At 44.2% G+C, this 119,952-nt stretch overlaps 2 protein-coding genes across 13 annotated transcripts; both read left to right on the top strand.

Moving 5' to 3' along the window:
* Positions 1-2,300: 2,300 nt before the first annotated feature.
* Positions 2,301-17,848, top strand: smpd4 (sphingomyelin phosphodiesterase 4). Of its 5 annotated transcripts, none has more exons than XM_077503154.1 (20): positions 2,301-2,462; positions 3,373-3,462; positions 3,555-3,641; positions 4,682-4,818; positions 4,891-4,966; positions 5,050-5,143; positions 5,227-5,279; positions 6,419-6,570; positions 6,641-6,749; positions 6,820-6,891; positions 9,130-9,219; positions 9,793-9,938; positions 12,947-13,037; positions 13,097-13,200; positions 13,267-13,430; positions 14,893-15,098; positions 15,165-15,395; positions 17,067-17,198; positions 17,268-17,396; positions 17,469-17,848. In XM_077503154.1, exons 2-20 carry the CDS (start codon positions 3,424-3,426, stop codon positions 17,766-17,768), a joined length of 2,412 nt encoding a protein of 803 aa, XP_077359280.1. In that variant the 5' UTR covers positions 2,301-2,462; positions 3,373-3,423; the 3' UTR covers positions 17,769-17,848. The 5 variants fall into 5 exon arrangements, with proteins under 5 accessions (XP_077359280.1, XP_077359281.1, XP_077359282.1 ...); XM_077503155.1 differs by having other exon boundaries at positions 3,321-3,462; XM_077503156.1 differs by having other exon boundaries at positions 2,303-2,462; positions 13,100-13,200.
* Positions 17,849-19,156: 1,308 nt separating this feature from the next.
* Positions 19,157-113,454, top strand: LOC144004493 (dedicator of cytokinesis protein 3-like). 8 transcript variants are annotated; one of them, XM_077501659.1, is made up of 53 exons: positions 19,157-19,441; positions 30,356-30,439; positions 30,518-30,558; positions 30,639-30,694; positions 40,568-40,661; positions 41,072-41,223; positions 41,298-41,382; positions 41,460-41,498; positions 61,758-61,921; positions 61,988-62,069; positions 62,146-62,206; positions 62,287-62,434; positions 62,522-62,610; positions 64,393-64,512; positions 64,574-64,698; positions 66,716-66,878; positions 66,955-67,061; positions 67,133-67,295; positions 67,373-67,470; positions 68,565-68,648; positions 68,946-69,046; positions 69,116-69,197; positions 69,311-69,481; positions 69,825-69,944; positions 71,018-71,213; positions 71,669-71,796; positions 72,054-72,200; positions 72,664-72,762; positions 76,456-76,550; positions 76,630-76,705; positions 76,795-76,895; positions 78,451-78,509; positions 78,577-78,725; positions 78,928-79,013; positions 79,130-79,156; positions 79,398-79,493; positions 80,147-80,207; positions 80,277-80,370; positions 80,439-80,587; positions 80,688-80,774; positions 80,872-80,976; positions 90,689-90,830; positions 90,905-91,071; positions 91,429-91,515; positions 91,655-91,837; positions 91,941-92,024; positions 92,084-92,200; positions 103,157-103,229; positions 103,311-103,411; positions 106,799-106,874; positions 106,942-107,064; positions 107,193-107,279; positions 109,295-113,454. In XM_077501659.1, the coding sequence occupies exons 1-53, from the start codon at positions 19,405-19,407 to the stop codon at positions 109,342-109,344; spliced, it is 5,511 nt and encodes a 1,836-aa protein (XP_077357785.1). In that variant the 5' UTR covers positions 19,157-19,404; the 3' UTR covers positions 109,345-113,454. The 8 variants fall into 8 exon arrangements, with proteins under 8 accessions (XP_077357785.1, XP_077357786.1, XP_077357784.1 ...); XM_077501660.1 differs by having other exon boundaries at positions 40,556-40,661; positions 72,054-72,158; XM_077501658.1 differs by having other exon boundaries at positions 40,556-40,661.
* Positions 113,455-119,952: the final 6,498 nt, after the last annotated feature.

Here is a 119,952-nt window from a genome sequence, read left to right as displayed (position 1 = left end):
AGGATAGCCTATTTTCTATTTTTGCCGGACGCCGCATGCGGTAGGCCTCCGGCAAATGGCAAGCTAGCACAAAACACATCGAGCGGGACAGGAAGACCGACGCAGTTTCAAAATAAATTTCCGGTTACCTTTCAGAATAAAACACTCGCCAGCTCGTATTTCGCAAGCTTATCAGCAGAACGTGACGTGGGCGTCGCCGGGCCATGTGCTCATTCACGGTTTAGACACCAGCGAACATGGACGCGGAGAGGTTTAATAAATTGGAGGTGGAAAACCACAAAATAATATATGACACGGCACATCCTTTTTATAAGGACTGTAATGTATTGTGAGTTTGATGTTCGCGATTGCTTGTTGTGCCCGTCTCGCTTGCCGTACTGAGCGGCAGCCGGACGCGGAAGACAGAAATAAAGAGTGGCGCTCGCCTTGAGCACGCACTGACCCGACTCTCGTTATTAATATACTTTACAAGGACAACCAAAAAAAAGATGCTGCATGGAATCTCATAGCAGAAGAAGCACAGACTTTCTGTATGTTTGTCGTTGTGAAATGCCACATGATCGCGCGCGCACGGTCCCGCGAGACACGTTGGGAAGTGGGCGGCGACGGAGCTGCCGGACCGCAGCTGTGCGGAGCCGGTGTGGATTGACAAAAAAATTGACCCGTCCGGAGCACGCAGTCAAGACGCACCGCACCGCAACCGCACCGCAACCGCAGTCAGTGAAAACCCGGGGTCACTCACACACCCCCCCACACCCCCACACACACAAGCTCACTTCATGCAAGCCACATGGGGTCCCCCAGCTAATTATTTAGCTATAGCTTCATGCCTGCTGATTTAGTACTTAAAAATAAAGTTGACCGCGTAAAAACAAAAGGTGGCTAGCTTTACCTCCGTTGTTTACAAACGCAGTGCTTGCTTGTGGCCGATACTTCATGCTAACGTTAGCTCAGCTTTGACAAAGTCCCCCATTTATAATGCGTCACGGCAAAAAATATGTTGTCACAAAAACAGGCCCTTACTGTTTGTTATGATTTTGCAACACTTGTTTAGCATGTCTCACCCGTGCATTCGGTTGTCCTGACGGCAACCGGCCGGACGCCAGCGGGAGAATACGATGCGTTCACAATGCCGACATCGACATCGGACATATTAGACGCTTAAACGTCGCTGTTGTACGGCAAACCTGGCACAACCTATTGCTGCTAGACCGTAATTGGTGCTCAGTACTGTCTAAAACAGACTTTGAAGTGGAATTTTGTCACTGGCATTAATTTATATGCTGCCAATCACACGAAAATGGGGTATATATATATATATATATATATATATATATATATATATATATATATATATATATATATATATATATATATATATATATATATATATATATATATATATATATATATATGTTGAGTTAAGAGTTCTCTTAATTCCTACGTTCCCTGAAGGCACTGTCACTGGGGGGTGTTTCCAAAGCGCTTTTGTGCACCTGTCACTCATGATTCCACGCCCCGCTCAGTTGTCACCACGCCCCCACGTCACATTCGGGCCAAAAGTCTGAAACTGAAAAAAAGAGACTTGAAACTGAAAAAAAAAAAGATCTGAAAGTGATAAACGATTTGAAAGTGAAAAAAAAAGTTTTGAAACTGAAAAAATGTGTTGAAACCCAAAAAAATAAGATCTGAATCTGAAAAGAAAAAAACATGCAACTGAAAAAAATAAAGACCTCAAATGTCAAAATATATATGGAAGCAAAAAATGAAAATAAATAATTTATTCAAAGGCAGGACCGAAGTGAATCAAAATTAATTTTGACACGAAAAAACTTTTCACATGCTTATTTTTATTTTGAATACATTTTTATATTTTGTGAAATTCAAGATCAACACAACAATTTTCAGTTTCAAGTTTTATTTTTTCAAGTACAAAACTTTTGGCCCCAATTTAACTCCATACAGGGGTCTGCAAGTTCGGTCCTCGAGAGCCCCTATCCAGCCTGCTTTCCATGTTTCTCTCCACACTAACCCACCTGTTTCATTATCGGGAATCGTTATCAGGCTTCTGCAAAGCTTGCTGTTAGCTGATCATTAGGTTTAGCTGTGCTGAAGGACGGAGACATGGAAAACACGCTGGATAGGGGCTCTCGAGGACCGAACTTGGAGACCCCTGGTCGATACGAACGTCCATCTTTGATGAGAATGTTGCCCCCGCCAACATGGCCGCCACGTAGGCACATCTGTTAGCGGGGATGCTACAGCGCGCTGTGCATCCCCCTTGTGAAAGGGGGCGCTAGAGCGCTCCAACCTCATTTGCAAATGCTGTAAAGAAGACGAGGGCGACGAATGCTGTGGGGAAAGTGTTGTGTGACTTGAAAACACTAAAAAAAAAAAAAAAAAAAAAAGGAGGGAAAAATTACTTTTTCCAACCTTTTCTCATCTTCGAAGGCGTACACAAGGTTAGTCACTGTGACAACGTCCAGCCTTTTGATCGTAACACTTTATGAGTTAATTTAGTTGTGGTTAGTTGTGTTCGCCAAGCTAGCTAGCCCAGTGTCTGATGCTAACCACTGATAGCAAAGCCACTTCTTTGACTTGAAATACTAATAAAAATATATTCTATTTCTAACGCAAGTTACATTTATTACATAAATAGAGTTGGGCGAGTGAAGTTTCTTGAAACTTCGAGGCTTTCCTTCAATTTGTGCCGAAACGGATTCGGAGCTTTGGCGCTTGAGTGAAAGCAACATAAGGGACATCTCGTGGACAAAAAGAGTAAACGCAACCTGTGGCACTAAAGAGTGAAATATTCACTCACTCTAAAATCGGCATAATCGTGGCCAAAAAATAAAATGATATTAATCAAGTTTTGAGTTTTTAAAAACGTATATGGTTGCACTTTTTTTGTTTTGTTTAAAAATTACTAATTTGATAAATATTGTTTGGTCCAAAAGTAACTTGTGTGTTTATTTTTGTATTGAATTATTTCCGTTTATATTATATTTGTATTGAATTATATTTCTATATCCGTTTTTATTTTCACTTTTATGTATTTAATTTTGGCATTTATGGTCCTCCATAGCTTGGAGCGAATGCATGTGCAATATCTGGGTTAAACGTAACTTTGCCTGGCGAGCACGAGACGAGAGGTTTGCAAATAAAAAAAAATTGCACTTGCCTCGTACTTCCCAAGTCCGACCGATTTGGAATGCGAGCCTCCAGCTGGACTTTGCGTGCGTGTGTGGAGAACATTCCAAAACATGTTTGGCATGTTCATTTCATTGTGAACTCAGGCTGGCGTCTGTCCCGTTTGTTAGGCATTCCCTGAAACTGAATGGCGACCACTCATTGTTTGTGTGCTTGGCTCAGGAGCTCAGGAGTCTTTGGAAGGCCAATCGGGCTGCTGCTGCTGTCTGCTTAATGGCAGTTCCAAGCTTAAAACATCATGGCAACCTGCTGGTGAGTAGCACGCGCGTCCTGAATGATTGACAGCTTGTTTGATGGATGGATAGATTGATTGGAAGTAGTGACTGGGTGCGTGGTGCTTTCAGGCGAACCTTAAAGTCAACTTTCCCGGCAAACCTTTGGCTCAACAATGCCAGGATCTCGTCAAAATCATCGCTGACTCTCATGTGAAGGTACAAAAAACAACAACACACGCAAGCGAGCCACCTTGATATCAACAAGCGCAGCCAAGCCGTCACAAGCTCACCACTAGGAGCGTTAAAAAAAATCGATTCGGCAATATATCGTGATACTACAGCACGCAATTCTCGAATCGATTCAATAGGCAGCTGAATCGATTTTTTTAACATCCATTTTTGATGGAAAAATATTCAACAAAACGTCTAACTTTCACACCTTAAGCATGGAAGAATGTTATATTAATGGAACATTAAGCCTTAATATTTTATTTCAACGCTGTTCAAACATGAAAAATGTTACAACCTGTTTGTTAAATACAGTGGCTTACAGTTATAAGACTGAAGTTTCAGATCAATAAATAATAAATTTTCATACAAATCTTACAGTGTACATGTATAAGTTTACTGAATGATATTTTCTAAATTTGAGTAAAAAAATCGCAACAATCCACTTGTAAATTCATAAGGGATTTATCGGTATCGAATCGAATCGTGACCTATGAATCGTGATACAGATCGAATCGTCAGGTAGTACTAGGCAATTCACACCCCTACTCACCACTCTCTTTTATTTATTTATTTATTTATTTATTATTTTTTATTTATTTTTATTTTTATTTTTATTTTTATTTTTATTTTTATTTTATTTTTTTTGGTTGTTGGCAAAGAAAATCGTTTTTGTGCCAAACCAAAGCAAAGAATGTTTGACTTTGGTGACGTCGTGTCCCGAATGCCGTAAAGGATGAAGTGTGGTGTTATTGGTCTCGCCTGCATTTGATCAAATGTGAGCCCCATGGCAACAAATTGAACACACTTGCTCCCAATACACATGTGAAGACCTCAGATCACGTCACGTCACATGACAGCATTTATGGGGAACCCTTTGAAATCCCAAATGGGTGTCCGTTGGTTGTCCCGTGGAAAGATAAAAGAATCAATCGTTGATGAGAATTGACGGGAGGGAGGGATGTGCTGACTTGTGTTTTTGAAAGTGTGTAAAAAGTGGCAAGTGCTTGTCTTGCCGGCCGCTTCAGGAGCTGCACGCCATCTTCTCGTGGCTGACGGAGAACATCTTTGGAAGTCTGGACGGCGTCCTGGGAGGATGGAACCTTCGCCTTCTCCACTCGCGATGCGCCGACTTTGCGCCGGTGCTGGACTTCCTCAAGCCCAGGTGACTCGCCCACTCATTCGCACTTGTGCGCTCGTGCGTGACCAAGAGCCTGCGCTTGTCTTCCTTCCTCAGCGGGTCCATGATGAAACTGGTCTACACACTTCAAGAAGAAGAATACAAATATGAAGTGCCCGTCAATCATCTGCCGGTAAGACCAGTCGCCGCCGGGGCTCGGGCGAGTCGTCCACCTGGTGGATTTGTGCCACGCGGTGTTTCCGTTTGCGCCCGCAGGCGCCTGTCAAGACAGCCATCCAGGAAGGCGTCCTTCCCGACTGTCCGCTCTTCCGCAGTCTGCACTTTCCCATGACCAACGTGCTGACGCTGAGTATCCTTCACTCACGCTTCTCCTGCCGCCTGCTCACCTTAACGTTCTCACGCCACCACCTCCTTTTCCTTAATCTTGTGCAGATCCCTTTGAGTTCTACATCTTCTACTTCACCTCCTGCATCATTCCGCCAAAGGTGAGAGGTGTGCGCAGAGCGCATGCTCGTACGCCACGCTGACAATAAATAATAATAATAATTTGGCTTTGAAATGGACTCAGTTTACTACTACATTTTCGCAGCATTTTTTTTTTTACTTTTTAGGGTGAGTTTTTTGAAATTGTATTTATTTTTTTTAAAGTTTTTATTAGGTTTTGTAAAAAAAAATATGTATTTCTTTTATAAGATAAACATGTTAGGCAAAGTAAAAATTAAACAAAAATATTTGAAAAAAACAAATTCATTCGAAAATTCAACAAAAATATATTATTTAAGAAAAATCAAAAATTCAGTAGAAAATTCAACAAAACTATTATTTGAAAAATTAAAAAATGCAGTTGAAAACTCAACAAAAATATTATTTGAAAAAAATAAATAAATTCTGTAGAAAATTCAACAAAAATATTATTCGAGAAATTCAACAATTCAGTTGAACATTCAACAAAAATATTTTGAAAAAAAAATCAGTTGAAAATTCAACACAAATATGCATTTAAAAACAAGCACCCATAAATACAGGTGGGCAGACTTTGAAGGACAATAAGAGTGTATAATTCCTGTTCTAATGTTGGATGTGTCACAAGCGTGAAGTCTAAAAGGTCGGAGGTTGTCGTTTCTCTCGTCTCTTGTTTGCCAAATTTCCAAAGTGGATTTGTAAGTTTGAATCCCACTTGTTTGGTACAGCGTCGCCTTTGCTTTGCGGCTGCCATTCCGAACACGGCTGTCGCCAAGGAGCGACGTCGTCTGGTGGCGCTTTCCACCAGCTTCTGCTAGGTGACGTCGCTTGCGGGCGACACCTGGCAAAAGGAGCACGATACTCGGATCAGCGTCGGACCTTTTTGTCTTGTGGCTAATGGCCGTACTGTAATAGCCATGTCAATACATTTCCCATCAATCGATCGATCCCAAAGGCTCATGAATGAAATACGTTGACAAAGACCAAAACAAAGGACATTTTCACTTGAATTTCTACTTTTGTAACTGTAAAATGTCATTTCGTCACTTTTTGCCTTTTGTGATGTGATTTTTTTCTTTTCTTTTTAAATTCAATTGGAGTTCAATTTGGTTGGTTGCGTTGCTGCCGTTGCGTGTTGTGATGAAGTTGTCTGACGTTGCAGAGCTTTCCTGCGGGCCAACATGGCTCCACCACCGACAACGTCTACTTTGTGCTGGTGGACATGTACCTCAAATACTTCCTGCCTACCCAAGAAAGTGTGCCCCCTTCCCCCTTTCCTGACCACAGGGGCTCCGTCAGGGCCGCATCTCCCAGGTACGCACGTGACACGCCGGCACACGCTCGGACCCAACGCGGGCCAACCTGGAGCCGTCCGTCTGCGCAGGTCGTCCAACATGTCGCTGTTGGGTCATGGCTTCCACAGCCCCAGTCTGCTCAAGCATCACATCGACTTCGCCGCCAAGGAAATCTGGCGCTCGGAAACGCTACTGCATGTAGGTGCATTGCCCCGTCCGCTAACCAGCAAAAAGGAGCCTTCCCGACCTCTGTTGGCGTCTGCTGCAGATGTTTGTGGAGGTGTGGCTGAATCACTACTCTTTGAAGCTTTACCAGAAGCTTCAGTCGCCTCAGGTCAAGGTAAGAGCAGCAAACGTGCGCCGGCTCCTTCATTGCAAGGCTAACAGAGCCATCAAATGGCCGGCTGTCCGCCCGCCTGCTCTCGCTCGTACTCACCGCCACCGTTTTCCCAGCAGCTTGAGGTGCACCGAGTCCACTCATTGCTTTGACTCAATTGTGCACGTGTGTGTGTGGGTGTGTGTGTGCATGCGCGTCTCTCTCTCTCTCTCTCTCTCTCTCTCTCTCTCTCTCTCTCTCTCTCTCTCTCCCTCTCTCCCTCTCTCCCTCTCTCCCTCTCTCCCTCTCTCCCTCTCCCTCTCCCCCTCCCCCTCTCTCCCTCTCCCTCTCTCTCGGCTCCATCGTGTGTGCGCACGGCGCCAGAGGAGGTGGCGGGAGCGCGGGCTCGGCATTCCCGGCACCTCCCGAGTGTCGACGTTCCCGTCCAGTTGCTTCGCTTCCTGCATGTTCGACCCGCACACCGTGTTGTGGAGTTCAAAGGTCAGCCTCAAGTCACACACGGAGGCTTCTTGAGACAAACGGATGGATATCTTGAGACAAACGGATGGATATGAGGGCAGACGTGCTGACTGGTCATCTGGATTCTTCCCAAACTTTAGCTATTAACCGATGTTTGGAGCTGATAATTTTTAGTAAAAATATTGGTATCCAAAAAAAAACCAAAAACAAAAAACCTCAACTCTTAACAATTATAATTGTTGAAAATATTTTTCAGCATATTGTTACTGGCAGCTTATTTTTTTTCTTTGTTTTAAAATTGTAACCAAAAGTTCAGGGTGCTCATCAGCATGCCTTAAACAATTAGGCTGCATTCAGACTACCAGCCCAAATCCGATTTTCAGCCAATCCAGATTGAAAGTGGAGTGATGACTCTTGTCATCTGAACAGTCACAAAGTACATGAAATGTGTGATTTTTGCGGGACGGATTGAAACCACGGGTGGGAGGTGATTTCATATCCGATTTGGACAGGATGAGTCTCAGTCTGATCAGCTCCAAACACTCACAACGGATTTGACTGTCCGTGACGTGACTCTACGCGTGCAAAAAGCAAATGCGCTTGTGCTATCAATATCCAATATGGGTTCGCTCCCCGGCTGCTTCCTTGCATGCTCGGCAGTCAAACGCCTTGACGGTTCCGCTGCCCTATCGGCTCCTGTCACGCTCCATCGGCAACACAGTGACAGTTAACGGTACTTGCTGTGAAGGCGGGCTCGCTAGGCCGTCAGTTCTTCACATGCGCAACTGGAAATAGCAAATCAGTGCCCGGTCTAAGCCATAGACAAATGCACGTGAAAAGAAAGCATGAAAAAGAAAATTGCTTAACGCACTTGCAAGGAAGGGGAAGTCCGGAGCGGTAAACAGCATCACAATGACATCAAACGCTACACACGCAGGGCGCCGCCTCCGTTCCATGTCGTTGCTACAGCAACCTGTCAGTAATGTGGTTCAGTCTGAACGGGGCCACGTCAGATTTGGACGCTTGCTAAAAACAGTCAGCCCGAAAAATCGGATTTCCGATTGGAGTCCGATATGTTTGCAGTCTGAACGCAATTATTTTCAACAAGGTTTCCACGATACCTGAAATGTGAACTTTATTTTGCTTTTAATTTCAAGAGTAGAGACAGCATTTCTCATGAAGGGAAGGGAAAATGCCAAAAGAAGTCAGCAGAGTTTGAAATGAATCTCTTCTGATCTTTTTGCCGATATTGATCCAAATGACGAATATGTGCTCCCATCATCGCGACTGAAAAATGCAACAACAACAAAGGTGCACAAGGCATTTTGGGTCCGAAATGCTCCTGGGATGACATCTGACTGGTCGCCATGGCAACATTTTGCTTGTTGATTAAAATTCTGAATGAGTGCACTCGTGAAAGCTGACCTTTTCCTTGAAATGAAATGTTGAAGTGTGTCGTAATTGTGCTGTATCTCATTGTAGTGCTCCTCATTTGTGTAATAAAGCTGAGAGATGAGAAGTGTTGACAATGTGTAATCGCACGCAAATGTGCAATTGACTTTTGTCGTCCCTGCTTGTGTTTTGGCTGAAGAAGAAGAAGATGATCAATATTTGACCCTTGTCTCCTTTTTTCTTCCACCTGTGATGTTTTTCATCTCTTGGCTTCTTCTTCTTCTTCTTGTACACTGACCTTTTGACTGATCCGCCTCCTCTTCCTTCTCCTCTGCCTGCCCTTTGTGCCGTCCTCCTCCTCCTCCCCACTGGTGGTTTACGGGTCAACAGCTGGCGCTGCTCCAGTACCACCTGAGTATGTCCAGCATTCCGTGCCAATCGTACATCCCATCAGGCTCAGGGACCCTCCACACCTACCAAGTACTTCAACCTTCTTGCTCGCCTGCTCGTGTCGTTGCCTCCGGTCCCGCTCAAGCGGACTTGGGGGAAACCTGCAGGTCCCGCTTAAGGCTAAATTCTTGCACGGAGAGCTGGCACCTACTCCAAGTGCTTTCTTGCCATGTGGCCTCCAGCTCCTCCCACCAAGTCCTCTTGATGTCACAAACCATCTCGCCCTTGTTTGGCTTGCCACTTTATTGGGCTGCTGCTTCTGCTGTGTGTGAGCGTGCATGCGAGCGTGTGCGAGTGCCTGAAGCAAACGTTTGCAAAGAAAACGTGTCAAACGTAAGTTGACTTGTGCTTTTTTGCGTTTGCTGGCATTTGAGCTTGAGAGATGCTGTGGCTGGCCGCTCACCGAGTGCTGAGGTCCGGCCTCCCCAGGGGCATTTCAAATTTGGAATGTGCTACCAGCCTTGCCCCCGGGTGTGGCCGAGGATTTGGATTGCGCGGGACCTGGCGGCACATGGCCTCCGCCGCTCTATGGGCCGCCGGCGACAATTTGGGCAGGTGTGTCGCAGCGCTGCTTGATGTTTATCTCCTGCGCTTGTGTTGCAGGAAGCGTTCAGCCCCAGCGAGGAGCACGTCCTGGCCGTTCGTTTGCTGGTCAAACATCTGCACGCCTTCGCCAACAGCCTCAAGCCGAAGCAGCCGACGCCCTCTCCTACCCGCGTCCACCTCAGCCCCCTGGATGACTTTAAGAGGTGAGCGACATGGAGCGGCACGTGCCGTTAGCGCCAAGCGCATCTTGTCCGTTGGCAGTCGTGGGAAGGCTGGGGTGGATTGGCCTCTTTGCGTAAGCTCCACCCACGATTAGGGATGTAACGATATCCAAACATCACAATACGATATTATCACGATATGAAGGTCACGATACGATAATTATCACGATATTGTGTGTGTGTGTGTGGGGGGGGGGGGGGGGGGGGGGTGTTGGGGATGGCGATATTTAAAAAAGATCACTATATTGTTAAAAAAAAAAAAAAAAGAGCTCATGCTAACAAAAAGCACAATATTGCACTTTTGTACATAACAGCAATGCATTTAAACCACCTACAATCGCTAATAACAATATTGAGGCACTTGCTAATGCAAGCACACATTGATCGCTTCACCAGCAAATTAGGTTCCCCTTCATCTGACAATTAGCATAGAGTTTATACATAGAAGGCCAAAACATCCCTAATGAAAATTAAATTGCACTAATAAACTAGCCACTCGAGGGTGCTAGAACTGCACAAATGGAAATCAATCTGACTTTTTTTAACAGATGTGTTCCTTTTAAATATTGTGAACATGACGACGACGATATTGTGGGAGTTTTAATATCACGATATTGTCCATATCGTTACATCCCTACCCACGATGCTGACAGAAATGCAACGGACGAGCCAGACGCAAGTCTGGAATGAAGCGCGTCCACATTTTTCATTTGTGACTCCCAACGGCGAGACAAAAGCAGAGTTGTCTGTCAGTCGCATATGAACGGCGAGCGAACGCTCATTTCAAAGACTGTCCGTCGGTCTCTGCCCGCAAGTGGCGCCACATCAGCACAAGGAGGGATGGGAGGTAGGACGCCAGCAAAAAAAATAAAACAAAAAAATCTTCTTTGCTATCCCTGAAAAAAACAATATGATGCTGAAAGAGACAAATGTGCGCTATAGCAATTTAGAAGCCTCCTGACAGACATCAAATTGTCTCCAAAACTAAAACAGAGCCGTTGATTAGTGACAGAAGAAGCAGTATCGGCTCCTCAAATACTTCAAAAAGGTCCAAAATACTGAGCTGTCACAAAGCGCTTTACAGGAACACAAAAAACAAACATAACATAAGGCAAGGCAAGGCAAGTTTATTTGTATAGCACATTTCATACACAAGGAAAGGCAACACAAAGCGTCAACAAACAATCGTTAACTTCAGAGGAAAAAAAAAACATGAAAATAGACTAAAAAAGAACATACAATAACAATTTAAAACGCTATTCAACAAATTTTAAAACATTTAACATAAGGAAGTTTAAAATAATAATAAAAATAATAATTAAAAAAATAATTAAAGCTGTTTAAAAGTCCCTAATCAAAGGTATAAGAAAAAAAGCTAAGTTTTTAACCTGGATTTAAAAGCATTTACACTCGGGGCTGACTTCACTTCTGTTGGCAGCCTATTCCATCTGTGTACAGCATAATAGCTAAATGCAGCTTCACCATGTTTGCTTCGAGCTCTGGGTTCCACTAGTTGGCCCAAGTCTGTAGATCTCAGAGCCCTATTGGGTTTGTACTCAAACAGCATTTCTTGTATATATTCAGGACCCAAACCATTTAGTGATTTATAGACGAGTAGCAGAACTTTAAAATCTATTCTACAGCTGACTGGGAGCCAGTGTAAATCCTTAAGTACTGGAGTAATATGTTCTGATCTCTTTGTTTTGGTCAGAACTCGAGCTGCAGCGTTCTGAATGAGCTGCAATTGTCTCATGTTCTTTTGAGAGAGTCCAGTCAGAAGACCGTTACAGTAATCTAGTCTGCTGGAGATAAAAGCATGGATAAGCTTCTCTTGGTCTGCTTGAAGCATGCAGTCCTTCAGTCTGGATATGTTTTTCAGCTGGTAAAAGGCTGTTTTCGTGATTAATTTAATATGATTGCTGAAGGTCAGGTCTGAGTCTATTAATACCCCAAGATTTCGAACTTGGTCTTTAGTTTCTAAAGACAGTGACTCAAGCTGTTTTTTAACAGCAATTCTCTTTCTTTATTGCCGAAAACAATGAGCTCCGTTTTGTTTTCGTTGAGCTGAAGGAAATTTTGGTTCATCCAGTTGTTAATTTGCTCTAGAGAACATGAAACATAAAACATGTACACCAATACAATACAGTCACAACAAATCAACATTCTTCCATTCCTACATACGCCTTGATGTTTGAAGCAGTTATAGATGAAAGAGGACAGAATCAGTCTCCTTTCAGCAGTTGATCAGAGACGTGAGTTCAACGTGCATGACGTCATACACGTTTGCTACAAGCTAAGTTTGCTTATAAGCTAGCTCATAAACAAGCAGCTGCTGCGTTCGTGATGAGCACCATACACACAAAAAGAATGGTCCAATTTTCCAGTCTCATCCAAACTGCCTCTCCTCCAAGCGCCGAACTTCCATCTAGTCCACGTCCCGCGCACACCACCGCGCTTAGCGGCGACGTTCGCGTCCTCAGCTCCACCGCCATCCATCAAGGGCCTATGAAAAATGCTGCCTGTTTTCCTGGCGCAAAAAACACAAGCAACTCGCAGGTGCCCAATGCGCAGTTGGATAGTACAGACATTCCCCCATTAGAAACCGCGCCGGTGCAGGCATGCAGCCGAACGGGCGCAACCGCCGGGCACCGACACCGTCCCTCGAGGAATATCACGGCCAAAATGACGAGAACAGTTGAGTCCAAAATGTCATCCATCAGCTCACCAGCGTAGACTGTCCAACAAAATAAAGTTAACTGCTATATGCAAAGTCAATTTCATCAACAAAAAGTATGTTGTCACATGTTTATTGTTCAGATCCTTGCTTCAGTTGCACGTAATTAAAAAAAAAAACAATAACTCCAAGTTATAAAGTTATTTGTGGAGCTGAGCCATCGATTGGCCAAAGTGCTCCGTAAAGTGCCAAAAATGCATTTTGCTCCTTCTAGACGTTTTGTTGAAGTGAATGGGCGTCTGGTTTTGTCCTGCAGGATTGTGCTGCAGCACTTCGTGCAGCAGAAGCTGTTCCTGTTCCTGCACCACTGCTTTGGCCACTGGCCTCTGGACGCCTCCTTCCGAGCGGTACGTCTACCTGCACAACGCTGCCTTTGGTGCCCGCTCACCCCATTGTGGTGTGGCAGCAGGTGCTGGAGACGTGGCTGAGCTTCATCCAGCCGTGGCGGTACGCCGGCGACAAGACGGCGGCAGACAACGGTGGCGGCGGCAGAATCGATCCCGAGCGATGGTGGGTCACGCGAGCGCCGGTTGGTCGGTCCACGTCCTCGATGCTAACCGACGGCCAAACGGGCAGGGAGGTCTTTGTCCAGGAGAACCTGCTCGTCTACACCAAACTCTTCCAGGTGTTCCTCAACAGAGTCGGGCGCATGAACTTGGTCAACGGCAAGAATGCGCTGATGCTCTTCCGGGTGGCCAAAGTGTTCTCCCAGGACCACCTGCTAGATCTCATCTACAAGGGTAAGTCAGATCAGGGTAAAAGTACCAGCCATTTTTTCACCACCAAATTCGCCATTTTGAAAGCAAAATAGGTCACTTGGGGGAATCGTGCAGATACAATGAGAAAATATTTCAGGTGTGACCGGAGCGAGTCAGTGTATCAGTGAACTGCGGGTGGGATGGGTACCGAAGACGGCACTGATTCATGTTCATGTGATGTTCCAAGGCGCGTCTTAAATTGTGACTGTGCGTGTTGTTGCTGATGTGTTGGTTGTTTTCCATGGCGCATTTGAACGCAGCATTGTACACACAACCGGCGTACTGACATCACCCACTCGTGCGTGAATTTCATTCACGCTACATTTCCGCTACATTTTGTGTAGAAGCGAGCCAGATTTGATTGGCCCGCCGACAAGCCAAACGAGAGTGAAGCTTGGCGCTTCCTCTCATGCTTTGCTCGAGCGTGGACTTGTGGTGGCGAAGCTGAGCGTCAGCTGGGATGTCTCCGCCAACGGCTGCCATTTGCGGGGAGCGCCACCACGTCGCCCGCCCGCCTCTCCCAGGCGGGGACACAGTCAATGTTATTTTATGAAAGTGTGATTTTTTTTGTTAAATAAATGAACATTTATTACCACAAACAACAGGACAAAAGTACCAAAAATTGGTACTGTTTAGTACCGGTATTACTATCCCGATATTGACAATTGGAACCAAGCCGGTTCAAATAGGAAAGGTTCCCAATCTAACACGCAGTGCATGTTGTTTTTTCAACATCCATCCTTAGTCCAATAAATGGAGCAAAGATTTTTGCAAACTATTTGTCTTGACGCCGTAAAATGACAAGTGCCCAACGAATATTAACTAGGGATGCAACGGGACAGGTAGGTTTTTGGGCCATGGTTTCGGTTCGGTTTCGGTACGTGATTTGTGCATGAAGAGACCTATTTTTTTTTTCCCCCAAAATTCTTTGTTTTGCAAAAATTGCATTGTGCAACGAGTTTTAACCCTATGCAGTAGTATAAAATATGTATACATTATTATTATGATTATTATTATGATTATCATTATTATTATTATTAATATACAAAAAAATTCTGTATACATCAGTAGGGCTGTGCAATTAATCGAAATTCAATTACAATTTCACTTATTACACTCCACAATTACAAAATCAGCATAATGTTTGCACGTAGCCTCGTCAGATTGTATGCAGGAAGCCAGTGTGCACTTTTCTTGCACAACTCTGACACGGGGGGGCGCACGTCATGAAGACGTCAACCAGCGACTCGAGCGTACGATGGTACTCGGCGCCACTGGTTGTTGACTTGCTGCGCTTGTTGTCAAGTATCGGCAAACTGCCGTCAAAAAGGTTGACTCAAAATGGCAACCGCTGTCAATTAGCATCCGATCTGATGCCATTTTGCTTTTGGGTCAATCGGTTGTCCATCTCGTGCGCGGGAAAAGTCATGGAAGTTTTTTGCAGCCGAGCAGCTGTTCCTGGAGCCGGAATTGGTCCTGCATCAGCAGCATCCACGGCGCTACCTGACGCCAGGCCAGGGAGGCAGCTTCCTGTCGTCACGGCAACACGCCGCCACCGACGCCGTCTTCCGGGTCAAGAGTCACGTGTACGCCCTGGAAGGCAAACACTGCCAGTACAAGCAGATGTTCGGCTCGGAGCTGCGATCTGCGGTCAGGCGCCGTCCACTTCTTGCCGCCGCCACTTTGCTCCCCGAGGTCACCCGTGTGTTTTGCCAGGTGGTGGTGCTGGTCCAGATGGTCCTGCAAGCCCGACACACGGCCAAACGGATTTACGACCGCTCCAGCCAAACGGCGGCCAGCAAGTCTGTCCTGTGGTGGTGGTCGGCGCCTTCCTCGGATGGCGCCGACGCACTTTGCGGCGTGGAGCCAGACGACAACGGCGAGTGTCTGAGGAAGACTCACGAGCTCCTGGAAGGGGCGCTGGAGAACCTGTGCGCCGTCTTCAAGGTCCGTCCGCCCGTCCGTCTGTCTGTCCGTCCGTCCGTCCTCAGTGGTGTCTCAGTCGCAGGCTGACGTGGTCCTACCCAAGCAGACAGGGATCAAAGGCGCCCATTGATCTGTATATTTGAGTGAATGGCTGATAGCCCATCATGCGCGTGCAAGCCGTTGAAGTCACAGGGCGGCCGTCTTACTCCTCCCACCTCGCGAATAGACTACTGTATAAACCAGGGGTGTCAAACTCATGTTAGCTCAGGGGCCATATGGAGGAAAATATATCACCAAGTGGGCCGCATCGGGAAAATAACGGTATATAACTTAAAAACGATTGCTGTCAGTTATACGCAGATTTTCGCTATTTGTGTGCCAGCTCTAAATTATGGAGCTCGACTGTAATCATATTGTTCCAAAAAATAATACAAATGCAAATGGAACGCGGAAACACTGAGTTCTAGACGTGATAAATCTACCTGTTTTGCATAGATATTGTTCCCAGAATGTATTGCGTGGCACAGTGAATGATGTTATAAGGACGCTAATCCTTGTCATATCTATTTGTGTTACCAGTAATTGAATTTGTCATATTTAACACGTCTGTCAGTAATTGACTTTGTGTCGTATTTAACAAGTTTGTCTGTCTATGACTTAAAAAATAATAATAATAATTAAACAAACCGTAACTTTAAGTTGGGTGTAAAATAATGACATCCAGGACGATTATTCCGTACAAATTGCATTGCTCAACTGAAGACTGCTTGCGAAATTACAAATTTTATATATTTTGATTGTGCCCGGCTGATTAATTAGTCCGACGTTACAATATTTATTTATTTTTTAACTTTACAAAATCATCTCGCGGGCCGGATTAAGCCCCTTTGCGGGCCTGATCCGGCCCGCGGGCCTTATGTTTGACACCCCTGGTATCAACTATATGCTATACGTAAAGATGAGACATATACGGCTCATAGGCAGTTAGTATAAGGCCGGAAGCAGGGTGTGGGCGGGGTTGTGCCTGAGGGGTCACTATTTTTTTAACAAGTAAAAAAATAAATAAATTGACAAGTGGACGGTATGTGCTGCTTTGGAGACTCCCTTTTTTTCTTTTATGGCTCAGTTCCTTAGACCCCAATATTAGATTTGGCAGAGGCATCTTTTGTTGAATTACAATTCAAATAATTTAATAACGTGTGTGGGTGTGTGTACATATATATGCATATATATATATATATATATATATATATGTATCTATATATATATGTATATATATATGTATATATGTATATATGTGTGTATATATATGTATGTATATATATATATATATATATATATATATATATATATATGTATGTATGTATATGTGTGTGTTTCCTCCTGTAGTAAACATAATTATGCATATTTATACATGTATTTAAGGCAAGTTGTAAAAGTCCTCTTGTTTATGTTTAACAAATTGAAAACTGAATAAATGAAGCTGTTTCTACTAAGTACTGTTTAAAATACTGTAAATGTATCGGACGGTATGGCGAGAAACGTTTCTTGGGAGGAGCAATATGGCGGCTTCACGACCTCAAAAAGTCTCTGCCTATCCGTTATCCAGTCATATAATATCGATGAGTGGGGCTGACGTGGTCCTACCCAAGCAGATAAGGACGGAACGGCACCACTTGTCCTGTCTTTCAGGTGAACCAGAGTCAGCTGATGCAGCTGATGGCCAACGTGAGGTCGTGCGAGGACGACGGCGAGTCCAAGCGGCCGCCCGATTGCGTGAGGGGAGAGTGCGGCCTGGTCCTCACAGACCTGGGACGGATGCAGGTGCACACGTGAGCTAGTTAGTCACTTTGCTTCTTCTTCTTCTTTGTTGACCTTTGCCCTCCTGTGCAGATCATCAACGAAATGCGCAAGTTTGACATTCAGTACCAAGGTGACCCGGTGCTGCAGCCAATCAGGACCTACGAGAATGCGTCGCTGGTCCGCTTCCTGTACCGGATGTCGTCGCTGCTCAACGCCAAAGTAAAAGGACCGCCCGGAGTCCGGCGTCCGCGCCTCCGCCGTCGCGCATCTTAACCACTTGGCTGTTGTCAGTTTGAAGGTCCCATGAGCGAGCTGTGCTTGCGGACGGATTTGGTCGGCCGCCTGGCCCGGCACTACCTGACCGAAGGGGATCCCGACGCGGTCCTAGCCAGATGTCCTGCGTCGCCTGACCTTTGGGCCAGGAAGCGGCGAGTCGGCATCAACTTACGTCCGCTGGCCAGCTACAGCACGCTCCTGCTCCTTGGCTTGGGCTACTTAGTCTGCGGCTTCTTGGGTCTCGTCGCCATCATGCCCCTCATCCTTCTCGCCGTCTTCCTGTACAGAGTGGCACCCAAATGGAAGACGTGCTAGCAACTTGGCGTGGTCCCATTGCAAATCCGGAGGCCGTGACATTGTTCGTCACAAAACACTCAATAAAACTATTTCTCTTTTGTGCTTTTCTTGAACTTTTCCAAAAACAGGAAGCGGTTGAGAGAACTATGCGTCCTTCTTGTGCTCATCCTGGGAGGGGTCAGGGACATTAACATGCTCGATTTCCTTTTCCCCAGCCTCTTGCTCCACTTTTTCCTGAGGCAGTAAATATATTTTAGAATATCAAATACTGAACTGCAATTTTAAGCCGCTGGCTTCACGTTCAACCCCAGCCTGCATTTGTTTGGACCTTGATTCAACTGCTCATTTCGCATCGTCATTTGGATGACGGTGTCGACCCCTGCTGGTGTTTTTTTGGTGCCGCCTCCCGCAGCCTACCGTCACATCATGCAAAGGCCCGCCTGCCTTCAAGCTCGTGGTAACACGATGAATTCCATCTCCAAATAGTCATGAAATGTCAACTGGACATTTTCATTAATTTATTATAAGCACACCTCTGCATAACTCAACTCAAGTTTATTTATATAGCGCTTTCAAACAGCCTGAACTGTCACAAAGCGCTTTACAGAAAGACAAAAATAAAATAACACCAATACAATACAATCACAACAAATCAACATTCTTCCATCCCTACATACGCTTTGATGTTTGAAGCAGTTTTTAGATGAAAGAGGACATAACACTATCTGTATTAATGTATAAGAGAATTAGAAAAAAAAGTAATATGGACCAACTTACAACAAAGATTAACTTTGACTGTAACAAAAGATTTAAAGTTCATCTGAAATTCATAAATATAATTAAATCCTTATTTAAAATATAAACATTTTTTGACTGACCACGTCAAACCATGATACGGAAAAATAAAATGACAAAATCAATAAATAATTGTGCATTCAAACTGATCACCAACATTAACTGAGGAACACAATATTAAAAGAACTTTAACCTGCAAAACAAAAATGTATAAAATTTATGCTGATTTCTTTTTTTGCTCAGTGGAAACAAAACCCCTACACCACCGAGCGAATGCTCCCTGTGCGCACTATGCCAATGAGAGCGTCACTGCCCCCTAATGTAGTGGAAGTACAATTGCACTTTATTCTAGGACAGTAAAAAACATCAAAAATAATAAATAAATAAATAAAAAAGCATGTTCCCCGAGGTCAAACGCGCCCTCCTTGATGGAGCCTTGCTCCCCACTATTTGAGAAGCACTGAAATTGATGCGGCAAGATGGAATCCTTTCGCCACGAGTAAACTTTATCAACTCGACATGAAATTGAGGCGAGAGAAAATTGATCTTTCGTCCTATTGTTTTGATTTCGGTGTCCGACGCTGGCGCGCGCGCTCGTTTCTACTGTGCGCTGCTTGTGCTTGCGCGCATGCGCAGATGCCCGCCACTGATGATCCGCTTAAAAGGACGCGCGCGGTCACGTCGCCCATCTGACTGCGTGTTGATGAAGAGGAAGACGACAGCTTCATGATGACAACACCATAACCTGGGTCTGTCGTAATCACTTTTCAGCATTCTCTTCCACTTTTTGCGTGACGCCATCAGGTGACGTTTTCTGCAACCCAGAAGAAAAGGGTGACTGCGTGAACTCTGTGACGTCATGTGGACGCTGACTGAGGACGAGAAGCTCGGAGTGGGTGAGTACTAGGCCTACATTATGCACCCACGACAAAAAGTTTGAAGAGTGGAATAGAAAAATGAACAACATCCAAGTGCTGCTCACACACTGTGCACAAAGCTGAAGCCATATTTCACAAGCAAGACGCAAAGTCGGGTCCTCGAGGGCCTGGGTCCTGCATGTTTTCGAGGTTTCCCCACGTTCAACAGCTGATTTATATTGAAGCTCATCAGCAAGATCTGCAGGAGCCTGATGATCCTGATCATTCAATCAGATGTGTTGGATTAGAAAAACCTCGAATACATGCAAGACTCAGGCCCTCGAGGACCGGATATTGACACGAGCCGTAAAAGCACCAATTAACGATGTCACGTGTCCTGAGTTGCTTGATTGAAATCGGATGGAATGTCATATTGTCAATCGGCGACGCGTCCGTCTTCCTCCTTTCATTTCAGTTCGTTTGTTTGTTTGTTTTTGGCGATTGACAGCCGAAGGACCGAGCTCACAAATTGATAACCCGCGCTCACGTTGAGGGAGCGCTGCTGGCTGCTGCTCATCAACGCAGCGAGAGTCATTGAGGCGCACGAAGAAAAGAAGCTTTTCACAACCCCCAACAAGTCCCCGACACACACACACGGGCAAGCGCGCTCACGCGGAGATGAATGCAAATGAGGTTAGATTGACTGCATGAAGTCTTGGGAAAGTTTCATTCAACTCGACTGAATCGGCGGAGAAATGGAATGAAGGCAACAATCGGCCAGCGAGCGGTTGGCCGCAATCAAAAGTTAGGCGTGCGTGAATGCAGCAGGACGCTCCCTTGGGCGTCCGCGCCATCTGTCTCCATGGCAACCGCCTCACTCCGTTGGCACATCCGATTCTCAGAAACAAAAAGTGTGTTCACTTGTGAGGTCGGAGGCCAGCATGGAGTTGCAGTTGCTTGTTCCATGGCAAAGGGTTCAGTCATTGCGTCTCTCCTATACACTTTCAATATGTCATGTTTTTTTTATATACAGTATCAATATTTCACTTGCATGTTCTAAACATGAATATTTCAAGCGGAATGTTTTTTGAGATCAATATTTCATGTGGAAATGTCGGCTTGGATCGTGATGTCATCTACAGCAAAAATGGCCGCCAGCTCACCAGCTTCTTTATCCAGCCATCCATTTTCTTGACCGCTTATTCCTCACAAGGGTCGCGGGGGGTGCTGGCGCCTATCTCAGCTGGCTCTGGGCAGTGGTCGGGGGACACCCTGGACTGGTTGCCAGCCAATCGCAGAGCACACAGAGACGAACAACCATCCACACCCACAAGCACACCTAGGGACAATTCGGAGCGCCCGATTAATCTGCCATGCATGTCTTTGGAATGTGGGAGGAGACTGGAGTACCCAGAGAAGACCCATGCGGGCACGGGGAGAACATGCAAACTCCACCCAGGAAGGCCGGAGCCTGGACTCGAACCGGAGTCCTCAGAACTGGGAGGCGGACGTGCTAACCACTAGCCACCGTGCCGCCCAGCTTCATTATTTTATTTATTATTTTAATATTTAGAATTAGTGATAGTTGACACGGTACTGGCTAGACACACGGGAGGCGACGTCGCTCGCTCTCCATTCATTTCCGATGGAAGCAAGGCGACAAGGCGAAAATCGCCTTCCCCTCTTCCCCTCGGCGACACGCGACATTCATGCATGTGAAAAATTGCACGCGTGCACGTCTGCGTGTACGCGTAGGTCCGCGACGCGATACTAGAAAGTTGAAAGGGACTCGACACACGGCAGGCGACAAGCGACAGCGACTTACGTATCGCGTCGCCTCCCATGTCAAACTGTACACACGGGAGGCGAAGGAGGTACTTGTCGCCGCACACGGGAAGCGACAAGCAGTTGCGACGGCGGTAGCGACTGACGTCACCCTCTAACATGGCTTGTTGACAACAGATTTGACTGGCTATTAAATTGGAGGGAATCATTGTAAACGGATGTATGGAGTTAAGGCCTCAGTATGCTTCTGCGAGAGGCTCGCGTGGAGGCGTCACGGCGTAGCTCCGCTCGTGCGTTTGCCTTCCGACTTGTGCGCAATACACATCTGTGTCTGCTGGAGTTTCACACCAAGTCCCGCTGTCGCTATGGCTGGGACGCCACAGAGTGGCGATTCCTCTGCATTTTATGACGGATTCAGGAAGTTCAATTTAATTCAGAAACACGAAACAAAGCCTGGGGGAGATTAAGTTCATCACCGTGGCAATTAATTATTGCCAATTTGCACCGGTGTCGGCCGTAAACTCGCCAAAACACAACAGCCATGCGCTTAGCGAATACAGTTTTTTTTTTTTTTTTTTTTTAAGTTATTGTTGTTTTCCGCCTCTCGTCCCAGGCACATATCCACATGCACAGCCGTGGTCTCCGAGCAGGAAGTCGATTTGCGCCGCCAGTTGCCTTCACGGAAACGATCTGGGCGGGGGGCGGGGAGAGAGAGAGAAAAAAAAGAAAAAACGCCATCGAAGGGACCAATCAGAAGCGAGCTACGCCCCGCCATCTGCGGCGTTCAAGGATTGGCGACGTGTGCACCGCAGCTGGCCACGAGCGACGCAGCACTTAAAATTCATGGCTCGCGTCGATCATGTGACCTACGGCGATCATCAACGCGAGAGCAAACGTGGAGGCATAAATTAGGCTTTAGAATAATGCCAAAACCCTGTAAACACAAAAAACGTGATCTACGTACACGAAATGTGATCTACGTACACAAAACGTGATCTACGTACACAAAACCTGATCTACGTACACAAAACCTGTTCTACGTACACAAAACGTGTGTTCTACGTACACAAAACCTGATCTACGTACACAAAGAAGCATATCTTCAATTACAACAACAACAAAATGTTTTGCATACGTAAAAAGCAATTCTACAATTCCGGATACAACTCACGTGACTTTAGGCAGTGATGTTCTGCCGAGCAGTTTTACGTGCCGAACACCCATGATCCACACGCGCAAAGCCAGTAAACTTTACAGCAGGGGGCGCTGTTGAATCAGCGCCGTATTGAGAGAGCGTTGGGCCAACTCGTTGAAGAACTACTACGCTGTGATTGGTCAACTTATGGTCACATGACATATGGACGCCTTGTTGTTACCATGGTGCTGGTGCAATTGGCGTTTCTATTGTTGTTATCGCTTACATATTGCAATTATGCCATGTTACTCAGCATGGTGTTGTTCACAATTACAACCAGGCAGTGGCGCCAGAAAAGTGTGGTGCGGCCGTTGGCAACACACACCACGAGCCCATATGCAGGAAGAAGGTGACTCATGATGGAGCGAGGCGAGTCGCAGTGGAAGAGTTAAGCGACCAAGACCAGTTCTTCAAGGCTTATCACCTAAACATGGAGAGATCGACTGACAACGTGAAGAGGAAAGGCATCATGGTGGACGGAGGAGCAACATCCCACATCGTGAATGACATCGGGAAGTTCAAAAGCTTCGATGACTCATTCAGGCCTGAGTCTCGGTTGATGGAACCCAATGCAACGGGATAGCACAACGCAGAGGAACGGCAGTGGTCTACATGCAATACAGCGCCGGGCGACAACACAAAGCACATCTAGAAATAGGGAGCTAGACAGTAAGGCTAAGAAACCCTTGGAACTATTGCACACTGATTTAACAGGTCCCATGCGGACGCCTAGCATAGAAGGGCACAGGTACGCACAATCATTCACAGATGATTATTCAGACACCATATTGGTGTACTTTCTTAAATCCAAGAGTGATGCCGTTAAGGTTACAGAAAGGTTCTTGGTAGACATAGCGCCTTATGGAGTAGTCAAATGTATTCGTTCAGACAGCGGTACAGAATTTACGAGCCGAGACTTTCAAGCACTGTTGAGGAAAAATAAAATTAAGCACGAGACGTCTGCACCGTATTCACCTCACCAGAATGGCACGGCAGAGAGAGGGTGGAGAACGCTGTATGATATGGGCAGATGTTTTCTGATTGAAAGTAAGCTACCAAACAAGCTGTGGGACTACGCTATCCAGACAGCCGCTTTTGTGCGAAATCGATGTTAGAGCAGACGTCCAAAAAAACCCCCAAATATTTCCAAACTGCAGAAATTTGGATCAATGGGTTTCGCATACCAAAATGACAAAGACAAGCTAGAGTCAAGATGCGAGCAAGGCGTGCTCGTGGGCTATGATAAAAACAGCCCAGCCTACTTGGTGTATCATCCAGATACAGACAAGATTCAAAAACATAGGTTGGTAAAATTCACAACCGAGGCAGCCAAAGAAAAAGAAACACAAACACCGAAGTCATGCATTGACTATAATGGTAAAGAGGTACATCCCAGGGTCAACAAGGAGGAAAATGTTGATGGTGAAAGTGTGAATGTGTGTGAATGGATGTGCTCAAAGTGGAGTTTGCGGAACTCTACCTGATAAGACCGAACATACACGGCAAGGTCAAACGTCTGAGGCTGTAGTCAGAAGAAACCCAAAAAGAAACAGGAGCCTTCCAAGTCATTTGTAGGAGTTTGAGACTGTGGATACAGTTGACAATACGGTAACATGCGTGGATTCATGTTACAGAGCAGTATGCGACGTTCTACAATCTTACCAAGATGCAATAACATCAACAGAATCTGAGGAGTGGAGAAATGCAATGGATGAAGAAAATTCACTCATTGGAGACAAGACCTTCAACCTTATCCAGTTGCCACCAGGCAAACAGGCAGTGGTGGGTTTATGCACTCAAGAGTGACAAGAATGGCACAAATAAATGCAAAGCGAGATTTGTAGCAAAGGGCGACAATTAGAAAGAAGGGACTGACTATGCCGAAACCTTTTCACCCACAGCGAATATGACAAGTGTGAGAGTCTTAATGCAAAAGGCGGTGCAGGAGAAGCTTGTGTTGCACCAGACGGACTTTGGACACGCACCAATTGACTTTGAAATATATATCGAGCAACTACAAGGTTATGAAAAAGAGTCAGAAACCGGTGAAGAAATGGTGTGCAAAATAGAGAAGTCTCTTTATGGTTTGAAGCAATCAGGCAGAAATTGGAATGTGATCCAACATACATATTTGATGGAAAATGGTTTTGAACAAAATCCTGCTACCACATATATTTTGCTAATATGGGTGGATGATCTCGTTGTCACAACTAGTAAATGATTCTTACTCAGAGATTTAAATTGAAAGACCTGGGAAAGTTGAACCATTTCTTGGGGATTGACTTTAACCAATCGGAGGATCTAGTTCTTGAAAGGTTTGAGATGCAAGATTGCAAAGCCAGAGAGACTCGTGTGAACTGAAGTTAGAGTACTCAGAGGAGACACAAAAGATGTGTTAACCAAACCAGCCAATAAGTTAAAGTTGAGAAAATTTGCTCAGAATGTGTTTGGCATTTAAATGCATCGACTGCATGGTGTATTTGTTTTTATTGACCTTTTAAGGGAACATTCATATTCTTTTGTTTTGAGGTAACCCATGGAGCTAAGTGCGAGTGGGGGTGTTAAGTATTGACTTAAGGGGGCGCCCTTACTCTTTGTGTTAAGCCGGAAGAGGAGGGACTGTTTTTGCACATCAGCTTTGGTTCCGGTTCGGTTTGCGACGTATGGGCTGCGTCCCGCCTCTTCCGTGGCATTAACCCCATTGCCCCGATTTTAGCCCCGAATTTCCCCTCCCGACAATCGTAAGGACGCGCCGACACAGCGATAATCTTAACAGAAAATCCTGCCCGTGTGTGTTGACACCACACACGCCGCGTCCCGATATTGGCGCTCAGAAGGACCTCCGACTTGAAATCGGGTATATTCAACAACATTGTTTTGGCCCGACTTCGCTCCATGTGCGGTGTGCCCCGAGGACAGACCACTGCGCAGCCAGTTGACAGTGACGTACGTGCAGCCAATCAGAAAGCGAGCCGGTGAGGCGGAATCCAAAATGAAAACAGTCATGACGCAGCGGGAAAGTCCGTGCTCGCGCTATCACACTCTTTTTAGTTTATTTTTTAAATTAATTATCTGTATTAATTTTTTTATACACGCGCACACATTCTCCACAAATAAACGTGGTCTCCGGGTGGGACGCCATCCCGCGCCGCCAGCACCGAGCCGAGGGCAAGCGATGTCTCGCCAGTGCCCATTTACACACCTTTAAACAACACCTTTTCTTTTTATGCCGCTTTTTCGTCTGAAAACCAGGATCGACTCATGTGGATTCGGAAGCCACGTTTAATCTCGAGAGGTTTTGCGAGACTTCCCGTCACATTCTTTGAATGAACTCAGCTCGTGTGTGGTGTGTGATTGTGCGGTCTGGCCGCACACCACACACGGTAGGTTCAAAACTGTAACTCCCGGGATTTTTTTTCTCTTCACATGTGATATCTGTCAAAGATTGGAACTCAGCCAACAATTTTAAAATATTGCCATGTGCTATGGCTTCACCGTACTGGATGGCGAGTTAGAATGGGTGATGATGTCTCAATGCTCTAGCGTGCGTGCAGAGCGGAGCAAGTTGTATTGAGTTGAAGTGAATGTTCAATAAACGCGCCAGTTGACGGCTGAAAAGGAACTACCCATTGTCCTCCACCACCAAAGACGAGTTGAGAAGGATTCACCGCTGCACCTGAACTTAACAATAGTGAAGTAATAAATTAATTCCTTATCACTTGCTGACTTGTGACTAGGGATGTAACGATATTCAAACATCACGATACGATACTATCACGATATGAAGGTTACAATCAATAATTATCACGATATTGTGGGGGGTTGGCGATATTTAAAAAAGATCACAATATTGTAAAAAAAAAAAGAACTCATACAAAAAAAGCAAAATATTGTGCTTTTGTATACAACAGCAATGCATATAAACCACCTCCAATCGCTAATAACAATATTGAGGCACTTACTTGCTAATGCAGGCACACATTGATCGCTTCACAAGCAAATTAGATCCCCCTTCATCTGACAATTAGCATAGATTTTAAACATAGAAGGACAAAACATCCCTAATGAAAATTAAATTGCACTAATAAACAAGCAACTAGAGGGAGCTAGAACTGCACAAATGGAAATCAACCTGAGTTTTTTAACAGATGTGTTCCTTTTAAATATTGTGAACATGACGACGACGACGATATTGTGGTAGTTTTAATATCACGATATCACAATATGGCCCCTATCGTTACATCCCTACTTGTGACCAGCGTTAATTTCCATTCACAACTTGTTTGTCTGCAACATGCTTATTTTCATGTGCGTGTTGGGGTGTGTGCGTGTGCTTGTGTGTCCAGATGGTCAGACGCCCTGAAAGTAGAGCACTGGGCTAAGCCACTTGAACACACACTGATCGTGTGTCCGCGCGCTTGTTTACACGTGTGTGCGCGCACAGTCCGTCCGTCGCTTGTCCAAAAGTCAAAAAACGACTTGTCAGGGAATGTCGACAGGACAGCGCCATACATTGTTGTTTCGTTCTTTGACGAAGGGACGACTTGAGCCGCTCAAGTTGGGCGCTTTCTGCCAGCTAGCACGCTGACACATGCGCATGCACGCACGCTTATCCAGGTCAGTAAGTTGATGTGATTACATTTTTCTAACAGTTGCCCGAAGCGCTCGCTTACTGGCTTTTTTTTTTTTTCTTCTCCTGAACAGCTTGTGAGCAGGAAAGTTCCCCACCCCCACACCCAGACCCGTCACCAGAGCCCAGGCTTAAGGGGGGCACTTGAAATGAATGGGTGGGCCCAATTATTATGAATATCCTACAGACAGCATTAACTTGCCCAATATATTTGGATAAATTTATGTAGCACTGTCGTGTATCTATCCATTGAATGGCGCCCGCTGACAGTATTATCATAGACTGCGTTTACAGTACATACACATAAAGTAGATTGCAGCGGCGTCGTGAGTACGTTGACGCCGCAGCGATGCTGGATGAGGCAAAGTGAAGCTATTCGTAAAGATGCCTCTTTCCGTTTCTCCTTGGAGATGTATCATGAAGCCACAACTCATTGGATTAATAAGGAACTATTACCTTTGATTATATTATCCCTTTCAAAGTCAATCTTACTCATCATTTGCCGATGTAATGGCAAATACAATTGTCACATCCAACATGGCGGATGCACTGACATATCGCTTATAACGGGCCACCTGTTTGAACGGTGTCTGCAGCAGAATTAAATAGGAAAGCAAAATCCTACCTCATTCTAGATGCCCAGACTAAATGTGGGTCCCGTGGTTTCTTTTTTCAAGTGGCTCTTTAGTTGCCGACACGAAAGTAGTTTGTAGTATGTCCCTCCTCACTTGTCTTGTGCGCCAGCGTCCTCAGAAACTTGCAGCTTTACTTGTACAAAATGTACATGACGCTTTGTAAGAGTCATAGAGACTTTATGTGTATAAAGTCAGCATAGGCATACCGAGCATTATTTTCTATAAGACTGTGATGGGTGTTGCGGATAAGACTGGCCATCAATCAAACCATATCACTATTTCTTCATATTGTGACGTCTTGCGAGAATACCGTGAGAAAACGTTGCTTGGGAATGTCGCCCTTTGTATTAGTAAGGATGAAGTGAGAAGGGCATTGAAGAGGATGAAGAGTGGAAAGGCACTCGGTCCTGAAGATATTCCTGTGGAGGTATGGAAGTGTCTAGGAGAGGTAGCAGTAGAATTTCTGAATTGTTCAACAGGATTTTAAATAGTGAGAAATTGCCTGATGAATGGAGGAGAAGTGTGCTGGTGTCAACAAGGGAGACGTGCAGAATTGTGGCAACTCCAGAGGAATAAAGCTGATGAGCCACACAATGAAGCTATGGGAAAGAGTAATGGAAGCTAGACTGAGGGCAGAGGTGAACATTTGTGAGCAGCAGTATGGTTTCATGCCAAAAAAGTACGACCGATGCAGTATTTGCTTTGAGGATGTTGATTGAGAAGTACAGAGAAGGTCAGAAGGAGCTGCATTGTGTCTTTGTTGGCCTGGAGAAAGCTTATGACAGGGTACCCAGAGAGGAACTGTGGTTTTGTATGAGGAAGTCTGGAGTGGCAGTGAATTATGTTCAAGTGGTGCAGGACATATATGAGGACTGTAAGACAGTGGTGAGGTGTGCTGTAGGTGTGACGGAGGAGTTCAAGGTGGAGGTGGGACTACATCAGGGATCAGCTCTGAGCCCCTTCTTGTGCGCAATGGTAATGGACAGGATGACAGATGAGGTTAGACAGGAATCCCCGTGGACTATGATGTTTGCAGATGACATCGTGATCTGTAGTGAGAGCAGGGAACAGGTGGAGGAGAAGCTTGAGGCGTGGAGGTTTGCCCTGGAAAGAAGGGGAATGAAGGTTAGCCGTAGCAAGACGGAGTATCTGTGCGTGAATGAGAGGGACCCAAGGGGAAGAGTGAGGTTACAGGAAGAAGAGACCAAGAAGGTGGAGGAGTTTAAGTATTTAGGGTCTACAGACCAGAGCAATGGAGAGTGTGGAAAAGAAGTGAAGAAGCGTGTGCAGGCAGTGTCAGGTGTGATGTGTGATAGAAGAGTTTCAGCTAAAATGAAAGGAAAGGTTTATAAAACTGTGGTGAGACCAGCAATGTTGTTTGGTCTGGAGACAGTGCCACTGAGGAAAAGACAGGAGGCAGAGCTGGAGGTGGCAGAGATGAAGATGCTGATGTCCTTTGGGAGTGACCAGGATGGATAGGATCGGGAATGAGTACATTAGAGGGACAGCACATGTTCGAGGCTTTGGAGATAAAGTCAGAGAGGCCAGATTGAGTTGGTTTGGACATGTCCAGAGGAGAGATAGTGAGTATATTGGCAGAAGGATGCTGAGTTTCCAAATGACAGGCAGAAAACCAAGAGAAAGACCAAAGAGGAGGTTTATGGATATAGTTAAAGAGGACGTGAAGGTAGTTGGTGTAACAGAAGAGGATGCAGAGGACAGGGTTAGATGGAGGCAACTGATTCGCTGTGGCGACCCTTGAAGGGAAAAGCCGTAAGAAGAAGAAGAAGAAAAAGGAGAACCATTTTAGAGATCCATGCCTCAAATGGGTGGGCAAAATCATCTTGGAGGGCGGCCACGGACCCCTATGGCCCGCCCATGATGACGGGTGTGCCCACGCCTGAATTGGGTTAGCTAACGCACACCAGTTGACCAAAAGCAGATTTAGAGGCCATTTAATGAGAGAAAACATTTCAAGTCAAATCAATTCTGCTTTCATTCCTCTTTTGTTCTGCACACACACACTTGCACACGCACACATGCATGTGATCACACTCGCGTGAACCGCGGGATTCCTGACAAAAAAAAAGCACCACTGATTGTCACAGCCACCTAAGTGTGGCAAAATTTGTTCTCCGCATTTGAGCCATCCCCTGAGGGAGCGCTGAGCAGCAGCAGGAACTCCGTTCGGGAATCATTTGGTGATCGAACCCAATTCCAAGCCGTAATGCTGATCCCGGATGAGTGTCAACCAGGGAGCCAAATGGCTCCCATTTTTATAATTTTTATAGCCTTTGGTATGTGCTAGCCATGATCGGGATCGAATTCACAACCTCCCAGTCTCAGAGCAGACAGTCAACCACGAGGCAACGGAGCTGGTCACCCCTCATGATCTATCTAGACACATATTTTTATTTTTAAACACAATATTTACAGTGTTTTAAGTGGGCCGGAACACACTGGTACGGAGCTCCGGCACTTCTAAAAATCACTGTTGAGCGTTCAGGTACTTCTCGACGTGCAAAGAACGTACTATAAGCGTTCCGGTACACGACAATGCATTTTCTTAACCTCAAAAGCTGTTAGGGTGAGCAACGCTCATCCACAGACTTGCATATAGTATGGAATCCGGCCAACATACCGCCACTTATATTTTCCCAGTTAAAACACTGGATATTTATGTCTGTCTGCTTGCGTTTTCTGCGCAGCCATCTTCAGCTTCCGGAGCGGCACACCTCACGCGCTGACGTTGGAACTCGGCGAAAGCGTTCACATCCTGGAGAAATGCCAAGGTGAGCACCCAACAGGATTTTCATCCCCTGTCACATTGCAAAAACGTTTGCCGAACGTCCTTTCTCGTCCTCCGTCAGGATGGTTCAGAGGATTCTCCAGCAGGAGGTCAAATGTCAAAGTAAGAAAGTGATGGCCTGCCCGCGCTCGCCCATCCCGCCCTCCACCTCACTCAGCTTCCTTCCTTTTGTCTTGCTGCAGGGAATTTTTCCGTGCAGTTACATCCACGTGAAGAAATGTGTGGTCGCCAATAAAGGGTGAGAGCACCACAGCAACCAAATCAAGTCGTACCGCTTGTGCCTGTCATGGTCTGAGTTTTGCTATGGTTCATTGCTCATGCTTTCCTTGGGTGTCTCCCGTTGTCAATGTCGCATCAAGTTTGATCGTGTGCTTATCACCCAATCAGCCACGTGTGTCTTGACCAGGGGCCTCATTTATAAAGCTTGCGTATAGGATAGGGCTGCACGTTATTGGAAAAAAATAACATTGCAATTGTTTTTGGGTCTGCGATATATATTGCGATATTAAAAATGGAAGAATTTTCACCAGATGACTTGAATAGCGGGTTGGGAAGAATTTGTTTAACTCACCATGACACTATTGTATTCATATAAATGGACTGCTTTGGTGCCCAAATCACTTTACAATGTTAAACGCACATTGCATTTGGTGTCTGTTGTAATGAATGGGGGTCATTTTTTAAAATAAAATTTTTGTCTTAGGAATGTGGTAAATACAAAAAAAACAATATTGTACTGTACTCAAGTCTCCATGGCACGAGTAATTAATAGATAAAAAAAAATCATTTTGGGGTGAACTACTCCTTTAATGTTTTATTCCAATGCAAAAACTACATATGATCTTACCATGAATATTTGTCTTATTTCTAATTAAATTATTGTCATAAGCATTATAATAGATGAAAATTGTCTACAAATAAGTCGCTTTTTAGGTGATAAGCCTAATTTTAAATGTAATGAGATTTGTTTGAACCATAAATGAGACATTTTAGCTATTATTATTATTATTATTAGTAGTAGTAGTAGCAGCCTGGTCCACTCGTTTAAGGCAGCTGCCTTCACCATGTTTGCGGCATTTCGAGCGTGTGTAACCTTATTTTTTTTTATACCCCTCTTTAGTTACGGTGTTGAATGCCAGAGTGTAGGCTATTTCGCCAGGTGAAAAGTTATTGCATCCGTGATTTGTCTTATCATAAGGCGTTACCAATGGCGAATGAGTCTCTCATTGTTTTTTGAGTAGATGAAGTTTCACTTCGTGTCCCACTTCGAGTTTGAACTGGTCATACAGGAGCTTGTGATGGCGATTCAAATGGTTGTGTTGTTTGTTTTATTACCTCGGGTTGCGGCAACAACGGCGACTGTCGGCAGATGATTTTTTTTTTGTTCGGTATCTTCTTCTTTTTATAGCCTAAATACTACTTTTATAGACTAAATCCACTGCCGCTTTTTGTGCATGTCGGCTGTTAGCGTTAGCAGGAGCAGCCTGTGAAGAGTGGAGGGAGGGATGTTCAAACGATATATCGTGCAGGTCGATCAAAATGAGGCCAAAACTCTACGAACATTTCTGCGCCAAAGGTGGTATTTATAGAAAACAAACTGAACGTGAAACTTTATGCATCGCCACGTCAAGTCTGGACCTACCGTACGCAATCCGCACATTCTGGAGACATGCGAAAACAGCGACACAATCAGCTTTGGTGCATTTCTATTCCTCAAACTCCATGTATGCTTGATGTTGGGTCACGTTGTGATGTAATTTGTGGTGTAATCTTTCATGAACTGAAAGATGTTGCAATGTGAGGAGTGGAAACCTCTTATGCTTCAAGGTCCCTGACAGAGACATGGTGTCAGAAGTGAAGCGGCAGTGAGAGCTTGAACACCGGGGAGTGAAAGTGAGCCACCTGGGAGCGGACAAGTATATCTTGGACTGGAAGATGTCGCAAGGTGAGGCGGGAGCAAATGCGCAGGCCGCACAGCCTCTTCTGCTGGCTCCCCAGCTAGGAGCAAATGACGGCATTAATGCTAATGCTAATCCACCCCTGATTCCACTGTCACAATTCAGCCTCCCCAAGCATTTGATTTTACCAAGCCACAGCAGTGGGAGAAGTGGACACGGAGATTTGAAAGATTCCGACTGGCAAGCAACCTGCACCTTAGCTCTGAAGCTATTGGCTAGCAATCTGCACCTTAGCTCTGAAGCTAACCAAGTGAACACGCTCATCTACTGTATGGGGGATGAAGCATTGTCGGAGGCCCAAAGACATCAATACCAAGCAGTAAGAGACACATTCGACACATATTTTGTGCCAAGGAAAAACATTATCTATGAAAGAGCCAGGTTTAATCAAAGAGTGACTCGTTTGTCATAGCGCTTTATGCTTCAGTTGAAAACTGCACCCATGGAGCACTGCACGATGAGTTAATAAGAGAAGGCCTCCTCGTGGGACTGAGGTATACCAGCTTGGCGGAAAGACTTCATCCAAACTTCAAGCCCCCATGTTAATCAAAGTCAAACAAAGTCCAAAACACCAACCGAGATACCTTGCTACAGCTGCGGGAAAACCCCGGCACATGGTAAAGGACAATGCCCAGCAAAAGATGTAAATTGTCATACATGTGTGTAACAACTATGGCCTATGGACCAGTCCACCCTCTAATTTTTTTTTAGTTGGCTTCTTCTAAAGCAAACTTTCTGCAGTTGCATAAATATTCCACAGCCCAGACAGGATCTAAGCTTGGTTAGCTCTGCAGGTGGTCACTCAACCACCAACAAAGCTCTTTTGAAGCCGCTGACCAGGTGACAAAGGAATTTATGCGTCTGCCGAGGGAGTGTATTCAAGCCCGCCATCCTGGAGCCCGAGAAAACTGCTCCAATGATTTGGAATACGCAAACGACTGAACAAAAGAATGTTCATGACCTCTTATCAATCACAAAGGATATTCTGGCGTCTCGCCCCTCCAGGGGGCACTCCTGGAACGTCTAGATGGAGCAACAGCACCATCAAGTGGTGAAACTTGGAACTATCCTTAGTCACAATTCATATAAGTAACCGCATTTTACACATTTATACCATGATAATTCTTGACAGATAACTGAACTACGAATGATTTATGTTATATCTTTGTGTGTATGAACGTCCTATTTCATTTGTACTCCATAAGGAATGAAAGGTAATCAATATCTTTCAGTTCAGTCAGATTAGACAAGTAGAAATTACCTCACAAGTTAGTTTATGATGCATTAATTACGATGTGTGTTAAACGGGTTGTGTGGGAAAACCGATTTGCCAGACTGACCAAATTTAATGCCAAATTAGTAATCCCTTTAATAATTTTTTTTTAAAGTCTGCGCGAGCAAACAGAAGGGTGTGCCACCACCTACTGAAGCCCCGCCCATAGACTTTAAAAAGACGAGGGGACCCCCTCGCTCTCTCTCTTCCAACTTCGCTATTCCAACAGCATCTTCCGATGCCTCTTCCCGATCGCTCTCTACCTGCAAGTTTCCCAGCCTGCTCCAACTCTTTGTTCCAAGAAACTTGCCAACCACGTGGCCTTTTTTTTTCTTTCAGCAACCGTTGCCACGAGAGCAGACACTCGCTCCACGCCACGCCAAAGCAGGTGCAAACTGCAACGCTGACCCCAAAGACTCTTTTACTCCTTTTTTTCCTTGTTGTTTTTTTACCATCGGTGATTGCCCGCCAGCGGTGAGCTCAGCGGCCCCGGGGTACACTTGCCACGTACCGCCGGACTCAAGGTTGTTGCACCTAAGCCGCCCAGCACCTCACCTGCTATTCAGTGGCGCCCCGCCGCAGTGCTAGCTCACCTCCAACGGCTGGCCTCCCCCGTACGCCGGCGCGTAGCGGACCGAGCTCCAACACCTGGAGTCGGACAGCTGTCCGGCAGAACCAACCTCGCCGGAGAATCAACCTCGCCGAGTCGCCGACCAATCAAGGGACGAGCCGCGCAACTACGTCAGCCCCCCCGAGCGGCTCCCTTGCTCACCTGTGGAATAGCCCCTTTTTGATTTTCTTGCCTTTTGGAACGAACATTGACTATTTTTCCCCCTTTTTCACAAGACCTTTTTGCTCGTTCGACGCAACACCTATTCTCGTAAGTCTGCGTTTGATTTCCAATTCGACGTACCCCTGTGTGCAACTTACGTTTGAAACCTATCACAGATCTGGCAGGTAAAATTGGCAGGTAAATACAATTTACCTCTGTAACGTCCAGATTATTAATTCGTCCAAGAGACGACCCAATTATCGCTACATGTGGAAAAAGAGGTCATTACAGTAAAGTATGTAGATCTGCTAAATCTGTGCATGTGGTAGAAACAGAGAAATATAATGACACACCCCTGTTCCTTGGTTCTGTAGACGCAGGTTCTGATCCGTCGTATGCAGACCTTGCTATCCAGAACCACAAAGTCGTATTTAAAATAGACACTGGTGCTGATGTGTCTGAAATCCAAGCCCAGATGTACTATGGTATAAACAAAAATGTGACAGAGTTGTGTAAACCAGATAAACCATTATTTGGACCAGATGGAACTCCACTCAATGTATTGGGCATGTATAATGAAACACTGTTTAAAGGTGAACGCGAAATACAGGAAAAGATGTATGTTGTCAAAGATTTTCATGTGGCTCTGTTAAACAGACCAGCAAGTGTCAAGCTAAATCTTGTGTCTAGAGCAGCATAGACATCAAAGTGTTTAATGAGAACTACCCAAAGTTATGTCAAGGTTTGGGTTTAATGCAGCAACCTTATACTATTAAGTTGAGGCCTGATGCTGTACCTTTTTCGCTTGCTACACCGAGACGTGTACTTATTCCATTGCTGGGAAAAGTGAAACAGGAACTGGAAAGAATGGAGTTGATGGGAGTAATCAGCAAAGTCGAGGAGCCAACTGAGTGGTGCTCAGGTATGGTCCCCGTGCCAACAAAAAATGACTCAATGCGCATTTGTGTGGATCTCACCCACCTCAACGAAGCAGTGTGCAGAGAAAAGTTCATTTTGCCTTCAGCAGAGCAGCCATTTGGATCCGTGGCTGGAGCTAAATTCTTCAGCAAGTTGGATGCGAACACAGGCTTTTGGCAGGTTCCATTATCACCTGAGTCGGCACACTACACCACATTCATCACCCTATTCAGACACTTCCATTTCAATAGAATTCCCTTTGGAATTGCCTCAGCCCCGGAACATTTTCAGTAGAAAATCAGAGCTGTCAGATCGATGAGAGAGCCATCAAATGTTGGAGAAGTACGCAGCTTTCTCGGGATGATCAACCAGTTAGGCAAATTCATTCCAGGACTGGCTGAAAAAGATAAGCCTTCAGAGACCTGCTGTCAAAAAAAAACTAGTGGGTTTGGAGCGTCGCACAACAAAAAGCATTTGATCAATTGAAAAATTATCTGACATCAAGAACGGTGCTCACACTCTATGACCCGAACAACGAGCTGAAACTTTTGGCAGATGCCTCATCCTACGGTCTTGGAGCGGTCCTTTTTCAGAAAGAGGGTGAGGAGTGGAGACCTGTATCTTATGCTTCAAGGTCCCTGACAGAGACAGAACAAAGGTATGTGCAAGTAGAAAAAGAGGCGCTTGGACTAACTATGAAATGTGAAAGATTGACTTCTCCATGGAGACTGACCACAAGCCACTCATTAGACTTCTGGGACGTCAAGCACTAACAGAGCTTCCACCCAGGATCCAGAGGTTCCGACTTAGGCTCATGAGTTACAGTTTCTCCATCTCACACACACCAGGCAAGGCACTCTTCACAGCAGACACATTGTCCCGCGCACTTGTCGAACATGAACCAGATTCTAACCCGGGATTTACCCCGGGTTTACACCGGTTGCGGTTGCGGTTGCGGTGCGGTTGCGGTGCGTTCCGGCGACGCAATCAATTAGATTCCATTCATTCGAATGGTGCAGTTTACACCGCTTGCGGGTGCGTTGCGTGTCGACTGCGTCTCAGCTGCGGCGTGCCGCAGCCCTTCCGCAAGGATAGCCTATTTTCTATTTTTGCCGGACGCCGCAGCGGTAGGCCTCCGGCAAATGGCACGCTAGCACAAAACACATCGAACGGGACAGGAAGACCGACGCAGTTTCAAAATAAATTTCCGGTTACCTTTCAAGATAAAACACTCACCAGTTCCTATTTCGCAAGCATGCTAGCAAAACATGATGTGGGCGTAGACGGGCCTGGAGTTAACGTGCGAGGTGCTCATTCACGGTTTAGACACCAGCGAACATGGACGAGGAGAGGTTTATATTGGAGGTAGAAAGCCACAAAATAATAAAAGTCCACCTCTCTTTCTGCTTCTCTGTTGAGCACAGACTTTCTGTGTGTTTGTCGTTGTTTTTAATGCCACATGATCGCGCGCGGTCACGCGAGACACGGCGGGAAGTGGTCGGCAACGGAGCTGCCGGACCGCAGCTGTGCGGAGCCGGTGTGGATTGGCCAAAAAATTGACGCGTCCGGAGCACGCAGTCAAGACGCACCGCACCGCAGCCGCACCGCAACCTCAACCGGTGTAAACCCGGGGTTACACCGGATGCGGTTGCGGTGCAGTTGCGGTGCGTTCCGGCGACGCAAGCAATTAGATTCCATTCATTTGAATGGTGCAGTTTACACCGCTTGCGTGTGCGTTGCGTGTCGACTGCGTCTCAGCTGCGGCGTGCCGCAGCCCTTCCGCAAGGATAGACCTATTTTCTATTTTTGCCAGACGCCGCAGCGGTAAGACCTCCGGCAAATGGCAAGCTAGCACAAAACACATCGAGGGGGACAGGAAGGCCGATGCCGGACCGCAGCTGTGCGGAGCCAGTGTGAGTTGGCCAAAAAATTGACGCGTCCGGAGCAAGCAGTAAAGACGCACCGCACCGCAGCCGCACCGCACACGCAACCGGGTAAAGCTACAGCGGAATTGTTGGAGGACACAAACATCCATGTGGATGAAATTATTAAGTCTATCTACAAGCCCAACGTACCTCATTAAGCTGAAAGAACAGCTCAAAAGAGTTTACAGCCATCTCACAGGTGCTATCAAAGCATATTGGCAACACAGAGACACTTTAACTGTACAGGATGAACTGTTACTGAAGGGCAGCAGACTAGTTGTCCCTACTGCTTTGCGCAACTCCGCCCTCGTAGCGCTTCATGAGGGACATCAAGGGATGTCGAGATGCAGGGAAAGAGTTCGAGAGTCTGTGTGGTGGCCTACGTCATGGTGAATTTAGTCTTCTTTCTTGCCTTTCATTGACCGTCCAAATTTATTGTTTTTGTCAGGTGGAAGTGGGGTTTCTGCATTTTCCTCTGGTAAATCTCTTTCTAAATAGCTGCACTCGGTACTTCAGAATGTCCCAGAAGATATTTATGTACTGACCCGCTCCTGTTCAGATGTGCTGTGATATTTGACCTCTTGGTCCCTCCTAGATTATTCCAAATCCATAAAACCTGAGGATATACTGCCATCTACTGGCACAACACACATGCCAACAGACCATTAGAAAAAAAAAATCATTATTATGTCTCATTAGATACATTTTTCATGCAGAGCTGGTTTGCATGAGCTTTCCCACACATTTAAAAAACTAACAAGCCACAAACTACCATCAATAAACCTCATATAAATTGACCTATTTGATTAGTTTCAGAAGTAAAATAAACCAAAATTAATTCTAAAGTTAATAATTGTATTGCAAAAGTCAGGAAAGTTCCAGGGCTGGTGAATCAATCAATCAATCAATCAATCAATCAATCAATCAATCAATCAATCAATCTCTGACAGGCAACGACTGAGAAAGGTCAGTATTGTTATTACAGGTACTATTCAATCTCCAGTTCATTCTTGTTAAAATGTAGAGAACATAATGACCTGGATCGTGTCTATTAAAAAGGTTTAATTCAAGCAAGATGGAAACATTGTCAAAGCCATAATAAGAGTAGAAAAATAGATGTGGCCAGATTAATTTCAAATTGAGTAGTAGAAATTGCACTATACAAATCGAACACAAGACGTGAAGATAAAAATGAAAATGTGTTAAAATGTCACAGAGAGTTCCTTGATGGTAAACAAACATTACCCTGATTATTTACATTTGACTATTAAACAACAACAACAACAATACAATGTATATGATTAATACATTTATTGATTCATTCATTTTCTGAGCCGCTTATCCTCACTAGGCTTGTGTGTATAAATATACACGTTTTTATCTTTTCAAACGTGCTTAAAGCATCGTTTTCTCCCACCAAATTCCAAGACACACTAGGTGGCAGTAAAGGATTCTGTATGCTTAACGTCAGTAGCAATCAAAATCCCCTGAATCTTTGTTGGTGAAAACATGCAAATGCACCTTTTAAAATTGATTGTATTTATTTATTTATTTATTTATTTATTTATTTATTTATGAAAAACTTCCCAACATAAAAACTACCAGAAACATTTTTTACTGTTGGCAAATATTTCTTCCTGAAAGTTTTGAACATAATTTGTAATTTTTTATTTTATTATTATTTTTTTTCTTAAGAGAGAGCTCAGAATTGTTCATTCGGCAGTCTTACCGATTCAACATCTTATCATCATTGCTCTCTCTTTTTTTGTGTGTGTGACAATTAGTGTTGTTCCGATACCGATACTGGTGTCGGCAGAGGTGCCGATACTGCATTAAAAAAAAAAAACTTAAGTATCGGTATGGTATCGGTATCGGCCGATACGGCAAAGCTGAGTATCGGTATCGGTATCGGGAGCCAAAAAACGGTATCGGAACAACACTAGTGACAATGTGCGCATTTGTGTGCGTGCGTGTGTGCGCGTATGTGTGCGTGCGTGCGTGTGTGTGCATGTGAATTCGTGTAAATTTGTACTCATTAGGTCACCTAAAATCTAATAAAACTCCCATTACCCTTCACCTCAACCAGATACTTCAGAGTCTCGCCAGAGTCGTGAAGTTCAGAAGGTCGGGAGACCAGAGGAAAGGTCAAAGGAAAGAAAGATAAATCAAAGTGAAATCCAGCACCAACTAAACACCACCTGCCACCCACATGCTTTACAAAACTAGAGTCTTACGCCAACCCCAGAAACCTCGAAATTCCAAAAAATTAAGGAGATCTCAAGAGACCAGAGGACAAACTAAAGAGAGGAAGGAGGGAAGGATAGATGAAGCAGAGTGAGGTCCACAGACACCAGCATCCACTGATTCAGCGAGCAGTGGGAGGGAGAGGTGAATTCTGTTTGAATTTCAGTAGATACTGGTGTGATGGATCTGGCATGCATAAGGACCGCCACCAAAGATTCTGGGAGCCATCGACCGCGGCCCAGCAAAGAAGGCACGGCCCCCCCCAGTATCCCCCAAGCCGCGGCAGCACAGAGGCACAACCCCCCACGCCCCGGGCCGCCACCGGCCAGAGAGCCAACCCAGACGCCCTGAGTGCCCCCGCCCCTGGCCCACCCTGGCCCGCGCCCCAAGCCCAACGCCGCAGACCGAGGCACGGCAGGCCCCCATGCCACCCCACCGGTGCACATCCAAATTGTTTTGATTTGGTGTTCTCCATCACATGCTGCTGATTAATATGCAGATGAGTTGATTTCCATTGCCAAATATGGGGTGAAATAGGTGGACTTGGGGCGGGGAACGGCGTTGAATCTGCATGTGCACACCGGTTGGGATCGTGTGGCTTTTATAAAGGGAACGTGCGTGCAGATACGCGTATGTGTGTCTACGCATGGTTTTATAAATCTAAATTTTTTTTCTGCGTACGTGAGTTTTGTTCGTATGTACTTTTCTGCGCGGGTTTTCACGCACAGTTTTATAAATGAGGCCCCAGGTGTTGCCTAGTTACCTGGAGTATTTGTTCCCTGCCTTCTTTCAGTCCTTGTGGAGTCATTGTTGCTGTCACGGTTCCCCTTTTTTCCCCTGGCCTTTAGTTTGTGACCGCTGTTTTGGACTTTGTTGAACTTGTCCCTGTTTTCCCTTTTTTTTTTTTTTTTTGGTTGAATTAAACAACCCCTTTTTGAGTGCATCTGCCTCCCTACACTTTGCAATACGTGTCCATCAATCAATCAATCAATCAATCAATCAATCCCAGTGTGTTTTTCAGGCCCGGTGAGGCGGTGCTCGTTGAAGATGCAGTCGTGACCGAGGTGACGTCCACGCTTCGCGAATGGGCGTCACTGTGGAAGCAACTCTATGTGGTGAGTAGGGATGGGAGAAAAAAATCGATATTGCAATATATTGTTGCAATCTCTGTTGCAATAAATTATCAATACACTGACAGTAGATATCGATGTAATGTTTTTCTCAAGTTGACCCTGGCGTCGGTTTTAGTGGGTGGCTACAAATCCTTAATGGGGTTTTGTTCCATTTGGTTGTTTCCTTATCACACACGCCGACTTGAGACCTTGTGATGAGCTTCAATGCAAGTTAGTGTGTGTGCCTGCGTGTTTCGAACTGTGCCCCTCTGACAACCCGCCACCCACACCCCCCCACACATGCACACACTACAATTGTTGCCAAACCAGCCCAAAAGATGTGTGGGTCACTTTTGTATGTTGCTTGAAGTGCCGTTGATAAGAACTGAAAGTTGTGCGAACGTCCCCATCAGAGACACAAAGTGGATCTCTTCTTGCAAGTGGCTCACGTCATGTCCGAGCTGATGGAACTCAGGAGGCAGCTGGCGGTGGCGGTGCAGCTGCCCGAGCAACAAAAACGAGACATCAAAACACACGTGACCGCCAGACTGGACTGGGGAAACGAGTAAGAAGGCACACAAACAAACACGCAGACACACACCCCATCACGCGTGTTCCTCACCTTTGTGTGTTGGTCAGGCATTTGGGTTTGGACTTGGTGCCACGGAAAGACTTTGAGATGGTGGATGAAGATCAGGTCAGCGTCTCGGATCTTTACAAGATGGTGAGTTTGACGCGGCGCCGCCTCACCTCAAGTTTGTTTTGCTCCTCATGGATGATGCCTTCCTTCTCTTTTCTCAGCATCTCGCCAGCAGAGGCAACATTCAGCACAACACGCAGGTTTGTCTTACCTTTAACAAAGTGGGACCACATTACAAAGTCGATTTCCATCATCACGCACCAACATCATAATTACTAATTAATTGCAAAAAGATCTTTTCAACAAAAAGGGTAGCCTCAAGCAAAAACAATAAGAAAGCCATGAAAACAGTAGAAAGAAGGCAATTTTTTCAAAAGCAAACACGAGAGGACCAAGCAGGAAAAAGTAACAAGGTGCCAAACACGGAACGTGTCTAAAGCAGGAAGGCGAATGACGCAGGATGTGTTCCAGAAGATTAAAGCAGCAAAGCAAGCGTCTTCCTCATTATGTGACTGCTGCAGAGCAACTGCTTGCGAAGCAAAGCAGGCACATATTACTATCCTAGAAAACGGCCCCGTATTATAGCAGAATTTTTCAGAAAAAATGCGGCCCGCACCGTTGAACGTACCGGCACAAATGAGGTATCAAAAGATGCGGCTTGATCTGACTCGACGGGGAACCAATTTTTATTTTATTTTTTTTCGGAATTCCGAGTTACCATGGCGACGCACCTCCCAAAAAAACCCGCCAAAACGTCCCATAGGAATGAATGGAGAAGAGGGGAAAAGCGCCACAAATTAAGCACCTTTTTCCAAGCCACACTGCGCGCACATACATTTACCGAAGTTAAGTTAAAGTTAGCATACTAATGCTAAATTAGCATGCTACTGCTAGCTTAGCATGCTAATGCTAATGTTAAGTTAACAAACTAATGCTAGCTTAGCATGCTAATGTTAAGCTAGCATGCTAATGCCAAGTCAGCATGCTACCGCTAATGTTGAGTCAGCATGCTAATGCTAACTTAACATGTTAATGCTAATGCTAAATTAGCACACTAATGCTAAGTTTGCATATTAATGGTAATGCTAATTTAACATGCCAATGCTAGTTTAACATGCTAATCGTAAGTTAGCATGCTAATGTTAGCTTGCTGACTGATTGTTAGGTAAAGTACACCAACATTTGGCAAACTGTTCAGTGCATTCGGCTTTCCACCTTGCAAGAGTCAGCAGTCACATCCAAAATTTCCGCGGAAATTTTTCTAGTTAGGGCCCGAGCAGCGACCGCTGCGAGGTCCCTATTGTTTTTGTAAAAATTATTATTATTATTATTATTATTATTAGGGCCCGAGCAGCGACCGCTGCGAGGTCCCTATTGTTTTTGTAAAAATTATTATTATTATTAGGGCCCGAGCAGCGACCGCTGCGAGGTCCCTATTGTTTTTGTAAAAATTCTTCTTCTTCTTCTTCTTCTTCTTCTTCTTCTTCTTCTTCTTCTTCTTCTTCTTTTTCTTCTTCTTCTTCTTCTTCTTCTTCTTTATTCTCCGCAAACAATCGCGATTTTGGGTACCTAAATATTCACGAAAACTCACCGAACTTTGCACACTCCTCAGGTCCGGCGAAAAATGTGATATTATGAAGTCGTTATAACAACGCGACTCTATAGCGCCCCCTAGCGTAGAAAAATAAAAACCAAGCCCGGCACGTTTGAGCTAGAGCAACGAAAATTGGCAGGCACGTGTAGCACCCCGAGACGCACAAAAAAGTCTATTGGGACCATGTAGCTAAAATGTACAGGAAGTGAGCTATGAATTTTTTAATGTCCAATTTTGGCCTATTTTGGCACATTCACTGTGGTCATGCTTTTTCCCCCTATGCAAACATTTTTCATCCCATTGACTTCAAACTTGGCATTTATCATCTCAAGACCTAAGAGAAAGCTGGGCAAAAAAATCTTGCCTTTTCGAAATACTATATGACGAGGGCGGGGCATCAAATATTGCTTTTAAAATTTCATTTGTCCAGAAAGAGCAAATGCTTAATAACTCCCATGTTCAAACTCCAAAAAATCTCAAACTTCTCAGGCAACGTAATAGTCACGGCCTGAAAACATCTATATAATAAAATTCAGTTATACATATAGCGCCACCTAGTGGTAACAATAAATGTCATACTTTACGTTTTTAGCTACTGTGCTGAGCTCGTTGAAGGAATCCATTTGAAAATTGGTCAGAAAAGCCTTAAGATGTTGATCATGCCCCACACCGAATATTGTAACTTTTCGCCAAAGGGCGTGGCCGCTACGGTGACGCAAAGTCTGAAGATTTTTCGTGAAAATAAAAGCTGCATTAACTTGACCGAGATGATCCTATCTTCTTAAAATTTCACACATTTGATGAGAGTCCAGCCCTAAAGACATCTATGAACTTATATTTCATCTTACTGATAGCGCCACCTAGTGGCAATTTTTTTTCTTACGAATTTTCTTCTACGTTTTTCTCCAAACACGTTAACTGGACCTACCTCATATTTGCTCAGATGAGGGATTCGGCCTTCATGATGTCACAACACGAAGTTTGTGAGTTTTCGCGAATCGCTGTGGGCGTGGCTAAGCGCTGTTCGCCAAGAAAACAACGCCAGTTTTGAGGGTCTAAACATGCGCAGAAACTCATGAAACTTGGCACACACATCTGGCCTGGTAAAATGAACAATATTTTATTGTTGATTGTGCGATTTTTACAAAAATGACTCAATAGCGCCCCCTAGGAATTTTTAATGAAGCAGCCCCGGTTGTACATTTAAGCAAGATCTACGAAAATTTGTAGGTGTATGAGGGAGCCCAAGACCTACAAAAAAGTCTCTTGGACCCATATGCTAAAATGAACAGGAAGTGAGCTACGAATTTTTGAATGTCCCATTTTTGACGATTTTTGCACATTCACAGGGGGCAGACTTTTGCCCACTTCTCCTACACGTTTCATCTGACTGAGTTAAGACTTGACCTGGACCATGTCAAGACCTGAGCCAACAACAGGGGGAAAAAATCTTGACTTTTCGAAATACTATATGATGAAGGCGGGGCATCAAAATTTGTGTTTCGCACTGAAAAAGGATATGCTTAATAACTCCCCGGTACATGCTCCAAAAAATCCCAAACTTGACATGTATGTTTATCGTCAAGGCCTGAAGCTATCTATGACAACATTCAGTTATATATGCAGCGTCACCTAGCCCTTGAGGCATAAAAAAAAAATACCCCACATACGGTATTTTTACAAAAAATGTAAACTCATTCTAAGTGTGATAACTAAGTCATTTATGAATATTCTTTTAGTTTCCACCACTCAAAATGTTCACTGGCATCAGACTTATCCAAACATATATATATTTTTATTTATTTTTGATAGCCTCTGTGGACATTAAAAGCAATATCGTGAATGAAGGATATGCATAATAACTCCACGGTACATGCTCCAAAAAAAAATCCCACACTTGACATGTATGCTTATAATCAAGGCCTGAAGGTATCTCTATGACAACATTCAGTTATAAATACAGCGCCACCTAGCCCTTGAGGCATAATATATAAAAAAAAAACCCACATACGGTATTTTGTACAAAAAATGTAAACTCATTCTAAGTGTGATAACTAAGTCATTTATGAATATTCTTTTTGTTTCCACCACTCAAATTGTTCACTGGCTTCACACCGATCCAAACGTATGTACGTTTCCATTTTGTTTTATTCATTATTGATTGCCCCTTTGGACAATAAAAGTAACATTGTGCAATGAGTACAACGAGCGATGATGTATATATACACTTTTACAAAAAATACCAATCAGGGCAACTCATTGCCTAAAAATAAATAAGGAGAGCTGATTTTTGCAGGTCTTAACAATCACCAAAACCCGTTGAGCTTGACACACACTGGCAAAAAAAAATTCTACATGTAAACGTTTATTATGCCATTTTCAAAGAAATGTTGCTTCCAATATGCCAGTACCCCAACGTGCCAGTACCCTAACGTGCAATTACCCCAACGTGCAAGGACCCCAACGTGGCCCGGGCTGCGAGGGCCCTTTATAGCTGCTCGCAGCTCTAGTTATTCTTCTTCTTCTTTATTCTCCGCAAACGATCGCGATTTTGAGTACCTAAACATTCACGAAAACTCACCAAACTTTGCACACTCCTCAGGCCCGGCGAAAAATTTGATATTATGAAGTCGTCATAACAACGCGACTCTATAGCTCCCCCTAGCAAAGAAAAATAAAAACCAAGCCCGGCATGTTTGAGCTAGAGCAACAAAAATTGGCAGGCACGTGTAGCACCCCGAGACGCACAAAAAAGTCTATTGGGACCATGTAGCTAAAATGTACAGGAAGTGAGCTATGAATTTTTTTATGTCCAATTTTGGCCTATTTTGGCACATTCACTGTGGTCATGCTTTTTCCCTCTTTGCAAACATTTTTCATCCAATTGACATCAAACTTGGCATTTATCATCTCAAGACCTGAGAGAACAACTGGGCAAAACATCTTGCCCTTTCGAAATTCTATATGACGGGGGCGGGGCATCAAATATTGCCTTTAAAATTTCATTTGTCCAGAAAGAGCAAATGCTTAATAACTCCCATGTTCAAGCTCCAAAAAATCTCAAACTTCTCAGGCAACGTAATAGTCACGGCCTGAAAACATCTATATGATAAAATTCAGTTATACATATAGCGCCACCTAGTGGTAACAATAAATGTCATACGTAACGTTTTTAGCTACTGTGCCGAGCTCGTTGAAGGGATCCAGTTGAAAATTGGTTAGAAAAGCCTTAAGATGTTGATCATGCCCCACACCGAATATTGTAACTTTTCGCCAAAGGGCGTGGCCGCTACGGTAACGCAAAATCTGAAGATTTTTCGTGACAATAAAAGCTGCATGAACTTGACCCAGATGATCCTATCTTCTCAAAATGTCACACATTTGATGAGGGATTCGGCCTTCATAATGTCACAACACGAAGTTTGTGAGTTTTCGCGAATCGCTGTGGGCGTGGCTAAGCACTGTTCGCCAAGAAAACAACGCCAGTTTTGAGGGTCTAAACATGCGCAGAAACTCATGAAAATTGGCACACACATCTGGCCTGGTAAAATGAGCAATATTTTATTGTTGATTGTGCTATTTTTGAAAAAAAGACTCAATAGCGCCCCCTAGAAATTTTTAATGAAGCATCCCCAGTTGTACTTTTAAGCAAGAACGACGAATATTTTTAGGTGTATGAGGGAGCCCAAGACCTGCAAAAAAGTCTCTTGGACCCATATGCTAAAATGAACAGGAAGTGAGCTACGAATTTCTGAATGTCCCATTTTTGACGATTTTTGCACATTTACAGGGGGCATACTTTTGCCCACTTCTCCTACACGTTTCATCCGACTTAGTTAAGACTTGACCTGGACCATGTCAAGACCTGAGCCAATGACAGGGGGAAAAATCTTGACTTTTTGAAATACTCTTTGATGAGGGCGGGGCATCAAAATTTGTGTTTTGCACTGAAAAAGGATATGCTGAATAACTCCCCGGTACATGCTCCAAAAAATCCCAAACTTGACATGTATGTTTATCGTCAAGGCCTGAAGCTATCTCTATGACAACATTCAGTTATATATGCAGCGCCACCTAATCCTTGAGGCATGAAAAAAAAAAACACACGGTATTTTGTACAAAATTTGTGAACTCATTTTAAGTGTTATAACTAAGTCATTTATGAATATTCTTTTTACTTTCCACTACTCAAGTTCAGTGGTATCAGACCGTTCCAAACATATGTACTTTTTTATTTTGTTTTATTTATTTTTGATTGCCTCTATGGACAATAAAAGCAACATCGTGCAATGAGTACGAGCGATGATGGGTATATATACTTTTGCAAAAAATACAAATCAGGTCAACTCATTCCCTAAAAATAAAAAAGGACGCTGATTTTTGCAGATCTTAACAATCACCAAAACCCATTGAGCTTGACACACACATCACACCTGGCAAAAAAAATCCACATGTAAAGGTTTATCATGCCATGTTCAAAGAAATTTTGCTCCTAATGTGCCAGTACCCCAATGTGCAAGTACCCCAACGTGCAAGTACCCCAATGTGGCCCAGGCTGCGAGGGCCCTTTATAGCTGCTCGCAGCTCTAGTTCTTCTTCTTCTTCTTCTTCTTCTCCGTAAACGATCTCATTTTTGAGGGCCTAAACATTTACGAAAACTCACCAAACTTTGCAGTCTCTTCGTGCCCGGTGAAAAATTTGATATTATGTAGTTGTCATAACAACGCAACTCTATAGCGCCACCTAGCGTAGAAAAATAAAAACCAATCCCGGCTAGTTTGAGCTAGAGCTACGAAAATTGGCAGGCACGTGTAGCACCCCGAGACGCACAAAAAAGTCAGTGGAAGCCATTTCCTAAAATGTACAGGAAGTGAGCTATGAATTTTTGAATGTCCAATTTTTGCCCATTTTGGCACATTCACTGTGGTCATACTTTTTCCCCCTTTGCAAATATTTTTCAGCCAGTTGACTTCAAACTTGCCATGTATCATCTCAAGACCTGAGACAACAACTGAGCAAAATATCTTGACTTTTTGAAATACTATATGACGGGGGCGGGGCATCAAATATTGCCTTTAAAATTTCATTTGTCCAGAAAAACAAAATGCTGAATAACTCCCATGTACAAGCTCCAAAAAATCTCAAACTTCTCATGCAACTTAATAGTCACGGCCTGAAGACATCTATATGATAAAATTCTGTTATATATATAGCACCACCTAGTGGTGACAATAAATGTCATACTTTACGTTTTTAGCTACTGTGCCAAGCTCTTTGAAGGGATCCAGTTGAAAATTGGTCAGACAAGCCTTAAGATGTTGATCTTGCCCTACACCGAATATTGTAACCTTTCGCCAAAGGGCGTGGCCGCTACGGTGCCGCAAAGTCTGGTAATTTTTCGTGGCAATAAAAGCTGCTTTAACTTGACCCAGATGATCCTATCTTCTCAAAATTTCACACATTTGATGAGAGTCCAGCCCTTAAGACATCTACGTACTTATATTTCATCTTACTGATAGCGCCACCTACTGGCAATTTTTTTTCTTACGATTTTTCTTCAATGTTTTTCTCCAACCCCATTAACTGCACCTACCTCATATTTGCTCAGATGAGGGTTTCGGTCTTCATGATGTCACAATACGAAGTTTGTGAGTTTTCGCGAATCGCTGTGGGCGTGGCTAAGCACTGTTCGCCAAGAAAACAACACCAATTTTGAGGGCCTAAACTGGCACAAAAACTCCTGAAACTTGGCACACACATCTGGCCTGGTAAAATGAGCAATATTTTATTGTTGATTGTGCTATTTTTACAAAAATGACTCAATAGCGCCCCCTAGAAGTTTTTAACGAAGCAGCCCCGGTTGTACGTTTAAGCAAGAACGACGAATATTTTTAGGTGTATGAGGGAGCCCAAGACCTACAAAAAAGTCTCTTGTACCCATATGCTAAAATGAACAGGAAGTGAGCTACGAATTTTTGAATGTCCCATTTTTGACGATTTTTGCACATTCACAGGGGGCAGACTTTTGCCCACTTCTCCTACACGTTTCATCCGACTGAGTTAAGACTTGGCCTGGACCATGTCAAGACCTGAGCCAACGACAGGGGGAAAAATTTTGACTTTTCGAAATACTATATGATGAGGGCGGGGCATCAAATTTGTGTTTCGCAATGTAAAAGGATATGCTTGATAACTCCCCGGGACATGCTCCAAAAAATCCCAAACTTGACATGTATGTTTATCGTCAAGGCCTGAAGTTATCGCTATGACAACATTCAGTTATATATGCAGCGCCACCTAGCCCTTGAGGCATGAAAAAAAAATACCCCACATACGGTATTTTGTACAAAAAATGTAAACTCATTCTAAGTGTGATAACGAAGTTATTCTTTTAGTTTCCACCACTCAACATGTTCACTGGCATCAGACTTATCCAAACATATATATATTTTTATTTATTTTTGATAGCCTCTATGGACATTAAAAGCAATATCGTGAATGAAGGATATGCTTAATAACTCCACGGTACATGCTCCAAAAAAAATCCCACACTTGACATGTATGCTTATAATCAAGGCCTGAAGGTATCTCTATGACAACATTCAGTTATAAATACAGCGCCACCTAGCCCTTGAGGCATGATATATATATATAAAAAACAACACATACGGTATTTTGTACAAAAAATGTAAACTCATTCTAAGTGTGATAACTAAGTCATTTATGAATATTCTTTTAGTTTCCACCACTCAAATTGTTCACTGGCTTCACACCGATCCAAACGTATGTACGTTTCCATTTTGTTTTATTCATTTTTGATTGCCCCTTTGGACAATAAAAGTAACATTGTGCAATGAGTACAACGAGCGATGATGTGTATATACACTTTTACAAAAAAATACCAATCAGGGCAACTCATTGCCTAAAAATAAAAAAGGACGCTGATTTTTGCAGGTCTTAACAAAGCCGACCTCCATCTTTGGCTATGGAGACTCTCGACTATAGCTCGGTCTGATATGTTTTGGGTCCAGACTACATATACAATATAAAAAACGTGTGTTCCCAGAATAAGTCAGGACCCAAGGAAGCTTGTAGCATTCCTGTGATTACAAGAAGTAGAAAGTTGGCAAAAGAAATGAGAAGAAATAAGTCAGAAGCTACAAACCTAGTCAGTATAGCTTGTGAACCTCTGACTAAACCAGCGTCTCCGATTGCCACTGTGAGACTAGCGCTACTAAATACAAGATCACTAGTTAACAAATCATTGTTGATTCATGACATTATTATGACATATGATCTTGACTTATTTCTCCTCAGTGAAACATGGCTAACAGAAGGTTCCTGCAACACGGTTCTCAATGAGGCAACACCAACAAATTTTAGTTTCATGAACAAATGTCGTAATGGCAAAAAAGGTGGTGGACTTGCTGCCATTTTTAAATCTCTATTTCAGTGTAAAGAAATTTCATTGGGAAGCTTTAATTCATTTGAATATCTTAGTCTTTTGGTAAAAGGTGAACCAAACATCGTCATTGTCATAATTTACAGACCTCCAAAACAAAAAGGCAGATTCATGGAGGAATTTGAAGAAATGCTGTCAGTAATTTGTACCGACTATGATTATCTGGTCTTAACTGGATACTTTAACATTCATGTTGACATCAACTTGGATAAAAATACCAAAGAATTTTGTAATATACTTGATACTTTTGGTCTCTCACAACATGTAAGAGGTCCAACACACAATCAAGGTCACATTCTTGATCTCGTCATCTCTAAAGGTGTTGACATTTTATCTGTTGAGGTGAAAGATCTGGCTATTTCAGATCATTCCTGTGTGTTTTTTGAATTACAAACAATCCCAGAAGTTCAAACAACTACTGTCTCGATTAAAAAAAGGTACATAAATGAGAATACAAGCAACATGTTTATGGAATTAATGGCTGCATCACCAACTGTAAATGCAGAGACCGTTGATGAACTTCTGGATGAATTCACCTCAAAAATCTCAAATGTTTTGGATGCTGTTGCTCCTATTAAAACTAAGACCATTTCATCCCGAACTAAAACACCTTGGAGGTGTACTACCAACATAATGACTTTGAAATCTAAATGCAGAAAAGCGGAGCGAAAGTGGAGAAAAACTAAACTCCAAGTTCATTTTGACCTGTACAGACAATGTCTTTGTCATTTTAACCAAGAGTTAGTAATAGCTAGACAACAACACTTTTCTGAAATTATTAGTAGGAACCTCAACAATACACGCACTCTATTTGGCGTGGTTGACAAACTTACAAATCCCCCAAATCAAACAGCGCCAGAACTCCTCTCAACAGATAAATGCAATGAATTTGCCTGCTACTTTAGTGAAAAAGTACAAGCCATCAGGTCAAACATTGTTACAAACCAGCAAAATAACAAAACGATGCTGCACTTAAAATCACCTAGGAATAATTTAATTACCATGACAGAATTTGACTCAGTGGATCAAAATACTGTAGTAGACTTGGTTCAGCAATTGAAACCTTCCACGAGCTGTCTTGATACAATTCCATCTGGCTTTTTCAAAACCATTGTGAAATCTGTTCAGATCGATTTACAACAAATAATTAATTGCTCACTTCAATCAGGTGAACTTCCTAAATGTCTGAAAGTAGCCGCCGTCAAGCCCATTCTAAAAAAGAGAACACTGGATGTCTCCCTGCTAGCAAATTATAGACCAATCGCAAATTTTCCCTTCGTAACTAAAATAGTTGAAAAAGTGGTTTTTAATCAGCTCAGCAATTTTTTGAGCTTAAACGGACTTTTGGATAAATTCCAGTCAGGTTTCCGACCTCATCACAGTACAGAAACAGCTCTGATTAAAGTACTGAATGATATAAGATTGAGCACTGATGCAGGGAAGGTATCAGTGCTCGTCTTGTTGGACCTCAGTGCAGCATTTGACACGATTGATCATAATATACTGTTAGACAGGCTGGAAACTTGGGTGGGATTAAATGGAACAGTCCTTAAATGGTTCAGGTCCTATTTGGAGGAAAGGAGTTACTTTGTGACCATTGGAAATTTTGAATCTTATCGAAAGGCCATGACATGTGGGGTCCCGCAAGGGTCAGTCCTTGGACCCCTGTTGTTCAGTCTGTATATGTTACCTTTGGGTCAAATGCTTCAGAACACCGATGTTGACTATCATAGTTATGCAGATGACACACAACTGTATTTATCTATGTCCCCAAATGACAGCAGTTCTATTAACGCATTGTGTCATTCTCTAGAGCAAGTTAACAACTGGATGAACCAAAATTTCCTTCAGCTGAACGAAAACAAAACGGAGCTCATTGTTTTCGGCAATAAAGAAAAGAGGATTGCTGTTAAAAAACAGCTTGAGTCACTGTCTTTAGAAACTAAAGACCAAGTTCGAAATCTTGGGGTACTAATAGACTCAGATCTGACCTTCAGCAATCATATTAAATTCATCACTAAAACAGCCTTTTACCAGCTGAAAAACATATCCAGACTGAAGGACTGCATGCGTCAAGCAGACCAAGAGAAGCTTATCCATGCTTTTATCTCCAGCAGACTAGATTACTGTAACGGTCTTCTGACTGGACTCTCTCAAAAGAACATGAGACAATTGCAGCTCATTCAGAACGCTGCAGCTCGAGTTCTGACCAAAACAAAAAGATCAGAACATATTACTCCAGTACTTAAGGATTTACACTGGCTCCCTGTCAGCTGTAGAATCGATTTTAAAGTTCTGCTACTCGTCTATAAATCACTAAATGGTTTGGGTCCTGAATATATCCAAGAAATGCTGATTGAGTACAAGCCCAGCAGGGCTCTGAGATCTACAGACTTGGGCCAACTAGTGGAACCCAGAGTTCGAAGCAAACATGGTGAAGCTGCATTTAGCTATTATGCTGCACACAGATGGAATAGGCTACCAACAGAAGTGAAGTCAGCCCCGAGTGTAAATGCTTTCAAATCCAGGTTAAAAACTTTGCTTTTTTCTAATACCTTTGATTAGGGACTTTTAAACAGCTTTAATTAAGTGTTTTTTTTCATTTTTATTTTTATTTTTATTTTTATTTTTATTTTTATTTTTATTTTTATTTTTATTTTTATTTTTATTTTTATTTTTATTTTTATTTTTTATTTTTATCATTATCATTTTAAACTTCCTTATGTTAAATTTTTTAAAGTTTGTTGAATAATGTTTTAAGATTGTTAGTTTGTAACCTATTTTCATTTATTTTTCTTCCTCTGAATGTTAACTACTGTTTCTTGATGCTTATGTGTTGTCTTTCCTCGTGTAAAGCACATTGAGTTGCCTTGTGTATGAAATGTGCTATACAAATAAACTTGCCTTGCCTTGCCTTGCCTTACCAAAACCCGTTGAGCTTGACACACACACTGGCAAAAAAATATTCGACATGTAAACGTTTATTATGCCATTTTCAAAGAAATTTTGCTTCCAATATGCCAGTACCCCAATGTGCCAGTACCCCAACGTGCAAGTATCCCAACGTGCAAGGACCCCAACGTGGCCCGGGCTGCGAGGGCCCTTTATAGCTGCTCGCAGCTCTAGTTATTATTAGGGCCCGAGCAGCGACCGCTGCGAGGTCCCTATTGTTTTTGTAAAAATTATTATTATTATTATTAGGGCCCGAGCAGCGACCGCTGCGAGGTCCCTATTGTTTTTGTAAAAATTATTATTATTAGGGCCCGAGCAGCGACCGCTGCAAGGTCCCTCTTGTTTTTGTAAGAATTATTATTATTCTTCTTCTCCGTAAACAATCACATTTTTGAGGGCCTAAATATTTACGAAAACTCACCAAACTTTGCAGTCTCTTCGGACCCGGCGAAAAATTTGATATTATGTAGTTGTCATAACAATGCGACTCTATAGCGCCCCCTAGCGTAGAAAAATAAAAACCATTCCCGGCCCGTTTGACCTAGAGCTACGAAAATTGTCAGGCACGTGTAGCACCCTGAGACGCACAAAAAAGTCAGTGGAAGCCATTTCCTAAAATGTACAGGAAGTGAGCTATGAATTTTTTAATGTCTGGACCTACCTCATATTTGCTCAGATGAGGGTTTCGGCCTTCATGATGTCACAACACGAAGTTTGTGAGTTTTCGCGAATTGCTGTGGGTGTGGCTAAGCGCTGTTCGCCAAGAAAACAACGCCAGTTTTGAGGTTCTAAACATGCACAGAAACTCATGAAACTTGGCACACACATCTGGCCTGGTAAAATGAGCAATATTTTATTGTTGATTGTGCTATTTTTACAAAAATGACTCAATAGCGCCCCCTAGAAATTTTTAACGAAGCAGCCCCGGTTGTACGTTTAAGCAAGAATGACGAATATTTTTAGGTGTATGAGGGAGCCCAAGACCTACAAAAAAAGTCTCTTGACCCATGTGCTAAAATGAACAGGAAGTGAGCTACGAATTTTTGAATGTCCCATTTTTTACGATTTTTGCACATTTACAGGGGGCAGACTTTTGCCCACTTCTCCTACACGTTTCATCCGACTGAGTTAAGACTTGACCTGGACCATGTCAAGACCTGAGCCAACGACAAGGGGAAAAATCTTGACTTTTCGAAATACTATATGATGAAGGCGGGGCATCAAAATTTGTGTTTCGCACTGAAAAAGGATATGCTAAATAACTCCCCGGTACATGCTCCAAAAAATCCCAAACTTGACATGTATGTTTATAGTCAAGGCCTGAAGCTATCTCTATGACAACATTCAGTTATATATGCAGCGCCACCTAGCCCTTGAGGCATGAAAAAAAAAATACCCCACTTACGGTATTTTTACAAAAATTGTAAACTCATTCTCAGTGTGATAACTAAGTCATTTATGAATATTCTTTTACTTTCCACCACTCAAAATGTTCACTGGCATCAGACCTATCCAAACATACGTATTTTTTATTTAGTTTTATTTATTTTTGATAGCCTCTATGGACGTTAAAAGCAGTATCGTGAATGAAGGATATGCTTAATAACTCCCCGGTGCATGCTTCAAAAAATCCCAAACTTGACATGTATATTTATAGTCAAGGCGTGAAGGTATCTCTATGACAAAATTCAGTTATAAATACGCCACCTCGTCCTTGAGGCATAAAAAAAACAAAAAAAACAAAAAAAAACACTTACGGTATTTTGAACAAAATTTGTGAACTCATTATAAGTGTAATAACTAAGTCATTTATGAATATTCTTTTACTTTTTCCACTACTCAAGATGTTCACTGGTATCAGACCGATCCAAACATATGTACTTTTTTATTTTGTTTTATTTATTTTTGATAGCCTCTATGGACAATAAAAGCAACATCGTGCAATGAGTACGAGCGATGACGGGTATATATACTTTTGCAAAAAATACCAATCAGGTCACCTCATTCCCTAAAAATAAAAAAGGACGCTGATTTTTGCAGATCTTAACAATCACCAAAACCCATTGAGCTTGACACACACATCACACCTGGCAAACAAAAATCCACATGTAAAGGTTTATCATGCCATGTTAAAATAAATTTTGCTCCTAATGTGCCAGTACCCCAATGTGCGAGTACCCCAACGTGCAAGTACCCCAACGTGCAAATACCCCAATGTGTCCCGGGCTGCGAGGGCCCTTTATAGCTGCTCGCAGCTCTAGTTATTAGGGCCCGAGCAGCGACCGCTGCGAGGTCCCTATTGTTTTTGTAAAAATTATTATTATTATTATTATTATTATTATTATTATTATTATTATTATTATTATTATTATTAGGGCCCGAGCAGCGACCGCTGCGAGGTCCCTATTGTTTTTGTAAAAATTATTATTATTATTATTATTATTATTAGGGCCCGAGCAGCGACCGCTGCGAGGTCCCTCTTGTTTTTGTAAGAATTAGGGCCCGAGCAGCGACTGCTGCGAGGTCCCTCTTGTTTTTGTAAGAATTATTAGGGCCCGAGCAGCGACCGCTGCGAGGTCCCTATTGTTTTTGTAAAAATTATTATTATTATTATTATTATTATTATTATTATTAGGGCCCGAGCAGCGACCGCTGCGAGGTCCCTATTGTTTTTGTAAAAATTATTATTATTATTATTATTATTATTAGGGCCCGAGCAGCGACCGCTGCGAGGTCCCTATTGTTTTTGTAAAAATTATTATTATTATTATTATTAGGGCCCGAGCAGCGACCGCTGCGAGGTCCCTATTGTTTTTGTAAAAATTATTATTATTAGGGCCCGAGCAGCGAGCGCTGCGAGGTCCCTATTGTTTTTGTAAAAATTATTATTAGGGCCCGAGCAGCGACCGCTGCGAGGTCCCTATTGTTTTTGTAAAAATTCTTCTTCTTCTTCTTCTTCTTCTTCTTCTTCTTCTTCTTCTTCTTCTTCTTCTTCTTCTTCTTCTTCTTCTTCTTCTTTATTCTCCGCAAACGATCGCGATTTTGGGTACCTAAACATTCACGAAAACTCACCGAACTTTGCACACTCCTCAGGCCCGGCGAAAAATTTGATATTATTAAGTCGTCATAACAATGCGACTCGATAGCGCCCCCTAGCGTAGAAAAATAAAAACCAAGCCCGGCACGTTTGAGCGAGAGCAACAAAAATTGGCAGGCACGTGTAGCACCCCGAGACTCACAAAAAAGTCTATTGGGACCATGTAGCTAAAGTGTACAGGAAGTGATCTATGAATTTTTTAATGTCCAATTTTGGCCTATTTTGGCACATTCACTGTGGTCATGCTTTTTCCCCCTTTGCAAACATTTTTCATCCAATTGACTTCAAACTTGGCATTTATCATCTCAAGACATGAGAGAACAACTGGGCAAAACATCTTGCCTTTTTGAAATACTATATGACGGGGACGGGGCAACAAATATTGCCTTTAAAATTTCATTTGTCCAGAAAGAGCAAATGCTTAATAACTCCCATGTTCAAGCTCCAAAAAATCTCAAACTTCTCAGGCAACGTAATAGTCACGGCCTGAAAACATCTATATGATAAAATTCAGTTATACATATAGCGCCACCTAGTGGTTACAATAAATGTCATACTTTACGTTTTTAGCTACTGTGCTGAGCTTGTTGAAGGGATCCATTTGAAAATTGGTCAGAAAAGCCTTAAGATGTTGATCATGCCCCACACCGAATATTGTAACTTTTCGCCAAAGGGCGTGGCCGCTACGGTGACGCAAAGTCTGAAGATTTTTCGTGAAAATAAAAGCTGCATTAACTTGACCGAGATGATCCTATCTTCTCAAAATTTCACACATTTGATGAGAGTCCAGCCCTAAAGACATCTACTGACTTATATTTCATCTAACTGATAGCGCCACCTAGTGGCAATTTTTTTTATTACGAATTTTCTTCTACGTTTTTCTCCAAACACGTTAACTGGACCTACCTCATATTTGCTCAGATGAGGGTTTCGGCCTTCATGATGTCACAACACGAAGTTTGTGAGTTTTCGCGAATTGCTGTGGGTGTGGCTAAGCGCTGTTCGCCAAGAAAACAACGCCAGTTTTGAGGTTCTAAACATGCACAGAAACTCATGAAACTTGGCACACACATCTGGCCTGGTAAAATGAGCAATAATTTATTGTTGATTGCGCTATTTTTACAAAAATGACTCAATAGCGCCCCCTAGAAGTTTTTAACGAAGCAGCCCCGGTTGTACGTTTAAGCAAGAACGACGAATATTTTTAGGTGTATGAGGGAGCCCAAGACCTACAAAAAAGTCTCTTGGACCCATATGCTAAAATGAACAGGAAGTGAGCTACGAATTTTTGAATGTCCCATTTTTGACAATTTTTGCACATTCACAGGGGGCAGACTTTTGCCCACTTCTCCTACACGTTTCATCTGACTGAGTTAAGACTTGACCTGGACCATGTCAAGACCTGAGCCAACGACAGGGGGAAAAATCTTGACCTTTCGAAATACTATATGATGAAGGCGGGGCATCAAAATTTGTGTTTCGCACTGAAAAAGGATATGCTTAATAACTCCCCGGTACATGCTCCAAAAAATCCCAAACTTGACATGTATGTTTATCGTCAAGGCCTGAAGCTATCTCTATGACAACATTCAGTTATATATGCAGCGCCACCTAGCCCTTGAGGCATAAAAAAAAATACCCCACATACGGTATTTTGTACAAAAAATGTAAACTCATTCTAAGTGTGATAACTAAGTCATTTATGAATATTCTTTTAGTTTCCACCACTCAAAATGTTCACTGGCATCAGACTTATCCAAACATATATATTTTTTTATTTATTTTTGATAGCCTCTGTGGACATTAAAAGCAATATCGTGAATGAAGGATATGCTTAATAACTCCACGGTACATGCTCCAAAAAAAATCCCACACTTGACATGTATGCTTATAATCAAGGCCTGAAGGTATCTCGATGACAACATTCAGTTTTAAATACAGCGCCACCTAGCCCTTGAGGCTTATATAAAAAAAAAAAAACCACATACGGTATTTTGTACAAAAAAATGTAAACTCATTCTAAGTGTGATGACTAAGTCATTTATGAATATTCTTTTAGTTTCCACCACTCAAATTGTTCACTGGCTTCACACCGATCCAAACGTATGTACGTTTCCATTTTGTTTTATTCATTTTTGATTGCCCCTTTGGACAATAAAAGTAACATTGTGCAATGAGTACAACGAGCGATGATGTATATATACACTTTTACAAAAAATACCAATCAGGGCAACTCATTGCCTAAAAATAAAAAAGGACGCTGATTTTTGCAGGTCTTAACAATCACCAAAACCCGTTGAGCTTGACACACACTGGCAAAAAAAATATTCTACATGTAAACGTTTATTATGCCATTTTCAAAGAAATTTTGCTTCCAATATGCCAGTACCCCAACGTGCCAGTACCCTAACGTGCAAGTACCCCAACGTGCAAGGACTCCAACGTGGCCCGGGCTGCGAGGGCCCTTTATAGCTGCTCGCAGCTCTAGTTATTCTTCTTCTTCTTCTTCTTTATTCTCCGCAAACAATCGCGATTTTGGGTACCTAAATATTCACGAAAACTCACCGAACTTTGCACACTCCTAAGGTCCGGCGAAAAATTTGATATTATGAAGTCGTTATAACAACGCGACTCTATAGCGCCCCCTAGCATAGAAAAATAAAAACCAAGCTAGACCAACGAAAATTGGCAGGCACGTGTAGCACCCCGAGACGCACAAAAAAGTCTATTGGGACCATGTAGCTAAAATGTACAGGAAGTGAGCTATGAATTTTTTAATGTCCAATTTTGGCCTATTTTGGCACATTCACTGTGGTCATGCTTTTTCCCCCTATGCAAACATTTTTCATCCCATTGACTTCAAACTTGGTATTTATCATCTCAAGACCTAAGAGAAAGCTGGGCAAAAAAATCTTGCCTTTTCGAAATACTATATGACGAGGGCGGGGCATCAAATATTGCTTTTAAAATTTCATTTGTCCAGAAAGAGCAAATGCTGAATAACTCCCATGTACAAGCTCCAAAAAATCTCAAACTTCTCAGGCAACGTAATAGTCACGGCCTGAAAACATCTATATGACAAAATTCAGTTATACATATAGCGCCACCTAGTGGTTACAATAAATGTCATACTTTACGTTTTTAGCTACTGTGCTGAGCTCGTTGAAGGGATCCAGTTGAAAATTGGTCAGAAAAGCCTTAAGATGTTGATCATGCCCCACACCGAATATTGTAACTTTTCGCCAAAGGGCGTGGCCGCTACGGTGACGCAAAGTCTGAAGATTTTTCGTGAAAATAAAAGCTGCATTAACTTGACCGAGATGATCCTATCTTCTCAAAATTTCACACATTTGATGAGAGTCTAGCCCTAAAGACATCTATGAACTTATATTTCATCTTACTGATAGCGCCACCTAGTGGCAATTTTTTTTCTTACGAATTTTCTTCTACGTTTTTCTCCAAACACGTTAACTGGACCTACCTCATATTTGCTCAGATGAGGGATTCGGCCTTCATGATGTCACAACACGAAGTTTGTGAGTTTTCGCGAATCGCTGTGGGCGTGGCTAAGCGCTGTTCGCCAAGAAAACAACGCCAGTTTTGAGGGTCTAAACATGCGCAGAAACTCATGAAACTTGGCACACACATCTGGCCTGGTAAAATGAACAATATTTTATTGTTGATTGTGCGATTTTTACAAAAATGACTCAATAGCGCCCCCTAGGAATTTTTAATGAAGCAGCCCCGGTTGTACATTTAAGCAAGATCTACGAAAATTTGTAGGTGTATGAGGGAGCCCAAGACCTACAAAAAAGTCTCTTGGACCCATATGCTAAAATGAGCAGGAAGTGAGCTACGAATTTTTGAATGTCCCATTTTTGACGATTTTTGCACATTCACAGGGGGAAGACTTTTGCCCACCTCTCCTACACGTTTCATCCGACTGAGTTAAGACTTGGCCTGGACCATGTCAAGACCTGAGCCAGCGACAGGGGGAAAAATTTTGACTTTTCGAAATACTATATGATGAGGGCGGGGCATCAAAATTTGTGTTTCGCAATGAAAAAGGATATGCTTGATAACTCCCCGGTACATGCTCCAAAAAATCCCAAACTTGACATGTATGTTTATCGTCAAGGCCTGAAGTTATCTCTATGACAACATTCAGTTATATATGCAGCGCCACCTAGCCCTTGAGGCATGAAAAAAAAATACCCCACATACGGTATTTTGTACAAAAAATGTAAACTCATTCTAAGTGTGATAACGAAGTCATTTATGAATATTCTTTTAGTTTCCACCACTCAAAATGTTCACTGGCATCAGACTTATCCAAACATATATATATTTTTATTTATTTTTGATAGCCTCTATGGACATTAAAAGCAATATCGTGAATGAAGGCTATGCTTAATAACTCCACGGTACATGCTCCAAAAAAAATCCCACACTTGACATGTATGCTTATAATCAAGGCCTGAAGGTATCTCTATGACAACATTCAGTTATAAATACAGCGCCACCTAGCCGTTGAGGCTTATATAAAAAAAATAAAAAAAATACCCCACATACGGTATTTTGTACAAAAAATGTACACTCATTCTAAGTGTGATAACTAAGTAATTTATGAATATTCTTTTAGTTTCCACCACTCAAATTGTTCACTGGCTTCACACCGATCCAAACGTATGTACGTTTCCATTTTGTTTTATTCATTTTTGATTGCCCCTTTGGACAATAAAAGCAAACATTGTGCAATGAGTACAACAAGCGATGATGTGTATATACACTTTTACAAAAAAATACCAATCAGGGCAACTCATTGCCTAAAAATAAATAAGGACGCTGATTTTTGCAGGTCTTAACAATCACCAAAATCCGTTGAGCTTGACAGACACTGGCAAAAAAAATATTCTACATGTAAACGTTTATTATGCCATTTTCAAAGAAATTTTGCTTCCAATATGCCAGTACCCCAACGTGCCAGTACCCCAACGTGCAAGTACCCCAACGTGCAAGGACCCCAACGTGGCCCGGGCTGCGAGGGCCCTTTATAGCTGCTCGCAGCTCTAGTTAAACTTGTTCCTGGTGTGGGAGCTAAAGTGACGACTGAGAGCATCGGAGGTGGGTCGTTTTGCTTCACTTCCCGCTGGCAAGCACGCCACCTGCAGGACCAAAGAAAATTGGCGCCATTGGCGAGAAATCAAATGTGGAGCCAAACATCCAGAAAATGAAGAAAGTTGATAGGAAATGTTGGCCAGCTGGATGAAAAGTTGCCTTTGTTGGACCCACTTGAGCTTCATGTAGAATTGACGGTCCAAAAAAAGATTTGTGTCATGCTCTCAAACCCGCAGACCAATTCCAAGACTGAAGAGAAGCACAGTGGCGCCCTCCTGTGTCGAGGTCCAGTAGCGCACCACTTACTGCTCAACCTGAAGACTTTCACCTCCAACAACATCGGCGAGGACAGTGACATCTTCTTCTGGCTCTACGACTTGCGGGAGGGGAAAAGCATCAGGTTGGTGTTTTGGGGTCGGACGGATGGATGAGAGTGAAGCTGCTCGGCATCCTGCTTGTCTTTCAGTGAAAAGTTCCTGGTGAGACTCAACAAAAACGGAGGGCCAAAGAATTCCGAGAAGGCGGACCGCCCGTGTGCTCTTTTCACAGTAAGTTGGGCTGCACCACTGCCCCCTGCTGGCATCATCCTGATCACCGCGCTTGTGTTGTCACGTGTGTACGCAGGACTTGAGCAACAAAGACATGAAGAGAGATCTATACATCGTCTCACAGGTGATTCGCACAGGTGAGAAGGCACCACACAGGGACCTTTGGGACGTTGTCAAAGGATGTCAACAGCACACACTCGTACTGTGGTTGTGGCAGGGAGAATGTTGCTGAACGACCACAAAAAAGGTCCAGCGCACGTTCGATACCGTCGCCCTTATGGCTGCGCTGTTCTTGCCATGAGTGACGTCCTGCAAATCATCTCCGAACTCAAAGTGGACAAAGACTTTGCGCTTAAAGTCTACATGTGAGTTTGGGTCTGCTTCTCACACAGACACACGCATGCACACACACTATTAGCAGACTTGAGTTGTACTGAAGGTTGAACCTTCAGGTGCAACAACGAGAGCGAATGGTACCAGATCCACGAGAACATCATCCGCAAGTCCAGCACCAAATACTCGGCGGCCGGAAACAACTACGGTATGGGATGACGACCGTCTGTGAATGTTGTAATGATTTCATGTCGCGTGTCGGGAACTTGACGGTCGGATATGGGACGGTGGATGGTTAGACGGTTAGAACGCGGCGCTTTTCACAAGTAGTTGACATGCACGTTGGACCGTGTCCCCTGAGGAGTCGGATGGCAAGCGTATGGCGTCCTAATGGGCCTCATTTTTGGGGTCTGGTCTCTCCCTCAAGCTCAACTTCTGTGTGTCCATGTGAATGCGAACAGCCCAGGCAGATGTCGGCACCGCCGAGCCTTCAAGGGTTCTTTCAAGGGTTCCTCCTGACCGGGAGTTTTCCATTTTGCTGTTGTGGGCCAATTGTGGGAACCGTGGTTGCAAAATGGAACCCTGGCGGTCGTCTTGGAATAAGGACGGGCAAGTGGTGGGCCGCCTCAGCACGTTCAGTCGTGACGTGAGTTTCTGCCCGTGACAATGTCGGTGTCTTGCCAAAAGCTCCTCAAGCGAGGGGAGAACCTGTTTGAAAGTACCGTATTTTCCGCACTATAAGGCGCACCTAAAAGCCTTCAATTTTTTCAAAAGCTGACCATGCGCCTTATAATCCAGTGCGCCTTATATATGGATCAATATTGAGCCGCAACAGGTCTCGCTGTCAAGACGCTATCGGTGACCCTGCAGCATCGGTGACGCGCATGCGCAGAAGATCCCGCCATCTTGGATCGCTAGCTAATACTTTACCTCAGAGAAAATAATAAAACAGCTGTTTATTCATTTTGGGAGTGAATGGAGTTGTCAGAAAGCTGGTTTGTAATCTATTAATATAGTTTGACTGACCTATCTGACTGTTTTGTTGACATTCCCTTTAGCGCAGCACCATCTAATGGATGCATAACGTAACCCCAGCCTCTACTGTAGCGCCTTATATATGGAAAAAGTTTTAAAATATGTCATTCATTGAAGGTGTGCCTTATAGTGCGGAAAATACTTGGAGCCAAGATGTTGCTTGAATAAAACTATTATGCTAAATGACAACGAGACACCATCTTGACGTGGTCGACGTCTGCGCATCCCACGGCTGCCGCGGGCCTCATCTGATCTGACTACTCGCCTGAGCAGTTCAATTTGGTGCTTGCCCAAATGTCCTCTTCAAAGCTTTACGTGCCAAGTCACAAGAAATCCCCTCCTCCTCCTCCTCCTCCTTGCCATCCTGGATCCTATTGTCCAATTGTAAGCCAAATGGCTGCTACACACATAAAGACAATCGGGCTGTTTTTGTCCCGATTTCCCGACCAAGGACGTCAAACATCCGACAAGCTTATGTTGTATAAGATTGTCGGGCTTTTGATCTTGTCTTATAAAATTGCGTGAGATATGTTAAGAGTGGGTTTGTCCTGATAGTTGGGTCCAAAAGAATCTTAAATAACAAACAGGTTGAAGATTTGCGAGGAAAATTTTGGGGGACGCAGAGGTTCTCCCGAGCCAGCTGTGACGTGAACGGAATGTAGCCAAACAAAGAAGCTCTCTGACATGAGCGCCCATGCATTAAACAAATTCAAATCTGCACCTACCTGAAGTTCCTAGCGGAAGGCGGGGCCAAGTGGTTGGCTGGGGAGAAAAAGGTCAGCCAGGCCGTCCCCGTGGATGGAATGAATGATCCGTTTTCCAAACCAGAAATACGGCAAGAATACGGTCGTCTTGTTTTGCGCGTACGCTCATTGTACTGGTGTTTATGACTTTTGTGTCTCGGTGCATCTCCTGTTGACACGCAGCTGGATTGCGCTTGTTTGTTTTGGGGCAGGTCTGCTCATCTCATTGCAGCTGCTGCGCGGCGACGTGGACGAGCTCCGGCGTGAAAACAAAAGTCTGTCAAGCGTGACGGTGACACGCAAGCTGGGCTTCCCTGATGTCATCGTGCCAGGTGAGCGAGCGCTTTTTCCCCGTCGCGGCACAAAGCGTCACGAGCTGGTTTGTCTTTCCAGGTGACCTACGTAACGACCTCTACTTGACGCTGGAGCGAGGAGATTTTGAGAGAGGAGGAAAAAGCGTTCAGAAGAACATCGAAGTGGGCGTTTACCTTCTGGATGCTGACGGAGAACTCATACAGGTCGGCTAACGCGTCTTCAAGATTGCAGAGTTGATGATGATCTTCTTTTAAGCAGGAGGATTCCTATGAGTTGCTTTCCTCACTTGAATGTTCCAAAAAATTTCAATCGTAAAACGGCAAAAAGTGCTACTTGTTCTGTCGGGTCACAATTGCGACTGACAATCAGTCACGGTGCTCGTTCGCAAGAGTTTTGTCCAGAACAAGAGGAAAAGAAGGATGGCGTCACGTGGCGCAAGGAGAGCTGCGGGAGGGTGCCAAAGTCAAACTCCCTTTTGTGTTCCATACTTTGTCTCTACTGAGGCCGAGCCCAATTTTCTAGGGCTGTCCAAAAGGAAATAATGTAGAAATTACCCACAATTCACTTTGAAAAGCAGTGAACATCAATGAGGGTCAAACGCTAGCTTGATATGGATCACAATGCATTGCGAGCAGGATCAAAAGTGGTGCAAGAATCCAAATGATACTTGACTCAATCGGAAGGAAATTATTGATTGTAGTTGACATGTACAACAAAGGAAGCAAAAACATTTTCATTCACAATAAATAGCCTGCAAATTATGCACCATGACATGTACGTTGGCCCCACATTTGGTAAAGCTCTGAATGTCCTCTATTGAGCACAAAGGGAGTTAATTCAATCATATGCACTGGTTTAGAGATATTCAGGTTTAAAAAGGTCCAACAGAGGACAAATTTGAATTGCTGGTAGTCAGGAGGTTACGTGAGGAGGAGAAAGTAGTGAGCTGGATGTCCGAATGGCCAAACCCAAAGAGGCCACTACTTATTCATGACGATGTCATGAATGAGGACTGAGGACATTCGGACACCGCCAAAGTTTCCATCACAGGGATGACGATGCAAAAAGGAAGGAAGGAAGGTCTTGCGTGGCAGTACACAAGGTGCTAGTTGCAAAAAGTGTCTGGGTGGGCCCCGATTACCATTGGCAGCCCAGTGTCAAGATGGGAGTGTGGATGGACCCAAAGGCGGAGAAACGTGACAGGAAGAGGAATGACAATTTGATTGACCAGATTGTACGTGTACTGATGTGGCATGATGTGAAGACTGGACCGGGCGTGAAGACCAGACGTGACGTAAAGACCAGATGTGACGTGGAGACCAGACATGACGTGATGACTGTGGACAGACTTGGCGGGGAACGTGAAGAGACTTAACTAAACGTGGAAAAACTAGACTAGACAACTTAATAATTTCACTAGATATAGATTACTTTGACAAACGCCGCACACAAGACAAGGTAAAGTACAAACAACAATGCTCCCACCCCCGCGTGAGACAAACACCACTCCCTTAAACCAACACTAATGAGATACTAACAGGACACACCGGGGAGACACAGCAGGCAGGGAGAACCAATCAGCAACACACCGGGAAGGGAAGACACATGCAGGTGGACAAGGTTAACGATAACGAGACTGGGGAAAAACACAAGAACACCAGACAACCAACATCCATCCATCCATTTTCTTGACCGCTTATTCCTCACAAGGGTCGCGGGGGGTGCTGGCGCCTATCTCAGCTGGCTCTGGGCAGTAGGCGGTGTACACCCTGGACTGGTTGTCAGCCAATCGCAGGGCACACAGAGACGAACAACCATCCACACTCACACGCATACCTAGGGACAATTCGGAGCGCCCAATTAACCTGCCATGCATGTCTTTGGAATGTGGGAGGAGACCGGAGTACCCGGAGAAGACCCACGTGGACACGGGGAGAACATGCAAACTCCACCCAGGAAGGCCGGAGGCAGGACTCGAACCGGAGTCCTCAGAACTGGGAGGCGGACGTGCTAACCACTCGACCAACAGTCTCACCAAAATAAAACTAAACCCAACCCAAACCAAACTGAAACATGACAGCCAGAATGCAAAATGGCTGCTTCCGTATGGGCGTCATTTGACTGGTGGCAGCACGTGGCATCGCCCTGCAGCAACTTGCCGCCATCGTGTTTTTGGGGAGAAAAGTGAGAAGACTTGTACTGGTGTTGACTTTTTTTCAGGATTGCATCAGTGTGGGTTGCGGCGAGCCCAACGCCAGCGAGCATCGCTCATTGGTGCTGTACCACAACAACAGCCCTCGATGGAGCGAGGCCATCAAGCTCGCCGTTCCCGTGGACAGATTCCGGGGCTCACATCTGCGCTTCGACTTCCGACATTGCTCCAGTGAGGATCTTCACTCCCACGCAACGCGGACCGCGTCACCGCCATTGTCAGCTTGTCTTCTCTCTGCTTGCTGCAGCCAAGGACAAAGGAGACAAGAAACTCCTTGGTTTTTCCTTCACGCCGTTGATGAGGGACGACGGGACCACGCTGTCCGATCAGAGCCACGAGCTCTTCGTTTACAAGGTAACTCTTTTGTTTGTTTATTTATTTTTTTTCTTTCCCATGACCAGTCCACTTGTGTGTTGCGCCGTCAGTGTGAGGAGAGCAGCAGCTTGCGTAGCCCCGCCCTCTATCTGGGCCTGCCCTGCTGCAAAGAGCACTCGAGCCCTGCCGCGCCCGGCGGGGCCTTTCAGCGCAGCCCCCGGGAAACTTTCTGGATCTCCAGCCAGCTCTCGTCCACAAAGCTCACCCAGAACGGTATGTGAACATCCCGCTTGAGCTCTTCTGAAAAACGTCCGTCCCAAACGTGAAATGTCGTCGCTCCGTCCGCTAAGTGGACCTGCTGGCTCTGCTTAAGTGGAAAGCTCATCCCCAGCGAGTGGGCGACATCCTCGGCCGTCTGCGACACGTCAGCGGAGAGGAAATAGTCAAGGTGAGCTCTGCTTGCGTTACAGGATGCAAAGGTTTGGCAAGTTATTTTAATTTTTTTTACATTCTGAGAAACAGGCAGAAATACTGACCTGAATGGTTTTGCTCACGTAGATTTTAAAGCAGTGGTGTCCAAACCACGGCCCGGGGGCCATTTGCGGCCCGTCGTCCAGTTTTTAGTGGCCCACGACATATGCTAAAAATGGCATTTGACTCAGTTCAAATAAAATAAAACCAAAAATGTTTGGAGGTGGTCAAAGTAAGAAGGGAGGGTGTCGAAAAACACAGGTGCCATTAAAGGGTATTTTAGTTAACTAAACGAAATAACTAAAACTAAAATTCAAAAAACAATTTCGTTAACAAAATAAAATTAAACCAAAAATGCTTTATAAAAAACGAAACCTAACTGAAATGACATTTTATTTTACAAAACTAACTAAAACTATAATTATAGCAAAAATGTCCTTTGTTTTAGTCTTTGGTGTGATTTTTAGTAGATTTATTTTGATATCAACCGGAATAATGACGTTTGAAAATATGTCACACAGAAGTGATGTCATCCAGCAGCAGCCAATAGAAAAGCACCTTCAGATGACGTCGCTCCCATGGTGTTTTTTAAATATTGCGCACAAGTAATACACATAAAAAAACAAAAAAACAAAAACTAACACTAATACTGAAACTAACTAAAACTAAACTAAAACCAAGCATTTATTAAAGAACTAAAACTAATAAAAACAGAACCACCCTGAAAACTAATAAAAACTAACTAAAATGAATAATTCCAAAACTATAATAACCCTACTGCCATATTACAAAGAAAATGGTTTATATACTGTAGCTTTTATATGCAAAAGCACAAATAAATTATTTGTACAATTTTTAGGACTAACCACAATTTCTCATAATAACATTATGTGGCCCTTGCGTCCTTCTGATTTTCTGTATGTGGCCCTCAAATGAAAAAGTTTGGACACCCCTGTTTTAAAGCATGCTAGTGATGATGATGATGATGATGATGATGATGATGATGATGATGATGTGGACCTGAATTGAGGTGAAAGGCAAAAGCAGACGTAACGTGTCGACTTGTTTCAGTTTCTTCAAGACATCCTGGACACGTTGTTTTCCATCCTGGACGACAATCCAGACAAATTTGGCCCTGCCGTCTTTCAGTCTCTGGTAAGATGCGAAAGCACAAAAACATGCTTGTCAAATGAAGGAAAAGAACATTTGCATGCATGCTTGCGCGTTTCCAAAAAGAATTGTTTGTTGTCTTCAGTGCTTCAGTGCAGTGATTTGGAAATGGAGCTGTTTGTTGATGTTCAAATAGTCAACGTTTTGGAAGAAGAAATGATATCACAAAGATTAGCATAGAATAGAAGAACAACTTTTTGGTGTCATTTGTCTGACGAGTCCTTGGCCAACAACAATCACTGACTTGTTCAAGTAACTTTTCATCTCCAAATTGCTCTTCAGGTTTTCGTCATCAATTTGCTCAGGGACAGCAAATATTTCCATTTCCGAGCAGTCATGGACACGTACATTCACAAGCACTTTGCCGGCGCTTTGGCCTACAAGTGAGTGAGTGCGCGCGGGTGCGTGTGTGCGTGTGCGCCTCTTGCTGACCCGCTTGACTTGTGCGTCAGGGAGCTGATCCGATGCCTAACGTGGTCCATGGAGCGTTCGGCCGAGGTGGTGCGCCACGATCACATCCAGGACGTCATGCGGGTGAGACGTCAGCCCCTCCAAACATTTGCGTCTTCATTTGAACAAAAAGTCGCTCGATGGATGACGATCATCGTCGTGCGAATGTGAAAAGTCTCTTGTTGACTGCCCGGCAGGCGCTGGACTTTCTCTTCAAGTTCATCCTTCAGTCTCGGAGTCTGTACTCTCGCGCCACCTGCGGGATGGAGGAAGAAGACTTTCGGAGCAGCATCCAGGAGCTCTTTCGCTCCGTCTGTTTTGTCCTCAGTCTGGACCGGCCCACCTGCGAGACCCTCATCTTCACTCAGGTGGGCAGACCCAGGTTGGACAATTCCGGCGCCTGACCGAGTCCTGCACATGTGACAGCTTTCCCTCCTCCAACATGGCTGAGCATCGGGCTTATGCAGAGCTTGCTTGATCACATGAATCAGGTGTGTTGGAGAAGAGAAACGGCCAAAACCTGCAGGACTCGGGCCCTGGAGGGCCGGGTTTGTCCACTTCTGATTTGGAGGTCGAGCCGCTCTGACTTTTGTTGCGCTTCTTCCTTTTCCGCCATCAACCTCCAACTCTTTGTCCCACTGTTCCTTGTTGTTCCGTGGGGGGTGGGCTTGTGGGGTCCTCTTTCTATATCCCGACACCCATGGCCCTCAGTCCAATCAAGGCCCGTGCCAGCCCAGGGCCCTGGCCCATGACCGGCCACCCGTCCCAGGTCCGCTCGCTTGCAGTGCTCAGTTGTTGAGCTCCAACAGCCTGCGGACGCCGCCGCTGTCAGTAAGTACAGATCCGGGACCAGCCGACACGAGGGAGGGCTGCCACCGCGTCCTGCTCGTCTCAACACACACACGCACATGCGCACGCACATGCGCACGCACACGCTTGGTCCCGGAACGCTTGGCCAAGTCAGTCACTTCATCCCGCAAGATACACAAACATTTGTCTTTCATTTAATGCATTTTTTTTCCCCCTCTCGGACCACAAGAAGGACGATTCCCTTTTAGTCTGTTATGTATATGAAAACATAGAAAAAATAAATCATTCCTGTTTGCCCAAAATGAATTTTTTGCGTGGAGCATAAACTGTGCCAAGAGTTTTTTTTTTTTGTTGTTTTTTTTTTCCGTGCTTTTTCACGTGCTGCTTGAAGTGGACTTTTGTGCCGTTGTGGGAGTGAGCACACCTGACTTGATTCCCAGCCAATCAAAACGGCTCCTCCCATTCTCTTGAAAGTCGGGCGGGCTACATGTCGTAAGTCCGTTTGGAAGAAGATCTCCATTTGCCAATCATGACAAGTGGGCACCCATCGACCACCTTCCAGCCTCGATCGTGCGTCGGCGTGTGACATCCCCAACACACACGCTCAGTTGTGCCAGTCGGGGTGCGTTTCAAAATACATCAAAGATGATGATTTATTGTCACCTTCTTCCGCGATTGAATGTGTTTGATGCTGGGTAAGGTCATATTTGTGAAAGAAATGTGATGACATTAGCGAAGCGCGGAATCAAAGAGTCTGTTCGTAGATCAAATCCATCAAAATGGCATTAGATCAACTGCCCTGTAACTTAGACCCGGTTTCACCTGGCCCAAGGTCTAGTCTATATACTATCACCAAGGGGCACATGATCAAAACCACGGTTCGTCAAATTCCCCAACACGCCAAGCTGGAGTTTCCCCGCCACGTAAATCAGGATGATGCAAACCCAAATCTCTCTTGATGGATTAAGAAAGAGGTTTCACTTTCAATTCGTGTATTTGACGTTTGTCGTGATCTGTCAAGTTTGCTATGGATGGCTTTGATCTGCAAAAGCTGGTTTTGATTGGAACCCGCATGTGGCTGTGACCTTTTGCAGGTGGCCGTGTTGAACTCTCTGCCGGCCATCTTTGATGAGCTGCTGCACATGTTTTCAATGCAAGAAGTGGCAGAATTTGTGCGCGGCACTTTGGCCAGTTTGCCGTCCACGCTTGACATTCCGGGACATTCCGTGGACGCCGTCAAGTTGCAGTCCATCGCTCGCACGGTGGACAGCCGCCTCTTTTCTTTCCCAGGTGAGGATCCCGCTCAAACTCTTCTTAACCTAATAAATGGGCCCTGTTGCATATTTTGAGCCCTTCCAATCAAGGTCTACATGACCTTACTCAACTGACCCCAAATTCATCCAATTGCGTGTTTGTTTATTCTTCAAAAAAGAAAACCAAATCTGCTTTTCGCATTTTTTCAACTTTTGTCTTCCAAAGTTCTGTAAGAGGGCAATCTCGGCATCTTGGACTCGTCATCTCGGCAAATGTTGCGTCATCTTGCTTCTCGCTCAAGAATTGCTTTGGATATTCTCCCGTTCTGAAAATCAAGTTTGTGCAAGCAAGCTGACAGTTGAAGTGGCAGATGCTTAGGCTGTACAATCGCTGATTAATGATTCACATTTCGAGCCGAATCGTGCGTTAAAAATCAAAGTGGTAATATTCCAACAGTCTACATGAATGTGGGTGCATGTCTGCTTGGTTAGAGTCTCGAAGGGTCTTACTTCCGGTGGTTCTTCATCATATTCATCTGCATCTGAGGCAGCAGAAAGAGCTGCTCATGTGTTCGGGAATTCTCACTTCGCTCTTCTCCATCATCAAAGCCAGCTCGTTGGTGAGGCGCACACACAACCCCCCCCCCCCCCCCCCCCCCCACACACACACACACAGGAAAGTCATAGCTGAATCCTTCAGCCGATTCTACGACACAAGAGAGAAACAATTGTTTTGAAACTGGATGGAAGTGCACATGACAAGACCCAATTCAATGAAATCAATCAATGAGTCACGTTTCACACAAGAGCTGAAGAAATGGCTGTCGGAGAAAGCAAATGTTTTGTCCCTCCTGCACTTTCTGTGCCCTTTTCCCAGGATGCATCAGTGCAGGAGGAGGTGGAGATGATGGTGGAGTCCCTGTTGGATGTCTTGCTGCAGACCTTGCTGTCAATCATGAGCAACAGCCAATCCCAGGAGGCGGTAAGAGGTCATCGCTGTCCACAGTGCACCGCCGAGACCTCTGTTAGTAACTAACAAGTCAAATGTTCTCTTACTAGCCGCCGAGGCGGGCGGGGCAAAATGTGCCTGATGCCAGACTTGGCACCAGGCTGACAAATGTACCCAAAGACAAAGTCTGGATCATGCAATCATCTTGTCAGACTGACTCAAAGACAAGGCTTTATTATTATTCTCATTATTACTATTAATGTTCATATGAAATCCAAATGAGAATGGAGCACATTTTGCCTCGCCCAATGCATTTCCCCCTGCACCATCTTGTTTCTCATCCAATTGTTTGAGGGAGGCTATATTGTTAATTTTGCTGAATCTGATGATGACTGTCCAGTGTACGTGAGGTTGCAAGAGTGCTAGTGATGGACTTGAGATGTGATGAAGGAAGGCTAAGCTACGCTAGCATGCTTCCTGTCTATGGTGTCGCCTCTTTGATGGACATCTTTGACTTTGGCGCTGTTCTTTTGGGCAGGGAGAGTTTGTGTCCTGCCTTCTGTCCCTCCTCCGTCACATGACTGACGTCCACTTCCAACGCCTGATGGATAACTTCCAGAGCAAAGAAGTACTCAAGGTATGGCCAAGTGTTGGCTTGTGAAAACGCACAGTAAAGGTCATAGAAATGTGTCAGGGAAAAGAAGCGTGCACTCTGAAATCACAAAGACCAGCAGAGCGTCGGCTCCTTTAATTGTTTGTGAAAAAGCAGCAAAGATTGGAAAATTTTCCTCCTTGAGTTGAAAAAGGCTTGTTGAGTTGCAAATTGTCGGAGTGGAGTTGCTGACTGGGGGCTGCTGGAAAAATGGGCAGTTGTCGGGCCTGTTTCTCAAAGCAGCATCCTGCCTGCCAATCGGTGGTTGGCAAAAGCCGTCTCGGAAAGACGCCCGTCGGCGTAGAATGATGTCCTGATCTTGCGTCAGCCCTCAAAGTTGTTCTCATTCAAGTCTGGTCCATTACTGTTATGTTTCAGTTTGGTGTTTTTTTTTTTTTTTTTTTTTAAGTTTTTGGGTGTTTGTCTTTTGTCCGTTTTTGTCTCCTTTAGTTCTTATTGTTAACCTTGTCCACCTGCGTGTGTCTTCCCTTCCCAGTGTGTGTTTCCAATCAGTGCCCTCTGCCAGCTGTGTTCCCTAGGTGTGCCATGTTAGCGTCTCGTTAGTGTAGTGTATTTAGTCTGTGTTGTATGTTCCTTCTGTGTGGGAGCATTGTCCCGATTTGGTTGTTTTGTGGTCCGTTTTTTTTTTTTTTTTTTTGTCACGTCAGGTCCTGTCTTATCATAGTCTCAGTCCAGTTTCCCCACGGTGTCTCTGCAATTGGGTCCATCCACATCATGACAGAATGCTCCCACCACCACCATCAGCAGAGACTTCAAGTCCCCGTCCCAGCACCTTGCCAGGTTCAAGTACCCGTCCTGTGCCGCTGCTGCCGCCCCTGGACGCTTTGCTTATGCCGCTGTCGCCCTTGGACGCTTTGCTTGTGCTGCTGCCGCCCCTGGCACGAATCGGCCTGATTCGCCTGTGCTGCTACAGCCCCTGGCTTTCCTGTCCCTGGCCGACACAGCCCCTGGCTTCCTATGTTGACTTGTTGCGGCCGATTGTCACTGTCTGGTCACCGGTGCCCTTTCCCACCCGCCTGGCCTGTTTTGATTGTTGGGGGTTTTGTCTCCCCTAGTCTTATTGTTAACCTTGTCCACCTGCGTGTCTTCCCTTCCCAGTGTGTGTTTCCAATCAGTGCCCTCTGCCAGCTGTGTTCCCCAGGTGTGCCGTGTTATGCCAATGTCAGACTACGCGAATTTTTTTTCTTACACGACAGTTGCGCTGTCACATTACCCGACAAATTCGCTCCGTGTTGTGGACGGGACGTGTAGTCACACTACACGTCTGAACGCGACAAGACACCAGCCGATCATCGCGTGTTGTCTTGCCAAGAGAGACGCATCGGCCACTGTTTGTCGGGGAGGTGGGACGACAAAAAAAAAAAAAAAAAAAAAAAAAAGGGGGGGGGGGCACGGACAGGGAGTGTTTGCGTGAATGGAGCACGCATGGGACAAGTGTGATGTAAGCGCATTGCTTGCGCTCCCTGCTCCGCAATAGTGTTTAAAATATGATTTAGTAGCCAACACTGTATTTTAATTTATATAGGCCTATATGCGCCGGGGCAATAGAGCCGATTTTGTTCATTAATTTGTGGGGTGACATCTTGTTTTATTATTTTATCAAACACTGAAATATATTGTTTGAGTATTTTTTACTGCTTCATTTATTCATATTTGACTTGTTTTAGAACGGCGCATTGGATAGTACGCTACTCACTCCGAGGGGGGGAAAAAACAACAACTTTCAAGTGAGAGCGGGTGACAATTAAGGCCGCCAGGCCTGGCCCGCGAATATAAAAATGTGATCGATCCTCACTAAATATGTGCCCATCCCCACTCATATGCCCAAATCTCTGAAATTATTAGAACAACAGTCACAATATATTTTGGTCCTCTTTTCACGTCGCCGTTACCTGACGGGTTGCACAGGTGCGTGCGCGCTCCATGCAGCCGCAGCGCTGCAGCGGGGCGCTTTTTTTTTTTTTCTCCCCTCGAGATGCACCTGTCTGGCCCCATCCCATGAAATATCCAGGGGATAAATAAATAAATTAATAAACGAATAAATAAACAAATGTATACATAAATAAAAAGAGCTATAAAGTGCTGTTCAGTGTGTGATTGACGTTTCGCTCCCTCTTGCTATTGGTCAATGCTGTGGAACCAAAGGACGACGACGTAGGTATGTCACATTATGCGTCAAGACGAGCAAAAATTCTGCTTTCGTCGTGATGGTCGTGAACCGTCCCGGACAACAGGCGACCAGTCGTTGAACGTGTCACATTACACGGGCGACGCTACGTCAAGACAACCCAAAATCCTTTACGACAAGCCCCGTTTGTCCGCGACACGTCGGTCGGGCTGAAATCGGGCTGTTTTCGTGTAGTCTGACAACGGCATTAGTGTCTCGTCAGTGTAGTGTATTTAGTCTGTGTTGTATGTTCCTTCTGTGTGGGAGCTAGGGCTGGGTATTGCTGCCAAACTCACGATAAGATACGATCCGATACGTATCGCGATACATATGTAGCCCAATACTTGATCTTCAAGGCGATACGTATCCCGATGTATTACATAAATTTTCTTGCATTTTATAAGTCATATGTATATATTATATTATATTATATTATATTATATTATATTATATTATATTATATTATATTAGCAGCTCTTCTGGTTTACCACCAAGCGACATGCCTGGTCTAAATCTGCAAACACTGCAGAGCAAGGAGCAGTTTCCACAGACACACCGGGAAACTATAGGCATGAGCCGATATGAGCAAAAATATCAAAGTATTAAAATTACAGCTCTAAAATGTGCTTATTTGAAATATTTAGGGAAATAAAAACAGCATTTTTTTTCATGCAACACATTCTATTTCGTTTTTAAACAAAATATACGAAAATTAATACATTAAGACACATGCCATGTTAAGTTTATAAGTAAATCCATGTTGATATTCCTCTTCTGCTTTCATTTTTCTTAGCAAGACACAGTGTCCAATCACTGGTGAGCTATTTTGCATTAATTGAAGGCAATTAACTTCAAAGACGCTGCTGGTTTTTATTTCTTAGGTACAATGCAAGCTGCAAAGGCAAACGTTAACTGCCTATTTAAAGTTAATGAGCAATATTGATTCTGATGCCTGCGTATTGATACGTGTATTGTAATGAGGCCCGCAATGATATATTGCCGTATCGATTTTTTTTTTTAGCACACCCCTAGTGGGAGCATTGTCCCGATTAGGTTGTTTTGTGGCCCGTTTTTTTTTTTTTTTTTGTCATAGCAGGTTCTGTCTTATCATAGTCTCAGTCCATTTTCCCCATGGTGTCTCTGCAATTGGGTCCATCCATCACATTCACATCATGACAATTACTGGCCCCATACTAAGTGTGGCCCGAACGCCAGCTGTGTTTGCCACAAGCTAAGCGAAGGACTGATTGGCATGCACCACGCTTGTTCCCACAAGCTGACCCGGCAACCACAACCCTCATGTTGCCCACCGGAGCCTGCATAGGGCAACTCCACACCTGTGATTTGGAAGCAGGGGAGACATTTGGGTTGCAGATGGAAGGTCTCCATAACATCCGGAAGAGTCCAGCTACCTCGAATGAAGCAATGCGGAGTTAGACCGGATGACAGAGATTGAACACGGGCCTTTTTTTTTTTTTTCCCCTCATCAGGAGTTCATGATGAAGATTTGGTGTGTGTTCCGGAACCTGATGAAGCCGAGTACTTTCCCGCGGGACTGGAATGTGATGAGGCTCCTGACCAGCCAGTAAGACGGCGAGCCAGCGGTGGCAGGGGGGCCGAGGAGGGCTGTCTTGTGACTGACCGACTGACTTTGTGCTCTCCAGCATCATCCTGAGCACGGTGCAGCGGCTCGCACCCTTTCAGCTCAACAACTTTGTGGGAGCCGACTTTGACTTCAAGGTACTCCTGCCAGCTTTGTTCACCCATGTGATCACTTCACACATCTGTTGATGATGATGATGATGATGATTGTCTTCCTGTGAGTGCAGGTGTGGAACTCCTACTTCAGTCTCGCAGTTTTGTACATCAACCAGCCCAGCTTGCAGCTGGAAAATATGAGTCAATCAAAAAGCAAGAAAATCTTGCACAAGTAAGCTTATGCGACCTTGTCAAAGTGTTAAGGTCAAGTTGCAGCGGCAAAATGAAGAATTGTGCTTTTCAAGCGCTGACTCTCCCTCCCTTTCTGCACGCCTGTTGACGATGGCGCCAGGATTAGTTGTCTCCACTTGATTGTAGGGATGTAACGATAGCCAAACGTCATGATACGATATTGTCACGATATCAAGGTCACGATATGATAATTATCACAATATTGTGGGGAGGTTGGCGATACTAATAAAGGTCACAATATTGTAAACCAAACAAAAGAGCTCATACTTTAAAAAAAAAAAAAAAAAAAAAAAAAAAAAAAGCCCACAAGATTGTGCTTTTGTAAATTACAGTAATGCATATAAACAACCTACAATCGCTAATAAGACTTAATATTGAGGCACTTACTTACTAATGCACGCACATATGCACACATTAAGTTCCTCAACATATTGACTCGGTTCACAAGCATATTAGGTTCTCTTCACCTGACCATTGGCGTAGATCAGTGCTTCTCAAATAGTGGGGCTGGCCCCCCCAGGGGGGCGCGAGGCTCCATCAAGGGGCGAGCGTTTGACCTCAGGGAACATGCTTTTTTATTTTTATTTATTTATTCTACTGTCCTAGAATAAAGTGCAATTGCACCTCCACTACATTAGGGGGCAGTGGCGCTCTCATTATTGGCAGTGTGTGCGCAGCGAGCATTTGCTCGGTGGCTCAGGTTTTGTTTGCACTGAGCATGCGCGTTTTGCACACAAAAAAATCAGCACAAATTATTTTAGATATTTTTTTTTGCAGGTTAAAGTTTTTGTTTTTTTTCTCAATATTGTGCTCCTGAGTTAATGTTGATCAGTTTGAATGCATTATTTATTGATTTTATGTAATTTTATTTTTCCGTATCATATGGTTTGACATGGTCGGTCAGTCAAAAAATGTTTATAGTTTAATTAAGGATTTAATTTTATTTTGAATTTCAGATGCACTTTAAATCTTTTCTGTTACAGTTAATCAAGCTATTCTTTGTTGTAGGTTGGTCCATATTTATTTCTTTTTTTATTCTCTTATATGTTAATATGGATACAGTGTTATGCAGAGGTGTGCTTATAACAATTTTATAGACAAATTATACTATTTATAGTTTTTCTTCTTACTGGGGGGGGGGGGGGGGGTATGACAGAAAATAATTGAGAAGCACTAGCATAATGTTAAACATAGAAGGCCAAAACATCCCTAATGAATATTAAATTGCTCTAATAAACTAGCCACCAGAGGGTGCGAGAACTGCACAAATGGATATCAACCTGACTTTTTAAACTGATGTTCCTTTTAAATGTTGTGAACATGACGACGATATTGTGGCAGTTTTAATATCACGATATTGCCCATATCATTACGTCCCTACTTGATTGATTTCACACTTGAAAACAACCATCGCTTGCATACATCAGTTGTGCAGTGAAGAGCGATCAAACAAAATACATCAATGTCAAACATAAATGAAATGAATACGGACATGAACAAGGGCTGAAAGGTGAAACGATGCCATGTGACCGCAGGTACGGAGACATGCGGGTGACGATGACGTACGAACTCTTCAGCATGTGGCAGAACCTGAGTAAGACGCCGCCGTCTCGCCGCTGTCGGGTCCACGCGGCTTGCAGAAAATCTTGCGTTTCCTCCAGGTGAAAACAAGATTCACTTCATTCCCGGGATGATCGGCCCCTTCCTGGGCGTCACACTGGTGCCTCAGGCCGAGGTGCGAAATATCATGATCCCCATCTTCCATGACATGATGGACTGGGAGCAACGCAGAAACGGAAACTTCAAGCAGGTGGGTCCTCGTTACGGACCCACTTTGGATTGCTTCCTGGCAACAGCGCTCACAAGCTTCCCGAGTGTTCCCATAGCAATGACACGCGTGTGCTTTGAGTGTTTAAGCCTTTGCAGCGAGAGACGTATTGACGATGAAGGCTGATGTTGTGACTAGTAAACCAAACGGACTTCTACTTGTTGATGTTGTTGTTGTTGTGTAGGTGGAGGCGGAGCTGATTGACAAGCTGGACAGTTTGGTGGCAGAAGGCAAAGGCGACGACAACTACCGAGAAGTCTTCAGTTTGCTGTAAACGCAAAAGTTTTGTGTGATTGCAAGCTTTTGTTGCGTGTCTCAACACATTTTCACTTTTTCCTTTTTTGCTATGCGCTACTGACCGCTTTGCTTTGTGCCACGGGGATTAGAACGCAACTGTTTGGGCCCTACCCCAGGTAGGCGGCAACTAACACCTGCACTAACATCTCTTCACTTCTCTGCCTCTTCTTCCTCTTTGAATTGCATCTTCACAAGAATTCAAATGCCTTCAGCCAAAAAAGTGTGCAGATGCTATTGTAGTCCCATTTGAGTCAAGTCTGGATTGCCGATTGTGTGCGTTGCACATGGAAAGTGTGCACGTCACTGAGCCACCCAAAGGCCAGAAGCGTACTCATCACTTGTTTGCTTGTCTTTAAGTCTGCTGGAGAAGATCGAGCAGGAGACGTGGAGAGAGACGGGCATCTCTTTTGTGACATCCGTCACTCGACTGATGGAACGTCTCCTGGACTGCAGGTGACACACACACGTACACCCTGTACATGTATCTTTGTGAGGACATCCATTGACATAATGCATTTCCTAGACCCTTACCCTAACCACAACCATCAAAAATGATTGCCTAGATTGCCTAACCCCAACCATAACCCAATTGAAACCTAAACTCTAAAACCAAGTCTTGACTTTCAAAAAGAGGTCTTGCAAAGTGAGGACCGGTCAAAATGTCCTCATTTCACAAAAATGTCCTCATTCTGTTGGATAGACATATTTTGGTCCTCACAATGTACAAGAACACACACACACCCACGCATGCATCAGGGAGATGGCAATTTGTAGTTGACTCTCCAAACATAGTCATGGAAAAAAAAACAAAAGCTAAAGATGCACACAGATGATGAGCAGGTGATGTCTGGTCTGCATCCTATCGCTCACTTTGCTGAGTTGAGAATACCAACGGCACCAAAGATTTCTTAAATACATTTCTCACTTGCCAGAGGGATTCTGCAGAACCTCCCACAAATTTGGAGGCTCAAACTGGTAGGATCAAGGATAGCGGTGGCTCACCTGACAGGATTCTGGCGACCTTTGTCAAAGATTCTTTAGTTGTTAGCCACGTGCAAGAGCTGAAACGGAAAGCAAGCGATTCTCTTTGTCCATCTTGCCTGCAGGGATTGCATGAGAGGAGATGAGACGGAGAGCAAGAAGATGGGCTGCACTGTCACTCTCTTGGTAAGATTGCAAGGTCTCAAGTGAGCAACGATGAAGGAATCCTGATTGATGACGATTAATGATGCTCAGAACTTCTACAAATCGGAGATCAACAAGGAGGAGATGTACATCCGCTACATCCACAAACTGTGCGACATGCATCTGCAGGCAGACAACTACACCGGTACAACGCACGCACGCACACGCACGCATGACGACACGCGAGTGCATGTTTGTGATGTTGGTCCACAGAGGCGGCGTTCACGCTATTGTTGTACTGGGAGTTGTTGCACTGGGACGAGCGGCCACTGAAAGATCTTCTGCATTATCCTGCTCAGTCCGAGTGGCAGCGCAAGGAGGCGCTCGCACGCAAGCTCGTCCACTATTTCAACAAAGGCAAGGTAAGGCTCAGCCGCTCAAAGGCCAAAGTGGCCCTGAAAGCAGCACAAGTCACGTCAGGACCGGCGGCTAAACTCGCTCTGTGTGTGTGCTTGCGTGCAGTGTTGGGAGTTTGGGATTCCTCTGTGCAGGGAACTGGCCTTCCAGTATGAATCCTTGTACGACTACCAGAGTCTCAGCTGGATTCGGGTGAGTGTAAAAACATTCACTTCACGCTCACTTCAACAACTGCAAAATGTTTCCAAATTCCAACAACAGATCTGCAAGCTGTTGTTTTTCTGTCCAGAAATTGGAGGCAGCGTATTTTGACTACATTATGGAGCAGCAACGACTGGAACCCAAATTTTTCAGGGTGGGATTCTACGGCAGGAAGTTTCCCTTCTTCCTCCGGGTCAGTTCAACCTTTTTGCCGTCCAAGGAAGAAGCTTTTAGAACACGGGTGTCAAACGCAAGGAGGGTTCATTCGTGCCACGAGATGATTTGCTGAAGTCTTAAATCAAAATGAGTCGGACCACTCCACCCAGGAAAAGTCAGTCCACTGAAATTGTTCATTTAGCAAGCAGAGGCCAGATGGAAGGTAGGGATGTAACGATATCCAAACATCACAATACGATATTATCACGATATGAAGATCACAATATAAGAATTGTCGCAATATTGTGGGGGCGTTGGCGATATTTAAAAAAGATCACAATATGGTAAAAAAGAGAGCTCAGACTAAAAAAACAAAAAACAAACAAACAAAAAAAAGCACAATACTGTGCTTTTGTACGTAACAGCAATGCATATAAACCACCTACAATCTCTAATAATTAATTGTAATAATAATAACAATATTGAGACACTTGGTGATGCAAGCACACATTGATCGCTTCACAACCAAATTAGGTTCCCCTTCATCTGACAATTAGCATAAATTTTAAACATAGAAGGCCAAAACATCCTTAATGAAAATTAAATTGCACTAATAAGCTAGCCACTAGAGCAGGGGTGTCCAAACTTTTTCATTTGAGGGCCACATACAGAATATCAGAAGGACGCAAGGGCCACATATGAAGAGAAATTGTGTTTAGTCCAAAAATTGTGCAAATAATTTATTTGTGCTTTTGCATATTTTGAAAAATGCTACAGTATATAAACCATTTTATTTGTCATATGGCAGTAGGGTTATTATAGTTTTGGAATTTTTCATTTTAGTTAGTTTTTATTAGTTTTCAGGGTGGTTCTGTTTTTATTAGTTTTAAGTTCTTTAATAAATGCTTAGTTTTAGTTTAGTTTTAGTTAGTTTCAGCATTTAGTATTTTTTTTAAATGTGTATTCCTTATGCCCAATATTTAAAAAAACACAGTGGGAGCGACGTCATCTGAAGGTGCTTTTCTATTGGCTGCTGCTAGATGACGTCACTTCTGTGTGACATACTTTCAAAAGTCATTATTCCGGTTGATATCAAAATAAATCTACCAAAAATCACACCAAAGACTAAAACTAAGGACATTTTTGCTATAATTATAGTTTTAGTTAGTTTTGTAAACATAAAATGTAATTTCAGTTAGTTTTCGTTTTTCAAAAAGCATTTTAGTTTTTTTTTTTATTTCGTTAACAAAATTGTTTTTTGAATTTTAGTTTATTTTGTTAGTTTTAGTTATTACTAAAATAACCTTTAATAGCGCCTGTGTTTTTCGACACTCTTCCTTCTTACTTTGACCATCTAGAAAACATTTTTGTTTTTATTTTATTTGAACTGAGTCAAATGGCATTTTTAGCATATGCCGCGGGCCACTGAAAAATGGACGGTGGGCCGCAAATGGCCCCCGGGCTGTAGTTTGGACGCCGATGCACTAGAGGGTGCTAGAACTGCACAAATGGAAATCAACCTGACTTTTTTTTGTTTTTTTAACAGATGTGTTCCTTTTAAATATTGTGAACATGACAACGCCGATATTGTGGCAGTTTTAATATCACGGTATCACGATATTGCCCTTATTGTGACATCCCTAATTGAAGGTGCAATTTTTTTTTACATGCACCCTAATATCAGGATTTGTTTTGCTGTAGCGTCAGCCCTCAGTGCAGGTAGACATGTCCCGAAGATGGGGACATGATCACCAGCTGGTGTTTCTGAAGGCTGACGCTGTGTCGGGATGTAAGCATGGAGGACCTTTTGTCCTCTCCGGCCGTGATCGTATTTAAAAAAAAAAAAAAAAAAAAAAAAAAAAAAAAAAAAAAAAAAAAAGGTGGTTGTCTGTTCCAGTCGTCCATACCCGGGCCAAGATTCTGCGAATTAAATCAAATTAAAATTAAAAAGTCCTGGCCGAGAGATTCAGGCTGTGCACAATGGTTTTATTGACAAAGACAAGTGAGATGCTCTTTTTTTTTAATTTTTTTAAATTTTTTTTATTATTATTTTTTTTTTACATGGAGTAGAGCTCCAGTACAATGGAATGCATTTGCTTATATAGAAACCATGCAGAAACGTCCCCCTTGGTTTGATTGGCTTAAGGGCAAACCATTTTGTCGTTATTGGCTTCTCAAATATCATGCACACCTCCTTTTTAACATAATTAAACACTTTTGGGCGCTAGAGTGCGCCATTTGCTTACAGACAACTCCATGTTGCTAGCATTTTCTTGACAGTGAATTCAACTTCGGACGACCTTAGAAACAATGGGACGACTGTCTATACGTCGTAAACGCCTTGGGCGGCCACCTGCAGGGTGATGTCTCGGTCAGCTCATTCTTTTAGTAGTAGTCAAGGCTGTTAATGACCGTCAAATCATTTAAATAGGTTACAGTTGTCAAGAAACTATTTTTATGGCTGTCAGCTGTGTACTGTAGTGTTCGTGCCTCATGAAGCTAACGTGAGCAGTGGTCCGTTATCTCACTGTGTTCTGTTAAACAGGCAGCATTTTTAGAGCGTTAAACAATATAATTAATATATGATGTACAGGGTTACCAACATTAAATAAATAAATACACCATTAAATAATTAAATAAAAGTATCATTAATTAATTAAATGTGTCATTAATTAATTCAATTCCCTGTGATTATTTAATTATTTATATATGTATCTATTTATTTATTTATTTATTTATTTATATATTTATTTATGTATATATTTCTATATTTATTTATTTATTTATTCATTCATTTATTTATTTCTCTATTCAATTATTTCATGGTCGCTGTTTTGCGGTGTTTCGTGAATTTATTTTATCTGTCAAGCTCGCCCGTCAAAGTTAGTGGGCGGGGCTGAGGCCTGATTCACTCAAATCTTGTCTCATCGACTGCTTCGGCCTGAAGTGGTTGTCAACATGGCGGCTACGGTGATGGATTTTTTGCTGATATAGAGTGATCGAGGCTTGTTGTTGTGAAGAACCAACATCAAAATAAAAGCGATATTCCTTTTATTTCGATAAAGTACAATTTTGCCTTGTAGGCGTTTCCACTGAAGAGTAATTTGCTTCTGGGGCGTAGTTCTCGTAATGTCCCGCCTCAACTCTCGCGAGATCTCGCAGTTCATGTAGGCGGTCGCATCATGCAACCTCACGAGAATAAATTGTTTGCGTGTTTCAGACTTGATGCATTTAAGGGATTTTAAATATACCTCAAATTCTATTAGAAAAATATTATAGATAGATGCAGGGAGATTTAAGAAGTTGTAGCGAGTAGCGACGGGAGTCGGAGGCAAAGTGTTGAAGTCCAGAGCCAAAGACTGGCGTTTTATTGACATCATCAACAACAACTCACTCTGCGCGAGGCTCACAGACCTACCAACATTTTGTTCTTTTATCCTTTCATCCTTTTATCCTTTCATCCCATCCAACTCCTCCTTCGTCCCAACGTTCCGTGGGGGAATTATGTTCTCATCACCACACAAGCCCCCCCAGAATTCACCCATAATCAAACTCCGGATGACGGGGCGGCAAAACTGCCCGACCCCTGCGGGTAACGTACCCAGGAAGTGCGGGCGGGAGGGGCACAGCAGGAACATCAGAACAGTCCCGCGCACCCACTGGCGGGGATGCTGGAACAACTGGAAGGGACCCCGCACGGTCTCCCAGGTGCAGCCTAGGGGGGCGGCCGCGGCGGGGGGCGCGGGGCAAGTCCAAGGGTCCGGCCAGGTCCACATGAGCCGGCTTAAGCCTGTCAACAGAAACAGTTTCGGAACGGCCCCCAACATCCACGACCATAGTCTTGGTACCATGCTGCAGGACCCTAAATGGTCCGTCGTAGGGGGGACTCAAGGGACCACGGTGTGCATCGTGTCGGATGAAAACAAACTCGGCCGACTGCAAGTTGGGGGGCACCCGGGCCACGGGGGTGCCATGCTGCGATGTGGGCACGGGCTGGAACGCACCAGCAGAATCCACCGGCGGCCCAGGCCTGGGTGCGGGCCAAGGCGTCGAGGCGTCCGGAATGAAATCTCCTGGCACTCTTAGCACCTGTCCATAGACCAACTCGGCCGACGAACACTGCAGGTCCTCCTTAGGTGCAGTACAAAGGCCCAGCATGATCCAGGGTAGCTTGTCGACCCAATTACCGTCAGAAAGACCAGCGCGCAAAGCGGCTTTCATCGAACGATGGAACCGTTCGCACAGCCCATTAGCCTGAGGGTGATAAGCGGAGGTGCGGTGTAGCTTGACCCCGAGGCCCTCAGCAACAGAGTTCCAAACCTCTGACGTGAACTGCGCACCCGTCGGACGAGAGGTCCGCCGGCGGTCCAAACCGAGTGACCCAGGTCCCGATAAACGCCCGGGCCACGTCACTGGTCGATATGGAGGTGAGGGGAACGGCCTCTGGCCAGCGGGTCGTCCTGTCCACCATCGTCAGGAGGTAGGTGAAGCCCTGGGAAGGAGGAAGCGGACCTACGATGTCGACGTTGACATGGTCAAACTTCCTTGCAGGGACAACAAAAGTCTCCAAAGGCGCCTTGGTGTGACGGTGGACCTTGGCTCGCTGACAAGCCACGAATGAATAGACCCAGGCCCGTACATCTTTCTTCAACCCAGACCAGACGAACTTCTGAGCCACCAACCTCGACGATGCCTTCCTGCCGGGGTGTGAGAGACCATGCACCATGTCGAAGGCGGCCCTCTGCCAACCAGAGGGCACCAGCGGTCTAGGCCAGCCCAAGGAGACGTCACACCACGGCTCGACCCCGGAGTCGTCGACCGCCACCCTTTCAACCTGCAACCCGGTGTCGGAGCTCCGAAGCAACTGGGTGCCACGATCAGAAGCCTGGTCGGCCGCCATCCGGGAAAAGTCGAAGCCCAGCTGTACCGTGTTGACGGCTGCCCTGGACAGACAATCCGCGACCACGTTGTCCTTGCCAGCGATATGTCGGATGTCCGTGGTGTATTCAGATATGAACGACAACTGGCGCTGTTGCCACGCGGACCACGGCTCGGAAAACTTCGACATGGAGAAGGAGAGCGGCTTGTGATCGACGAAGACCGTGAACTCACGGCCCTCCAGGATGAAGCGGAAGTGGCGGATTGCCAGCCAGACAGCAAGGAGCTCCCTGTCGAACGTGCTGTACTTGCGCTCCCGAGGGACCAACCGGCGGCTGAAAAAGGCGAGTGGCTGCCACGCACCTTCGACGCGCTGCTCCAAAACAGCCCCAACGGCAAAATCAGATGCGTCAGTAGTGAGGGCGATCCGGGCGCGGGTGGGCCAACAAGGTCACTTGGGACAGCACGGCTTTCGTCTCTTCAAAAGCCTTGACTCTCACATCGGTCCAGTCGACCGCACGGTTAGGAGCCACACCCTTAAGTGCGTCGTAAAGCGGGTGCATCACATGGGCAGCGTGGCGGATGAACCTGTGGTAAAAAGTCACCATCCCGAGGAACTCGCGGAGACCCTGGGCCGTCTGGGGTCGAGGAAAAGCGGCAACAGCTTCCACTTTTGCCGGGAGCGGGGGTGGCGCCGTCCTCGTTGATGAGGTGGCCGAGGAATTGGATGGAGGGCACACCAAAGACACATTTAGCTCGGTTAATAATCAGTCCAGCCTGGCTGAGCTTGGAGAAAAGCTGCCGGAGGTGCGAAAGGTGTTCTCCGATGGAGGAGCTGGCCACCAGGATGTCATCCAAGTAGACGAAGAGGAACGGCATGTCCCGGAGAACAGAGTCCATGAGACGCTGAAAAGACTGGGCCGCGTTTTTAAGGCCGAATGGCATCCTGAGAAACTCGAACAGTCCGAAAGGTGTTATCACAGCAGTCTTAGGCACATCGGCGGGGTGTACCGCAACTTGGTGATAGGCCCGTACCAAGTCCACCTTGGAAAACACTTTCGCACCTGCCAGGTGGGCAGAGAAGTCCTGTATGTGCGGGACGGGATAGCGATCGTGCGTCGTGGCATCATTGAGGCGGCGATAGTCTCCACACGGTCGCCAGCCGCCGTCCGACTTCGGAACCATGTGGAGAGGCGAGGCCCACGGGCTGTCCGAACGACGAATTATGCCAAGGCATAATGTTGGTGAATTCGGTGAATTCGGACTTAGCTGTGGCCAATCTATCAGGGTTGAGGCGTCGGGCCTTAGCGTGAACCGGCGGGCCCACGGTCTCGATGTGGTGCTCGACCCCATGCTTGGTAGAAGTGGCTGCAAATGTAGGCGTGGTCAGGCTGGGGAATTCTCCAAGAAGCAGCGTGAACACGCCGTCATCTGAGAGCGGGCTGGCAAGGCCCTCAAACGTCTCCACATCACACCCACAAGCAACAGTGGAAAACGTCACAGCGTCCAACAGGTGGCCATTTTTAACATCCACCAGTAGACTGTGGGCACACAAAAAGTCCGCGCCAAGAAGGGGCAAAAGAAATGTCCGCAGTGACAAAGTCCCAAGTGAACCGGCGCTCCCCAAAACATACATCCACTGTCTTAGTGCCGTAGGTCCGGATAGGTGCATCGTTGGCCGCTGACAGGTGCGGGCCGTGAGTGCCCCCGGCAGCATCTTCAGCCGAAGCAGGTAACACGCTTCTGCGGGCGCCGGAGTCACAAAGGAATTTGAGTCTGGAGAGGGTGTCCATGATAAACAGCAGCCGGCAATCTGCGCCCCCACTCACAGCTGCAACTGAGTGGAGGCGTTGCCGTTTTCCGACGCAACAAAGGAGCAAGGGGCGCGGCACCTCTTCGCCTTGGTTCCAAAACGTGCGTGAAAATAGCATAAGCCAGGGGCTGATCGGCCATCCACGGCAGAGCGTACCTTATGAGGTGCCGTTGCGGCCGCCGGGACTGGGAAGGCGCGCGCAGAAGCCAAGACCTCGTGGTTGTGACGCTGGGTGGCCAGGAAAAAGCGGTCAGCTTCCTCCGCCAGAGCACGTGGCTCGGAGATGGTAGTGGTAGCTAGCGCTGTCTGGACATGAGGAGGCATGTGGCGCAGAAACAGTTCAATAAACAAAAAGTTCGGCTCCTCCGCACCAAGCAGGTTCAGCATTTTTTCCATTAGTTCGGACGGCTTACTGTCCCCCATGCCCTGGATGGCGAAAAGGCGGCGAGCCCTTTCCGGTCGTGACAGCTCGAAGGTCTTAAGGAGGTACGCTTTGAGCCCCGCGTACATATCCCATGCCGGGGGAGAGGTGATAAAACTCACGGCTCTGGCCGCCGTGGAGCTCCCGAGCGCGGCCACGACGTGGTAGTAGCGCGTGGAATCGTCCGTAATTCCCCGGATAGCAAACTGAGCTTCAGCTTGAACAAACCACGTCGCCGCGGCCGACTCCCAAAACCCCGGTAACTTGAGACCAGCGGAGTTCGCCATGTCGCTCAATTCGATCAAATTCTCAGCCTCGGAAACGTCAACGAGGCGGATGTCGGGGTCACCAATGTAGCGAGTAGTGACGGGAGTCGGAGGCAGAGTGTTGAAGTCCAGAGCCAAAGACTGGCGTTTTATTGACATCATCAACAACAACTCACTCTGCGCGAGGCTCACAGACCTACCAACATTTTGTTCTTTTATCCTTTTATCCTTTCATCCCATCCAACTCCTCCTTCGTCCCAACGTTCCGTGGGTGAATTATGTTCTCATCACCACAAAGTCTTGTTTATGATGCCTGGAAACAGCAGTGGCGCGGGCAGCAAGTCAAACAGCGACATCTGCTGGCTTTTAGGTCCACACTAGTGTGGACATTGCTTTGGAATGTGAATGTGATAGTGTTTACTGTTTGTATGTTGTTAATTTAATGTTTTAATTGTTTTCGTATGTTTGATTTTTATTCCATGTTGGCTACAGCAGTTTTCATTGCAGCAATTTTTTTTTAAGTGTTCTCAAAATAATGTTGAGCTGAATTTAAATATGCTACTATTGTTAGTAACGTTTTACATACATAAATGCAACTTTAGTTTTGTGTTTTTGTTTTTTTTCAATGTTTTGATCGCTTTGGTGATGTTTATTGTTGGACTTGCAGCAGTTGTTCAATAGAGCATTTTAGAAAGTGGCGGACTGGCCACCATTGTGGCTTCTCGCTGAGCCACTGATCCTGTACTTCCTTTTCTCCGTGACTGGGCGGAGTCACATGACAAGTAGGAAATGCGGGAAAAAAAGTGTTTCCATTAAAATTTTGCGAAGAACTTCCATTTCAGCACATCTCAAAAAGCACCTTATGAAAGCGTAAATCTAATGTCTAATGGAAACGCACCTATTTAGGTGAAAAGCCCCACCCAGCCTATCAATTGTGTTTACTGGCTACTCACTCCGCATCAATTGACTATTCTGAAATGGATTTGCCTTGACTTGGTGAGCAGATTGACCAATCAGGTGTTAGGACCCGCCCAGTAACTTTGATGGGCTAGTTTGACAGATAAATGAAACACCGCACAACAGTGACCATGAAATAATTATATAGAGAAATAAATAAATAAATAAATGAATGAATATATATATATATACATATATACATATATATATATATATATATATATACATATATATATATATATATATATATATATATATATATATATATATATATATATATATATATATATATATATATATATATATATATATATATATAATTTAATTAATGCCACATTTATTTAATTATTTAATGGTGTATTTATTTAATGTTGGCACTTTTGGTCCTCCATAGTCACTAGGATACCTTTAAAATTGTATATTTGGCTAAAACCAATCCACATCATTGCCAACAGTTTAAAAACAAAGTAATAATCAAAGCTGTAAATTAGACCAACATCCAACTACTGAAATGTATTTTGGGAATACAAAATGTCCTGACGTTGCAGCTCATACAAGCAAAATGTTGGAGTCATGATTTCTTCTTGAGCTTTTGCATGTCTTCTTTTGTCATGTGTTTCATTATGCGCGTGTGCCACCCAGTGTCCAAACGGACAAAAGATCAGCGAAAATTGCCATTTGTTTCATGTAGGCTACGAAAAATGCCATCTTGGGGTATAAAAGAGAAGCAAAAGGAAGTGATTGTATTTCTTATTCATATTTACTAGGGGGGTGCCAAAAAAATCAATTCATAAAAGAATCGAGATTCTCACTTATGAATCAAATCGAATCGATATTAATATCCAAAAATCGATTTTATTTAAATTAGAAATGAAGAAGAAGGGGAAAAGGCAGTTGTAGCCCACATGATGTTTTTGTGGAAAAAGGCACAATACAAAATTAATAAATGTTTAAACAAAAAAGACACTAATGTCTCTATTTGTCATTTTGTCTAGCAAAGCAGACTGGAGTAGATCATGACAATGTTGTGCATATCTGTAAATTGAAGCGGAAATCATTTGTCAATCAAATAATTTTGAATCGAAAATCGTTTGAATCGAGAATTGATTCTGAATCGAATCGTAGACCCAAAAATCGCAATCGAATCGAATCGTGAGACAGTCAAAGATTCCCAGCCCTAGTATTTACTCCCCCCTCCCCGCTATTTGTGGGAAATGGGGACCAGGCCAGTGTGCATATTCCGGCCACCCCCCCTTGGCGAAAGATGTTCCTTCCTCCGGCATTTGAAATGCGTTTGACATCCCTGTTGTAGAATAAAATGTTGTGAGTGGAGCTCCTTGCAGAATTGTCGAAGTGTCAGTCCCAAGGAGCACATAAAAGTGACGTCTGCTCCATTTGGATGTGTCTCCACCAGAATAAAGAGTTTGTGTGTCGCGGCCATGACTACGAAAGACTTGAAGCCTTTCAGCAAAGGATGCTGGGAGAATTCCCACAAGCCGTCGCCATGCAGCACCCCAACCAGCCCGATCAAGCCGTTCTGCAGTCTGACGCTCAGTGTATCCTCATATGTGTGCGTGCGTGTGCACTGTGCAACTTAACGTGGGCACTTTCTTTGACCAGCGGTGCCTAGACCTCCAGATTTATGCCGTCACGCCAGTTCCCGAAGCCGTCGCTGTCCTTCAGTCGGACAGAGTCCCTGATCGGATCAAAAGTTTTTACCGGGTGAACAACATTCACCGTTTCCGTCATGAGCGACCTTTCCATAAAGGGCCCAAAGATCCGGATAATGAGTTCAAGGTGATGCTTGCACATGAAATTCGTGAAAAAAACAAACAGACCCTGTTTTGTTCCTCACAAACTTTCGGATGCTGAAGGTTCCTATCTCACTGAGTGGCGAAGGCGTGTGAGGATGCGCACATGAAGCAAATGTCGTTTTGTTACAAAGTGGCGCAAAAGTCTTGGCCAGTAGTTTAGCCTGTTTTGTCAGTGGTGACAAGGAAAAGCATCCAAATGGTTGCCCAATTTCTTTGCAAGCTAGAATGAACGAACCCTACCAAATAAACATTTGCACACAAGCCTTGGCTGCTCGGTGAGATTCCAGCTGAAGCGAGTCTTTTTCATTTCCATGAGTTCAGCCGTTTTGCTGTGTTGCAGAGTCTGTGGATCGAAAGGACAACGCTGAGCCTTGCTCATCCTCTGCCTGGAATTTCACGTTGGTTCGAGGTGGACAAGAGAGAGCTAGTGAGAAAATGAATGAATGAATGACTGGCTGCGGGACTTCTCGCTAAACCTGAGCCTGACTGGAAAACGGCTTACTGGCTGGGTCGCCGGCGCCTCGGCAGAAGTCTGAAGAGTAAGTGTAAAGGTGAATCTCTTTCAGGTGGAGGTGAGTCCGCTGGAAAATGCTGTCAGTGTGGTAGAGAACAAGAACCAGGAGCTGCGCACTTTGATCAGCCGCTATCAGCTCAAGCAGCCGCACAGCAACAACGTCAACCTCCTCAGCATGACACTCAACGGAGTGGTGGACGCCGCCGTCAATGGTGGCATTGCCAGATACCAGCAGGTGCGCATTTGACAACCGTTTACATCACGCTCGTGCGCTCAAACGCGCTTTTGCCATTGGCATTCGATGAAGAAGGGCTGCTCATGTTGTTTGTGGCTCGCAGGCTTTCTTTGACAAAGATTACATCAGCAGCCACCCTCAGGACGGCGACAAGATCAGCCAGCTGAAACATTTGATGCAGGAGCAGGTTTGCGTCCAGTGGTTTCCGTCGGCCGGATGGCAGCCTTTACAAATTATTTCTTGCAGGTTGACGTGCTGGGAGCCGGCCTGGCCGTGCACGACAAGCTGGTGCATCCCGAGATGCGTCCGCTGCACAAGAAACTGATGGATCAGTTCCAAGTGATGAAGAGCAGCCTCTGCCACGTAAGAACCTTTGACCGCAAAAATCAACCTCAGCTTAGCTCGTGACGCCTTTTGACTTGTTGACGCGCTCCGGATGCGAGGAAACTGGCGGCAACAATCTGTAGACGCCACCGACTTGCGTAAGTCGCACATCAGCGCCGTTTGCGGCCACAGGTGCGACACACGGGCCGCGTCCCAACATTCGCACCCCCAATGGGCATCTCAGCTCTCTTTAATGCTTGGGAGAACCGAGACAGTCACACTCGCACCCGTGGACGTGAATGTGCAACCGAGGGGCACGAGGGCGGAAGTGCAAGCAGCAGGACGCGGCCCAAACGTCGCGAACGGCGCCGGTGTGTGACACACAGAATCGGAAGTCCCGCCTCCTCCGTGGCATATAGTGACTTGGGGTAGGTAATGAACCAAATGCTTTGGGCAAAGCTTTGCTTTTGTCCCAATGCACGCTGAGAGGAAGGCGAGGAACTGGTCACAGGATGACTTCATTCCATGCGCGCATGGGAGAGGCTTGTGAAAATATCTGATGGCAAATCTGCCATTTGCGTGCTGTGGTCCCAACAGAGGGATTTCCAGTTCCGAGGGCTTCAACGTGCACCAGCACAGGTCAAACTCAAACAATGACGGTCTCATATGGATCTCATCTGGAGATGTGTTGCGCCTTTCACTTTCACACTCAAGCGAATCCTCATCTTGTGCACATGCATCTGTTTGTTTTGCTTTCAAGCTGTTCAAGGAAGCAAGTATTGCAAGGTCCAGTTTTGTCAACACTGGTGCCGCTTGTAAGCAATCCAGTTCTCTCAGCTGGCTTTCCACTGGCAAAGGGTCCTAACAGACAGGACAATCCTTTTTCCATTATTCCTACTCACATGGAATCGTGCCGTCTCACTTTCTCATCTCATTTGCTCCTCAAAGCATTTTGAGCATTCATGCAGTTCATTCTCGATTGTTGCCTTCTTTTGTGTGTTCCCTCGTGACGACCTCCTCCCGCTGCCGTTGAAATCATGTCCACCTTTGCCGCCCTGGTACCCCCCTCTCTCTTGTCACATCTCCAGAGAGGCGAGACATATAGAAAATGTGCTCATCCTGGCCAACGGCGAAGACTTCTACGGCATTCAGGTTCGGAAAGGAAATCCACAATCTGAAAATTGTGCAAAAGAAATTGTGTCTCGTTGTTAGTCATGAATTTTGATATTAAATTCTGCCACAGTTTTTTTTGGCATGTAAACCACACAAATTGTTTGAGGTTTTCAGAAAAAAAACAAAAAATTTCCATTTCGTGAAGTGACGGCCTTCTTTGTCATCGTTCCTTTTCTTTGTTGCAGTCTCTGTTTTTAGAAATGGGCTGGCAGGAAATGGTCATATGTCTAAGGTCATGCAGCTTGGTGTGCGTTTAGAAATTCACTCGACACCCAACAAGACCGTGAGGGTGGCGTGTCGGGAAAAGTAGAGTGCACGCTCAATGTATTTCCCAATGCAGCCCAGGGGATGGCTACGTTTGCTGCCATCTTCTGGTTAAAAATAAAATTGCTTTCTTGTAGATTCAGATTCAGATTCGGTTTATTGTCATTACAACAAGTGCAACGAAACAGTATAGTGCAATCCCATTCAGTGCAAAGACAAAAATACAAAAATGTCATAACTATAATAAAAAAAAGATAATAAATAATATAAATAGATTAAAGGAGCAGCGAAACAGCATTAAAATTGGAATAAAAAAATTGGAATAAAAAAAAAAAAAAAAGAGGGCCCATCATAAAACATAAAACACAGACTCAAACAACTACCGGTATCTACATAAAGTGCACATGAGACAGGTATTATATATTACATGGTATATTGCACATATTATAGAGTTATTGAGTGCTCTTACCGCAGTTGGATAAAAGCTGTTGTTCAGTCTGTCTTACGTTTAATAGCCCTGTGCCGTCTGCCTGATGGCAGTAGTTCAAACATAGAGTGGCCTGGGTGGATCTTTCATGATGGCAGTGGCTCTCCTGAGGCAGTAGGAGCTGTGGGGGTCCTCCAGCGTGGGCAGAGGGCACCCAGTGACCTTCTCAGCCATTCTGGTGACCCTCTGGAGCTCCTTCCTGTTTGCCACCGTGCAGCTGGCAAACCATGTGCACAGGCATGTGTCAGGATGCTCTCCATTGTGGAGCGGTAAAAAGACACAAGCAGTCTCTGGCTGATGTTCTTCCTGAGAATTCTCAGGAAGTGGAGTCTTTTTTTTTTTTTGTGCCTTCTTAACCACATGTGCAGTGTTCTTATTTCAGGTCAGTTTTTCCTCAATGCAGACTCCCAGGAAAAAGAAGTCACTGACCCTTTCCACACAGCTCCCACCAATGAGAATAGGCTGAATGTCCGTTATATTTTTCCTAAAATCTATGATGAGCTCCTTTGTTTTGGTTGTGTTCAGGAGCAAGTTATTGTCTCTACACCACACAGTCAGCTGCTGCACCTCATTCCGGTAAGCGGATTCATCACTTCCTGTGATACAGCCTACCACTGTGGTGTCATCCGCATACTTAATGAAGGTGTTGCTTTTGTGGATGGGGGAGTAGTCCGACGTGTAGAGGGTGAAAAGGGGGCTCAGCACACAACCTTGAGGGGAGCCGGTGTTGAGTGTGAGGGGTGCAGAGATGTGGGGGCCAATCCTAACCCTTTGTAAGTGTTCTGTTAAAAATTCCTTAATCCAGAGGCACGTGGAGTGCGGTAGACCGAAGTTCAGCAGTTTCCTCACTAGACCATGTGGCAGGATGGTGTTGAATGCTGAACTGTAATCCACAAAAAGAAGGCGGACGTAGTTTCCTTGTTTCTCCAGGTGGGCCAGCGCGGTGTGCAGTGCTGTGTTGACGGCGTCCTCTGTCGATCTGTTTGTCTTGTGTGATGGTTCTGTTGTCTCTCTAGCAGTTCCAGAGTGTGGCAGGAGGCGGCGCCAACCTCGCAGGCAGAGGCCTGCTCCCACACCTGAGGCTCATCAGCCTGATGAGCCAACAACCTATTTAACCAGCCCCTCCTTTGGTTCTGTGCCGGAACATTCCCTTGCCATACCTGCTACGTTTGCTTGTCTCCTCCTGCCACACCCTTGTTGTGTTCTAGTCCCTGGTCTCCGGCTTGTAGTGGTTTTTTGTTTCTCGTTCTACCGGTCTACTAAGACGGCTCTTTCTGTTGCTACTTTGGTCCCTAGTGTTTTATGTTGCTACTTTGCGCTTTAGTGTTTCTTCATCCCTGAACAAGGTGATTTTTGGTTGCTACTTTGTTTTCTAGAACTTTTTCCCTGAGCAAGGTGATTTTCTGTTGATACTTTTGTGAACAATAAACTGTGGACTTTGTCTCTCACTCTGCATCCTGGGTCCTGGCCTTGCTTTGCCTCACGGCACATAACAGAATGTTCCGGCCATAATGGACCCAGCAGAGTCAGAGCGCTTAAGGAGTGCGCTTTCGGCACAAGGAGCACTTGTGGGACAACACCAATCAACCCTGCAACAAGTGATGGACCATCTACAGCAACTCACCACCAGTGTGGACCAGCTGAACAAGCAGATGGCAGCCATGAGTCACCAACTGCCGTCGTCCAGCTCCTCTGGTTGCTCGCCCTCTCCATCGGCGGCAACCCCTCCAGCCTCCCAGCCGTCTTCTCCCAGAGAGCCATTTATTCCGATTCCTGCTAGGTATTCTGGAGACTTAGGCACATGTGCTCAGTTTTTGCTACAATGTAGATTAGTGTTTAACCAGCAACCCAGTACTTATGCTACTGCCCAGTCAAAAATCGCTTTCATTATGAGTCTGTTATCAGGACAAGCGGCCGCTTGGGCCTTGGCAATCACAGAACAAGGATCGGCAGTGCTAAATGATTATGAACAGTTTACCGGAGAAATGAAACGCATTTTTGATCACCCGGTGCGAGGCAAGGAAGCAGTTGGCCAGTTGCTGGATCTGCGTCAAGGTAGCCACTCTGTCTCTCAATATGCATTAACTTTCCAGGTTCTGGCAGCCAGTAGCGGATGGGGGGACTCTGAGCTACAAACTATTTTTCAAAAGGGGCTCGCTGGGGAGATAAAAGATGAGTTGGCTTTAAGGGATGAATGTAACTCACTAAATGACCTTATTACATTAGCAACACGGATGGACAATCGGCTCAGGGAGAGACGGCGGGAGAGGAAGATGGACATGGCTCGTCGCTCGTCAACTTTCTCACCGTCCAGCTCAACCGTCATGGGGAACTCCACCGCCTCATCTCCGAGCACCGCTCCTGAACTCCATTCCAGCACGACACCTCGCGACGAGCCCATGGAGTTGGGCAGGGCTCGACTCACCCCTGTCGAACGACAGCGACGCATGAGGAGCCGACTGTGCCTGTACTGCGGCCAGGGGGCCACTTCTTGGCAAGCTGCCCCGAGTTGCCAAAAGCTGGGGCTCACCAGTAGGAAGGGAGGCACTGGTGAGCCGAATATCTTCCCCCTCGTCCTCCCAAATACAGGTACCAGGTATGATTCACACGACACTTTGCTCGTTACCTGTCCAGGTGCTGATAGACTCCGGAGCCGATGACAACTTCATAGACATTGACTATGTTAAAAACAACAATCTTTCCCTGACTCCACTGACCTCCCCCAAGAAAGTTCTTGCAGTCGACGGGAGGCTTCTAGAAAGGGTTACACACAGAACCACACCCATTAAACTGACACTCTCTAGTAACCATCATGAAGTAATTGAGTTCTATGTGATTTCCTCCCCCCTCAACACCGCAATTCTAGGGATTCCCTGGTTGAAGCTGCATAACCCCCACATAGACTGGTCCACAGGCACAATTCGGAACTGGAGCAACTATTGCCATGCCCACTGTCTAAAGTCAGCCCTACCTGCCAGGGGTCCCAACTCTCCCCACTACTCAAAAGATATTGACCTAAGTAACGTCCCCAGTGAATACCACGATTTAAAGGCAGTTTTCAGAAAGGACTTGGCGTGCTCCCTTCCCCCACATAGACCCTATGACTGTGTTATAGAACTGCTCCCTGGGGCTCCACTCCCAACACACAGACTATACAACTTAACCAAACCCGAACGGGAAGCAATGGAAAAATACATCACCGACTCATTAGCTGCAGGACTTATAAGACCGTCTTCATCTCCATTAGGCGCAGGGTTTTTCTTTGTGGAAAAGAAGGATAAAACTCTGCGTCCTTGCATTGACTACACTGGCTTAAACACCATCACAGTTAAAAACAAGTACCCTCTGCCGCTCCTGGACGCTGCATTCAGCCCTCTCCACAATGCAATGGTGTTCACCAAATTGGACCTCCGAAACGCCTACCACCTGGTAAGGATACGCGACGGCGACGAGTGGAAAACTGCCTTCAATACCCATTTGGGACATTTTGAGTATTTGGTCATGCCCTTTGGGCTCACAAACGCTCCAGCAACATTCCAGTCATTTGTGAATGATGTACTCAGAGACCTGCTCGATAAGAATGTTTTTGCATATCTAGACGATATTCTCATCTTTTCTCGATCACATGAAGAGCATGTGGGGCACGTAAGAGAGGTCCTGCGGAGGTTACTAGAAAACAAACTGTATGTTAAAGTTGAGAAATGTGAATTTCATGTTTCCACTGTTAATTTCCTGGGCTATGTGATAGAAAAGGGGCAGCTCAGGGCCGATCCCTCTAAAATCGAAGCGGTTAAAAATTGGCCTCTGCCTACCAATCGGAAGCAGCTGCAACGTTTCCTTGGATTCGCTAACTTCTATAGGAGATTTATCCGAAACTATAGCAGTATAGCTGCTCCTCTCACGTGTTTGACCTCAAACAAACTTCGCTTCGTGTGGTCTGCCGATGCTCAATGTGCTTTTAACCGTCTGAAAGAACTCTTTGTTAATGCCCCTGTTCTCGCCCACCCAGATCCCGAGCAGCAGTTTGTGGTAGAGGTGGATGCGTCAGATTCAGGAGTGGGGGCCGTCCTCTCTCAGCGCCTGCCTGCGGACCAAAAACTACACCCCTGTGCTTACTTCTCCCGCCGGCTTTCCCCGGCGGAGCGCAACTATGATGTGGGCAACCGCGAACTCCTGGCAGTGGTCCTAGCCCTCCAAGAATGGCGGCATTGGCTGGAGGGTGCAACTCATCCCTTCATTGTTTGGACGGACCACAAGAACTTGTCCTATCTCCGCACCGCCAAACGACTGAACTCTCGTCAAGCTCGTTGGGCTCTCTTCCTCGGACGCTTCAACTTCACCCTCACCTACCGCCCCGGCTCCCGAAACCTGAAACCTGACGCCCTCTCCCGGCAGTTCGCCTCTGGAGAGGAAGAGAGGGACTCAAGCACGATCCTCTCCCCTGAGTGTGTGGTCGGGGCGATGCGGTGGCGAGTGGAGAAGAAAGTTCAGGAGGCACTTGACAACCAACCAGTTCCAAATGAATGTCCTCCAGGGAAACTGTTCGTGCCACCTGCCGCCAGGACTCCTGTGCTCCTCTGGGGACATACCTCAAGAATCGCTTGCCACCCTGGGATCCACCGGACACTCTCCCTGATCCAACAGCGCTTCTGGTGGCCAACCATGGCTGCCGATGTTCGGGCTTTTGTTGCGTCATGCTCAGTTTGCGCCCGCAATAAACCTTCTCATCAAGCCCCGGCAGGCCTATTACGCCCCTTGCCCATCCCCTCTCGGCCATGGTCGCATATCGCGGTGGATTTCGTCACGGGACTTCCCCCATCCGAGGGCAATGACACAATCCTTACCATCGTCGACAGATTCTCCAAGTCAGTTCATTATGTCCCCCTCCCAAAACTCCCCACCGCCTTGGAGACTGCTAACCTATTGGTCCAACATGTATTCAGGCTCCACGGAATCCCCACAGACATCGTGTCGGACAGGGGTCCACAATTCACCTCTCAAGTCTGGAAGGCTTTCTGTCGGGCACTGGGGATCTCTCCCAGTCTCTCCTCCGGCTACCACCCCCAAACCAACAGTCAGACGGAGCGTGCAAATCAAGACCTGGAAACAGCTCTGCGCTGCGTAGCCTCACGCCTTCCTGCCTCCTGGTCCGCGCACCTCCCATGGGTGGAATACGCGCATAACACGCTGATCAGCACTGCCACAGGCATGTCCCCATTTAAGGTGACCTCGGGCTACCAACCCCCTCTGTTTCCCAGCCAGGAGTCCGAGGTTGCCGTCCCGTCCATCCATGCCCACTTCCGCCGTGCCAGACGAGTCTGGAGGGAGGCTCGAGCAGCGCTGTCCAGGACAGCGGAGCGCAACCGACGCCTGGCTGACCGGAGGAGAACCCCAGCCCCCGACTACCAAGTGGGACAGCGTGTCTGGCTTTCCGCACGTGACCTGCCCCTTCAAGTGGACTCCCGCAAAATGGCTCCACGCTTCATTGGCCCTTTTCCCATTGACAAGATCATCAACCCGAATGCTGTCCGACTCCGGCTCCCGTCATCCCTCAGGATCCACCCCGTTTTCCACGTGTCTCTCCTGAAACCGGTCGTGGATAGCCCCCTCCAGCCACCCGCCCCACCGCCACCTCCTCCCCGGATCGTTGATGGACACCCTGCATACACCGTGAATCGCATCCTTGATGTCCGCAGGCGGGGCAGGGGGTTCCAGTATCTCGTCGACTGGGAGGGGTACGGCCCGGAGGACTGCTCCTGGATCTCACGTGCCCTCATTTTGGACCCGCAACTGCTGCGTGAGTTCTATGCCCGTAACCCTGAAAAGCCTGGTCGAACGCCGGGTGGCGTTCCTTAGGGGGGGGGTACTGTGATGGTTCTGTTGTCTCTCTAGCAGTTCCAGAGTGTGGCAGGAGGCGGCGCCAACCTCGCAGGCAGAGGCCTGCTCCCACACCTGAGGCTCATCAGCCTGATGAGCCAACAACCTATTTAACCAGCCCCTCCTTTGGTTCTGTGCCGGAACATTCCCTTGCCATACCTGCTACGTTTGCTTGTCTCCTCCTGCCACACCCTTGTTGTGTTCTAGTCCCTGGTCTCCGGCTTGTAGTGGTTTTTTGTTTCTCGTTCTACCGGTCTACTAAGACGGCTCTTTCTGTTGCTACTTTGGTCCCTAGTGTTTTATGTTGCTACTTTGCGCTTTAGTGTTTCTTCATCCCTGAACAAGGTGATTTTTGGTTGCTACTTTGTTTTCTAGAACTTTTTCCCTGAGCAAGGTGATTTTCTGTTGATACTTTTGTGAACAATAAACTGTGGACTTTGTCTCTCACTCTGCATCCTGGGTCCTGGCCTTGCTTTGCCTCACGGCACATAACAGTCTTGTAGGCAAACTGGTATGGATCTGAGATGGGGGTTATGAAGGTCATGATGTGACTCCTAACCAGTTTCTCAAAACACTTCATCACCACCGGCGTAAGAGCTATCGGCCGGAAGTCATTGAGGCTGAGGCTGGTTATGGTTGATTTCTTGGGTAGAGGGATGATAATTGAGGTCTTCAGGCAGGGTGGGACTGCAGATTGTGCCAGTGACAGATTGAAAATCTTGAAGATTACAGCCAGCTGGTCTGCGCAGTCTTTCAATACGCGCCCAGGAATGCCATCGGGGCCCGTTGCTTTCCGTGGATCGATCCCCCTTAGTGTACTACTCACCTCATGTACCCCGACTGTGAGGGCAGGACTCCTTGCTGGATGCTGGTGGCAATGTAGCTGCTACTGATGGTTCAGCCTCGAAGTGAGAAAAGAAGATGTTAAGCTTCTCTGCCAGCTCGCTGTCGCCCTCAGCCACTCTGGTGCCCGGTTTGTAGTTGGTGAGGTGTTGGACTGCCAACCATGCTTGCCTGGTGTTGTTGCTGTCCAAGTGTCCATCGATCCTCCTTCTAAAATCCACCTTGGCTTTCCTGATGCCTTTCTTCAGGTTGGCGCGAGCTGTGCTGTAAAGAGCCCAGTCGCCAGTTCTGCAGTATTTCTGTCCTTCAGCAGCTGCTTCACCTCTCTGGTCATCCAGTGTTTCTGATTGGGGTAGACCCTAATGCGTTTTTCCACTGTAACTATGTCAATACAGTTCCTAATGTAGCACAGTACAGTGTCCATGAATACATTCAGGTCCTCGTCCTCAAAGGTGTCCCAGTTAGTGCTGTTGAAACAGTCCTGCAACTGCTGGGAAGCACCATCTGGCCACATCCTTGTAGTTTTAGTGATGGTGGGTGAGGATTTCCGGAGCGGTGTGTAAACAGGGATTAATTGTAGAGTAATATGGTCTGAAGTGTCTAAATGTGGTGCAGGTCTGGCCCTGTAGCCCAGCTTGATGTTACTATAAACCTTGTCCAGTGTGTTGGCTCCCCTGGTCGCACATTGTAAGTATATTTTCTGCTCTAGTCAAAGTTGCTGAAGGTGTCACACATTTATTTGATGCCAGAGGCTGCGGGCAGGTTGGTGTAAAGTTGGTGTTGGGTATTGCCGCCAACCTCACGATACGATATGTATCACGATACAGGGGTCACGATACGATGCGTATCACGATACAGGGGTGACGATACGATGCGTATCGCGATACATATACATGATCTTAAAGGCGATACGTATCCCGATAATTTACATTAATTTACTTGCATTTTATAATAACAGTCATATGTATACCTAAAGGATATGTTTATTATGCTGGATGACAAAAATACTTTTGTTAGTAGCTCTTCGCTCACCAAGCGGCATGCCGGGTCTCAATGCGTACGAACTGCAGAGCAAGGAGCAGTTTTCACAGACACACCGGGAAAATTTACTAATAGGCATGAGCCGATATGAGCAAAAAATAATAATGCTGTTTTCAACTGATACCGATACACCAAAATTTGGAAAGCCCAGATGTCGATAAACGGTAAGCTCATAATTGTTTGCAAAATTAACTTGAATACAAATATACTTTGGAGTCCTACTGTAAGTCTACCATGTATAAATACATTGAAACATTGTGTAAGGGAAATCAGTTCAATTAATTATTAATAATTGTTAACTATTAATTTGATAATCAGTGACTCATTGAAGGAGACTCAAACTTAATATTTAACTTATTTAACTTAATAACTTAACTTAATTTTTGTTACAGTCAGTATTACTTTGTTGCCTCGGGTAGCAGCGATGCCAGTAATAAAGTCCAATGATACCTGTGACCACGGACGTGATGGAATGCGTAAAGGTCGTAGCAATCCTGCTGGCAAGACGCCATACGAGCGTGTCCTGGCCGGGTCAAGCAGGAGGGCGTCTGAGATGCCAAATGAAGGGTAAAGGTGGCCGCAGGGATTGCGCCGTCGGAACAGGAGCAGGTGGCAGCCGCTGGCCAGACGCTGCCGGAGCTGGAGTGAGAGGCGGCTGGTCTTGGACTTAAAGCTGAGGTGAAGTCCCCGGTCGGGGGAGCGCTGGGACAGGACTGCTGCCACCCCGGAGTCTGATGCGTCAGCATTGGGGATTGGTTGTGGGACAGGCTGACTGGTTGGCTAAAGTCTTTAGCGAATCTCTCAGACCAGTCAAGACCGGATCAGGACGTCCAAGCAATTGACCTTGGGAGTCCTGGCCATGGCACAACTTATTTTAAAAAGAAAAAGAGCTGGATCCCATGTTAGCCAAGATTCTAAGGTCAAAATTCAATCAATGCAAACATGTACAGTTGAACTCATCAAAAGAAATGTTACCTAACTTAGAACTGTTAAAATATGCACACAAATGAAAGTTAAGTGGAGAATATGCCACACACAAATGAAACACCTTCACGATGATCCATGGAGTCAACATTTCGAAAATGTCAAACATTGCATAAATTATTGTATGACATCAAATTTATCGATAAATGCAGATAAATATCGGCCACCGATATCGTGCATCCCTAAAATAAGTAAAACTGTAATTGCATGCTTTTGCATTTGAGCTCTTCTACTACAAATTTGAAGTCAAAGATGAATCAGAGCTGTAAGCCAAAGCGAATGTTGACTTTTTTTTTTTTTTGGATGTTCCAAACATTTGACTGCAGGCAAAGCACTGCTCTTCCAACCTAAGCTCCACCCACTCTGCACCTTCTCACGTCATCAGCTTGGCTCTCAAAGGTAAAGACTTTGCATATATGAGAAGCAGCTTTGCATGAATGCAATCTGACTCAAGCGCTCGTCTTCTTTCCTGTGTGGCAGACAAAGGCAGCAGAAGCAACAGGGAAATGTTGATGCTGTTGCCGCTGCAGCGAGAGCGACCCAACAGCGCCATGTACCACAACCTCAGCCAGGGAGAACAGGTCATACAAACGTACCCCCGCACACACACACAGTACTCCCAAGAAATGTATCTCAGCATTTGGCTGCAACATGCCGACATGTGTCGTGGTAAATTGCAAAATCGCCAGTTTAAAGGCTGTGGATGAAGATTTCACCATTAGTATGATTGAAATGGAACGGAATTGAAAGAGATGATGCACAAGAGAGTCGTCACTGCCATCTAATGGCCATAGTTAGTCATTACAGTACAGGATCAGTTTAAAACTGAGACCACAGCTGGCCAAGGCTTTATTCTGTAAATTCCCCATTAAAAGCGTAGTTTTCAGCAATTCCCGACGGTGGCGCTATACGGTCTGTTTGTAGGGTTCTGCAATTGGCGAACCTGGCAGACAAAGAGTTAAGATGAAAGAAAAAGAGGGTACATGCCGTCAGGGCCGGCCCTACATGATTTGGTACCCGAGGCGAAAATGTACATGGTAGCCCCCCCCAATCCCATAAAAAAAAAACACACACACAAAAAAATTATAGATATATTATATTTAATAGCACACCACACAATAAATACCAAATTCCACAAACAAATAAAAATAAGAAAAATAACAGAAGTACAATGCAATGCAACTTTTTATTGCAATTTTTGCAAAATGACAGTATTTAAAACCTCAAAATGTTTTCACTATGTACATTAATAATTGTGTAAGATACAAAAAATAGTAAATGTATCAATATACAAACTTTGATATATCGTAAAACTTTGGCAATAAGGTGATTCACAGATAATGTGAATAGTGTGCAAAAAAACTTCACTAAATAACTTAGGAACATAACGGCAAATACTTAAAATAGTGCACGCCGGGACCTCCTTGCAGCAAAGGCATCAATTGGTGCGTCAAAGGATAGCTGCCTGGATACTTCTTGATTGATGCTGATAAGTGCCACTCTAGTTAGCCGTTCTTGTGACATGGTAGACCTTAAATGGTTTTTTATTAGTTTAAGCTTGGAAAAGCATCTCTCAGCTGATGCTACAGTCACTGGTATGGTAGCGGCCACTCTGAGTGCTACCCACATGTTGGGATAGATTTCTCTAAGTTTTTTCTCCTCTAGAAAAACCTAAAGTTCCATGCTTGACATATTGGATTTTGGCCAGGTAAGAAATGACTGCATCTCTGCTAAGAGTTTGTTTTTTTAATTTATTAGAGTACATATTGCACAAATAAGTAGACCCCGAGAAAAAGGCTAATTGTTAATTCCAGGCCTAGCAGACATGTTGCTACCCGTAACAGTCATGGAGCTCATAGAAAATACTAGATGTAGTCGTTTTTGTTGTGGTTTTTCTTTTTTTTTTTTTTTTTTGCATTAGTTAATTTGATTAAATTGAAGATTTTGTAATCTATGCATCCTATTACAACCTTACTTTCATGTTGTGAGTCAAGTGCATATTCTACAGAAAACATTTTGTCAATATTTTGGAAATTGTTCTTATGTTTATTGAGATATTGAACATCCATCCATCCATCCATTTTCTTGACCGCTTATTCCTCACAAGGGTCGCGGGGAGATATTGAACAAAATCTTTACATTTTTCAAAGGTGGTATACTCATATATGCTGAGCACTGTACATGATGCAGCAATAGCTGATATAACTGAAATAGTCACCTGGATCTAGCAGATCGAGCTTTGTGTCACTCAAAGTACTGCTGATTGGTGCTTGACTGGCTGTTGCTTCAGCTGTACATTAAACAAAATACATCACTTCAAATTATTTTGGTGTTAAAGCAGGGAAAACAAATCCATTTGCATTATGATAGAATACAGTGTCAGAAATTATGGCTGTTTGTATTAAATACACCATCCATGCACTTACATTCAGTAGCCTTTGGTGAAGATGACACTGAAGGATTGTTTACCACAGCTTCTGCAGGTGCTTGTTGTGGCTGCAAATATTTTCTCAGCGCATCTGGTAAAAAAAAATAAATGCATTTACTATATCGATGTTTACATTAAACCAGCACATAATTCTTATTTTCAATAAATTAATAAATTAATGTGGTTATGTGAAACAATGACTTGTGCAAATCCATTTGCAGGTATCTGGACTTACTGGCTGTTTTAGTTTAAACTCAGCAAGCGTTGCCCCACTCTTGTGTGCAAAGTAGCTACTAGCATGGATGTAATGGTGCAGTAAACAAGTTACAAGCAAGCTAAGAAGCTAACGCTATTTTCGTGTTTATTTTATAAACAATGATGATTGACTGACATACATACCTCTACCCTGGGCCCGTTTTTCCTCCTCCTCCTTTCGCCGCTTTCTTAATGCAGCACTTGAAGGCTTGGACCTTTTCATTGTTGTCGATGTCAATGTATAAACAACACAAGTGTTCCAACCATCTATCTATCTTTCTAAAGTGCTGCCACTACACTCTGAGATGATATACGACCCCTCCCCCTACCTTTCATTCATTGTAAGCGGCAGCAGCGGGTCAGGTTCCGGGCGCCAGGACAGCAGGTCGTGAACTCACAGTCATTTATTTGAAATAGAAGTAATTAAAAAAAAAAAGGAACTCAATAAAATATATTTGCTATATAACATTTTATGCTAGAAAACACGAGAGGGGGGGGGAGGGCTTTTTGTGTTTGTGTTTTTTAAATTTTATTTTTTTTCCTTTCTGCAATTTGGCGCCCCCGCCACAAGATGGCGACCGCCTAGCTCGCCTGTAGCCTGGGCCGGCCCTGCATGCCGTCCACCTGTTATACATGCCCAATGTCCTATTTTAAGAGCATGTGTCTGTCGAATCTGCTGTATTTGTTTTAAAAGGCAGCAACTTAAAAAAAAAAAAATCAGTTACTTATTGTTGTTAAAAATATACATTTTTAAAGAATGCTGTGATTTTTATTTTTATAAGAACAACTGTAAAACTGTGTGTGTGTGTGTGTGTGTGTGTGTGTGTGTGTGTGTGTGTGTGTGTGTGTGTGTGTGTGTGTGTGTGTTGTACATAATACATAGTGAGGACCAAAATACGTCTTTATCCAACAGAATGAGGACATTTTTGTGAAGTGAGGACATTTTGGCCGGTCCTCACTTTGCAAGACCTCTTTTTGAAGGTCAAGACTTGGTTTTAGAGTTTAGGTTTGAATTGGGTTATGGTTGGGGTTAGGGTAAGGGTTAGGTTTAGGCAATCATTTTTGATGGTTGCGGTTAGGGTAAGGCTCTAGGAAATGCATTATGTCAATGGATGTCCTCACAAAGATATATGTACAAGGATGCGTGTGTGTGTGTGTGTGTGTGTGTTTTTCTCAGTCTATAATTGTACAGCAAAATGTGAAACTGTTGCACCCCTCCTTGCTGAAAGGGCAAACTTTGCACTTTATAAATAAAGTTGAGTTGAGTTTTTCTCCCTTTTTCCAGACAGCCTTTCTCCATCAGCTGATCAGTCCGGCTTGTAAACCGTGCAGCGACCCCAACCTGTCGTTCACTGCCAAAGGTCGGTAGGTGGCTTGACTGCCGTAGGATCGCATGTGCCCATTTCAACACTCTACTTGCTTTGGCAGTTGTGAGCGCGGCCAGTAGTTGGAGTTTGGACAGCGCGAACAGAGAAGTGGTTCCCGTCGTGTCCGCTCACATTGGCGCCGTCACGGCACCTCCTGTCCCCCCCCGGAATGCACCAGCACACGGTATGGCCCTTTTCATCTTTCAGGCGCAAATGAAGGCAAATGAAACCCCGCCCCCCTACCTAGTCTTGTCATCATCATCAGCATCCTCATTAGCCTTCCTCATGACATCTTGCTGCCATCCCCTATAGGCCCACACTTGTTGATGCACTATGATGCTTTCCACCGCCAACTCCCTGACCTCCCTCCTGACCTTCCTGTGCGTTCCCTAAAAAAAGGTACTCTCCTCCTCCACCACCTCCCTCCATCCTTGTCCTTCTCATCCACCCCTCTGGAAAGCCTTCATCAACAAGGTGTTGAATATGCAAGTAAAAATGTGAAAGGCTGTTGATTGTGATGCCAACATCTTTCCTAAGGGGCTCGACACATGGGAGGCGACGTTGCGCCCTCTCCATTCATTTCCTATGGAAGCAAGGCGACAAGGCGAAAATCGCCTTCCTCCCTCCCCCTCGGCGACACGTGACATTCGTGCATGTGAAAAATCGCGCGTGTCCACGTAGACGTGCACGCTTAGGTCCGCGACGCGATACTAGAAAGTTGAAACTAGTTCAACTTTTATTGCGTCGCCGAGGCTATCGCTGAGGCTTCAACCAATCAGCGAAGATTTCATTGACGAGCCAATGAACGCAGGGCATGCTCGACAGTTCGATACACGGCAAAATGGGAGGATCTAATAAGCGAAGGGTGCATTAAGTTTGCGCATGCGCGAGGGAAAAACGAGGCTACCAACTACCCTATCAATTTGAATGACGGAGATTAGAGTGGTGACAATCTTTGCATAGCTGTACACTTTAAAGGCGCAGTCTGCCGGTTTCACTCAGGAAAATGCACTTTTTAAATACAGGATTTAAACAAACAAACTACTTCTCAATTTACAGATCTGGGCTTTTCTTCACGTGTGGGGGTGATTTTGTCCTAAACCCCCACACCCCCAGCCTGTATTTTGCCATTTTGTGTTTGTTTTGTAAACAGTGGGACGTTTCTGTGGAAAGACAGTGTTTACAACCCTCCAGCGAATCGCAGAGCGGGGGGTGGCGTGTCGCAAACAGGGCCGGGTGCACATGTCGGCTGCGTGACGTCACTCCCGTGGCAATTTGAAAGCACGCACCGATTTCTTTTTTTATTCTTCACTCACTCATTCACACATGTAAGCTTCTGTGAGTGAGTGAGTGAGTGAGTGAGTGAGTGAGTGAGTGAGTGAGTGAGTGAGTGAGTGAGTGAGTGAGTGAGTGAGAAACAAAATAATAATCCGTGCGCGCTTTCAAATTGCCGCGGGAGTGACGTCACACAGCCGACACACACGTTCGCCCGGTCCCGTTTGCAACACGCCACCCCACCCCGCTCTGCGATTGGCTGGAGGGGTGTAAACACTGTCTTTCTTCAGAAACGTCCCGCTGTTTACAAAACAAACACAAAATGGCAAAATACAGGCTGGGGGTGTGGGGGTTTAGGACAAAATCACCACCAAAGATTAACATAAACCCAGATGTGTAGACTGAGAGAAAGTTAAAGTGTGTACATCCTGTATTTAAAAAGTGCATTTTCCTGAGTGAAACCGGCATACTTGGCCTTTAAAGCTTGCAAGTCAACTTCCCTGGTGTCAGTAAACCACATGCTATGTATGTTAAAAACAGCAACTTTCCAGCAGTTGAAATGTTTCTATCAGAGCCGATTCCATTGGATCCAATTCATTTTCAATGACCGTTTGGTAGTTTCGCCTATCCACAATGCACCACGCCGCTACCCATAATGCACCTTGAATTTCAGATGCACACTTCGCTTATTTTAGCAGTCCGACCATCCAGTTTTATATGATACTTCGCGCACTGATTTCCGTGACAGGACACTTAGCAACAATAGTTCAGTTAATTCCAGTAATATATTGTGAATCTTCATCCTCGAACTATGTAGTGGGACGTCCGTTTACAATGATTCCCTCCAATTTAATAGCTAATCAAATCTGTTGTCAACAAGCCGCGCTAGAGGGTGACATCAGTCGCAAATGCTTGTCGCTTCCCGTATGCGGCGACAAGTACCTTGTCGCCTGCCATGTGTGCAGTTTGACATGGGAGGCGACGCGATACGTAATTCGCTGTCGCCTCCCGTGTGTCAAGCCCCTAACTGTTGACCTTGAAATGTACAAATCGGACCGTTTCAAGTGCCTCTCATTTTCCATGAAAAGACTACTAGTGGTTCTGGTGTCCATTACCTGTGTTTTGGTTCTCCCCTGCAGTGTTCCGTTGCCTTGCCCACCAGTCCACTGTCCATCCTGGATGGCAATAACTCCACCCTGTCAGACAGCAGCTCAGGGGTCTTCACTCCAAGCTAAAGGAATTCAAGTGACACCTTCGAGTCAGCAGACAGTCAGGCCGAGCAGGGGGACTGTGTCATCAGCTGCAACGTCTCAGACCCCCTTTGTCCGAGCCTCTCCGACCCCCAGTCTCAAGGGTTGTCCATCTGCGGAGAAGGACACGCTGCCAACATCTCCACTACATCCCCACTCACTTGCCTCTTGCCAGGCCCCTCCTGCTCTCATGCAAACCTGACCTCAGTGAAGCCCGTGTCCCAGAGGAAAAGCATTGTGCACCCGCACTCACTCCATGCGACGAGTCACAGCGCCCGTTTGCCGGCATCCGTCAGCCACAAGCCCGAGTGGCGTGGTATGGCTTCGCTCGGAAGTGATCTCTCCTCTCCTCACATGTTCAACGGGACATCTGTGCCAAGAACTAAACTCAAGTAACAGCCGCTGGTGGATCGCCAATAAGGCCCCTGCTCCCCCCCACATTACCTTATATAAGGTCCACACTTTGTGATGTTCATTTGTTTTTCAATAAGTTGTCCTCGTTAATGATGAGTGCAGATGTGCATGTTGGACGGTAAACATGCGCACATTCGGTTCCGTTTTCTTCACTGACAAGCACAACTTGAGTTTGATACTGATGAATAGATGGCCCTGGTTGATGCTGACTTTCAGTTTTTGTATGTTGATGTTGTTGCAAAAGTTGGGCATCAGATGGCGCTGTCTTTGGGCGGTTGGGGGGTTACGATGGCTCAGGCCAAAGTGTCTAAACTACTGTAGCTTATTCACAATCAGCAGACCACCCTTTTCAGTTGTTGCAAATTATCCCTTTCCATTCCATCCAAATAAATATTGGCTTTGCTTCTGGCTAATACATCCCACCTCATTTGACAACTGCTTAAGGTTGAAGTTGAAGTTAAAAAAAGGAGAAAAGAAAAAACAAATTGTCATATCATAATTTACATGTTCAAAAGGAGTAAGAAGAAGTACAAAAACTTATCTAGTCCTACTCCCTAATACTTCTATCACAATAATATACGAAGTTGTTCTTACTAATATAAAAATGAAACAATCTAAAATAAACAAAACATGTTTATCCTACGTGCACAGATATATTGGTATGAGTTGTAAGTCCTTACCCATGACATATAAGAAAAGAAGAGCGAGAGTGAAATTAAAGCCCACCATATACAATACAGTCAATTCCCAAACATTAAGTATTGAACATATGTGGGCACACATGCACATACACGCACATAGGTACATACACATCTAAAAATTTATTTACATTCATACCTGATTTACATATTTTTCTATCATTATCTTTTTAAATACAGTAATTGATTTGATATGAGTCACCCACCTGCTTGACAGCCCCATCCAATAAGCTGAGGATGAACATGATGTAATTCTTTAATTAATACTGCAAAGGAAGCGAGATGTCCTCAGCTTTTGGATGGTTGGGCAACTCATGTCCTTCCTGCCCAACCCCCTTTTCCACCGCTGGAACTTTTGGAGAACTTTTCAGTTTACCTTGGTAAAATGAAGTTTGCGCGTTTTTCCACCAACAACAATTACCGGGGTAATTAAATTCCCCAGGGGGCACCCGAGTGCTATCTATGCAGCAGGGTCTTTCTGAGCCAGGCAGCAACTTTGAGGGGGCGGACTGCAATGACCAAGGCTGATTGGTTGGACAAATTTGAGGGTGTGGTTTTACAACAGCTGGGCTCATCAAACTAATTTGAATTAATTACCAAGAACTCAAAGACGCTGTGGAAACACAATTATAAATTCCCTGCAGAACTTTTACAACCAAGAACTCCCTTTACCCAGAACTCAAAGATCCTGGGCTTGTTGTTGGAAAAGCAGCTAATGACCATATCCTGGCCTGTTGAACAGGCATTGGCCTGTTTTATTGGTACTTGGGACCACGGCTTGTTGAGTGGAAGAAGGTTAATTTGGCTATAGGTCGGGCTTGACAATTTGAATTAGCAGGGTATGTACAAAAAAAAGAGAAAAGCAGAAGAGGGTGTGTAGTGTAGTGAAGTGTAATATGAAAGAGCTAGAAATGAAATTAAATGTAAACAAGACAGAGTAGACAAAAATAAATAGTAACAATAGAAGTGCAGGATGTGAAAGCAGGAAGTGAAATGAAATGTAGAATGATGTAATGAAGTAAAGTGAAATGTAAACTACAAAACATGGTAGACTCTCACCCCGGGTTTACACCGGTTGCGTGTGCGGTGCGGCTGCGGTGCGGTGCGTCTTGACGCATCAATTTTTTGGCCAATCCACACCGGCTCAGCACAGTTGCGGTCCGGCAGCTCCGTCGCCGACCACTTCCCGCCGTGTCTCGCGTGACCGTGGCATTAAAAACAACGACAAACACACAGAAAGTCTGTGCTCAACAGAGAAGCAGAAAGAGAGGTGGACTTTTATCATTTTGTGGCTTTCCACCTCCAATATAAACCTCTCCTCGTCCATGTTCGCTGGTGTCTAAACCGTGAATGAGCACCTCGCACGTTAACTCCAGGCCCGTCTACGCCCACATCACGTTTTGCTAGCATGCTTGCGAAATAGGAGCTGGCGAGTGTTTTATCTTGAAAGGTAACCGGAAATTTATTTTGAAACTGCGTCGGTCTTCTTGTCCCACTCGATGTGTTTTGTGCTAGCTTGCCATTTGCCGGAGGCCTACCGCTGCGGCGTCCGGCAAAAATAGAAAATAGGTCTATCCTTGCGGAAGGCCTGCGGCACGCCGCAGCTGAGACGCAGTCGACACGCAACGCACACGCAAGCGATGTAAACTGCACCATTCGAATGAATGGAATCTAATTGCTTGCGTCGCCGGAATGCACCGCAACCGCATCGCAACCGCATCCGGTGTAAACCCGGGGTCTCACTGCTCTCAGTGTTTGTTTTTTTCCCCTCTCCTCCCAGTCATGTGAGTGGGCGTTTCCTCCTGGGGTACATTGCCTAATCAGCAATTAGTGGACTTGAAAAAGGCTCCTGGCGCAGCAGTCCAATGTCGGATTATTCCGTTCTCACTGCTACTAGCGACAAGAATTCTCTGCAACCTTTTGATTCATAGCCACGTTTATAGTCATAGTCTTATTTCTGCTTTTGTGTTCACGTGTATGTCCACGGCGCTTTTGGTTATAATTGATTGGTGGCATATTTGCCTTGTTCCATTTAGTATTTATTACCTTGCATACTTTTTGCAAGTGTTTTCTGTTACTCCTTTGTATCTTACCTTTTGCAAGTATTTTTTGGGTTCGTGTTTTCCTCCAGCGTTTGTGCTCGCAATTTTTGTTACTTTTCCTGGATGTTTGTCAGCACTTTCTGTTAAGGTTTTCTTCAAGTTTTTCTGTAAATAAACATCTAAATTGTATTTTCCTTTCTGGGCCTGCATTTTTTTGGGATTCTCTTTTCTATCGACTGAGGCCGACCTGACAGAATAATCCGACCATCGTGAATCCCGTAGACCCAGTAAGGTTGAGATGTGCTTTGGACAGCCAAGGGAGACGGGTCAGGCAAAATGAAGCCTCCTTGGCGGAGCTTAAGAATGTAGTAGGCATGCTAGCTGGCCAGTTAAAAGAATTGTGTTCCCGGTGTGAGCACCTCGCCCCTGTCAAGACTACTTTTGGGGCGTCTTCGCCCTTGGTCTTGGTCTTCGAAGCAAACATGGTTAGGCTGCATTTAGCTATTATGCTGCACACAGATGGAATAGGCTACCAACAGAAGTGAAGTCAACCCCGAGTGTAAATGCTTTCAAATCCAGGTTAAAAACTTTGCTTTTTTCTTATACCTTTGATTAGGGACTTTTAAACAGCTTTAATTAAGTGTTTTTTATTATTATTATTTTTATTTTTTATTTTTATCATTATCATTTTAAACTTTCTTATGTTAAATTTTTTAAAGTTTGTTGAATAATGTTTTAAGATTGTTAGTTTGTAACCTATTTTTATTTATTTTTCTTCCTCTGAATGTTAACTACTGTTTTTTGATGCTTATGTGTTGTCTTTCCTCGTGTAAAGCACATTGAGTTGCCTTGTGTATGAAATGTGCTATACAAATAAACTTGCCTTGCCTGCCTTGCCTTGCCTTGGTCACTGTTAAGCCCAATTCACTCTGACTGCGGTGTGTTCTCCGTAAGGATAAAAAGAAATCGTTGAAAGTAAATAGCTCTAATAGCCTTGGAGCGCTTATGCTTTACTTTCTCCCAATTTACAAATAAGTGTAATAATAATACTCGTGTCTCAGGTAGTCGTACGCAATGGCGAGCCACATGAGAATTGACACTATCATCTTTTAGCTTTTAATATCTTGAATTAAATTATTACTTTCTAATTTACACCGTGTAGTGACTAACCTTGGGTCCTGTAGTCGCCGTGGATGGAGGTGGGAGATGTTTTTGACACGCTTGACTTATCCAATAATTGTCCACAAAAAATAGCTTCGATGATTTAAACCAAAACAAAGGTAGCATGAATTATCCTGCTAACTTTGTGCACCAACACAACTCATCAATAAAATGAAGGAAGACACAATACACTTGATGACGAAAAGTTGACAAATACTAGAATGGAAAATCTATACCCAAACACAAAAAAATTACAAATATTTGATTATACGGAACATAAGACATCTGATCCAGAAAATGGCATTGACCCAGATAAATTTTTATGTAGTAACAACTATGACCTTGCCTGCGAGTACCACACTAATGAGCAATTCAATGTAAATGTAAGTAAGGATTTTCGTGCATTCTCAATCATACATTTTAATAGTAGAAGTCTATATAAAAACTTTACAGAAATTAAAAAATGCTTGAGTAAAATAAATAAATTCCAAATTATAGCCATATCAGAGACATGGCTTGATAATGAGAAAATAAGCGATATAGAAATGGAAGGATATGAATTGTTTACAATGAATAGGGAAAACAGAAGGGGAGGAGGAGTTGCAATATATGTTGATAAGGTTTTCAAATGTAGTAAAATTGAACATCTAACTACTACTGTGGATAATGTAATGGAATGTGTAACTATTGAAGTTCACATAAAAAATATATCAAACGTAATTATAAGTTGTATATATAGGACACCAGGATCATGTCTTGATACATTTAACGATAAGTTAACAGATATCCTTAGTTATACAAATGATAAAAAATTGCGAATATTGTGTGGTGATTTTAACATTGATTTATTAAATCCTAATGGACATCAGAAAACAACTGATTTTATAAATATGATGTATAGTAATAGTTTATTTCCTGTTATTATAAAACCTAGTAGAATAACAATCGATACAGCTACACTAATTGATAATATATTCACAAATAAAATTGACCTTAAAATAGAAAGTGGACTCCTTATTAATGATATAAGTGATCACCTCCCGATTTTTGCAATTTTTTATGATTATTTTGATAAAAAAATGAAGCCGATTACTTACACATTTGAAACTAGAGCAAGAACAACACGCTCCATGGCTGCCTTTAAGTTGGATTTAGAGAAACACAACTGGTCTGAGGTTTATTCAAATAACGATCCTGATATTGCATATAGTGAATTTCAGTCAACCATTATTTCTCTATATAATAAACATTGTCCATCAATTAAGATTACAAGAAAGTATAAAGGTCCAAATAAGACATGGATGACGAAGGGGATACAGAATGCATGTAAAAAGAAAAATAATTTATATAAAAGATTTATTAAATTGAGAACTGTGGAAGCTGAAACAAAGTACAAGATCTATAAAAATAAATTAGCAAATATTATTCGAATAAGAAAGAAAGATTATTACTATGAATTATTAGAACAGAATAAAAGCAATACACAAGAAATATGGAAAACACTAAATCATGTAATTAAAAAAAGTTCTAAAAAAACAAATTTTCCACAATATTTTATAAAAGATAACGATATGGTAATTGATGAAATTTCTGACATAGCTAATAATTTTAATGAATATTTAGTTAACGTGGGCAGCAACTTGGCAAACAAAATCCCAGAGCCAAGAAACAAACGTGAAATAGATAAGAACATTGTAAATAATTCATCCACAATGTTTCTTAATGATGTCAATGATATAGAAGTATTAAATGTTGTGAAAACATTAAAAAATAAAGTCTACTGACTGTCTTAATATTGATATGACATTAGTAAAAAGTATTATAGAATATATTGTACAACCTTTTACATATATTTGTAATTTATCATTTAAAACTGGTATATTTCCATCAAAAATGAAGATAGCCAAAGTCATTCCTGTTCATAAAAGTGGAGAAAGACACACGTTTAATAACTACAGACCAATATCATTGTTGCCACAGTTCTCAAAAATTCTAGAAAAATTATTTTCATATAGATTGGATAATTTTATTGAGAAACATAAGCTCTTAAGTGAAACCCAATATGGGTTTAGAGAAAAACGGACCACCTCAATGGCAGTCATGGAGCTTGTAGAAGCAATATCTACCGAAATAGATAATAAAAAATTTACTGTTGGGATTTTTATGGATTTAAAAAAAGCTTTTGATACTATAGATCATTCTATATTAATGAATAAATTAAAGAAATATGGAATAAGAGGTTTAGCTTATAAGTGGATGAAAAGTTATTTGGAAAATAGATATCAGTATGTGCAGTTTAATAATGTACAATCAGAACACATGAAGATCACTCATGGAGTTCCCCAAGGGTCTGTGCTCGGCCCTAAATTATTTATACTGTATATAAATGATATTTGCTGTGTCTCAAAAACATTGAAAAGTGTCTTATTTGCTGATGATACAACTTTCTATTGTTCAGGAGAAAACCTGAAGCAGCTTCTGACTACTGTGGAGTATGAATTGAATATATTAAAAAAATGGTTTGATGTAAATAAATTATCATTGAATTTAAATAAAACCAAGTTCATAGTTTTTGGCACGAGACAAATCACTCATCAAGTCAAAATTATGGTGAATTCAATTGAAATAGAAAGGGTGAATGAAAATAAATTCCTTGGAGTTATTATCGATGATAAATTATGTTGGAAGCCACACATAGAAACTGTTAAAAGGAAAATGTCAAAAATCATAGGGATACTCTATAAAAGTAAGGATGTTTTAAACATGAAATCATTATATATATATTATATAGTTCATTATTATTACCATATTTGACCTATTGTGTGGAATTATGGGGAATGGCATATAAAACAAATACTAACACCGTTTTCAAATTGCAAAAGAAAGCTATAAGAATTATTAATGGATCAAAGTATACAGAGCCAACACATCCACTATTTATTAAATTAAATGCAATGAAATTTTATGACTTGGTGGATTTTAAAATAGCACAAATAATGTATAAAGTTTATAACAATTTACTCTGCCACAGTACTCAGAAGTTATTTGAAATTAGACACAGTCCTTATGATATAAGGGGTACAAGGGTGTACAAAAAACCCAAAACAAGAACAAATATTAAGCAAAGGTGTGTATCTGTAAAAGGTGTTGATCTGTGGAATCATTTGGAAATTGCTCTGAAAAATTGTGACTCAATGCTGGAGTTTAAAAAAATGTTTAAAAGTAAAGTTAAAAAATATTATCTATGTCAGACCAGTTTATGAAAAATGTACATCTGAGTATGTGTAAATGATCTAGATAGGTATTATGGTATATGTTTAGTAAATTTATGTATATATGTTTTTGGTAAATGTGAATATGTTCAGTGCACTTGTGTGTATATATATATATATATATATATATATATATAACTTGGGTTATATATATCATTTATTATTTTATTATTTTTTAATAATTAGTAAATTAAAATTGTATTAATAATGAAATAAGTTTAAATATATTTAGTAAAAGGGGTAGGACTAGATAAGTTTTTAACTTCTTCCTACTCCCTTTTGAACATGTAAGTTATGAACTCATTCACTGCCTTTGACAAGTATACTTGTCAATTGTATTTTTTAGAGCGGTGCTAAATGGGGGCGAATCTGAGCATGCTCCACTGTAAATATCAAACTTGGAAACAACTTTACTGATGCCCAACCACTGGTAGATGACATCATTGCCCCATTTTATAGGAAATAAACACAGTTTCAGAGTCCATGGGAGAAATGGCTGTATTTTGGCAAACCTACATTTTTCTGCTGTCAATTATAAAAGAACGGGACGGGACAAAAAGTAGGGAGTCTATTCTGTTATTTGGTAGATTCGGTTTATATATAATTATTGAATGTAATATCACGTGAGTATTGGAAATGTAAAAATTTTCTATAATGACTGGCAGTGAATGAGTTAATTGAATGATTATGTTATTGGGATTTTCTTCTCTTTTGATTGTTGTTGTTTTTTGTTTTATCTCTGCTGTTCATCTGTTTATATGTTCAAAAAATAAATAAAGAAAGAACTCCACAACTGAAATTCTAGCCTTAAAGTCAATGTAGAAATGCATGTTTGTGAGTGCTTGCGAGTGGTAAAAACCACATGACCTTCCACTCCCCATCTCCCAATAACCTACACCTGTGCTTAAAAAAATAGGGAGGAAGGGTGGAAAGGTTCAGGTAGTGCCTACACTGCCACCTGTGGTCATCTACTGCGAAAAGCAAAAATAACATATGGCTCCTACACACGGGCCCCTAATTGTGATTTATAGAACAATTACAAACAAAAAAGGAGTCACAATATATATATTTTTCTTTTTCTTTCCTGTTCCTTTTTTTTCCTTTTTTTTTAAATTTGCATGTTCTTCACAATGCGTTTTGAAGCAAGAAGATCTTGGATATGGATCGTTCCATAAGTCCTGTCTTTGTTTTTAACTGTACTGCACCTACATGTCCTTTTGATTTGATTTGATTTATTTGTTCATTTTTCCTTTCGGACAGCATTGTGACAATCAGACATTTCCTCATACAATTATAACATATAATAACCGAAAAGAAAAAGGGCTGGCAGGAAGAAGCATAAAGCTTATAAATTCCCGCCCCCATACTATACTAGGACGCATAAAATCAAGCAGTAGTAGTTAGAAATCAGCAGAGATGATAAAATTTCACTAGTTCATCAAGTCCATGAAGTTAGTTATCCAGTTGATTACATTCGGAGACTATTGATTCAGGCAAATGGATTATTGAGAGTTCAATCAGTTCATCTTCACCAGTGATTTGATCGCGTGTAGTTCATGACAGAAGATTCGTTCCAATAGTTTGTTGATCACTTGTTGATTAATACCATGTGGATTATCACAGTCCAGCAGCTTTAGATAACTGGGCATAGTGAAAACCATGTGTCCGACACCTCCTTCACTCAGATCCGTCTTCATCACGATTTTGGTTCATCGTAATCTCGACTTTTTTCTCCAGTCCAAGCAACCTTGTGGCCATGTCTCTCCTCATTCTGTTCATGGCAAGGTTGAGTGCTGCAAGGTCCTTTTTCACCAGAGAAGTGTCATCACAGGCCTTAGTTCGGCCGGCTTGCACGCCAGTGATGGCTCTCAGGGTGGCCGCAGCCATTTCCTCTTCATTCTTCTGGCGATCAGACATTTTTCGTAGCGTACGAAACAGCCAGTAGAATCCAATCCCAAGCAGCATCAGCATAACCACCAGCACAGCAAGCAGGTACAAATCTTCCACGTCCTCCAAATCCAGACTGGTCAGGCACAATGGTCTCCACTTAGCCCAGGAATCTTCAGCATATCCAGACATGTGAGTTCCACTTGGACATGAACGCTGAGTAGGTCCAGGTCTCATCGTAGAAAAGATTTTGCCAAACGCACTTAGAGACCAGCTAATTAGATCCATACTGGCTTGTCGAAAGTTTTTGGAGCAGAGTGTCCTTTTCTCAGCACTCAGCACAGATGCTGTTTTCAAATGATTCAAGATTAAATGTCCTTGCACTTCAACAACATAGTCAGACGTGTTTACATTTCTGTGTTGAAGCTCCCTCCTTGTTGATAACACAAGAGTTATTGCTCTCCCACATACAAGTTAAACAAAAGACAGGTTAAACATTTTCTTCACTATAACTAGTTAATACAAATTCTTTATATTTTTTCTTAAATCCAGCTAGTGTCAGTGTTCCAGTTAGTCCCCAATCTAGTGAATTCCATAATTTTACACCAGTACAGGAGATCGAAAATGACTTCAGTGTAGTTCTAACACATCTAATGTACAAACACAAGTTTCTCTCTCAAATCATATTTCGATTCCTTGGCCTGGAAGCATATTTGCAAGTTGTAAGGGAGACAGTGTCTGGCCGCCTTATACATTATCTGAATAGTTCTGTAGTTTATTAAATTATATAATTTCAATAGTTTAGCTTCAATAAACAATTTTTGTGTGTGTGCATTATATGGAGCACTATGGATAATTCTTACTGCTCTTTTCTGTAATACCATCAACGGCTGCAATCGACTTTTGTAAGTGTTTCCCCAAATTTCAACACAATAAGTCAAATAAGGCAGGATCAATGCATTATAGATTATTTGGAGTGCCTTTTGACTCAATATTTTTTGGGTTCTGTAGAGGATGATTATACTTCTTGCCAGTTTTTTATTTAACTGTGTTATCTGAGGAATCCATGTAAG

Source organism: Festucalex cinctus, chromosome 17 (genome assembly GCF_051991245.1).
Source record: "Festucalex cinctus isolate MCC-2025b chromosome 17, RoL_Fcin_1.0, whole genome shotgun sequence".
In the NCBI taxonomy this organism is placed as follows: domain Eukaryota; kingdom Metazoa; phylum Chordata; class Actinopteri; order Syngnathiformes; family Syngnathidae; genus Festucalex; species Festucalex cinctus.
The sequence above is the reverse complement of the archived record's forward strand: the minus strand, read 5'-3'. Positions and strand labels throughout refer to the sequence as shown.

Excerpts from the sequence above, each read along its gene's own strand:
- smpd4 (XM_077503154.1), top strand. The coding sequence starts at position 3,424 with ATGGCAGTTCCAAGCTTAAAACATCATGGCAACCTGCTG. Across the intron at positions 3,642-4,681 it reads TCGCTGACTCTCATGTGAAG|GAGCTGCACGCCATCTTCTC; the intron begins GTACAAAAAACA and ends CGGCCGCTTCAG. Across the intron at positions 4,967-5,049 it reads TGCCCGTCAATCATCTGCCG|GCGCCTGTCAAGACAGCCAT; the intron begins GTAAGACCAGTC and ends TTGCGCCCGCAG.
- LOC144004493 (XM_077501658.1), top strand. The coding sequence starts at position 19,405 with ATGTGGACGCTGACTGAGGACGAGAAGCTCGGAGTGG. Across the intron at positions 30,559-30,638 it reads GCAGGAGGTCAAATGTCAAA|GGAATTTTTCCGTGCAGTTA; the intron begins GTAAGAAAGTGA and ends GTCTTGCTGCAG. Across the intron at positions 80,208-80,276 it reads GCTGCACTGTCACTCTCTTG|AACTTCTACAAATCGGAGAT; the intron begins GTAAGATTGCAA and ends AATGATGCTCAG.